The sequence below is a fragment of the Meles meles genome, chromosome 1, assembly GCF_922984935.1.
Source record: "Meles meles chromosome 1, mMelMel3.1 paternal haplotype, whole genome shotgun sequence".
Taxonomy (NCBI): Eukaryota; Metazoa; Chordata; class Mammalia; order Carnivora; family Mustelidae; genus Meles; species Meles meles.
The window spans coordinates 59,958,120-60,102,298 of NC_060066.1; the positions used below are offsets into that span (position 1 = coordinate 59,958,120).

Consider the following 144,179-nt stretch of genomic DNA (forward strand, 5'->3'; position numbering starts at 1 on the left):
AAATAATGGTTTGGGGGGTGGAGTAGAAGTTGCTGAGGTATAAAAGCAGCAATTTCTTCTTGGAGGATTTGTGCCCTTTGCAGAAGGGGCACAAAACAGAATAAGAACCCATGAGTTTTCATTAGAAGATATTCTCATGGAGTCATGCAAAATAATAAATGACAACATCTCTTATAAACGATGACGAGTTAAAATAGCCTTGCCGCGAAACACAGAATTTTTAGGACAGAACTACCTGGGTTGACGCCCTGATTTTTGAAGCGGAGGTAATAATTCTACTTCCCCCATAAGGTTTTCCTGACAAATAAGTAAATACAATGTTAACCACTCAAAATAGCCTCGCATATTGTAGGCACTGGATATTATTCACAAATTCAGTTGCTTTATAAATACCCTCATATAGCCATAGTCAAATCATAATTTTATACTAGTCTAATGATTGTACACCTCTTAAAATTTGGCATAATAGTAAATTAATAAAAATTTTCCATTCGTAAATATGTTTTGATATGACCATAAAAAAAATGTTTATATAATTCATTAAGTAAATACTCAGTGAGCACCTAAGTGAACACATTCTAAGCATTGTGCTAGGCTCTGGTAATACAAAGACCTGACACTCAAGATATGTCTGGTGGCAGAGACAAGTAAATAGACAACACAACAGAGATGAGAACTGTCAGTCTTAGAGTGAACACAACATTTTATGAGGAAAGAGAGGCAGTATGCAATTCTGATGAAAAGAGACAAAAATCTCAGGAGACACTTCCTCCCCTCCACAATACATCATTTGTTGTTCTCTATAATTCCTTTATAATTTTTAAAGATTTAAAAATATCCTTCATAACCATAAGTTAATTCAAATGCTACAGAAAAAAAATGACCCTTATGAAATTTGTTTTTTTTTTAATCAGTTTGTTCTTCAGAGTAGAAGAGGAAAAATCAAAACCTTGAAATCAGACAGAGTAGGGTTTAAACTCTGGGTCCACCCCTACTTTGACCTCTCTTGAGCCTTCACTGTCTCATGTGTAAAATACGGATATATAAAAATATATGCCTGCTGTGGGAATTCAGTAAGAGAATGTATATAAAGCATTTAAGCCATTGCCTGGAATATAGCAGTTGATGAAACCATATGTGGAAAGCTCCTCCTTGACATTAAGAGAACATACTATACTTTCTCTTCTCTCTTAAGGCTTCAAGATGTTTTCAACTACCTATATAATCCTCCATTCCCACTCCTCCTCAGAAAAAGTTTATCTTACATTCTTCAACTTCAGATTCCAACATAGGCTGTACAGTTATCTTTCCTTAACTAATTCAATCACTTCAATACCTGAATAGACTCAACACTCTTGGCCAGTCATCTGTCACTTGCCATTGAAAGAGTTCTCCCAATAAATCCCATGCATATAAAACACTGCGTATTTTCCCTATAACATCCTCCCAGTCACAAAGCCTTAGAGCAAACATTGAAGAAATTGACCGATCACTGTGTTGATGTCTAATATCAAAGATTCATAGATGTCTTTGGGAGTACAAATGTGTACCTGGCTTCTAAGGAGAAATTGATCCATATGCATCAAAAACCTTGAAAATAGGCATAACGTCTAGCCTAGCAATTCTTCTATTTGCTGTTTAAGGGCATAACTTTTAGCAAATTACAGCAGTTGACTAGATAATAGATGGTAATGGTCATAGAAATTTTAGCTATGCACATAACTGCTGAGAATAAAGACTGCATTTCCTAGACCCCATTGAACCTAAATGTGACCTTATGACTACATTCTAATAAATGGGATAATGGACATGCCACAGAGAATGTTTTGGGAAGTTTCCTTAAGGAAATTGTTAGTCCTCTGCCTCTTCTTTATTCCGTCCTTCTTCTGGGAGGGTGGTTGCTTATTTTGGACCATGAGGAATGGGGCCACACCTCAGGGATGACCAAAGCCATGAGCTGAAGGGAAAGTGAACCCCTAAGGACATGGAGCAGAACCACCACACTAATCTCAGTCTGCAAAACTCCAAACATTTACTTAAAGAAGAAATAAAGCATACTGTTTAGGCCACTGCTATTTTTTGTGATTTCCAGGTGCTATTGTCTTAACCTATCTTCACTAATATATCGATCTTATAAAATGCAAATTGACTTTTATTTGTTTATGCTTCTACATATAGTAATTTTCCTATAAACGAATATGTGCTGCTTTTGCCTCTTAAAGATTTGAATATCAAAAGAGTATCATTCAGCAGATAAGGAAACATAGTGGTGCTTGGGGTTTTTTGTTTTGTTTTAATCATGATAGGGGTAGAGAAAAAAAACTGTTATATCGACTTTCATTGATCCATAATTCCTGTTATTTTCCATCTCACTAAAAGCCACTTGTAGGTAATATGAAAACCTCATTATCCATTTACTTGTTTATTCCAAGATCGAGTTGACTAAATTGCATGTGTATTCTGTAATTGGATATCTTCCTACATAACATTGGCTTGTGGGCTCCTGGAGAACAGGAGCCAGATCCAGGTCAATGTACTTCTTCAGTATGCATTGTTGACCTTACCTGTCCCAAGAACACTGCTAGATACAAAATATATGGACTTAAAAGTCATAATCACTGGGAACTCAACTGTGCAGAAAGAGAAATGAGATTTCAACATGTGTGGTAATTGCTTTGATATCTAGGAGATTTTTATAATAGAATATAGACAAAGTCACCTAACACAGACAGTTTCCCAGAAGAGGGGATGATCTTTACTGTAACTAGTACCATACTAGTGCAGTTACCAATATATCCGGTGTTGTGCCTGCTCTGGCTCAGACAGGCTCATGAGAGCTGATTGTTAGTTTTTCAGGAATTTTATAAGCTCGACGTTCAACCCAACTATTACTAAAAATTAAATAAAATTGAATCATATTTAAATGAATTATTTACAAAATAAAGCTAGCAAGTACTCAAAACTCACCACTTCCTATTTTATTACATTTTTTTATTATCTACACTCGAGTTTATTTACATCTATTATATTTGTATGTGGAAGTCATTTATATGGATGTGCTACAGTGCATCTCTTCCAAACTCCCTGTTCGGTGATATCATGTTGGTAACTTGAAATTGGCCATGGTAGGGGTATTGACATTATAGAAATTGGCAAGTGCTATCTATAATGTGTTTGTTTTTTCAAGAAAGTTGGTTGTTAAACATTTACCAGCACACCACTGGATGCACATATTTTATTTAATATTGAATAAATTGTTTTGAAGGTGATAATGATTAGGGGAACCCTGAGTATATTTTGAATGTGTAAGTTTATATATTAATTTGTACTTGGTACCTTTTCCCATCCCAACCAGCTTCAGTTCTGCTTTCTTCTCTATTTCTCAGACAACCACAATCCTATTTCCTTTTTCATTCTGTTCACCGTGGTTAGGGGAAAAGTAGATACGAACACATCTATCAGCCCACTTTCGAACACTGAGTGCTTTCTCTAACTCATCTTTCTAGCAGCAAAACCATGAATCACAGTAAACGCAAAAAGTGCATTGATTATTGCACTGCTGTTTACTACTAATAATACCTCATAAACAAAAGGCATAATGTAGAATTTTGGATTAAAGACCACAGACCACTTTCTTACAGTTTCATTTGATTCTTATTGTAGCCTGTGAGGCAGCTACAATCCCACATTTAGAGTTGGGGAAATAAGGTTTGGTGACTGAGAGATTCGTCTGGAATCCTACAGTGAGTGAGAGAGCTGTAACTCAAAGATGACTTTGTGGACTACTCATCAAGGTATTATTTTCTACTACAGTATGCTAGCTTTAAGCCAAAGACAAAAAGTTATGGAGTTGCAAAGTTTACAGATTTTGAGACAGATTTTGAGGCAAACATAGCCACCTTCTTGACAATTAGTCCCATAGTTACATACACTTCTATTAAAGCACAAACTGTCATATCAAATTACTATTTATATTTCTTTCTTGGGTTTATATTCTGAGCCTTTTAAGGGCAAGGACACAATATTATTTATTTCAGTATCTCCAGGAACCCAAAATAGTGCTTGGTACATAAATGATGCTCCAAACTGCTTTTCAATTAATAGTGAAAAAGAGTAAGTAGCCATCACCACTACCAATAGCAAAAAATAATGATGAAACAAAAAATAATAAATTAACAATAAATTATAACCTGTTTATATAAATATATTAATAATAAATTATAACCTGTTTAGTTTACTGCTCTAGAAATTATGTGTAAAGTTTATTTACAAATCTGGACTCCATCATGACTCTGAAAATGAACTGCATTTCATGTTAATATTTATGGACATTCTTTATTCATTTAAATATTTGAACGAATGGAGGGCAGGTGGATCTGGCTACACAGATATAACCAGCTTGGGAAAATTTCTTGATCTAGAGAGTTATAATATGTGCCCTTTGGTGTCTTCTGCTTCAGTCAAGTCTTGATTTACCATAAAGAACTATTATGGCAAAATGATCTCTATATTTGTAAAAGTGATTATTACTCAAAGTCCTATTATTCATCCATTTTCACAGGTATTAATTCATATTTTATTTACATACATATATTTTCTAATTATGTCAACTAAGCCAGAGATCTTGAAACCTCGTGACAAAATTAATACTCTAGGTTTCTGATTTTTAAAGTACTTTTATGAATGACCACAAGAGGTCTCTATTTTTTTAAGAATAACCTGCTTGCTTTTTCTTTTGTCTTTTTCTCTTCTTTTTTTTCTTTTTTTTTTTGGCTTTACAAATTAGAAAACAGAAATGATGGTATTCTCAAGAGAATATATTTAACTAATTATGCTATCTCATTCGAAATCAAATTTTCCATAATGAAAAAAAAAGAAATCCTTTACACATTCGTGGGAAAACAGAATGGTCTCCAATTCCTCTTGATAATAGCAACATTAACGCTAAGCACTCAGAAGCTACTTCATCTGCTCTGCTTTGACCCTTGCCGGTTATCCAACACACGTGAATTGTATAGAATTTGTAATTAGTGTGCACGTAAGAAAAATGGAGAGGAGATCCTTATTTAAAAATTATTTTGAGAATTTTTATCTCAAAGGTGAATAGTTCCTGTTGTCTGACATTCTCAAGCATCTGCAAAACCTTAAGTATTATTTAATTGAATGGGATAAAAGTTGGCTCATGGAGTACATTGATTTGGTTAAAGAATTGTGATGATTCTGACTAGTTTACCAGAGCTCTAATGAACATGACTCCTATATCTGATTCATCCTAGTGGTTCTCAAAGTGTGGTCCCCTGACAAACAGATCAGTATCACCTGGCAACTTGTTAGAAATGCACATTCTACTGAATCAGAAACTCTGGAACAATTGGTGTTTTAAAAAACCCTCCAGGGGCGCCTGGGTGGCTCAGTGGATTAAGCCGCTGCCTTCGGCTCAGGTCATGATCTCAGGGTCCTGGGATCGAGTCCCACATCGGGCTCTCTGCTCAGCGGGGAGCCTGCTTCCCTCTCTCTCTCTGCCTGCCTCTTTGCCTACTTGTGATCTCTCTCTGTCAAATAAATAATAAAATAAAAAAAATAAATAAATTAAAAAAAAAATAAAAAACCCTCCAGATTTTTCTGATGTACTTGGGGTTTGAGAACTAACAATTCAGTGTAAAACTGATGAACCATTCCAATTCTCCATCCCTTATTTGCCCCATCTGTAAAATAAATAGAGCAGAATCATGTCTGAAAACACAACTTACAGTATCTGGCTGACTTAGAGTAATCTGGAAAATGTTCAAATAATCTGAAAACACTTCCACAAAACAGTCTGATAAAACCCCATGGTGCCAAGTCACCAGTTACAGTTTATAGGCTCAAGATGCCAAGACACCTCCACTTTCCCCTCAAAAAAATGTAGATTACCCTCTGTGGGTTTCTAAGCAAAAGTCTCAATGACCTCAGAATAGCCCAGATGTGCTTTTGAAACTCTAAAATGTTACCTCTGATCTTTCTTGCATCCCGGAACAAATAATCATATTTAATACGGAGTGTTACTTATTAATTCAGGAGGCTATAGCTATGAGATTACTGTATACTTATACTTTGATTGATTTTCTAGTCTCTCAAAGAATGACTACTCAGGTTAATGTATTAAATTCTTTATTTTTAACTAGAGAATTCCCTTTGAGCTATATTTCTGGTAGAAAAAAAATGTGACGTATATGTCCACCCTCTCTCACCTATCTCTACTGTGATGAAAGGTGTACATTTCAGAATAAACACATGAATGTGGTTTAATACATAGTTTGAGCAAAGATATATTTGCCCTACATGGTTGCTAATATTTTTTGGAGTGTTTACTGTGTCAGGAACTATTTCAAGCCCTTATGTGTAGATTGTATTTAACACTTGCAAAATCCCTTAAAATGAGAAATATCTCCATTCTATAGATGAGGTTACTGAGGCACAGAGAGGTCAGAAAATTTCCCAAACTCACACTTATTAGCCCCAGAAGCCTGATGGAGAGCTCATGCAAGAGCCTCTGTATATGAGGAACAACCATAGGGTCATCAGCTCTGATTTCACTAGTCTCATATGCAAATATTACCTATTTCTTCAGACATAATTGTTTTGATTCAGGAATTTTTTGCCCAAGACTCTTTAGAGTTCATAGAAAAGAAAAGAGAAAAAAAAAAAAAAAACAGGGAATAACAGGATGGAAAGAATATTCTCCTAAAACTAAACCAACACTTATTAAAAATTTGATTCAACATTCCCCTAGTAATATCTAATATCCTTCTAAAAGTTTACAAAGTGCTTTAAAAACAGTATTCATTTGATTGTCCCAACAAATCCCCTTTTGAAATAAGGAATCAGCACTGAGATATGATACGTATAGCACCCCACTAATAAGTGGTAGAGCAGGAACTGGAACACAAAGTTGCCAGCTCCAAATACTATGTACATTCTACCCCATCCCACAGCTCTCAAGAGGCTCACCACTTGCCTCAGCCTAAGTACAGGCCAACCTGAGAACACTCCATTACTTATTACATCACAGTCTGACTTCAGTCCCCTTTCTTGACTCTACAATGAAGGATTTGGACACAGTGATCCAGTACTGTGGGATCCTCTCACTGTCTGAGTTCAGTGCCTGAGGTTACACTTCACTGTGTAACTTGTCCACCTTAATTTAGCATCGCCCTCCACTGCAGACCATAGCCCAACTAAGAGCTCAGACTCTAAAGTCGGAGCTGGGAACAAATCCTTGCTCCACCACTCACCAGCTCTGTGATCGTAGGCATAACTTCCTCACTTGCAAACCAGGAAAAATAATCGTACCACTTTGATTGGGATAGATTGAGGATTGGTCATGATTTATAAAATGTTAAGTATTTAACACAATGTTTAGCATAGGATATATGAAAAATACAATAGATAATAATGATAAGATGGTAAAAGTAACTGGTATTTTTTAACACTCTGGGTAAATATTTACTATTCATATGGTATGTTCTCCAGTCAGAGGCGTTTGGCTGCTAGATTGGCTGATCCTTGGAACTTCATTTTGGCAATTTTAACAATTTCATGTAGATTTTTAGCCATTTAGCCATTAAACCATTTAGCCATTTAAACTTCAAAATTTCATGTAGATTTTTAGCCATTTAGCCATTAAACCATTTAGCCATTTAAACTTCAAAAACACATTAAAGCATCAGCATTAGGTAGAAATTAAATATTTATTTTCTTTAGAAGTTAAATATTCCTAACGAAAGAAATAACAACAAAATATTTAGATACTATGCATAGATACTATGCATAGATCCACACATTTCTAGGCTTTATGCTCTGCTGATTTGTTATGCCTTGCTGATTGTGTTAATATTAGGCAAATGTCAATTATAATATGAAGGTAAGAGAAGTCAAGGAGAAAAAAAAGGAGTCACTTCCCAGTGTGCTTGACTAGTATTTGAATAATATCACTAATGCTTCTTTCTTAATGTTACATTAATAAAAGGTCTATTTATAAATGTTTGCAACTCTGAAAGCCTCTAGAATATTCAGACACAATCTTGGAGGAAACATATTCTTAAAACTTGAGTGTGAAATTGTACCTTTGTATTAGTTGTGTTTCCTAAGATAAGTGTCTTCTTACTAATTTACAGTGTGCTTGTATACTGTTTATCATTTAATCACAACTACAGAGTGCCATTCTCTCAGTGGAAGGTGACTTTTTCTCCCCATTTCCCAAAAGGTGACTTAGGTAGTTTTCCCAGACACCTTTTATCATTCTCCTTTTATGTTTAAAGGAATCTTTCCAGGGATTTAAGATCATTTGGCACTTTGTAATTCAAATTAGAATATTCAATAATACATTGGAATTCATTTTTCTAATATCCTTGCTCTTGTGTTCTTTTAGTCACTAAATAATAAGTGGAGAAGTTAATTTATGCCTACATCATCTCTGGTCACATAAAAAAAAATGGCATAAAAACTCAGAGACATAAGCTTTAAAGAAAGAAAATGCTAATGTTGCAAGGATTGCTCTAAGTAATATTTTGCTTTGTTAATTTATAAATAGGAAAGATAAGGTTCTGGGCAGTTGTATATCCTGGGCATTAAATAGTCATCTATGTTTCTTTGGCGCCAACTTCAACACACTGGAATGATTTTTTTTTTCTTAACTACCTAATCTCACCAGGGATGTTGAGAGAACAAACATGAGAGCTAGTGCTACAAAAACTACTTCATTTATCTTGTTGGTCTTAATAAGATCCTAAAGAAGCATAAGATAATAGTGACAAGAGAACAAAGTGCTGAATTTTACATTGTGATACCCAAGTCTAAAGCAGCGTGTGTTTTAATTTTTCACATACCATATTTTTTAAATAAAAGCAATACTGTGGTTCAGAGGGAAAAGATTAATTTGAATCCTAGGCATATAACTGAGACAAATGAAAGCATGAAATTGAATCTGTGCCTGTTAACGCTGCATGAGAGAAATGGGTGATGTGTGACCACAATGAACTGTTGCCAGTGATTCCCTAAGTGACATTGGGACTGGTTGGGGAGACCAGTAAACCACAAAGATCACAGAGAGGAGCATGGCTTTATAAGCAATCACGTCCCTTTAGAGCAGGGCAGTTCAACAGAAAAAGGAAAACTCGTCAAATTCAGGTGATGCCTCCGTTTCCAAAAAAACAAATATATGTATCAACTTAAAAACTTTTCAGCCTGAAAAACTATTGCTCTAGGCAAGTCCTGCAAAAGTAAAAGACAATTCCAAGTGGCAAAAGAATGTGAAGATGGTAAAATCACCACCACCCAGAGACATGGCCATACAGCAATATGAAATTGAAATATACATGAAATGGACAGATGGAGATGAAGCACCAGGAGTCCCAGAAATGGCTGGATCCCAGAAGCTTGGTCTGGAAAAGGAGACTTGAGTAGTTTTAAAGGGAGGGAGGTGCCCCTTCCTCCAAGACCTCCCCGGGGCAAAGGTGCTGATTCTGTGCAACGAAGTAGCTGAAATCCGATGGGCCCTCTTTAAATAACCGATGACCAACAAGAGCCCTCTTTTTCACCTTCCTCATTACACATGTGCCTTGATGGCTGTGGCAGCTGCAGATAACAGCAAGTTCTCAGGCAGACGTGCAAGGAAGTTCACGGCTCAGCTCTCAAGAGCCCTGAGCCAGCTGTCCTAAAAGCTGATTTAGAACTTACTCCCCGGTGGTCAGGAGGGTGCAGAGCCCCCTCTAGGTCTGCGGTGGGTTCTGTGCCCTTCTCTTCATAAGCTACGTCACAGCTCCAAAATCAAGGCTCTTGGTCAGCATCAGTTTCTGTACATGTTTCCTCCCAACTCCTGAGCCAGCCCTTGGTCGCCAGTAGGCCTGTTTGGTGCTGCAAATGTGATCCTGTCTGTCGTTTCAGCCTCAGCAGAAGAGCGACATGACCATATTTATTGCTGTTGCTATTCTGGGGCCCGGATGACGTTTTTCTCCCCTTGTGGCTGAGCACTGCCCGTTCATCTTTCACCACTCCCTCCAAGTCTGCAAGGCTAAAACCAGGGATACAAATAGACTCGATCAGGAGGAGAGTTATAATGAGAAGTTCTTAAGTAGTCTCAGTCTACTCGCTTTAATGCTATGGTATTAAAAGCTTTAAACTCTATAGTCCTAAGTTTTACATGTATGCTGTTCACATCCCCACTATTATCATAAACTGCTATTGGTGGTAACTTTGCTTAGGAAAGAAAACTTTGCAAAAGGAGGGGGGGAACCCTGACTGATAAGCACAGCTTGGAAATTTGGCAAATGTTGAGTTTCCACTGTTATGTGTTGGGATGGTCCAAATGTTACCAGAATACTTAAAGATTCTCACTTGCCTCCATCCCTTCACTCTTCCTACTAAGACACTCCCCTTCTGTGACGTGAAAGGGACGACATGACAAGCCACAGAAATTCCTATTAAGGATACAATGATACAGGACACAGGTGACAGCTCCTGGAAAGTAACTATATACAGATTTTCTAAATGAAGAACGTAGACACATAAATAACTACTTACTACATCCATTACACGATGCCCCAAAGGGGAGTGACGACTCTGACTCTACCACTAGCCCCTATTCTTTACCAGTCAGTCAAGTCTTCGCCATGGCTCATAATCCCTCCACGTTAGCGCTCACCTGACCAGTCGTCTGCACTTGGCAGTCGTTACGTCTCTCGGTTTGCTAACATGACTTTTCAGGTTTCATGTGTCATGACACAAATCACATCTGTAATGGACACGGAAGCAGAAAATGGAGGGGAGGCAGTGGGTTACAGGAGCAGAAGGAGTGGGCTCTGGAGCCAAATGCCTGGGCTTGAAGCCCTGGTCCATCAAGGCGCCTTCAAGCTTCCGTTTCCTCTATAAAATCAGGATGATAGGAGTCGCCCCCTCAGGGGTTGCTGTGAGAATTAAATGAGAAAACTGTATGGAAACAGAAAGATTCAAAGAGTGAGAACAGGAGCCTTGTTTTCATATTAGAGTGGAGGAATTTAACATCACGGTAGCATATTTCCTTTGAATGAGTTGTGGTTCACCTCCCGTCTGGGCTGCTCACTCAGAGAATGTCAATACGCAGGAGTTGTGCTCCAGATTTGGATGTTTCTGGCCGCCAGCCGGGGAAATACCTTTTCAATACCCAGAGTAGTATTTAAAGTGTACTATCAGCTAGCAGCTTGGGGGTTTTCACCTGAAAAGTCCACGCATTATAGAACTTTTTCAATAGAAGAACGTACAACCAGGCCTGATTTTTAGTGTTAAGAAAGTAATAGAAATACTTATCGTATCTATAGCTTTTTTGCCCTGATTTGTGGTTTTGTCTTTCCTCCCTCTTCAGTTGTGTATTTCTGCATTCATTTCCACTGATGGTAGAATAACTAAATGGAGACCCATTTCCACCCATTTCCTCTTAATTTTGTCCCTTCCCGGTGTAATACAAATCTCCTTGGGGTGAATAGTCAAGTCTCCATTCTCCCTCTCTCTGGTGGTTGGAGTGCAGGTGGGGAATAGGTCTAATTTTTTGGTGCCCTAGTATTCACCTGACCTCAATAAAAGGGACACGTGGAGGTGCCTGAGTGGCTCAGTTGGTTAAGCAACTGCCTTCAGCTCAGGTCATGATCTTGGAGTCCCAGGATGGAGTCCCATATCCAGCTCCCTGCTGGGCAGGGGGTCTGCTTCTCCCTCTGACCCTCTTCCTTCTTGTGCTCTCTCACTCAAGTAAATAAGTAAAATCTTTAAAAAATATATATATATAATATATATTATATATATATATTTTATATATTTATAAATATTAAATATTTTTAAAATTAAATTAAATATAAATATAAATATAAATTAAATATATTAAATATTTATATATTTTATATATATATATATAAAAGGGGCACCTGTGTGGCTCAGTCTGTTGAGCCGCTGCCTTCAGCTCAGGTCATGATCCCAGGGTCTTGGAAATAAGTCCTGCATCGGGCTCCTTCCTCAGTAGGGAGCCTGCTTCTCTCTCTGCCTCTGCCTGCCACACTGTCTGCTTGTGAGCTCTCTCTCTCTCTCTGACAAATAAATAAATACATAAATAAATAAATGGGACATTTGGTTTGACAGTCTCTGGTCCTCACTGGCCTCCCCTGAAGTGTCTTGTCCAGCTGGATCTTTGGGAATTGAGCTCTGGCCTTGCCGCTTATGCTGAAGGGCTCGTGTCTAAGGTCACTCGTGGCCAGTCCCTCCAGCACGGTCCAGTTCAGTCCTGTCAGCTTGTGGCCATCTACCCCTCCTCAGTGCTGACTCAATCTTGGCTCTAACTGCTCCTCTGGAATTCAACCACATCTTCCATCCAGTCCCTGCTCTTAGTGTCATTTATCCCACTGCTGATGGATTGCAAGAGTTGTGACAACACTGAACCCTGAACTTGAGTTGATATCCCACATATCCTAACCTGGTCAGTTTAACACCTGTAGACTACATCACCTTCTGCCTCGTCAGGAAAAGCACATTGATTTCGCTGGCTGTTCTTTGCATTTGGAAAATTAGACAAACTGCTTAGTTTTATAGAGTCCCCACTCAAATTTCTTTGAAAGCTGTTCTTTATGTGCATGAGGGTAGGCTAAGCTTTCCCAGGACCCCTAATATTTTCTTCCCACTCTCCAATGGATAGGTTTGTGTACCTGACTTGGGAGGCTAGTGCTATAAGCCTTTTTCAGCCACAAGGCCCAGGGAGCAGAGACCTCTGTGTTGCCTCTTTCCGATCTTGTCTGTCCTGAATGCCATAAGGAGGAACCATGGGGACATGTGACCATGTCCCAGTTGGCCTATCCTTATACTCAAATCTTAATGACTCCTCTTGACTCCACACCAAACCTTGGATTCCAATGATCCCTTTTGAGACTGATTAAAAAAAAAAAAAAATCATCCTGTCCCCATGGCTCTATGAGAAAGATTAGTTTCCTCTAGAAAGTCTCTGGGAGCAATCCACTCTTATTTAGAACCGTCTTCCAAACAGAAGTCCACACAGCCATAGCAAGTCACCCAAGTATTCTAGGAGGTCTAGTAATTCCAGGTTTTTCCTTCTTCATGGCCATTACCTGGTTTCAGTGGCTGATCTTGTATTAATCTTCAGGCTAACATTGGCACTGAGTCTCTCTACTTTGTTTCTGACAGATGAGAAAAGAGGCAGACCTAATGGCAAATAGGGCATCTCCACCAAGCAAGAGTCAAACGGTATGCCAATACACTGGACGAAGAAAGGCTTCCTAATAGATCCCATAGAGGAGTCTCCAAAGGCATCAGCATGTGATGAATCAGGAGAAGCTATGCCACTGTGGGTGGTGCTCTATTTTTTAAAAAATGCAAGCAGTGATTTCAATTCATCAAGACATCATCTGTCACATTAAATTCAGGTTGTTAATTTCAATATTACTTTAAATTTATATTGGCTTATGTTGTAACCAAACTGAAGTATATAGAAGTATGCCTTGTTTTATGGTTTACACATTTAAAGACACATAACAATGATCACATATTCAAATAAAAATAAAGTTATTTAAACCACCATGGAAGGGAGGTTTGTAGAAATTTCTGTTTTCCTTCTAAAGCTATTTGTGCATTTCTCAAGATTGAAAAACACTGGTCTATAGTAAGAGGAGGTCACATCTTGCTTCAGGGTGTGTATCACAATCAACAAGGAGAGGCTGGCGTTTGACCGATCTCATATTTTCTTTCCAATACTACCCTTCTTCCTCTCTTTTTTTTCCTCTGCCCTACCCCCAGCTATGGGGTAAGTTCTAAAACAGTCACTATTTCTTACTGATCTCTTAGAATAAGATCACAAATAGGCCCTCATCCCTGTCTCCTTCCCCACCATCATCTCTCACCAAGATCTTCTCCCTTGCTCTGTGAGCCTCGGCATATTGTCCCGTTTCAGTTCCTTCTATGTCGAAAGCTCTTTTCTACTTCCTAGTTGTTTCCTCTTCTCCAGCTGACCTCCTGCGTATTTTCCAGGCTATTTCTTACTCATCGTTCCAAGCTTAGCTCAAATGTCACTTTGTTAGAGAGATGCCTGAGCAGTGTCTGTTGGAGTGATGGATGGATGGATGGATGGATGGGTAGGTGGATGGATGGATGGATAGTTGGATGGATGGATGGATGGATGGGGAGGCCTTTCCTGATCTTGCAATCTAAATAAAAGTATCACTTGATATTCCTTTCTATAATATTACTTTTTCTTCTATAAATCAGCAATTTTCAATGATAAATTGACTTAGTATCTACCCACTGTGCCTCAGTGGACTGTACATTCCATGAGGGCAGGTCACTAATGACTTCATACCCATTAGAGGGCATTCCATTCAGAAGGCGCTCACTGTGTGTGTGTGTGTGTGTGTGTGTGTGTGTGTGTGTGTACTGAGTAAATGAACAAAAGGAACAACTGAAGATTACGTTCACGTCACTAAGCAACTGTAAACATTTTAAAGTCTTTTAATTAATGGATTATGTTAACATGGGACAATCCAAAGAATGATTAAATTTTTAAGACAATGATACATTTTAGCCTTTGAAAGGAAAAAGAATCTCAAGCCGAAACAGCTTTTGCATGCAGCCAGCCTCCTGAAACTCTAATCAAAGACAAAATATATACTATTATCAGTATGAGAGTCACTATAAAGGCTACAGATTTTTTAGTGAAATTCACTTATTGCTTGGACATAATGGCTCTTAAGATATGTATGATTCAGTAGTTGCCAAACCATATTCTCATAAAGTAGGTTTGTTTTTTTTCTCATTTAACCAACATAATTATTTTTTTAAAAATTAAAAAGATGGGCCCAGGATCATCTCAACACATTTTCTTCCTGTGTGTTTAACCCTAAGCACACCCTGTCTCAACACTGCCCTAAACCCCCAGGAGTGACAGACAGAAAAGCCAGCTAGCCCAGATGCCAATCATCAGGAGTGAGGAGGGGGCAGGCCAGTGTGTCCCGCCACCACAGTGCCCAGCTAGTCCAGGGCCACATGAAACTTGCCAGCAGATTAAGGCTATAACTCTAAACCATCTGGAAACCTCAGGAGCTGGGGTTTGGGACACTTTGCTATGTGGTAACCCTCAGGCCTTCTCAGCTTAGCCCAGACCCTGCGTCCTGCTGCTTCTCTGAGATGGATGAAGGAGACAGGCTGATCCCTAAAGACAGCATAACTCCCCGAGTCAATGCTCCAGAGATGCTGGGGAGGGAATGAAAACCTTAGAAATCTAGGGGCGCCTGGGTGGCTCAGTGGGTTAAGCCGCTGCCTTTGGCTCAGGTCATGATCTCAGGGTCCTGGGATCGAGCCCCGCATCGGGCTCTCTGCTCTGCAGGGAGCCTGCTTCCTCCTCTCTCTCTGCCTGCCTCTCTGCCTACTTGTGATCTCTCCCTCTGTCAAATAAATAAATAAAATCTTTAAAAAAAAAAAAACAAAACTTAGAAGTCCATCAGCTGATTTGGTCTACAGTTATCAGATTTTTGTTAAGGTCTAGATTTCAAGGCCACCCCATTAACAGCTTGCTTTATTTTAGAATTACTCACTATCTATTGTACACTTCTCCGGAGACATGTTCTTACCAGTGTTTTTGAATTTGGCTTTTACAATGATGAAGAGAATATTATTTTTAATTATCAAAGCATTCTGAAAGAGAATTCGTGCAAGAAAGATGAACTAATATTGGGATCTCTAGTGTCAGGGAATATTGAATTTGTCTTATCAATGGATGGGCTGTAAGGCAGCCCACAGGAAAGGAATATCCTACAATAATGTTTCCCTGAAGAACACTCTGAGTATTTATTAAAAATACAGATTCCTGGGATGCCTGGGTGGCTCAGTCAGTTGAGCATCTGCCTTTGGCTCAGGTCATGATCCCAGGGTTCTGGGGTCCAGTTCCATGTCAGGTTCCCTGCTCAGTGGAGAACCTGCTTCTCCCTGCCCCTCTGGCTCCCCCTGCTTATGCACTTTCTCTCTGTCTCCACTCTTGCTCCTGCACTTTCTCTCTCAAATAAATAAATAAAGTCTTTAACAAAAAATAATAAAGATTCCTGAGCCTCAACTCAAACCCACTAAGTCAGACTTCACCAAGGGAGTGACCTGGACATGTGTATATTTCACAAGTATCTCCTGGTAATTGGCATGAGGGGAGTTTTGAAAATTGCCCTACAAAAATTATTCTTCATCAGAGAAATACATTAGGATAATGGAAAAGCTCTCAGAATGTATGTGATGGGGCCTCCCTCAGAGATTTTCCTAGGGGAGGGTGGAACCTAAACAACCATCTTTTGAAAATGTTTACCAAGGAATTCTTACCTGCACTCTGATGAAGTATCAGTCCTAAAGGAATATTTAATGTGGATCTGAGGTATGGAAATGAGGCATAACTTAGCCTAGGCTGTAACACTGAGGAAGAAAATGGCGAGGCATATTTCCTTCTAGAAGCAGCAAACTTTTCAGAGCAGCAAACACAGCAGGACTGACATGCCAGTATACAGCTGGAGGTTTCTAAATGTCCACTCTGCCCCGGTATGGCAGACAGTCTATGAATTATTCAGTTGGTTGGTGAGTCAGAAATCACTCATGCCATCTGGATTACCCAGACAGTCTTTTTCCATTTGGGACACTGTTTTTAAGGATCATAAAATTCATTAGGTCCAATCAGAGCCATACACGTTACTGCATCATATGCCAACTAGAGTATATGATTCTAGTAAATCACATATGAAGTATTGATTTTTAAGGTAACATGCTAAGATGCGAAGATTGATTGCAATTTGATTATCAATAGGTAGTACAATCTCAAGTTTCCAAATAAAAGCAAGTCAAAATGCTCTTCAGGGAGGACTGCTATCCTATTTTTCTCTTTATCTGTATGAGTTTTTATACACATACAAATAAAGAAAAATACAGCATGTTACATACACTATTCTGTACTTTGCTTTTTTCCAGCTAAAACGTCTTGGGGATTTTTCCATATCAGCTCATAGAGAACATCTCATTCTTTTTTAAAGACCATGAAACCTGAATTTCAGTTCAGTTTTATTAAGCTTGGAGTCAGACCTTCCTCTTCCTTTGACCAAGGCCCACCCGTAATAAGTGTGTGTGTGTGTGTGTGTGTGTGTGTGTGTGTGTGTGTGTGTGCATGTATCTGTTTGTGTGTTTCTTTTTAAAAGATCACCAGGGTGATCAGTTCACCTGTCAGTTCAGGGCCTCTAAGAAGCAGATGCTGGGACAGAATTAGACACACAAGACAATTACTGGGGGAACGTACCTGAAGGTTAGAGGCCAGAAGAAGCAGGAGTAGGTAGGAAAAGCTTATAGGTCACGATGTAGGTCCGAAACCCATGAAAGGAAAGAGGGAATGAAGCAGGCTTTGGTAGAGGAATCTCAGATTGCAGTGTAGCCCTGGAAAGTTTCAGCCATCAGTAGGGAACACAGGAAATGTCAGCCTGGCAGAGGCTGTGTTGAGAAGGAATGTCCAGCTCTATAGCCATCCCACTGTTCTCGGTTACCAGCTAGAGATAGTCTAGGTGGAGCATGGCTGCAGCGTGGATAACGCCATGATCCAAATTTTCAGCAGCTCGAGGCTGCTGACCAATCTTCCTCCTCGCAGCAAGTTCTCTTGAAGGAAGATCTGAGCAGTACACAGCCATGGTACTACTATGTACTATGGTACACTACCACCTCTCCTTGCATAGCAACAGTCATCATCTCCACGCACATCTGGGGAGCTCTCTTCTTAAGGGAAAGCTTATGAAAAGGAAGTCAATGGGGCAAATCACTGTGGTAGGTCTTGGGGCTGTGAATGGTTATCTTCTCCCTCTTCCTCTCACTGTTCTAAATCCTCCTCATCCGGAGATACCTACCATAGCAGCAGGTTTTGGTGGTTTACCTTGTGGTGGGACCCAAACCTTTATTCCTGGAGGGTCCAAACCTTGCTAAGCCATATATATGCATGCATCCACAGTTACAAGGGATCAGTGGAGTACCAGGAAGTATCCAATGGACCACTTGTGTTCCAACACATATTCCCTTCTGTTTCCATTGTAGAAAAGTCTCCTCCTGCTCAGAATTTGCAGTTCAACAGGACTCTCATTTTGTCCTTTTACAAAAATACTTCCACAGTGGAGACCCCGCAAAGCCCAGAATTGCATGGGTAGGAAAAACAAAGACCTTGAATGGGTCATTGGATATGATGTTGAGTGAGGTATTCTTGTTTCTACCTTTTAGTTCCCAAACCTATGCATTCAACTGACTGAGCATGTAGTGCTACACAGAAGCTGATTTAGTGAATATACTTCGTCCTGAAGGACATGACTCCATCTTTGCAGATTATTACGAGCAAACTGAAATTCAGCTGTGCCTCTAGGAAACCAGTCCATCATTCTGTGAGGCTGGCTCCTCAAGCTAAGGGCTAGAGGCATGCTGTAAGTAATAGGCAATGAAGCATGTAATAAGACCAATCAATGGATCCCATGGTCAGGGCTCACTTTAGGATCTCATTCATTCTGAAGTAAGTCCCTTGGCCATTCGTGATGTTATGTGAAATTCCATTCCTGTGCATCAGGTACCCTGTAAGCTCTTGGATAGTGGTGATACTGGCTAAGGTTCTGTAAGCATACACAGAGTATGTGTCTATCCCAAGATAGGATAAACCATTGGCTTTTCCAGGCTAGAAGGGGCCCAATATATAGTCACCAAGATATTCTCAAGGACTAATGTCAGTTGCAGGCAGGCTGGACATTCAGAGGCAGCAGTTGCTAAACTGACCTTGATAAGTATGAGTCCATGGATAACCTCCATCTCTGCTGTTGAGGCCACTAAGTTCACATGCCCCTTGTTCCAGATCTAGGTTGGCTGGCAAGGAAGGATGGCTGACATCACCTGGCTGAGTCCTTTTGTCTGCTTGTGTTTTCAGTGCCTCCCCATGGAAGGTAGTGACACGCAACACAAACCCTTCACATGTCACTCCCATCCCCATGTCTCCATCCTAGAGCTCCATGTCTCCAGTCTTCCAGTCCTTTTCATTCCAGGCCTCTGACTAGATGGTCAGGTTGTTGGCCATTACCCAAAAATCGACATACATTTCTACCTCATGCCACTTTTTCTTCCATACAAAGCAGATGACCAGGTTTACCACTCACAACCTGTCCCTTAGGAAGATTTTCCCTCTTTCAAGACCACTCCCAAGCACAGCCTCCATTCCTTTTCAGCTTCTGCCACATACTGTGCCTGTCTATCTATAAGCCAAGCGTAGGCGTCTCTTCCTTTTTCAGCTGGTTGTACGGAACTTCAATCTCCCCATAGGTAAGAGCCAAGGAAGGGTGCTTAGTGCAACACTAGAAGACATGGGGGTCTGGGCAACCTGTTCTGGTAGTTTATAATGCCCTCTGCTCCCACTCAGCTTAATTCTGGATACACCATGTCCAACCTACAGTAGACTGATTTGGGTCCTTCTGAATTTGCCTTGGTAGGTTCAACAAGACCCAGCTTATAATGGGAAATTCTAGATGACTGGCCTCTTGGTGCCCTATGGTCAAACATTCCTTTTCTACCAAGGAACCCTTTCTCAAAAGAGAGACAGTTCTCTTTTACAGATGGGGGGCCTTCTTTCAGAGCCCCCATAGACCTGCATTGTGATTCTTCCACTGGGGCTTGCCATAATCTCCCTATTGTATCTTTTCTCACCACTGACACCAAACGCCCACACAAAAGGATCTGTCTAATCATCTGGCCAAAGAGGCAGGGCCATTTGCAGCACAACTCCTACTAAACCCTCTCCTGCTCTGAGCCTTTCAAAGCTAGTGGCTTCCATAAATGTCACTCATCATATAGCCTGCAGCAGTTTCTAAGTGTGATCTCCGTTGCTTCTGGGACCCAAAAGGGCTACCTTTTTTGTATTAGAAGCTATAAAATGCAGCAGTTTGTCTTTTACTTTGGAAGGGATGTTCCAGGCAGAATGAGGGCTCGTTGTGAATACCGCAACAGATTTGAGGTATGCTTCTCGCTGCAGGGTCTCTCTACGGGGGATCAGAGTGGTGCCCTGCGTGGCCGCCCCATGAGGTGTTCCTACTTCTCCGTAAGCTTTATGAAGTGCTTGCCATGTGAAAGTAATAAGTGAAATGCAACAGGTGACAAAAATGCTAGAGCATGGGGCACCTGGGTGGCTCAGTGGATCAAGCCGCTGCCTTCGGCTCAGGTCATGGTCTCGGGGTCCTGGGATCGAGCCCCGCATGGGGGGTGGTCTCTGCTCAGCAGGGAGCCTGCTTCCCCCCTCTCTCTGCCTGCCTCTCTGCCTACTTGTGATCTCTGTCAAATAAAAAAATAAAATCTTTTAAAAAAATGCTAAAGCATGTTTAAGGAAAGCACAAAGAACTGAAGCTTTATCTGGAATGCAGTCAGCATCTGAAGAATCCAACGAGGCTTCAAGTGGTGCCCACTGAGGTAGGCTGTAGATTGGAGTAGCAACACTTGGCAAGGAGAACCCATCTCCCCGTGTCAGTCAGTCAGAGGACAGCCTTTCCTATTACTGGCTATTGTTTCAAATCCCATTCCAGAGCTTTTGGAACAATTCATTCCCCTTACTTTTCTTTTACTGCCTAATAATTGATTTTTCCCCCTCTCCTTTAGCTATCATGCATTTAGCTGCTTCTTTTTTTTTTTTTAAGATTTTTTCTTTTATTTATTTGACAGAGAGAGAGATCACAAGTAGGCAGAGAGGCAGGCAGAGAGAGAGGAGGAAGCAGGCTCCCTGTGGAGCAGAGAGCCCGATGCGGGGCTCGATCCCAGGACCCTGAGATCATGACCTGAGCCGAAGGCAGCAGCTTGATCCACTGAGCCACCCAGGCGCCCCCATTTAGCTGCTTCTTACCCCTTAATTGTGCTTTCAGCAAATTGTGTGCCTCCCTTCTTTATTCAACTTGTTACAAAAAACTTAGCTCATCAATTTGCACAACTTTGAAAATCTTCATACCAACAGTCCCATGAGTACCAGGTGATGTGTGGAAGTGTTGAATCACGATATTGTACCCCTGAAACCAATAGTACACTGCATGTTAACTCATAGGAATTTAAATAAAAACTTTACCAAAATACCAACACTTTCAAATATGCTTTTATATTCATTTGCCACCCCCAATTGTGCTATTTCCAGTGCTGAGTTGCCTCCGTGACTTCCCATGTTCAGAATAAAGCGCTCTGACCTCCGATGTCACACGAGAGAGCTGCACCCATCATCTTGAGTCCGCATAGGAGGTCTCCTCTGTCTCACAATCACAGACACCCATTCCCTTCATTCCCTCCCTTTGTAGGGTGGCTCTTCATGCAAAAAGGTCCTACTGCATCGACGTCTGAAAGGACAGCCCTTCTACCCACAGGACTCCTACAGGCTAGCATAGCCCGCAAAATCCCTCTGTTCTCTGAGCTCCTAGGACACGGACACTTGGCACTTATTCGCTGCTTGTAGCTGCCTCCCTTGTCCCTTTATTATTTTTCTTTTTTCATCTCCTGCCTCTTTAGAGATACTTTATACCGTTAGGAGCAAGATCCAGGCCTTATACTTCTCTACGTCTCCAAACCTAACCCAGGAATCATGGATACGTGAGGAGAGCACGTGTGTGTGTGCACACACACGCACACAGACATGTACACATATACTTCATGTTTTGCTTTGGGTCCTGGGGCCTCGGGACAGACCTGCCATCTACTCTGTGTCTTCAAGCTTACTGACTCTTCTAAGTCTCCCTTTAATCTGTTTTTATCTTTGTCATTGTGAGAACTTTCCTGAAACCCTCTGTGAGCCTCATCCTTGGACATGTACGCTAAGCCCACGTGGATCTCTGCCTGTTAGGAAGAGCAGGCAGAGAGCCACAAGGGACAAGTCATAGGAAGAAACCAAAGCACTGCCCTTGAGACTTAAAAAAGGCTCAGCTGGTGTTTTTATATCTGAATTAGACTATTTCTAAATTAGACTCTTAGCCTCTAGGGCAGGATTGCCTAGTTGGAAAGGTAAGCCAACAAGTATCCAGCAATTATACAAAATCCTGGTACCAAGAAGCTAATGCTTAGAACACAAAAGCCAGCCTAAAATCAAGGAGACTAGAAAGGGATAAGAAGAACACACAGGGAATGAGATGGCTGTAGTGACAGGAGAGCAAGCAGAGGCAAATGACATGGGTTTTTCAGAAGGTGAGGGAGAGAACTGCTCCAAAGTTTTGAATTCACAGCTGCCACTAGCAGGATAGACACTGAAGAGACCGGGTGCTTGGGTGGCTCAGTCGGTTAAGTATCTGCCTTCAGTTCAGGTCATGATCCCAGGGTTCTGAGATCAAGTCCTGCATCAGGCTCCCTGCTCGGGGGGAGCCTGCTTCTTGCTGGGCCTGCTGGGCCTCCTGCTTATATGCGCATGCACATGCTTGCGCTCTCTCTCTCTCTTTTTGACAAATAAATAAATAAAATCTTTAAAATATTGTCTTAAAAAAAAAAAAACCTGAAGAGATGCCATTATATCTGTCATCCAGAAGGTCCCTTCTGGCTAGTCTTCACCAGACTAGTGAGGATAGAACTCAAATTGAACGGCATGAGAATGAGAGGGGGGATATGTGAATGTATATGATATATATGCATAATACTTTAATATACATATTACACGAATATAATACACTTTCCAGGAGGTCAGCAGTTTTGAGAAGAACAAACAGAGGACTTGAGGTGAAAACAGGACCAAGAAATTAGGACCGTTTTTATGTGGAGGACACATGAGCATGGTTGTGGGATGGAAGAAAAGAAATTACAACATATTCAAATGAGAGAAGGAATTACCCAAAACAAGGAGAGGAAAAAGAATATATTTTCCTCTGGGATGGAATGGGTGGGGAAAGGAAGAAAATGAGAATGACTGATAAGCTTTGGAGAGAGGAAGAAAGAGGGAGGATGTTCCTGAGTTAGCTCTCCTCCTCTTGAGGGAGAAGACAAGGCCTCTGCTCAGTAGGAAAGAGCTGGGGCTGAGCAGGGCTTAGGTGACAGGCATCTGGAAGTTGCCTGGGAAGAGATCTACTGTGTGTGTGTGTGGAGGGATTGACCTGAGTCTTGTCCCCAGGGTTTGCAATGGCAACTGGTACATGACATGATTGCCTCCAGAAGGGGCTTCCTAGGAGCAGGGAATAAGGTTGGAGATGGGGTGGGCACCAGGTAGTCACTATGGAAAGCACATTTGATAGGGCCTTCAGGCAGGGAAAGGCTAAGAAGACGCATAACATATTGAAGGAGTAGAGACTTTGGCAAGTCAATGGCTTGTGCCTGAATGGGAAAGACCAGAGAGTGTTGTCAAAGAGTAGGAGTGTAAATTTCCAGTTTTCAGAGTTGGCTTTCGTCTTGGTCCAAGTAAGGTCCAGGCTGCGTCTGAGGACTTTAAGATAAAGGTCATGGCACTGGGAAAGACAACGGCTTGTGAAGCAGGATGAACCTGCTCAGGACAATGACAGGGGAAAGCGCATGGGGCAAAGAGAACATGAGCCACCAGTCCTGGATGCACATGGGGGAGGGACCTATAGAGAACAGAGACAAGAGTGGACCACAGAGGGAGTGAGTGCACCATGCAAGTCTCCAAAGGAAGGGCTACTGAGCAGGTGCCAGAGAGAGGAGAAAATCAAGGATTATTTACTTATTGACTAATTTATTTCTAGTTTTCAACCTGCATTACCCAACTGCCTTCTGGGCATCTCCTCTGGGATATATTGCTGAGTTTTCTTCTCCTGAGTGAACCTATCTTACCACCTCTCTAATTTACTCTTCTTTCTCCATTTCTTTAATTCTAGACAGTAACATCACCATTCATGTGGCCAGCTACTCTAAAAAGTAAGAAATAAAATTCACATTCACCAGCCCTGCCTGCTCTCCACTCAGGCTGCTTTCTTCTCCCATCTGAAAGCTCTCATCCTTGTTCCAATATAGGACAGTACTAAATAAGAGAACTACCTCCAGAGTCAGACAGACCTGGATGGAATCCCAGATGGACCATTTCTACCTGGAATGATCTTGGGCACATAAATGTCTTAAACCTAATTTTCTTCTTTGTAAAAGGGTTATAATGCTAGTATTAATCCCATGGATTATTATGAGATTTAAATGAATTAATGCATTTAAAGAACTGAGCACTGAATTTGGCATCTAATCTGCCTTCTAAATTGAGAAGACCATTAATTTAGGGATTTTCTTCTTCTTTTGAAATCAAGTAATCCGCAAAGCTTATGACCATATTTCTTTTTTATTTATTGTGGGTGAACTTCTTAAATCATTATGAATGCTTTATTACAAATATGCTAGTAAAAATCATTTCGATTTACTTAATCCAGTAATTTAAATTGTATGTGCTTTTTTAAAATTTTTTTTTTAAAGATTTTATTTTATTTATTTGACAGAGAGAGAGCTCACAAGTAGGCAGAGAGGCAGGGAGAGAGAGGAGGAAGCAGGCTCCCTGCGGAGCAGAGAGCCTGATGCGGGGCTCGATCCCAGGACCCTGAGATCATGACCTGAGCCAAAGGCAGCCGCTTAATCCACTGAGCCACCCAGGCGCCCCTAAATGTGCTTTTTTAAACACACCTTGAAGCAACAAACACACTTTAGACAATAAACACCTACAGATTAGCTTCCGTCATTTGTAAATTTTAATCAAGTATTTCAATAATTAATTCTAATATGTAAATAAAATGAAGTCACCGATACATTTTTAAACACGCCTTCATTAGGAAATACTAAATTCTAAACAAAACATCCTCACCAAAGGTTGCTACTAGACGTTCACACTCAAACGCTTACATTTGGTTACAAAATTTGGGAGAGTGGAAGCCTAGACTAGCTGAGTTTTGAGCATGGGGAAAAAGAAACTGCTCCAGTGGTTGTCAGCCCCTGGGCTCCAGCGGCCTCCCCCACCCCACCTGTCAAACCAACATTCGCATTCTCTTCTTACTAATCCCTCCTTAAAGCTAAATTCAACTCCCCCTTATCCAGGGCAAAGGTTCAGAGTGAGAGGGAAAATAAGGACATGACTAACTCTGACTGGTGAATTGCAACATTATTCCACTGCCTACTACCTGCTCTGCCATCATCTTCAGCACCTCTTCCTCCTCCTCATTCTCTTTCTCAGTCTTCTCCCACCATTGCTATTGAACCTGAACACTTACATGAATGAACAGATCAGTGTGATTGGGGAAACCTTCCACTGTGATGGCAGCAGGCAAATGGAGCATGGCTTGCATGGCTGCTTTGCCAAAAGTTCTAGAAGCTACCAAAACTCAATACTAATTTTCTTCCATGAAGAAAGCCAAGGGCAGACTCAGGTTAGGATTACAATGAGTTGAAATTTTGTATTTCAAAATTTCAACTCATCCTATCCGATGTTGTCTTCTTTTAATGAAGGTGCCTTCCAAGGAAGATATCTACTATGGAGAGCAAGAGATAGATTAAGAGATAAATGGCCCTATCTTTTTGGTTCCCCAAACCTCTACATTCTATCCAAATGTTATGTGTATCCTCGCCCTTTGTCCACCCACCACAGATGGACTAGACATCCATCACAGAAGCCAGACACTTTCTCTGCGCTAGTTTATTACAGAAAATCTATCATTTGCAGTGAGAGCTCATTAAGAAAAGAAAAAAAAAGTTTCCACTGTGCTTGCAAACAAAAACCTAGCCCTGAAATATTCATATATGGATCCTAACACATACAGGTGTAGGTTTAAAAAAAGAAAGAAAGAAAAACAGAAAGGACAAAGGTTACTTCACGAAAAAAGCCAGTTTAGAAAGAGGAAAAACATGTTGGGTTTGAGCAACCACACTGTTTTTCATACCAAATAGAACCCCCAAAATTGATGGCAATGTGTCCATCTATGCTAGCTCCTGATCCTGGCGTATCCCATAGTAGAGAAATGGAATTGTGGTTCAGCAGCAAAGACTTGGGCCCTCGTTTTCCCAGTGGCCTAAATCAATCCCTAGTCCAGGACAAGATGCTGAGCAAGATGCGTAATTATTTCAGGCCACTAGGGTAAGCACTATTCCTGGCAACTCTGCAGGCAGTGCCATGGGTGAGGCTTTCTGATTCTCTTTGGTGATTTGGTTCTGTGTAAACGGAGATTTTTCTTTCAGTATTTCAGCCAGAGAAGCAGGAAGGGCCAGCTCCAGTCCTGAGATAGAGCCAATCAAGATCAATTTCCGTTCCTTTTTCTGCATAGTTGAGTCTATTCTTTCCCTGCTCCCTGTCCTGACATCAGATCATTTTTTTCTGATTATCAAATACCTACTGAGAGAAATTTGGCAGCCTCTGGTGCTCCCCCAATATCCAAAGCCTCTCAGCCTAAGAAATGTCACGAATAACCCTCAAAGCTGTGTCCTTCAGAGGCAACCTCAGACCCCAGGGCTATGAACCATAGAAAGGTGTCTCCCGTAAGTATTTTGGTGGTTGAGACCAATGCGGGCTTTCACCAAAGGCTATACTGATTCAACTTGCCTATTACCAAATCTCTAATTCTTGGCTTTGAACTGTACCACGACATACCCGTTAATATCTCACATAGGAAGAGAAAAACAAATCTTGTCATTCCCGTTTGGCGGATGGTGAAATAGAGGTTTTCAAATTTAAAAGAGTTGCCTAAAGTGAATTCAACAAAACAGTGTTGTAGCTGGAAAGTAGATCAGCTGATACCTGTCCCCAGTTTTTTAGGTCACTGGCTTTTTGTAAGTTTAGAGCACTGTTTTACTTACCATATTCCTCCTTGAGATTTTCTATTTACTTTGTTAAACTGTGGATACCAGGGGAGAGGTACCAGGTGTACATTCCAGACATTTACACAATATCCACGGACTGAGCAGTCTGCCTGTTGGGTACATAGCTCCTGGCTGAAGAATTTCTAAGTTGTCAGAAGAACAAATGAGGCATTAGGGGCTCTGATATGAAAGGAAATTGCACATACCCCTGCAAAGATAGATTAAAACCATCCTGTTCCTTATTACCAATGAAAAGCTGACCGATTTAATCTGCGCTTTTTCAAATTACATTGCTCTCCCCCTGTATCTTCATTAAATAAATGCAAACACATGTGCTTAGAAATGGGTAGGTGTAAAAGAACATTCTGCACAATTATATCTAGGCTGCCAGAGATTTATATCACACGCACACATATATCTAGGAGATGTTAATTCATGATGACAGCTGAGCATGACAAATGCAACAGTACACAAGTTGGAATGCCGGGAAAAAAATGCAACTACAAACCCCATGCAGACAAACACGCATACAGGAGTTTTCCCTCAACACACACGTGGTCGCACTTACAGGAGCTTAACCACTTTGATAAACCCCAAACACAAACACAGGAGGCTCCGCAGCCCGAGAGCTGCCCCCACACATGCAGCCGCGCCTTCGTCTACCAGCAGGGATTCGCGCGCGTCCCTGGGTACACTCGCCCTCCCACCGGCATCCCACTGCGCGAACACACGCGCGCCAACCGCTCCCCGCGCCCGCCCGCCCTCGGGGGAAGCGTTGGCTCCCGGGGCTGGGGGCAGGGCCGGGTGGGGCCGGAGCGCCGCGGGGCCGGGCCTCGGCGCCCGGGGTGGGGACGAGGGGCGGGCGCGGGGTGGCGCCCGGCTCACGTGGGCGGGCGGGAGCAGCTGAAGGTCTGTTCCGGAGCCTGGGCTGTCCTCTCGCGCGCGGCGCTGGCCCGGGCGGCGGCGGGGAAGGAGGCGGAGGAGGAGGAGGAAGGCGGCGGTGGCGGTGGCGGTGGCGGCGGCGAAAGAAGAGGGGAGGACGGGGGCGGCGTCGGACTGGAGCCGAGCGGCGGCGCGAGCTGCCCGGGGCGCTGTCGTGAGATCGCCCGCCGGGCCCCCATCCCCGAGCTACACCCTGCCGTGCCCAGCTCTGCCCGCGTCCGTGCCCCCGCGGGGAGCGCGCCGGGGCTGCCCCCCGAATGACGGGCGGAAGGTTCGACTTCGACGATGGCGGCACCTACTGCGGCGGCTGGGAGGAGGGCAAGGCACACGGGCATGGCATCTGCACGGGGCCCAAGGGCCAGGGCGAGTACTCGGGCTCCTGGTCGCACGGCTTCGAGGTGGCTGGAGGCTACACCTGGCCCAGCGGCAACACCTACCAGGGATACTGGGCGCAGGGCAAGCGGCACGGGCTGGGGGTGGAGACGAAGGGCAAGTGGATGTACCGGGGGGAGTGGTCACATGGTTTCAAGGGGCGCTACGGGGTCCGGCAGAGCCTGTGCACCCCCGCTCGCTACGAGGGTACCTGGAGTAACGGGCTGCAGGACGGGTACGGCGTGGAGACCTACGGGGACGGAGGTGAGCAGCGTCGCAGGCGGCTCAGCTGCTCCGTGAGCTGGTGCGGTGGGCTTTGCCCAGGCTGCGGGGAAGCGGGGAGGACGAGAGGCGCACGTGTCCGGAAACCCGCCAAAACACCTGGGAAGCCTCCCACCCATCTCCCGCGCCAGCGTGGAGACGCGACTAGTGGCGCGGGGTTGGGGTGGGGGGGGCTCTGACCCGGTTCTTGGAACGGGCAGTATGTCCACACCCGGGGGAGCAAGGCGTGAATATACCTGGCGGGCGCCAGCACTGCACTGCCACCAGGAGGGAGCGCCGCCCGGGTGGGTTGGGCAGGGGAGAGGACGCTGTCACTTGAGCCCGTCACATTACGTTCCTGATCCCTCCCTCTCCCGGCAGGGTTTGAAAACGCCACTCCGGTGGAGTTAGAGCGAACGCTCTGGGCTTGTGAGGCTGGCGGTCGGCGCTGACCGCTCCCCGGATTGGTTTCACGTGGAGTCGTATTTCGCTTCTGGTCCTCTAGTAGCCTAAAGATAGAAGCCAGAACCCCATAATTAGGATGTAGGGGAATTGTACCTTATTTGGAGTGCATTTGGAAACATCCTAGCTGTGGAGGTGGAGAGGCACCTGATGCAGGTGCGGCTCAAACGGTGTGAGTTTCCCTTCCCGGTTTTCATTCGGTTCCCTAAAGTTTTCCATCAGAAGAATGGTGGTCATTGTTGACCTGGAGATCTTTGGGCAAGTTACTAGGAAAATGGCTTAGAAATGAACACTGAAGGCCACGTTTTAAGAAATATATTCAAAAGATACATTCCTACAGTTGCTAAGTTAGCAGCCACTTTACTCCAGCGAATGGCAGTATGGAATCACCAAATTGCACCAAGGTTCTATGACCTTAGCACGCAATGAACAAAATCGTTATATGAACAAATATGTACAAAATTTACCTGATTTTACTACTTAACAACTTTGTGAAATAAATTGTGTATATAATAGGGCAGAGTTCCTTTTTTTTTTTTTAATTAGGGAAAGTATCCATTACTGAAACAGGTGTCAAAACCTGATGAATTTTCTTGTGTAATAAGCTGAGAAAGATGAATAGCTTATGCTTTGGCAAAATACATTTTCTGATGATAAACATAATCATAGTTAATTGAAAAAGGCTAGGGGAGGCAGTGTCAACGTTTGTCGTTACACAGCTCAGAGTTGAAGGGAATTAAAAGGATCCAATTAAAACTTTCTCCAGCCCACTGCATAAAAGCTTACACAATTTGTACACTTCACTTACTCAGCACACTTGGGCTGTATTTCAAATGCAAAATAGTAAGATTCAATGGTAGAATTTGATAAAAAGACATCTCTTGGACCTACAGTATAAATAAAGGATATGGTTCTCATGGATTAGAAGGGGGGGGCACTTTCTCTAATACTTTTATATGGGCTCCAGTCTTGAGTTTCACAGTAGTTAATTAGGGCCCTTAAATATTCTGAATGGGCATATAGTGCCTTGGTTGACAGCCCTATAAATATGTTAGCTTGTGATTGGATTTTATTGGAGACCCTAGGTCTGTAATATAACTAAATTCCATGCTCAAAAGTAGAATGCAAAATTTATTTTTTAAATTTGCATGTTATTTTATAACCTCTTAAGGCGGCCGAGGATAGTTCTCTTCAGTTTGAGAAGGTTAAAAATAAATTAGTCTTAAATAAAAAAATAAATCTTTTAAAGTTACTACTCATTAAACAAAATCTCTTGGTTTAGAGGATTCATTACACTTAGCAAATACATAGACATATATATCTATATATATCTATATCTATCAGTGAAGGTCCTCTATGTATGTATTGTAGAAGCTCAAATAAGTGACCAGGATGACGTTATGGATAATCTGCCTTCTGACTCTATTTTTTTTTTTTTTAAGATTTATTTATTTATTTGACACACAGATCGTTAAGTAGGCAGAGAGAGGGGGAGAAGCAGGCTCCCTGCGGAGCAGAGAACCCGATGTGGGGCTTGATCCCAGGACCCCGGGATCATGACCTGAGCTGAAGGCAGAGGCTTAACCCACTGAGCCACCCAGGCACCCCTGATTTAAAACTAACTTTAAAAAATTTTTTAAACCCTTAAAATTTGGCATCATGTGGTTTTCCTTTTCTACAAAAAGAAAAAAAAAATCAAATATGCTCCCAGTTAGGAAAGAAAAAAAAAAAAACAAAAACCTTAAAAATCACTTTGAATGTCTGCTCTACACTAGTTGATTTTCTTGCTTTCTTTCATATGTCACTTCATTAGAAAGTCCCTAATCATAAAGCAGGGGTCTAAGTAGAAGTGTATTGCTATAACTTATTTTATGCAAAAGTTTTGGTCAAAATAGGAAATACCACCTCCCCTATTTTTGAGAATAAGTTTATTTTTGTCTCTGCACTACCACCTGTCCATCCCTGTGCACCCATTGTCAAGCTTAGGGAAAATCTGATTCCATGTATTTTGTGACATTTAACTAGAAGATGGAGTATTAATTCCATAAGGAATGTATCACCTGATTATTTTCTTAGTGATTTGTGTGTAAAGTGTTGCCAAAACTGCCTGAATATTAATTAAGAATAAAATAGTACAGTACTAATGAAATCCGAAATCTAGGTGCCCAGAATTTTTTTTTTGCATAAATTCTGATCTGCTGCACCTCATTTTTTTTCACCAGTCATAAACTATTGAAAATATCTAGGAAGGCACATTGCTTTATTAATTATGTGCATCGTTGTATATGCCCATTCATAGCACATGAATATAAATTTGGCATAGTGCAATCTGCATTTGACTGGGACTCATTTGACTGGGTGACTTCTGCTATAAGATTATGTAGTTAAAATGGCTATATCTAGAAAACCAACTCCCAGATGAAAAAGTCATAGAACATAATTTAAAACAAAACCTGTAAAAATAATTTTTACAGTTGTGAAATATGCATCTTTATTTGAGGAATGGAGACTAACTAATTAGAACTTTATTTGGACAGCAGGGAAAAGTTGGAACCCACCTGCTTCATAAAAAAAAATAGAAGCCCTTTTTTTCCCACAAAGTTCATTGACTAACCCCATTTTAAATTTCAGATGAACTACTAACAGTTTGACTGTAAATTGGTTTTTAGCAATTCCATGGAAGAAGTCTTCCATATACTGTGATTTAACAAAATAAGATAGGAACATTTCCAATGCAGTTGCTCCCCCGCTCCCTGTTTGACAGTTAAGCAGAGACCTAAACTTTCTAATTACTGCTGTTGCCTTAAACTGCTTGGATTTTCAAGCAATACTTATTTGGAAATTCTAAATACTCCTCTTACTTTTGGAGATACCAGTTACAGAAACTACTTGTTAATTTTCTCTCAGTGTTAAACATTTGCTAAGATGGTATGGTTGCATTTTCAAAGTATAAAACATACCAAATAGCACCTTTGGAAACTGTTCTTGCAAAATTAACTTGTCATTGTGTAGAAAGGTAGAGATGATTATAGCATTACTTGTTTATTTAAACAAAATATTTTAAAAACAAAGTTGTTTTGGTATGTATAAGTCAGTGTGTAGAACTTTTATCCTAGAACTTCTATTTTACCCATATAGACAGAGGGAAAGTCAAAGTTGAAATCTCCTAATTTCATTCCCTTCCCTGTTAAGGTGGTGGTATTTGGAAATGGCTAATATTCAGTAGGAATCTTTTTAACCTGGAATGTTCTATGTGACTATCTTATCCTTTGGGGTTTAATGCTTTTGCGAAAACTATGGCCCACCTACCTCCTCAGAAGTTCATAAATGTCAGGTTAAGACTCATATTTACCCAAAATAGGACATTCATAGTACCAGACCTACTTAGAATTTCATTGTTGTCCCACTGTTTTCCATTTATATGACATAAGTATATCAAACTAAACAGAAAGAGAAGGTAGTCATGAAATTTGTCAAAAATTTTGACTTTGGAGCCATTACAGTTTTAAATGTATTGAAATAATCAGCCCATATTAATACAATGCTATAAAACCACTAGCATATATAGCTCAAGTATTTAAAAAGTAAATGGAAATCTAAAATGAAAAGTGACTGCAAGTTAGATCTATATAATCAGAAACTGAAAGAGGTCAAAAAAGACTGTAATCATGATTTATTTTCTATTATATTGTGAGTTACTATGATAATACAGAAGTAATTACATCTTAAAATTTCCACATAGCTCCTTTTGGGGGGATACTATAATTTAAAATGTGCCTTTAATTAAAGGAGATCTCCCTAATTTTGAAAAGAAAAGTCTAAGTTCCCTAATTTTAATATTCAGTTTTTCATGTGACTTAAAAAGCCACACCAGGTTATTTATCGAATTTATTTAATAGAAAAACTTACCAAACACAAATGCTTTAGAGATTATCCTATTCCTAAAACAGCATAATATTCATTGAAAAAGTGATCTGGTATCACCAAACTTCTAAGAAACACCTTTGCTCTGAGATGAATTATATACTGTTAGGAGTGGAAGATTTACTCTGGTCTTCTCTGTTTTTCTAGGGGTAAGTAGTATATTCTTTTGAGCCACCATAGATATTTACTATAAAGTCATCAAACACCTACAGATCACAGGGTGCATAAGTTATAAAACTGGAAATTTTGTTTGCTTTTGAGGTAATTCCTGCCCTCAGAGTGCTTCTAGTCCACGTTTCATTCTGTTGTGTCAGAGACTAGGGAAATCAATGAAGAGAATGGCGAGGAGAAAGCAGAACTTTGGCAAGTACTACAGGACAAATCTTGACCGATTCACCTGGAAGTACAAAATCTTATAACAACTGCCCATTTTTTAGTAATGGTTCGCTATGTTCAGGATATATATAGTATTTGTCAAATCAACCTTAGCACCAAAAATTTCTTCCAAATCTAAATAATAAGCCTAAATATTACACAGTTTTCCCTACCTTAAAAAAATGAACATGAAAGAAAAAGTAAAATAATTTGATGGCCCATGTCCTGAGTACTCAGATCACTAATAATTTTAAGTCTTCGAACCTGTTGGCATGTTATAGTGACAGGCCTAGAGTTTTAAAAGGTTTTCAGCTAAATGAGTAAAATTAGAATGAAATTCACAAATAGAACTCATTTCATCTTCTGTGACACTGCCTTCCTTTGGGGGATTTTGATGTGTTAATTTCAGGGGAGAAAAGTTGTTTTCTAATGATCACTCTTTTTGTATTAGAAAGTAGTGGTTTCATCTGAAACACTCGGATAAATTTTTTAATGAAAAGCAAAGTTACCAGACTATTGGAAAATGCTATGCAATTACATTAAAACCATAGACACAAAATTACAGGGCAGGAATTCGCAAATGGATGAAAAGTAGCGCTTAGAGTTGACTTGGAAACGTGTGGGATTTGACCGAGGGCCTGCCTGCTCTATGCGCCAGGCTCTCCCGGAGCGCACCCAGGCGCTTCGGGCGCTTGCAGCCCATATGGCACCCCCTTGCACCCCGACTCATGCTGTGCTTTCTCATGGTCTCTCGAAGGTACCTACCAGGGCCAATGGGCCGGTGGCATGCGGCATGGCTACGGCGTGCGCCAGAGCGTGCCCTACGGCATGGCCACCGTGATCCGCTCGCCGCTGCGCACCTCCATGGCCTCGCTGCGCAGCGAGCAGAGCAATGGCAGCGTGCTCCACGACGCCGCGGCTGCTGCTGACAGCCCCGCCGGCACCCGCGGCGGCTTCGTGCTCAACTTCCACGCCGACGCGGAGCTCGCGGGCAAGAAGAAGGGCGGCCTCTTCCGAAGGGGCTCCCTTCTCGGAAGCATGAAACTTCGCAAGTCCGAATCCAAGTCTTCCATCTCCAGTAAGCGCAGCTCGGTCCGCAGCGATGCGGCCATGAGCCGAATCAGTTCCAGTGATGCCAACTCCACAATCAGCTTCGGCGACGTAGATTGTGATTTTTGCCCCATGGAAGACCACGTCGACGCCACCACCACGGAAACCTACATGGGCGAGTGGAAGAACGACAAGCGCAATGGTTTCGGCATCAGCGAGCGCTCCAACGGCATGAAGTATGAAGGCGAGTGGGCAAATAACAAGAGGCATGGGTATGGCTGCACCGTGTTTCCTGACGGCTCTAAAGAAGAGGGGAAATACAAAAATAATATTCTGGTCCGTGGAATAAGGAAGCAGCTTATACCAATAAGAAATACAAAAACTAGGGAGAAAGTGGACAGAGCAATTGAAGGCGCGCAAAGGGCAGCGGCCATGGCGAGAACCAAGGTGGAAATAGCGAATTCAAGGTATGTAAATACAGGGTGGGTGGTTATGCCTGGTCCTTCAAAACAGTGGGATATCAAATATTATGTTTGTCATTCTATTGGTAAGGTCACCAAAGAGCTGCCAGAACCAAAGTTAGAGAATGATGGAAGCGCAGTGAAGTGGGTCAGAAAGGTACCTGCACTGTTCTGAAACGCCATCATCACAAAATGTTGAAGGCACATTGAGATCCCCTTCTTGATGCAGATTACTTCCCTAATACTTATTGGCAGGTCGCTCAGACCCTATGCATATTTTCAGGAATTCAGAAAGTTACTTTCGGGGTGGTTGTTTGTTTTTGTTTTATTGAGAAGGCCTCAAAATCTAAATACAGCAGATATGGAAAATTACAAGACCAAATCTTGCATGGTTCTTTAAGACAAAGCTCCCATCCAGTTAAGAAGGGCACTTGTGGTGAGTCCTGGGTGTTATATGTAAGTGATGAATCACTGAATTCTACCAAACCAATATTGCACTGTATGTTAACTGCCTAAAATTTTAACAGTAATAATAATTAATAAGTAAAATATCACTGCAAAAAAATGAAAAAACAAAAAACCTCATCTCTATGGGAGTGGCAGAGGCATTAAGGCTCATATAAAGCACTGCGTTCTATGCAGGAATGATTAGATCAGTGGCATATCAAAAGGAAAAGGGTGGGGAGGAACCTGACATGGACAGATGGGACTGTCAGTGTGCCAAAGTTGGAAGAAAGTAGAGCAGTAGAGAAGGGATGGAGTGAGTAGGAGAAAGCGGTGAATTATAGATTGAGAAGTGGGGTGTATGTGGGCACAGAAGGACTATGTGCCTGAAGTTTTACCATTAATAGCTGGGTTCAGGGATCCAGCAAGAGGGTTGGAGAAATCTATTGTGAATAGAAGTGTCTTATTGTGGACAAAAGAGATGGTTATAAATGGGAAATATTCTTTTGGGGCTTATTTACTGGCCACCGACTGGCCACAGTTTTGTATGCCTTGAGGCATATGTCTTTTCCTGCTTCAGTAGTATTTTCTCATAGAAGTAAGCCTTCTTTCAAAGCCACAGAATATTAGCATGTCTTCAGTTTTTATTCTAGCATTGAATAAATGGACTCTCCTTTGCTTTGGCTGAACCATATGAAATTATTGATATTTGAACCTTTTGATATTAAAAAAATGGCAATTTCATGTGATTCAACTGAATACTTTCAGACTTCTGAAGTTTCTATTAAAAAAAAAACTTCTATGGCTGCTGTTTACTTCTTAGTATCTGAAGCACCACTTGGTCTTATTTTTTGCATTATATTGAGGTATGTATTAAAAGTCTTCAGGATTTCCATCTTTATTCCAAACTCATCCTGCTTTAAAGTTAATATTGTTTGCTGATCAGCACAGACTTTCAGGAAGGGTCTCACCTCTCTTCTCTACGGGGCATCCTTTATTTTCGATCACAGTTTTCCCAGATCACCAAGCATTGTATTACTTGCTTTTCAGTTTGCTTGTAGATGGGATTCTTGGCACATCTAATCTTACTGGCTTCTCTGGCTCTCAGCTAACTTTTAGAGCTAGTGATATACCTTTGGTTATGTCCTGGCCTCTCATTTCACATGTACTCCTGGATTCTTCCATTTGTTTTTCCCTTAGAGCCTGGTGATCTAGTAGAGGCAGTTCGATCTTGGCAGATGGAAAGTGCACCTGCTCAGGACACTAGCAAATGACTTTCCTAGACTTGCTTTAATCATTGACTTTTATGGTTTAAATTGGAGGAATCTAAATAATGAAAGTGAAATGCTTGTAATGCAAGGATCTGTGATTATACTAGTATCATAAAACTCTTAACCCAAGTCCTAGCCACATCCCCTCTGTTGAAAGTCTTTCGGGGATAGTAATGTAGTTTGAGAGTACTGTATTGCATAGTTGATAATCAACAGATGCACTTTTAGCCCGTTAACTGCCTCATTAATATTTCACTTCGCTATTTTGCAAACGCTCAGTACCTTATACTAAGTGAAATAAACTAGTCACAGGACAAATATTGCATGATTCCACTTAAATGAGGTCTCTAAAATGGTCAGACTCCTAGAAACAAGGTAAAATGGTGCTTGCCAGAGGCTGGAGAGAGGGGGAAATGTGGAGCTGCTGTTCAGTAGCTCTAAAGTTTCAGTTAAGCAAGGTGATTGTGCCTGTAGCTAACAATACTGTATTGTGTACATAAAGATTCATTAAGAGGGTAGATCTCATGTGAAGTGTTTTAACCACAGTGAAAAATTTATACTATTTGGATGATGCAGTAGACAAAATACTGAATTAACCTTTTATGTCTGTCTTTCACTATGTTACTCCTCTTTCCAGATTCCTTGCTTTAATAAATACTTCAGATACAGAGTTTTGCTACTTCTTTTTGTAGAAAGTAACTCAAGGACCGACCGTTCCTTCGGTAGCTCTGAGCTTAAAGTTCTAATTCTTTTAAAAACTTTTTTGGGTCACCTGGGTGGCTCAGTTGGTAACTCTTGATTTTGGCTCAGTTCATGATCTTGGGATGGTGGGATTAAGCCTCCCCTACCCCATCCTGGGGGTTCTACCCTCAGGGAGTCTGCTTGAGATTTTCTCTCCCCCTCTCTCCCTTCCCCCAACCCTGCTCTCATAAATAAATCTTTAAAAAAGTAATAAATTATTAAAACTTTTTTTTTTTTTTTTAAAGAGAAAAAGCTTCAGTTAAGGTTTTGGAGATTGCTGGCTGGGGACTTCTTACTGTATTGTCATAAACCATGACTCCTGATAATACCTGAGGATCTGCTTAGTCCTTCCTGGACCCCCCAGTAGTTACCATTAATGTTTTGTTTCTAAAAAGTAGCAAAAGTTTAAGACTGTAGGTGACACTCTCCTGGTCCTGCCCTAGTAATGGCAGAATAACAACTATAAAGTCAGGCTCCTAGGAGCTGCAGCTCTCAAAATCACGCATTCGCCATTAGCAACAGAGGGAGATGGTAATAGTCACTGACCAGCTCAATTTGCCACCCAGGTAGTGCTAATCATTATTCTGTTGCTGTTATTTCTTAGGTTGTGGAGAGTTTTTGTTGCTTAAGTCTCAGGTAAATGGATCCATTTTTGTGCCGTAACCCTGTGTTATCTTGAAGCCAAGCTTCAAGTTAGCCCTGAGAGAAAACAATGGTATCCTCCTCAGGGAAATCAAGAGACATGGAAACAACCACCTTTGGCCCAGAGATTCAAGAAGGTCTGTGGACCTTTCCTTTGCTTCTTTGAAGAGAAAGTGATGTGTCTCAGCAGGAAACACACAGGAGGCTTATTTCAGAAGGTGTATTATGGGCCCCTGTTTAATTCTTACCGATAAGGGAATGTGAGGATCGCATAACGGTTAGTAGATAATAGAAATAATGCAGCAGAGAGAGAATTAGTAGACACTGATCATTTACTAGCAGGTTAGCACTTAAAGAGTGAAACTCTAAGGGAGGCTAATAATTTGCAGACTTTTATAAGTTTTCTTCAGGTTTCTGTTCTAATCATGTATTATGTCTATTAGATGTAACAAAATGTTTTCTTCCCTTCTTATACTGATCCTGTGGGTAAAAATCATCTCCTGGAATTGAGAAAATGTCTCAACCTTGTTTTTAGAAGAAATGCTCAAGAGGTAAGGGAGCAACTCTATTTCAGGCCCCTCACGTTCAGAGGCAAAGACCACAGCTCTGCCCAAGATGACCCTACTTTGCCTGTTTCGAGTACATTTCTCGTTTGGTCATTCTTACTCCATGAACTCTTGTCTCCAGTCATCGCCTAAGAGATGTTCAAAATACTGGTCCTTGAGAAACATATTTTAAGGAAGAGTTTTAAGGTGAGGCATTTGGTTGAGGTAGCCAGTAAGTTGCCCTTAGAGAACCATACTTCGGTGGAAAAGAATAGATAATTTAGAAAGCGATGTAGACAAAAGAAGAGCTTTGTAGACTCTGAGCCCCAGAGGACATGATTATCGTGCTAAAGGATGGAAGAAGGCCGGTGACAGGGATGGGAGAGAGCTGGACTCAAGCAGTTGAGAACCACAGGCTGGTTTCATTGTATTGCATAGATTAGAAGAAAGAAAATAAACTGGGAGGATAGAGTGGACCCCCGTTCTGACTCTGTGGAGGCCTCACGGAGGCTGGGAGGTTGTGTGGCTGGACCGGCTTCAAGACTACTGTGAAGTGTCAGTGATTGCTGCTCCCAGTCTCTCCCAGACTTCAGGATCTGACAGCAGCACTGAGACAGGTTATGTTGGGAGGGAGCCCCGTACCGTGTCAGGCCCAGCACCAACCCCTCTGGGCCCAGCACAGATGTAGTTGTACAGGGGGATGGAAACACCAGATCAAATATGGAGGCCTGAAGCTCAAGGGATCTGGTGCACAGAGAAGCTTGCTGCACCTATTTTCAGAATTAGAGATTGGATTCCATGTTGCCAATTTTGGAGTTTAATATTAAAAAAAAAAAAAAAATGACACTTTTTTCCAAAAACCCTACATATGTACCATAGTTTTCTTCTAAAGATAGAATTCCTTACCACTCAACCTCTTTCCTCCACGGCCTGAATGATTCAGCCACAATGGCTTTCCTTCAGTTCTAAGGGAAGTCTTTGCTTGTCCCTTCCCTCTGCCTGGGGCCCTTGCCCCAGCTAGCCCCTCCAGCTAGCTCCATCTTAAGGTTTAGGCATCAAGTCTCTTCCAGGAAGGTTTACCTAAGCCCACACCCTCCCACCCCACTGCCGCCCCCTTCCACCTAAATGCCCATTTGTCTAAGTTGTCATCATATTTCAGTATATTTGTTTGGTATCTCTTTCTCCCAACTAGATCGGAAAGCTAGACCCTGAAGGCAGCTTTGCTCACTTGTACGCACCCAACAGCTAGTTTAGATCAGGGCGCTTTCGTAAGGGCTCTAGTAAATATTTGATGAATGAGTGAATTAAATTCTTACTACTTAGGGTGTAAACATTCCCAGGGCTTCTAATTCTGTTTTCTTGGGCATTTATAAACCCAGCTTTAAAGGAAGGAAACAGCTCTTGTAAATCATCATGCTATAATCTGGTAATAATCAAGGAAGTAGAGAAAATTCAGAAGTATGTGTTACAGGTATGCTTTTCCTTAGCTACGTCAACATCAGTGAAGAGTCATTACCAAAGCATGGCTGGGGAATAAGAACTTGAGGTTAAGCCGAACTCTTATCTCCGTTCTTCATGGGGATGAGCTGATCCAGTGATACCTGTGAATGCTTCCCTTAAACAGATACAGAAACTCCAGGAAGCCAACTTATACTCACTTTAAAAATATTAGCTCGGGGCGCCTGAGTGGCTCAGTGGGTTAAAGCCTCTGCCTTCAGCTCAGGTTATGATCTCAGGGTCCTGGGATCGAGCCCCTCATCGGCCTCTCTGCTCAGAGGGGAGCCTGCTTCCTCATCTCTCTCTGCCTGCCTCTCTGCCTACTTGTGATCTCTCTCAAATAAATAAATAAAATCTTTAAAAAAATATTAGCTCATCCTACCTGTTTGACATCACTAAAATATGTGATCAGTCAGAACCTAAGAGCTTACTGTTTTTTTAAGAATCTGTTTTCTAAGTATTTAGCTATCTTTATTCCCTTTTGAAGGTTTTTCTTGTCTTACGCCCCCCCTCCTTTTTGGTCATTTTTCTTGAGCTCAAATAACACTGTTCAATAGAACGGTTCCTTACAAGATTACTTGACTTGATTCATACTTCACTTATTAGTAATTAAAACCCAGAGTCAACCATGAGTCAGTGCACATTACAGATCCAAATTAAACTTCTACCAATTTTAGGGAAAAATCTCAGTCTCTGCCAAGTTATTGTGAAGGGTCAGAAATTTGAAATTCTTAAATTCATTTGGACAAACGGGTTCTAGTTCTCTTTTGCAAATCAAAATTCTGGTTTATCCTGTTTCTTTAATGTTAGTAGTCATATCCTATCTTTAAAAACAATTGTAGATTATCTTTTCCATTAATTTTTTATTTCTTCTACTGGGGCTCTGGTGAATGTTCAGTTTTTAGCGTAAGTGATTTTTGCAGGGAAGTTGAATTTTTATGTAATATCTTTTAAGCCATTTTAATGAAGAAGCTGTTAAGTAGGTAAGGAAATCTGGAGGAAAATCACCTAAAATGTGGGAATTCTGTGTTGAGGAGAGCATTAACGATTTTCTTTAGTTCTTCCAATATGGGCCTTTGCTGCCTGTCGCACTCTCACACCTGCTATCACCAGCCCTTCTGCGAAAGGCTTCCAGGGGCTCAGTTAATAACACTCAGGCTGAGGAGCAGAAGAGTCACTGTGAATGGGGATTGATAGTTGCCCCTTTCCTCACATGAGGGTTATCTTAAGGGTTGAATGAAAAAGTGGATGTCCCAGGGTTTTGTGTGTGAACTGTGAATCACCATATCCAGTTCACGTTTTGGAAAATGTGTCCATCTTACAAGTATCATTCCCAAGACTGACAGCTGATAGATGACCAAGAAGCCAGATTGCGATAGAGGTAAAGATGGAGGGAGGAAGCAAAAAAAGAAAGGGAAGGAGGCTTGAGAAGCAGAAATAGGAATAAGCAAAAGGAAGGGAATTAAATCCACCAAGTGTGACCACCTGTGTTTAGATGTGAATGTAGATCAAGACTCACCCCATTTCCAGCTTCAGAGCTGTGTGAAGTCAATAGACTATCAACGGGCAATTATATTTTTTAAGGCTGAAAAGGAACTGAGCAAAGAAATGGCAAATGTGTTTGTATCAAGCTATGCTGGGGTAATGTTCTGAAGACAATGTAGGATAATAAAGATTCTTATCTTCCTGTTATGTAGGTACACTAGCATAGGTCACTGTGGTCTTTTGTATATTACAGTTTTTGTATTGCACATAAAAATTTTGAACACGTGTTTCTCCTTTTTACCAAAGAATGCCCATTTCCTACGGGCAAGAGTGAAGGCGTCTGCTCTAATTTCCTTGCATTCTTGTCCAGCTGTTTAAAGAGAGCTGTACTTCTCTGTATTGAAGGACCCAGGATTTCGTGGGCCAAGCAGTCACTGAGGCTTTTCTGTGTGGGTGTGCAGAGGGAGCAGCTGAAACCAGAAAGACACTGAGGCATCTGCTCTGTCCTGCCCCCAAAGAAGGGATAAAGCTTGGATGGGATGGTACTCCAGAGGCATGATGGGAACATGCCCTGCTTCTGTCCTTCACCCCTGATGTCATGGTACCTCATGCTGAGCAGGTCATTACACATAACATGGGAACATACTGTGTTATGGGAGCCTTGTAAAACTTTTTTGGGGTATCTTATTTCTGAAGATCTTTCTTTAAAAACCCTTCATCCAACCCTCCCAAGTCCAGACCGATTCAGAAACTGAGGCCTTTTGTGGCAGGGGGGTGTTGTGTTTTAATGATGAACAAGTAGGTTCAAGCAGTACAAATTCAATGAAAATGGGTCTTATGCCATAATAGTGGGAGAGCCACAGTTATCCAGACTTCTGGGCCATTAAAAACATACTTTTTTAAGCCCTCGTTCATGTAGGCATGTCTCTCCACTTTGATTAAGCGGAGAGCATAATGAGAAGATGCCGTCTGTATGTGGTGTGAATGGGATATGAGGTAATGTTGAATTCTGCAGAAAGCTACTTGGCGAAAACTGGCTGCAAAGACTGGAGGGAAAAAGCAATGTTCCAGGGAGATAATAAGCTAGGTTTTTGGGACACATGTTGGCCTTGTTTTAACTATAGAAATCTGAGTTTGCTTAGGCAGTACAAACTGCAGCAGGTTCGATCTCATTTATCTCTGCAGCATGACATGTTTCCAGATTCTGTAAATCTGAAGAATTAAAGCAGCAGTTACTTTCCAGTATAGCTTCCTTTGTAATGAAAGCCCCCCTACTGTGTTGCCCAGAAAGCTAAAGGTGTGAGATAGCGTTCATGTTCCATCCCATGTACCCCATACAACTTCTAGCCTTGACCTGGAGAAACTCTCTTTTCCGGCAAGTGGCAGAGTTCTGGGGCCTGCTAACACAGCCGGGGGACTTCTCCGAGCCACAGCTGCCAGGCAGCCAAAGCACCCCGCTCACAACTTTCCATTATGGATTAAGCTGACTCTGCCAATCTCACTTTACTCAAGACACCAAACTGGACGCTTGCAAGACTAGTGCCTTGCAAATCTTTGAGATGCTTTTCTTATTATAGATGAAATATGAACATTGTGTTTGGGAACAGGATCCAACAAATGCCAAAGGTATTTATGTAAGTCATTCAGCTTTAGTACAACAGCCTCTTGAGAATAAAACCAAATAAGCTTTTAATAATTTTGCCCCTTCCATTTCAGGTGGTGTTTCACATTTATTTGTATAATATGCTCAATTCAAAATAAGCTTCTTTATCAGGAATTTAATTAATATGTAAGGAATCAAGATCGCCTCCAAAAGAGTGTGACTCTTTGAAGTCAAATCTTCTTAGGATTTCCCTGTGTGCCAAAAGAAACTTACTCAAGCCAAGTAAAATACATTAATTCACTTTCTAGCATTTTTAAAATAATTGATTATGCCAGAGATTAGCAGATAACTTCTCCATATTTTTGTTAGTTTTTAAAAACTTCTGAATAAGGTTAAAATTCTGCTGAGTTTTGCTGTCTCAGGTCCATCAAGCTTTGATCTCAACTGGCTTCGTCCAGAGATCCCTCTCTGTTTAATTTTTTACATTGGTGTTGGAGCTTTTGGAATTAGTATTTCAAGATTTCCTACATTCACTTCCATCCATTAGGGGGAAGGTTTAATATTCACGTGGGGAACCTACTAGTCAAAACGTGTTGAGGAGAAATCCCATAGAAGCTGCAGTTCCAGGTTCAGGAGTAGGAATGGAGGAACCATACCTGCCCTCCACCAACCCTTAATACTCCTTCCCACCTCGCCTGCTCATCCCAGTGACTTGACAATTGATTGAGCTGTGACTGATAGATTGCCTTACAAAGATGCAGTTGACGGGTCGTTAATTAATACATTGATTAACACCCTGGTCTGGACTTGCAGGAAAGACACTAGGTTACCAGCCCAATGTATAAGTCCATGAGTTGATGACATACTATGTAAATGTAAAATAATGATCAAGATCCAATCCTTTCTGCCACGCGTTAGGAGAGAGAAGAATGCAGTTACCACTCCAACGATTGGCCCCTTGGTCTGAGCGTAGGTAGCACATAGGAGAAGCTTTATCACAGCCTGGGGCTGGAGGCATGATTGTGCAGATGGAATCCAGCTTCAAAACCAAAGGATATGTAGGTGTTTTCCAGAAAAAGAGAAGGGTGCAAAGGATAATGGTCCACTTATATTTGGGATACTGTAAAATGTTTGGTATGGCTGGAGAACATGGCTAGAAAAGACTACTAAATTGGGGGGGGGGGGTGTTGAGAGATGAGGTGGAGGAGTAAGTAGGGGCTCGCTGACCTATAAGGGGGAGTTTGGACATTATTACAAAGATCTGGGAGAGCTACTGGAACGTTTAGGCAGAAGAAGTACATGATCAAATTTAGAAAGATCACTCTGGATGCAGGTGGTATAGGGACTGGGAAGAGCAAGGGGCAGTAAAATTGGAGACTGATTAAGTAGTACTCTGCTAACTGGTAATCTGGGTAAGAAACTATGGGGTGAGCTAGGCAGTGACTGTGGGGTTGGGAACAAGCCCATGTATGGGTGACAGCCTCCCAAGCAGACTCTAGGACTTGATGGCTGGGTGGATAAATGTGGCAAACCTAGAAGAGGCAGAGTGAGAGGGACCCCCACATTTCAGGCTCAGCCAGCCGGAGGAATGCTAGGTCTATTTATTCAGACAGGGACCAGAGAGGAAAGTACTGGTTTAGAGAGGAAGATGTTTGGATCTTGACTTCTTGAATTTTGAGATGCTGGCCCCAAAGACGAAAGGGAACGTGGGTCTGGAATTCAGACTTGTACCACACAGAGAGCTCAGACCCAAACCCTGAGGAACAAAGACATCGATGAGGCACAGGGCAGAGGAGGAATTCCACATACGTGATGCTAGATGCGGCTCTTCTTAAGAAGTTCAAACAAAGCAATTCTCACATTCGGTAAGAGGAACCCATTGCTTTAGGACAATGCAATTGTGTAGGTATCAGAAAGTCTGTTCCTGAATTTGTGCAATTATGCTTTCTAAGATTTATGCTCAAAGGCCCTACCCAGTGAGCAAGATCTGTTGGCCTGTTTCTTTCTTGGCAATGTACGGGAACAAAATATCACTCTCCCAAATTATTGTGCTAAAGAAACCTCATTTTGGCAAACATTTATTTAGTGCCAGCTCTGTCCAAACATGGCACTAGGCCCTAGGAATACAGAGATGAATAAGAAACAGAACTTGTCATGGAGGGCAAATACCTTGAGGGTTTGCAGCACTCCTGTGCTGGGGCCGGTGCTGTGAGCCAGGTGGGGCTGGGAGGTGGAGAGACCCACCAGGAAGCACCTAAGCCCCCTGGGTGAGCTTGTCACTTGCCTATTCTCTTGCACAAGCAAATCCTGTCTGCCCAGACCACCCTCACACACAGGCCCCTTTCCTTTGCTTAACCTCTCTTAGTCTTTTGTGATCATGCACAAGGTCTGTATAGCACTGAGTTAGGAAAATCTAACAGAATGTCTCTTCATATATGGACTTTTATCACTGACAGTAGCAATGCTATCGGCAGAATATACATAGGTAAGAATTTTATAGTGCTAAGGAGAAGGTGATTGGTGCTTTCTTTAAAAAGATTTTTTCAACAGCTAAATAATTTTAATTTAAATCACATTTTAACTTAAAACTGTCTCTGCTTAGAGTCTGTGAGATCTGATTTTTGACGGTAGCAGAATCTCAGCATCATTTGGATACAGAAACATCAAAGTAGCTATCCTGCAGTAAGTTGATTTTTTTGGCCGTGTTTCCAAATAGGGAAGCAGTGTAGACAGTGCTGCACATTTCCGCCGTGTATACAACACACTAGTGCAAGCTCCCTTCCCCTTTGGGTCTGAGGATAGCAATTCGGGTGATGCCTTTGGGACACGTACAAACGGAGCTGACCTGGTTACCTGGTGCCTGAACCTATGCCATGAACTGGCAACTGTCACCACACCTAATCCCCGCAGCCACCCCATTAGTAGGAAACCGAGACATAGAACAGTCAGAAAACAAGCAGATGACCAATGTAGGGCAGACTCCATGCAGCATAGCATCAGAGCCCAAACCTTTAATGTCCACTAGGTTTTGAGAATTGGGGTGGGATTTTATCTCCTTTTACCAGGAACTTGCCTTAGGCTCATAAAGGAAGCTCCATCTGGGAGTCATATGCTTCCTTTTGCCATTTCATTTAACCAGTGTTATTCAGTAGCCACAAATCTTGTGGCTGACACAAACATAAACAGATAATATCAGTTTAGCACGGTGAATGCTAAGAAAAACTGAAAATGCAAAGGAAGGAAGAACGCTAAACACACGTGGGACTGAAGGGCTGAGCCTGTGCTCTGGAGAGTGAATCGAGACTCAGCAGAAAGCGAATGGTGGCTGGGGTGGTCCGGACAGAAGGACTATCCTGAGGAAGGCAGAGTGGGATAAAAGTGCATAGGCTGAGTTCCTGGCAGCCATTGGCTAGGGGGGCTTCTCCGTCCACACCCCCTGCAGCAGATCACAAGGGGCACTTGAAAATTTCTGGCCCCCACCCCGTGCTGAGTTCTCGTGTTTTGGGGTGAGGCTCAGAAGTCTGCATTTGACAAGCTTCCCGGTTATTCTGAGGCACACTGAAGGTTGGTTAAGTGCAGGTTAAGATAGGTTAGGAAATGATGTCATGAAGGTTTGGGAGCTGGATTGTCTGTTCCTGTTGGCCTTGGAAGTCTTTGAAGGAAGTGGAGCCCGAAACCAACCATCTGCCTCTGAGACGGATTTAAGTGGGGCCAGGATTGGAGGCCTGGTCTGTAGCAAGACAGTAAAGACCCAGTCAAGGGCATGGATAGCAGAGAAGCAGGAGACGAAATTTGCAGGAATTGATGGATTGAAGTGTAGGGTGAGGAACAGAGGCAAATCTAAGATGTTTGTGTGATATTCTAATGCCCCTAAATAAGATTAGTGAAAAGGTTCATCATTCCTGGAATGTGGGTCATTTATTTCAGACATACTAAGCAAAGTCATCTTTCTGGATCTCTCATCAATAGATGGGATGAGGGAGAAATTCATCAGTGTGGATGAGGGAGTCAGTAGACCACACTGTCACAGAGAGCCCAGGTCTGGGTCTCCGCTGCTGTTTTGAACTTAACTTCACCTAGCCATACCAACAATATTTCTTACAGAAATTATTTAACTTGTAAACACAGTGAAACATCACTAATGTTTTACTTGCCCATCTCCAGATTCATCATCTATCAGATGGTGGTGGACTGAAAGGGAAAATGTCCCTTTAACAGTATAAACTGTTAAGAACAAGCTTTCAGTTAAGGACATATAACCAAAATTAAAGCCATTTTCGAAGTACCAGTAAGCATTCCAGGAGCTCAGCTCACATACCAGTTATTTTATTTTATTTTTTTTAAATCATCTCAGGGGTATTGTTAAATGTTGACATACTTAGTACCACAGGAGACCTGAAGTGGGAGAAAGGTAGATGTGCCTGACCCATCCACGAGCTTTGGGCTGGTTGGAGAGAACTTGCACCCACAAGGAGTAGTTAAATAATAACACAAAGCGATTCATTCAGTCAACTGTTTCTTAGTGCCCATCGCATTCCATACGGGTTTTGAAGTAGTTTATGTAAGTGTCTAAACGGTCAGTCTTACGGGAATTACAGGAATTAAAAGAAGATTGACTTGTCCATAAAGCACCTCCAGAGACATTTTTCTTGGCCACTACTACTATTTTGAGGTCTTTTTTTTTTCATGTTACCACACAAACTTGACAGTAAAAGCATTTTTCAAAATTGTTATTCTTCTTACTCCTCGCTAAGTCAGAATAACTTTCAACCCATTATCGGAATGATTAAAGCCTAATTATAGAGTGAGCAGACAGTCCCTAATGTTTAAATCTATAAATGAAAACAAGGGAAAGAGCATATGTAAGAGTCTTCATCTTTTTTTCTTCCTTTGGAATTTTCAGGACTGTGTTAATTTTGTGGTGCTAAAGTTCAGTTACTAAACTTTACTCTTGAAAAGTTTTCTTTAAATTACAGCTGCTAAATTTGTAACAGCTAACAGAGCCTGTACTCTATTTAGTGCCCGATAATAAGGGAAATTTCAAAGGAAATGGAAGGCGTAAGCAACAAAGGGAAGAAAATTTAAAAAAAAAAAGTCTCCAGCATCTCTCCTCCATAAACAGTGTCTGTGTAAACACGTATGCATATGAATCTACGTAAATTCGTCCGTATAAGATGCTGGCCCTAAGGGAAGGCCGAGTAACGAGAAAGGGGAGAGAAATGAGAGAGGCAGCATGAATAAAGGGGTTCCTGGGATGATTGGCGTGTCTGGTGCCAGGTGGAATTGGTCTAGAATGATTTCATAAGGAATTTGAGCCTTGAGCAATATTTTGAAGGGAAGCTAAGGCATGGTTTGTCACAGAGGCAACAGAAATTTTGCCAGGTGGGGGAAGAATAGCGTGTCGGATGACTCACAGCCTGAAGAGAATGAAAAATGCTTCAAGGCAGTAAAGATCACCAGTGTTCATTATCTATGGCAATACTGTCCTTGTGGTTCGCTGGAGTAGCTATTACTTCTGGCCTCAAAGCCTTATTAATCTTCTGATGTTCCGTGTTGGTATTCCCTGCTGACTCCCATGGCCAACAGAACCTGAAAACAAGGGTCTTTGATAGGCAGACACTTCCCTCTCACCCTCATCCTACCACCCAGAAAAAAAACGGTCCGGAAAGCTAGTAAATTGGGGGATAGCAGTAGCGGGGCTGGTCTAATGCTGTTGGTTTGTAGAAAGGAATAAAAATAAGACACCGGATCTGACATTTCTGTTAGATTTTCACTCCGGAGCTTTATCCTCTTTTGAGAAGTCTCACAGTGTGCGTACAGAAACGTACTCAAAACCCGTCTGTACTGTGCGCCCCGCTACTGGTGTGGATAATGTAAGACGCATGGTGTTTTGCTTCGCGGCAGGTGGTGTAGAGTACAGCTGAGTCATGGTCAGAGAAGAGGACAATTAGATAAGGGTGCTGACTATTGAAGGATCTTAAAAGCACTAATCAGGCGTTATGCAATACACAAGTGGAAACCGTTTCAGAGTCCTGAGGAAGTTGGTAACATGAGCAAAACAACATCTGAGGAGAATGGTTTTAGCTGTCATGCACACAGTGGATTGGACGCAGCAAAAGTTGGGACAGGACCATCAAGGACATGAATATATCAATCCATGCATAAAGAACTGGATTCTTGAGAGTGGCAAAGGAGAACTCATCTTGTCTACCACTGCTTGTGTAGAAAGAGGGTTAAAACCCTAAGGATCTGAGCATAGTCTACTAAGAGCACACAGGGACCATAAATAATGGCCGTGACACTTTGCGGAGAAGGAGAATGAATCTTTGAGTCGTGGATTTTCAGGGAGGAACAGAGCAAAAAGAGATTGCTATAAGAATGGTAACCAAAAAGCCTTGCGCATTTGTTTCCAAAGGAAGTGAAAACATCAAAATCAAAGATTTATATAGTCGCTTGTAATAGAGTTGTTAGGAAAATGAGAGAAGCCTGCGGTTGAGAAATTCATAAGGAATCATCAGAGATCATAAACCATGTGCAGAAACGAGGGAATTATTTTATACTAAGATAAGCTAAGCTTAGGCAAGATACTGACCAAGGTTCGATTATGGTTATAACTAACATCTCTATTTGCATAATTCCATTGTCTGGAATCAAGTCAAATTAGCAAATCCTTTTTATTTCTTATTTACTTTATTAATAGAGTAGCCATCACTGTATCTAGATGGTCAGCCATATAGTAACCAGAGCTTTCATTAACTCTTTAGCTGCCTGTTGTCTTTGGCTAAAGTCCATATAAAAGTGAAATTGGTATCTGTGATTTTCTTTGCCTTGGAAAAGACATCTTTCATTTTTGCTTAGTTATTATATGTACAAAACGGATTAAGAGAATAAGCACATGGCTTGTATGAAGATGCCTGACTTACTAATTAAACAAAGTGTGAAAACTGCAGAGGCTAGTTTCAGGCCCCAGACCTCATCCCCTGGGGCCTACCCCCAAAAGGACATTAGTAGGCGTTTTACGTATATGGAGTAGGTAGGACCAAGAACAGTGAGTATTAAGTTAGCAGTCTTGCAAAGAGCATTTGGGTTCAGCTGAAGATCAAAATCACAGGAGAACCAGAGCTCTGTTTTGTGCTGATGATGTTCCACAGGGCTATCCATGTTTTTTTCCCTCCCTGGTCTCTGCTCCAACTCACTGCAAGTTTATTTTGTTTGACCCCTCTCTGGTTTGTAATAGAGAGTCTGCCTCGCCTCCCAGAGCTGGCAGACTCTGGCAGTGGCAAGTCCCAGCTTGAAAAGCAGCTCCCCCACTCCCGCTTAATCCGCCTCTGACTGGCCCCCTGAGAAATCCCCCCTCCTGCTGGAAATCAGACAGGTGCAGGAAGGCTTGATAAGGTACAGGGGTCTCTGTTGAGCAGTCTGATTTTTCCATTAAGAAGAAACTGGTTGGGGCGCCGGGGTGGCTCAGTGGGTTAAAGCCTCTGCCTTCAGCTCAGGTCATGATTCCAGGGTCCTGGGATCGAGCCCCACATCGGGCTCCCTGCTCAGTGGGGAGCCTGCTTCCCCCTCTCTCTCTGCCTGCCTCTCTGCCTACTTGTGATCTCTGTCTGTCAAATAAATAAATCTTAAAAAAAGAAGAAGAAGAAACCGGTTACATGTGTATCCTGGTCTAGTCCATCAACAGTTTTCCTTATTCTCATGAAATAAGAAAATATGAAAAGAAAAAATGTTTTTACTAAACAATGAACACTTACTAAATAAGTCAAAATACAAAATTTGTAGCTCTTTCAAAAGCATGGATTGCATTGAGTCATGCCTTACAACTTTTGTCTAGAGGAGGACTCTGAATTAGCCAGGTACATAAAAGTTTAAGTGTTCAAGTCATGGAGATTAAGAAGGGATTTCTTTGTAGGAAAAAAAAAATAAAACTTGTAGGCAAATAAGGATATTTACAGTGCCTGTACCAAGCAAGTGTAGTGACTTTTAGGAGCTTAAAATAGGTTGTACATACTGGTTTTTCTCATGACATTTTCAAGATTTTTTTTCTCTTTTCTATTCGTCCTTTTCCCCATCCACTGCAGCTCTAGAATTAGTATGAAATTCTGCTCACCTAAATTCTAAATAATTTTTAAAATCTGAATTAATATTGATCAAGCTATAAAGCCACACAGAGTTACTACAAGTTTTTCCTAATAATTGGGCACAAATCTAAAGCTAGCTGGAATCACTTTTAGTAAGAAACATAGGAGTTAAACCCAGAATAAAATGTTTCTTACACCCAGAAAGAAAATGGTAATCATGAATAAGAGGTCATTTTTAAACTTCAGTGGCCTGCTTTATGTTTATGTATACCATATAGCAAATAAAAATAATTGTCTTATATATCACATGGGACCCAGCACAGGTATCAAGACCAATAGGCACTCTTAAGTACTTGCTTTTGATTCATTTATCATTTTTGAGTTAGCAGTCTTCCTTGGGGACTTAGAATCCATTACAAAACGAAGATCTCATCAGGCTTCTGACAGTTCATTTATCAGCTCAATTCGACATTAATATATGCTGAGGTCATTGCATAAAAGTTTTGAAGTTTAGCGAAAACGATCATTCATTACTGAAAGTCCTTTGTAGTTAGTGACGCTGATTTCCTGGCGCTCAGTTTTAACACGAAACCCAAGTGATAGGAGACAATCAGGTGAATGTGTTGAAGTTTGAGAGGTACAATTCACTCATTACCTGGAGACAGTATCCCTTTTCCAGACAGGCTCAGATCAGCGCCCAAGAGCAAGACCCCAAGAGACCTGAAGGACAGGCCGCTCTTTCCCATGGTACTGGCCCTGCCTTACGTTTGGGGGCCAGGATACCAGAAAGACTCTCGCAGCTTGCCAGACTGGGCTGAGGGGGGAGATTTTACTCAAATAGTATGCGTGTGACCTTTTACTTAGACTACTTGTCCCAAAAAGGGGGTGGTTTGGCGCCCAGCTCACAGGAGTTGGAAGAATTAAATTTGATGAGTGTTTGCATGCCCCTTACACAGTAAGTAGCGTTTAATAGGTACTAAATAAACCAATAACAGCCAGCAGTTGTCGAATACTTCCCTACTGAGTACTGTCTAAAGGCAGCCCTTGCCCTCTGAGAGCTCCTATTTCCAGGGCAGGAGGTTGAGGAGGAAAGCAGCAGGTATTAAATGAGGTGACACAGGAAAGAACAGGATATATGAGAAGCCAGCAGAGGATCCCTAAGCACCTGGAGGGACTGAGAGAGACTTAAAGGGGAAACTCTTGGGCATTCGTGGGGAGACAAGTAGGCATTTTCAGGAACAGAACAGGGAAGAAGGGCAAAAGCATGGAGGGTTAACAGCTCTTCTTTGTCCCTTCCCTGCTACGATGCTATTGTTACTTATCCTCCCTGAGCTCCAGGGCATGGAGAGGCAGTGTGTACAGTTTGTGGCCAAGAACACACGCACCGTGGCTGCAGTCTGGGTTCCGATCCTGGCGCCCTCAGCGCTGGGACTCGGGCCTCATGTGCCGTCATCTGCCTGGTGGGAAAAGAATAGTAAGAGCTATTTGCAGGATTATCCTGAGGGTTAAACGAGGTAATAGATTTGAGGTGGAAAGGGGATGCTAAATGTTTCATGTTCGAGTAAATTTTGTAATTATTTCAACCAGCGATTCCCGAATGCCTGCTCTGGGTAAAGCAGAAACAGTCGGTGTTTGGGAGAGAAACCAAAATGAGATAGGGTCCTGTGCTCCAGGAAATTTGTAACCTAGTGGCAGAGATGGATAGGTAAAGAATTTGCAGCGCAGCTGGAAATTAAAGTAGAGCTACGTGGAGGTTGAAGCAATGTGTGGGAGCATCACTAGGAAAGAAATCTGTTCCAAGGAAGAGGAGGAATTCTTGGGAGAAGCGAGGTTGGTGTGGAATTTTCGCACAGGGCTCCATTTGGCTTGCTTTGGCTTGGTTGTGTGTGACTCCAGGCGGGTCCCTCCAGGAGCACCTCTCGGCCTATTTCCTTCCCTGTGGCCGAATTTGTCTTGGCTCCTCTCCCATTTATTTACCTGGACGGCATTCAGATGCTTCCCTTCGAACTGACGCTGGAAGGGTAAGTATGATAGGTTTCTACCATTGGCCTGAAGGAGATGCAGGAAGAGCAGGAGCTGGGGACTTTTTCTTCAGTGGGAAGAAGGCAGGTTACAGGGAAGTCCCCAGGCCCTAGGCTCTGGAGCCCTGTCCCAGAATTCCCCTTCCAGCCCCTGCACTGCTCCTGTTCTGTTGCTGTTGGTACCCAGGGCTCCACCGACTGCCCGCATGCAAAGGAGCTCCCTCTGACATGCGGGATGCCACCTCCTTTGCTCCCCCAGTGCATTGTGAGGCCTGCACTGTGCCTGGGAAGCCGGATCTGAGAAAGCGGAGAAGTGAGAGCTGCACCCTGCCCTGCACCTGCCAGGCTCTACAGGGGTCCCCATGTCCTCCAGGGGCTACCAGCTCCTACGAAGGAGCTGGGTGTCTATTGACCCCCAGTGTCTTTTAGCAGTTGGGTCCAAGCTACCCTGTTTCTGGCAGGACCATCTCATGTTTCTGCCTGACTCTGCCCCACCGTTTGAGCTCTGATAACGTGCCAACCCGCCTTTTTGGTCATTCGGATCCTGGGAAGAGAGGCTTGTAAGTCAATGCTAACTCAGTCATCTTTGCCCTTGAAAATCAAGGAAAAGGTGAATGCGGGCTATATCTCAGAGTTGTGGAAAGGACAAAAGAGGGACACGATTCCAATAAATGTTTAACTGACAGCCTGATTTTTGCCCAGAGTGGTTTAGGGAATTCTTTCTGCAATGTGGTATAGTAGTTAAGAGCGCAGATGTCCAAGCCACAGCAACTTCAAGTCTTGTCTCTGTCACGTTTTTAGCTGAGTGGCCTCGAGTGAGCAACTTTACCTCTCTCAGCCTTAACTGCATCGTCTGTGAAATAGGCATGATAATTCACAGTGCCTCCTCACAGGGTTAAAAGGAGTCCTTGAGTTGGTATGTGTTTGAGTGTTCAAAACAGTGCCTGGCACCAGTCAGCATTGTGTAGGCGTGAGCTCCTACGTAGAGAAATCTGGGGTGAACTTGTTCTCCTGATGCCTCATTGGGCATATTTGAGGATCTAATGTCTCTTGAGGCCCTATCCAAGGCTTTGATGAAGTTCAAGTAATATGCATGTTCAGTTACTGGGTTAGTGGAAGTTCATTGGCATTCATAGGTTTCTGAGAAAGATTGCTGTAGAGATTTTCCCCCAAATTCTAGAATAGCATAAATGATCTTTTTTCCTAATACATCACATACAAACATGAAGACAAATCCCAGCCTGCGGAATGCAGAGCCACACCTCTGTTTGAGGTGCCTGTAGGCCACTCCAGGGTGTGTGCAAACTGTGGATATAAAGACAGATTTTTGTGATGCAGGTTTCCTTTTTGAGACTCAGACCAGCCTGATTCATTCACATTGTGTGCTGTGTGCTGTGAAAATTTAAACAGCTTTGAGCTGAACACCTGTGTCTTTGTCCTGGCTCTTGCCTTGCAAAACAAAATTTCATTGGACTTCTCTTTTCAACCCAGTTACCCACCTACATGCCTGCATTTCTGCATCCCTACCTCATAGTGCTTCAATCAGCTTTTCAGAAGCAATAGCCAGACTTGAAAGGATGAGAAAATAACCTGAAAATTAGAAAAATCCTCTTTATGCTATGTTTATGTTTGATTAAAAATGACGCACTGTAAAATGCCAGTGCCTTAGGATGATTACAACATCTTCATTATGTCCTTTCCGAGGCGTGTCTGTTTAGCGTTTCAGGAAATAACTGAAACCAGCCTTTTCCCCCCAACTTGTACTTGGGTAGATTTGCAATCTGCAAAATGACATCAGAATAGAGTAAAAAGTAAGGATCTAGAAGTCTGTACTTACAGACCCGTATGCCATAGGCCATTGTGACAGATTATGGAAGACCCAGACCACCGTCCTTTCCTGCACTGACTACTTGCTGGTGCTTCTAGGGGTAAACACTGCTAGGAGTTGAGAAGTGAGTCTGAGATCATCCTGGCTCTCCAGCAGGGTGTCCTCCAGGAGTGCCTTGCAACAAATCGCCATGACGCGAGGTGACAAGCAAGTGCTATGATGGAGTCAGTTGCGTTGCCTGAATCTTTTTAGTCTTGCATGAAATTCAAGAGAGTCAAGGGATTTTTTTTTTTTCCATGTGGGAGCATCAGGAATGGCCTTAGGGGAAAGGGGCTAGAGTTGGATCTCAGAACTTGGGAAGGATTTCTGCAAATAGAGATGGGAAAGAGCATGTTCTAAGGAAAGAGCATGAGGAAAGCACAAAAGCAGGGGTGGGGAGAAGAGAGGCACAACAGGGAACATCCTGCAAGGGACCCAGTTCCTGGTGTGCTCCCGAAGCTCTGTGATTATTTGCATTTTTCAGTTAAATGCCACTGAGGTTATCTCCCTATTTCAAAAAAAATCAAAGCTTAAGTTACCATTATATTAGGCCATCTTGTTCTTGCTGAGCAGATCTGTGTTACCATCTCTCTCTGAAGAGGGCCGTATTGTAGCTGTAGCTGGTGGTGTAATTGTGGTAGGTTCCCTCATTGCCATAAAGGCAGGTATGTTCACCACAGTAGTCATTTATGTCCTTTTAACCCTGTAAAGAAATGAAAATCAGATATAACTGAACTCTGGCTCCACTCTCTCAGATGAGGTTTCTATAGAAAATGTTATTTTCGGGGCGCCTGGGTGGCTCAGTGGGTTAAGCCGCTGCCTTCGGCTCAGGTCATGATCTCAGGGTCCTGGGATCGAGTCCCGCGTCGGGCTCTCTGCTCAGCGGAGAGCCTGCTTCCCTTCCTCCCTCTCTGCCTGCCTCTCTCTTGTGATTTCTCTCTGTCAAATAAATAAATAAAAAATCTTAAAAAAAAAAAAAGATCCTTTAAAAAAAAAAAAAGAAAAGAAAATGTTATTTTCCCCTTTTTGATGGTTGCTTGGTTTTGTGGATCCGGTGGCTTGAGTGCAGGTGTATTTCTCAGGACTGGTTGGCTGGTGTCTTTCAGAGTTTACAAAGTAGCCTCCTTTCCAGCAGTCCAGCCGCTCCCCTCCCATATGGGCGAGCCCATGTTTGCCAAGCAGCAGACTCAAGTAAAATCCTCCCTCCCTGGACAAAAGACATGCATAATTGGAAAGTCACTTTTAAGGCTAAGTGGCTCTGCACAGTAAAAATATTTACCAGCTTTTAACAGAAACATGTGAACAAAAGATTATTCAAATAACCTAACCCTGTCATTACAACTATGTAAGTCTACAGTTTCATGGTCTCTATTTATTTAGTGTTGACTAAGGATGGTAACCACATTGATCTCTTCTGAGGAGCCGTCCGTGGGCTCTCCTTTCTTTTTGTTCCGTCTTCTTCCTAAAGCATTTCCTTGAATGCTCATGTGCTCCGTAACTCTCTTTCCTTCTGCCTCTCGCTCATGCTTGTCTTCTACCCACATCTGCCCTTCTCCCTGCCAACTGGTCCCACTTCTTCTGGACTTAACCATCCACCATCCTTCTGGATATCCCACTCTGCCTGGCGCATTTTGACCCTGAAGTCATTTGTAGACCCATCCCAGGCCCTCCTGGGCTGCCTTCTCCAGCCCCCTCCACCTTCCTGTCTGCTCCTTGGCATTCCATACAGACCCCTGTTTTGGTACTTCTTAGGCTGTAAGTCTGTGCTTATTCCGTCCAGCCAGTTCCTATGAGTAATTGTACACCTCGAAGTGGATAGCAGATAGGACACATTCTGTAAACTGTGACTTCCCTGGGCTTGGTCTTTTCATCTGTAAAGTGAGAATGGAGACTTAGAATTCTTGCCATTGTTCTTCTGGTTTGAAAAAAATAAAACCTTATGATTATCAACTAAAACAAGTACATATTTCTATGGAAAACCATAGAGATGTTTTGCCTTTATTCTGTGATGATGCAGATATGATATAAAAGTGAATTTCTTTAGTAGAATTAATTTCTAAGGATAAAGAGAAGAGAAATTGTAATTTTTTAAAAATAGTTCTGAACATTAAAGTTTGTTACCAATGCCAAAACAGTCTTGAAGGAAATGTATGGTAGAGGGAAATTTTACTTCCTTGGATAGACTTGGACTCTAAAAGTCTCTGCTTTCTGTCTTAAAAAAGAGAAGCTGAACTGATTGTTAAATCGAATATGTACACTAATGCAGTTTAGTGAACTTTCTAAAAATCATTTTGAAGTGATTCGAAAGATTCTAAGAAATATAAGGATTTGGGTTGTTTCTAAATTCAGTAGCCCATGATTTTTAAAGATGTTGAGTCTCAGTTTGGGCCCTCAGGATTCATCACCATTAGTAGAAACTTATTTCTTTAACAGTACAGGGCAATTCATGGTAAGCCTTACTAGACCACTTCTTATGTGTGCAAGAGCACCAAAATGTAACTGGGTTTTCTCCACCATCGGTGCACATAGCAGCACTTAGAAATTTAGAAATTCAGAATCACTTGCTGTCAGCCCAGGCTCTACAGGCCAGGCAAGTTGTCATAATAGGTGGTATTTGAGTATTCAGAAGTCTGCCTTGATTATTTTTTTTATTTCATTTTCATTATAAAGCCTTCCTGGGAGATGGTTTTTGTTTTATAAGTTTAATTCAGTTTAGCTAGTATTTATCATTTATTATTTGGGCAGGCCCTGGAAGGCTCATTAGGAAGATCAAATACACGGTATAATTAACCACCAAGTAAGAAAAACTGCCAAGCAAAGTGTTTAAAACCAGATTATTGTATCACCCCTTTCGTGAATTTCCAGTGTAATAGAGAAGATAGGGCAAATAAGGGAGCATGTAGTTAGCCAATATCATGAGTTTTATAGAGGGATGGATAGACCTGAAGTAACAGCAGGTGGGTTAGGCAGACAGAAGCCTCGTTTAAGAAATGAATTGTAAATGGCATTTTGAAGGCAGAGGTGGCAGCATTGTAACGACCTGGGCACCCTGTAGTGAGAGCCAAGAACAGCCCAAGTTCATGGTGACTAAAGAGGACTAGACAAGGAGATCCACTGGCAGTAAACGTTGCCTCCTGAAGACTCGTTAACAGTATATACATTTAAACAGATCATGCTACTGACCTATGCTTATGTCAGTGGTGATTTTTTTAACTTTAATTTTTTTTAATTTAATATTTTTTAAATTTAATATTCTCTGTTTTTTGGATACATGATGCATGTTCGTCGTTCAAAATTTTAAAGTCATAGAATGGAAGACTGAGTGATCAGTCTTTCTCCCATTCCTGACTCCAGCTAATCAGTTCCTTTTCCTAAAGACCACCAATGTTGTTAGTATCTTCATAAAATTTTTCTGACACTTATACATACAAATATACATTTTATCCCCTTTAACATAAATGGTTACATACCCCAAGTCCGTAATTGCTTTCAAGATGTTTTGGGTCCAGATATGTTTTAGAATTCAGAATTTATTGGATTTCAGAAAAGCAAAATGACACTTATAGCATAAATTACTTAATATCTATGGGGCATCTGAACAGCATGCCATAATCAAACATACTAATTGACCAGGGAACCTGAATAGTCACACCAAATGGGATAAATAAGCATAAATAGCTTCATGTCCGTTGTAGTCAGGTGTTACTGTCAAATAGGTTTGGGCATTAAACTTGAAATTTGGGGGTTTTAAAGCTTTTTAGATGTTGGAATTGTGCAGATAAAGGATTGTGGCCTAGAATGCAGGCTGTTCTATGCCCTGCTGTTGTTTTTTAATTAGTAGTATATATTGGAAGTCATTCCGTATCAGTACATAAAAAGCTTCCTCATCCTATAAGCATTTATAATTGATTCATATAAGACTTCTATTAGAAAGTAACTTAAGTACATATGTAGTGCTTCGTGTACTTTTACATTTATGTGTATATAGATATATGAGACTCATGTATTGGTGCAATTTAGAGCAAAAGCAGGTCTAGGTCAATTTTTTCTAAGGCTTTTTACAATAATGCCCTTTTTTAAAAAAGTAGAAACAGTAATAATACCATTTTATGAAACACACACACACACACACACACACACACACAGACTCTCACAGTTGAGTGAAACCACAGTTGAGTTGAGCCAAACCATCAGAGCCACAATATACAACATTATAATTTGTTCGGTGTTGGGTTTAAGAAAAAAAAAAAGCATGGGGAACTAGAATTTACTTTTCAGTATTCCTTAGAAGAATTCTTTGCCAAGTAAACATAGGCAGGTTTATTTGTAACATCATTACCATTATCCTTTGTAGCCTCCTTGCTACCAGGAAAGGCAAGAGGCTGTTTCAATAAGGGAGACACTCTTTTTAATTGGTGTGTCAGCACTAATGACTGAAGGAGAGAGACTGGTAATAGCATGTGCTGTTGTCACCGTGCACCGGTGTTTCGGCAGCGAAGTCTGACTAAATAAGGCAATGCCCAAGTGAGCCTTATCAGTGCTTGACCGCAGGGACGGATGGGCGGCTGCTGAGCGGTGCCTGTCCGCCCGCTGGCAGTCCCTTAACCTCCTGGCAGAGGTGCGCTCATCACCTCCCTCCGGAGTCCTACCTGCAGAGCCCCGAGTGGTCGCCACCTGCCTTTTATTTTCTATAAAGCTGAATGTGAAACTTAAAGTCTCTAGAGAGGCTGAAAGAGAGCTCAGCTTACTGTTCCAAAAATGTGTTATGCATGTAAGCATACTTATTTTTAGTGATGTGTCAGGGGAGATTTTGTTGAGGAGTTCATTCACCACTCCTGGCTCAGGACAGCTCTGTCCCCAGCAGCCACAGCGCCACCCCAGCCCGCCTCCACGAGGCTGGGGTCCCCCCAAGGCAGGAGATTTACAACCACTGCCACCCCTTGGACTCCTTGGGTTCAGGCTGCAGGGCAGGGAAAGGAGGAAGTGAGGAAGTGGAGGAGAAGAAGGGAAAGGAACTTTTTTTTTTTTAATATTTATTTATCTGACAGGGAAAGATCACAAGTTGGCAGAGAGGCAGGCAGAGAGAGGGGAGTAAGCAGGCTCCCCGCTGAGCAGAGAGCCCGATGCAGGGCTTGGCCAGGACCCTGGGATCACGACCCGAGCCTTCAACCTGAGGCTTAACCCACTGAGCCACCCAGGCACCCCGGGAAAGGAACTTTTAATCCCAGCTAGTCCATCAGCTTGCCTTTTTGCTTTTCATTTCTCCGGTCTCCGTCCTGCATTGTTTATATTTGCCATTCTGTGTATTTATAAAAAGAAAATGAAGCAGGTTTTTGGTTTGTTTTTTTTTTTGTAGGAATCAATCCAAAGGTACAATTCAAAGGCCAGCAATGCCAGATTTTCCGTTAATATTAGTAGCCCAGCCTACAAACTGCGCTTCTGATCCAGGCTTGGTTGTGCAGCGCTTGGGGCCTGGGGGGTGACTGCGCCCACGTGGACGTGTGAAAGAGCGTCCCAGAGCAGGCGATTGTGTGCTGTAGAGCTCTACAGCAGAGCTGAGAGATTAAAGTCCATGTGGGGACAAAGCGCTGACCTGGATTCGTGACTGGTGTCCATCTTCTGCCCTCCTTCACTGTCTTCCCTCCCCCAGCCTTCTCCCCTCCTCCCTTCCTTCCCTTTCTTCCTCCCTTCCGTCTCTCCCTCCCTCCTTCCTTTTGTTTTCCTAACCCTTTAGCTTGGAAGGTTAAAGTAATCCCACTTCTCTGGTCCTGGCTTTCTGTCTGCAACCCTCAACGGAAGGGCCCCTCTTCTTTTCCTTTTTCCCCTTTATCGGTTTTCCCAGGCCCGTTCCCTTCCCCTCCATAACCGCCCAGTGATAAATGTTGATTTTATGCCATTGATTCTGTGTAAATAGAAAAGCATTAGATATTTTTAGTTTATATGAATGGCACTGCGTCACACTGCTCATTTTCTTTTATTTGTAATCATTTAACATACTAGTAACATTTTTTTAATATAATGCTAAAGTTTTGTTTATTTTATTTTATTTTATTGTTACTCAAGACTATTTTAAGATACACAGCTGGCCTCCATGCAGGCTTAAGTACACTTGGGCTGTTGGCTGTGGCCGCTACACAGTATTCTAAAGTACACATGCGTCCGAATTTATGTACCATTCCCCCAGTGATGGATGCCTAGTTTGCCTCTAACACCCCACTGTTACAAACACCACTATAATAGTATATGTGCTGCCGAAGCGAGCACAAAACACCACTATAATAAACATCGTGTTCAACTCTCTTTCAAAAGCCAAGAGGCAGTTCATTAAAGTGCCTGTAGGAAAATCTCGGGGTACCTAGTACCTGTTTAAATGCAAGTGTATACATTCTAAAGTTCTTTAAAGGTTCTTCTGTAGTATGGAATAATGTTGGTACCCACCGCAGAATGAGTATTCTTGGCATGCATTCTGTGGTTGGACAGATAGCCTCTGGGTCCTCTGCTTGAGAATAAAATATTCACACATCTTCCCTAATAATAGTTTGAGTCTTTGATAGGCAGAGCTTGGCAGAACATTCTAGACTAGTATGGGGGACTGATCTTATTCACACTATAATTTAAGGTCATGAAGTGTGGGGGAAGAACATAGGCTTTGCAGTCAGGGAATGTCTTAACTCTACTTTGAGCAAGTTATTTCATCTCTCTTAGTCCTTGTTTCTTCGTCAATAAAATTAGGATTATTGAGCTCTCCCCATAGGACCATCAAAAGGATTAAATAAGCTAATAGGTGAAATGGACCTTGTTTAACGCCTGACACATAGTAAGCCTCTCATAAGGGGTAACTGTGGAACATTAGAAAAGTCTCCTCACCTCAGATTGGATTAGACAGCCTCCCACACATATTTCCAAGAGCAAGCATTGTCATTTTTCTGTAGCCTCTCCCCATCTTCCATCTGTTGTAATGTCAAAGATGGCTGACGGTTGGCACTACTGGGAAGGGAGAGGCTGGCAGTGGGCGGCACCAGTGGTTATAAGAAAAGGACAGGGAGTGGGAGGGGGAAATCCAACTGTGTTTAAGATTTATCCCATGACCTAATATCATCAAAGTATGAATGTGAGGAGATAATTGTGGGCTGAGTGAGGTCAGGATTGGGTAGCTCACCCTGAGCACAGTGGACAGATGAGAATGGGTCTGGCACATCTTGGGGAGATAGGGCTGGGAACTTGGATTCTGGCGATCAGAACACTGAGCATCCTCTACAAACTCTCATGAAAACAGTGTATGCTTCTCAGGCTTCAGTTAGAAATCTGTCCATAGATATGTGCTTCCAAAGAAAGTGGCATTATTTCAGTGTGTTAGATACTAAGACTGGGTCTGTTTGCCCGAAATAATTGGATAAACACATCTGTCCTCATAGTATTTTCAGCTCTCTTAACCAGTTTGGCTCACCAGGGGATCAGTAGGGTTTTTGCTCCTACTATATTAAGGCAAGCCTTAAATGCCCAAGTGACCACTGGTAACATTCTGATCTGGGGAGGACAATGGTAAGCTGAGTGGGTTTAGCAGTGAATTTCCAGCTGATTACTAGTTTTAAGTGTAGCTCACAGGATTGATAAGAACCTTTTATCTGAATGATCAACTTAGTGAAAGTTCATTTTATTGGGATTATATTTGACTTAAATACAAAAACCAGTGTAATAAGCAAACAGTTATTACAAGTTGGCAGATTTCCCGCCATAACATCTTAATTATTTCCAGCTGATAGGCAGCATAATGTGGAAGAAAGAGCATGGGCTTTTTCATTAAACATACCTGGGTTCAGTCCTGATTCTGCTGTGTACTTTGGGCAAAACACTACGTATCAGAGCTTGACTCCTTAAACCTAATAGAATAATAACCTTGAAGGACTACTGTAAGAGTCCAGTGCAATAATTTCGTTCACAAAGTGTTTATTAGCAAAGTTCCTGGAATAGATATGCCGAGTAATTGCATGGGAGTATATATATCTTATCAGTGTTTGTACACACACTTTATAGTAGTTATACAAATAGGAAAATGTTAATTTTTACATTTCTCTAGGGACTTCAGATCATTTTTCAATGTCAAACTTAACTGTAGGATATTTACCTCATGGTTACACTCTGCCTTGTAGAACCTACAGTAGTCCGTAGTCAGTTAATTGCCGTCTTTCCTCCCCACCTTGCTTTCCCGTTGCCTTCCTGCCTTTTGTGTGGGCTATTCTTCCCGACCTTTCCTCTGTCCCATTCATTTCAATGCTAAAAAGAAAGGTGAGGCACGCCTGGGTGGCTCAGTCAGTCAAACGTCCAGTTCTTAGTTTCGGCCCAGGTCATGATCTCAGGGTTCCGGGATTGAGCCCCAAGTCAGGCTCTGCACTTAGCAGCAGGCAGGGTAGAGGGGGCAGGGGGCGGAGGAGAGTCTGCTTAGGGTTCTCTCTCTCCCTCTGCCCCCTCCCCTGCACGTGCATTCACTCTCTCTCTCTCTCAAATAAATAAATGATTTTTTTTTTAAGGTGAATGCAATAGTAGTATAGTTAATTGAAAAAAATAAGTGGGAAACATCTGTCTGCTGAAAAATAGCTCAGTTCTTGGCAGTCACACTTGAAACCACCATCTCTGCACATCCTCACATTGTCTCTTAAGGATGGCAGGTCCCCTGACTTTCACTACACCGTATGGCTGGTGAAGCGATAGCTTTTCCCCAGCTAGGCAGTCATATGACCACTTTGCATCCTGTATGTCTGTTATAGAACCCCTACCATGTCATCACCATGGGTGCTGGCCTAGAGAGGCTGGGGTCACATAGTACAGACCCCTCCCCCCAGTGTTTGCGTGTGTGTGTTTATGTGTGTGTGTGTATGTGTGTGTGTGTGTGTGTGTGTGTGTGATGTAACTATTTCTCCTCTAGGCCTGACCTTCCTGGTCCACATATAAATGAGTTGAAACAAAATGATTTGAGGTCTTTCTCCATTTCCAGATTTTGTAAAATATGTTGATGTAATGATTAATAACTTGAGCTTTAATTAGCAGATTACAGGATATTTAAAGACTGTAGCCAACATTAGAGATCGACTTGTAAAAATAATCCGCCATGAATCCTTGAGGACACTTGGGCTTTGCTCATACGTATAAACACCTACTGTTAGATTTTTTGATCTGTTTGTTATAAAATATATACAATGTGAGTTCTTACTTCCCACAGATGATCTGATTGCTGTGTACAAGCCATTATTTCTTAATCATTCCCAGTTGTAGGAAAGTTTTAGTTAGAAGGTACAGCTCCCTCTCCTACTTGAATCTGACTTTATTTACCAGAGCAAAAGAATTCTTCAGATTTAGCAGGAAGACTATTATCACTTTAAAAAAAAAATTAAGAAACAGAGGTCTAGTTTTAACTTATATGTAATAAGCAGATTTCTAGAAATAAGTGTAGCTGCACAGTTTCTGAATATTCAAGTTGAAGAGAACTTTAGAATGCCTTACTTTTCCCAGGTAGTCGCACACCTCAGAGTTTCTCAGGTTTTACACAGGAGGCAGGGGAAAGCTGAGGAGGTGGAGATAGGCACCTGTAAGCTGTGACATCAGCACTTTTATCCCGTTTTGTATAGAGTAAGGAAAGTAGGTTAAGTTTGGTTATAAGAGCAAATTAAAGGGACTCAGTGAGGCGTCTGCCTTCAGATAAGGTCATGGTCCTGGGATCCAGTCCCATGGAGGGCTCCCTGCTCAGCAGGGAGTCTGCTTGTCCCTCTCCCTCTACCCTTCCCACCCCCTGCTCCTTTTCCCTCTCTCTCGCAAATAAATAAAATCTAAAAAAACGAATTCCTCATTTCATAGATGAGGACGCGGATATGTCAGAGGGAGGTGAGAGGCCTCTGGTCATTAATAGTAAGGATTCAGCAATAGAAGCCAAATCTCTTACACCCCATGCAAAGCTTCTCCTCTACAAGTGCTCAGACCCCTGAAGAAGCAACAGACCCAGCTGCAGCCAGGACCAGGAACACAAAGTGATGAAGCCCATCGGACATGCCTTCAGAGGACTGAATGCATGCGGCTGTGTCTGAGGAAGTGAAGACCACTAGGGCCTTCAGTATTATCTTCTACTTGCCTTCCAAATTTACCCCGTGGTTTACTTCCAAAACTTAAGCCTCCTGTCAGGTAAAAATTTTTGTTGATGCAATTTTAGATCAGCTCTCAATGAAATTGGATCCATGTTGGAGAAGTTGAACAAGGTAGATCTAAAATCACAAGGATAGCCCATACCAGCTCTTCATTGCTCAAGGAAAATTAGACCTCTGTGACCTTAGGCAAGGAACCACTTCAGGCTGGCCACATACCCAGTCACAAATAGACACTTTCTGTCTCCATATCCACATACCAGGGCTTCCAGAGTAGAAAGAGTGGCCCGTGGGTTGTGGTAGCTTCTAACTGGTAACAATTCTATGGGTGTGTCTGGGCGTGTCTTCACATTTGCAGATCTCATGATATCCCCACAACAAACACACTCACAACCAGTTTGTGCCCCCAAAACTTTTAGGTAATCTGCTCATGGTTGCATAGCTTGCCCGTGGTGGGACCTGGACGCACATACAGGTCCTCTGACTAGAGCCCTCATCAGCTCTCTGCTGCCCCTGCTTCACTTGCGGAGTCATACTTGCTGTCCTTCTCGTGAAGGTTAAGGATTACATGAGTTTGGCACAGTCTGATGCCTGATGCTGTCTGATCACTATTTTCTGGTTGCATGTCACAAAGGTACAGAAATAGCGTATAGATGGTTTCCCTTTGTGTAGAAAAGGAGGAAATAGGAATTCACATTCCAGTCTTGTTATATACTCAAAGAAACTCTGGAAGAGTCTTTAAAAAACAGCAATACTGGTTTAGCTGTGGCTGGGTTAATACCACGCTATGAATAAGGGACAAAGTAAGAGGGAGACTTTTCCCATTATTTTTTCATATTGAACTATTTTTGAATATATTACTTATTTAGCAACTTAATATATTTTTAATTTATTCAATTAATTAAGTGGATAAATATTATCTATAATGATGTTGAGTGTTCTATGCCCAGCTTTATCTGTAGTTTCTCTTCTTAGGGTCTAACTCTGCAAAGTAGGACCTACCACTCTTCTGTTACCTATCAAGAGTAGGTAACTTGCTCTGGGTTACAGGCTAGTGAAGGTGAGAACTAATCTGCATCCAGGCAGCCTGACTCGAGAACTCATGTTCATAACCATTATAGGCAGGGATTAGACAGACAGCAAGAAACTCAATTTTGAGTATGTTCCAATATGAGGTAAGAGATATTTTTAGTTTGGCACTTTTGAAGTCTGTGAATCCTAAATAATGTGTCCACGTCTATAGAGCAAGTCCAGGGAGACCGTGAAATTTCCATTATGCCAATCTAATCCAAGGATTACATTTATGCTGTGGTTGTAACAGCACGCTGTGGATTGAGGTATTGGGTTTTCAATGCCAAGTATTACAAATGCTGAGACACCCAAGGACAGGCTGAGGGCAGTAGGTGGGGAGGGAATAGTGAGAGCCTCCAGATGGCAGGAGACGGCAGGGAGCAGGATGGATGACAGGGTGGCCTCAGGGTGACCAAGCAGGCAGAAGTCTTCCGATGCCACTACCACAGGGGTGAAATGTCCACTGTAGGGCGTTTGCTGTGTATCACCCACTGAAACCCCAGGGAAGGACAGTAACCTCAACATCTTATAAAGGTCTGAGGGAGACCCTGCAACCTGGTTCAAAAAAAAAACCGTATCTGGGAGCAAAATCACTTGAGAATCTGGTGTAGCTAATAATCACTTGTTCCTTGATAGCACTGAAATACTCTTATTTAAACTAAAAATTGTCCCTAAAAGTTTATTCTATTTAAGAATCAACTTGTGAAAATAAGAAACATACATGTTAATTTAGAGCATAGCTGGAAAAAAAAAAAGCTTTTAGTAAATTCGGGCAATGAGGAAAAAGAAGTATTCACAGAAAGAAAAGATTACCATGGGGGAAAATCTACGGCTTGACTAGGATTTCGGGGTATGGAGGGTGCATGCACAGTTCTCTTCCATTCAGATTTGCTCCCACCACTCCCTGGCTCATAACCCAGGGTAGGTAAAGCTCTTGGAACAGATCATGCAAGTTAAACCTGGCATACAAAAAGCACTTTTTATACGCTAATGGAAATTATCATTGTCCCCATCATCATAACACTTGCCGATTAAGTTACTACAGCTAATTCATCCCAGGCGTTTCTGTTTCTCCAGAGTATAAGTCACTGAGCTGTCTAGAAAGACTCTGCCCCTGTCCTTTGTGTCTCGTGCCGTCAGTGCTGCCTAATGACCAGAGGCAGGGCTGACCTCCAGGCCACAGCGACCACAGACGACAGCTCACTGCCCTGCCCATGACTTCATAGCTCAGTGTGGCCTTGTTCAGGTCGCGTGAAGCACGGGCCGATGGCTGCTGTAAACCTCCGGGTCCCGTCCCCATCCATTCACCCCTCTGTACAGTCCCCCAAACCCAGAAATGTGGCCTGTGCCACTTTGTTTTCAGCTCCTACCACCTATAGCTTTATGGATTTATTTGTTTGTCTAATATCTGTTTCTCTCCCGAGCTCTTCAAGAAATATGATAGAATTTCTCTTTTCCCTTACCCCGTCCTTCCTAGAAACAATGACGCATAAGCCCTTTGTTTATTTTTAATCTTGGGACATGTGTGATCTGTTATGTGTGTGTTTTAGTTGCTAATACCAGAAGCACACAATATAATAAAGGTTGAACTAGTAATTAAGATGTTATTTAAAAATGTCTTTTCAAGTGCTAATAATCATTTAAGGTTTCTTTGGGGGGGGTGTTGTATGTGCTTTTTTTTTTTTTAAGATTCTATTTATTTATTTATTTGACAGAGATCACAAGTAGGCAGAGAGGCAGGCAGAGGGAGGCGGGGGAAGCAGGCTCCCTGCTGAGCAGAGACCCTGATGTGAGGCTCCATCCCAGGACCCTGAGATCATGACCTGAGCCAAAGGCAGAGGCTTAACCCACTGAGCCACCCAAGTGTCCTGTTTTTTTGTTTGTTTTTTTAAGCCACAATTGGTCTCTTCCCTCCCTTGATTCTGACCTAGAAGGTGACTCTCATAAAGGCTTTTCTGTCCCTGTATTCTCAGAGCAGGGAGTACAGAAGAGCCACTTCCTGTCCGTGTTAGAGGAGGAAAATCCTGGTGATGGAACTGCAGTTACATTAAGGGATTTGAAGTTCCTTTAGGGACATTATGTTTCCATTATCTGTTGTGCTGTAGCCACAATTATACTCCCATTGGCAGCATTTCCATGGCAGGTTCCTGATCCAGACTTGTAAACACATGATTTATCCTAAAGAGTTACATGTGGTTGTGGCAGAAGAGAAGCTCACATTTTTTGGTCATGCTGCCTTTAAGAATGAGCTTGGACCGTATTTTAGGAAAAGAAAAGATAGACTGGGAAAGCCTTAGGTAATTTTCATTCCTAAAAGACTACCAAGGAGGCTGGCAATGCATTTGGGAAAGAAGCTTAAAGAACGAAAGGGTAATTTATTTTGGGTTGTGTTTTCATGATACTCAGAACATAATGATATTCAGTAACACTTGTATGCCTTCTAGTAAAAACAGGCGTCTCTGTATTGATCCATTTTCTTCATCTCTGTTTCTGCTACTGTGTAGATGAATTTGAAAGCCGGTAGCCCTAACTACATGTAACCAAATAGTCTACTAATGGCCCTTTCTTTGTTAGGGACATTTAAAAGTGGTTTCATATTAATTGACAAGTCTGTGTGAGTGAATGCTTTCTTAACATAGTATTTCTGAAATGGTTTTCTTGCTCATTCCAGAAAACAAAAGCCCAGTCTTATTTCCTCCCTGCTTGGGTAGTCAAGTTTTTTTCAGAAAAAAAAAAAAAAAACAAACAAAAACAAGTAGCGTCTTAGCTGACAGCCAGTCAGTAATCTGGTCATTTCTAAGAGCCCAAGCAGTCAGAGTAAATGCCTCTCAAGTAAATAGGCAGAAATTTGGGTTTTATCCTTTAGCTCCCTAGACTGGCTGGCTGGATGGGATCATATAACTAGTCTGGATTTGAATCCCAATGTCAGCAAAACGAATCTGTCAGAGCATTTGTACATTAAGGGCTCGAGGCGAAAGTTCCTGGACTTGTAAAATATTTCCTTATAAGTTAAGTGTCTTCCGCTTCTTCATCACAGATGCTGCCTTTAGGCTAGCTTTGAACTTCCAAAATTTACAAGACCTCAGCGGGCTCTTTCTCTAGAAAGGTGTTTTACGTTGTATTTAACTTTTAATGATTAGTGTGAATTTCCAACCTATTTTTCTTCTCTGAAGGAACAGCATAACTCCAAGTAAAAACTGACCCACTCTGTGCTAGGTAGAAAGGGTACAAACTGATGACGGAAGAGGGTGGGGGTCCGTTAGGAGAGGCAGGTTAGAACCAAGTGTTTCTTTGAATATCTCCTTCTAAAGGCTCAGAAATGAAAAAAGCTGGCCTTTTAGACGTGCATGTAATTTCTCTTAAGTCTCTCTCAATAGATGCATAATATTTTACAAAATTCATATCTGGAAGTTCGTCTTTGAGAATTTATTCTGCAAATATGCCAGTAGCACTCAGCCAAGAGCTGGAGGTGTCTTTATTTTTCCTTTCGTCATCGTTCCTATTTCTCAGTTTGCTTTTAAGTTTTCAGTGACTGCTCCATGGGTCCCTCCCACGTCTCATCTCTTCCCCGTCATGGCCCCCCACCCCACCTCATGGGTGGGAAGCACCTGGGACGTGGAGAGTGGGCGCTAAGCCGACCTGTATGATACAGAGTCTCACACAGCTTGACTCCAAGCCAGAGCACAATTGGATTATGTCAAAAAGGGAAAAGGTGCCACGTGCATTTGCCCTGTTTCTTCACAGAGCAGGCCAACTTAAATATAGCCTACGACCACAACTTGTCCAGAATTAAAATAGCCCAGAACAAGTGGCAAATGGCAGGCAATGGGGCTCTTTGCCAAGAGATGGCTGAGAGATGGGAAAAATGGGCTTTTGAGATGGATCCTACAGGCTTGAATAACAACAGCAAATAGGACACCCCGGGGTCCTTCTTCATAACTTAAATTTCAGGTCAGTGTAAATTCCCAGAGCGTTAAAGAGAAGACTGGTAAAAACACTCAGAAGCTTGTACGGCTTCTGACTGATTAAAATGTGCCATATTCTTTTTTTTTTTTTTTAAAGATTTTATTTATTTATTTGACAGAGAGAAATCACAAGTAGGCAGAGAGGCAGGCACAGAGAGAGAGGAGCAAGCAGGCTGTCCACAGAGCGGAGAGCCCGATGCGGGGGCTCGATCCCAGAACCCTGGGATCATGACCCGAGCCGAAGGCAGAGGCTTTAGCCCACTGAACCACCCAGGCGCCCCCAAATGTGCCATATTCTTAACTTTAAATTAAAATCTGGTTACTAGATTCCAGTTTCATGATTTCTCCTCTAGAGTCAAGGACAATACCATTGCAATTAGGTTTTCCAGACATAGGAACATTTTTAAACCATGAATTGAATTACATCATAACCCTGTAATAAAGCCTTATTTTGACAAAGGAGCCTGGTTACGGACATAATGAGATTATAATTTAAAAATATAAGCAGCCCTGGCTTAACTAGTTGCCAGGGGGCAGTGTTAGTAGTCAGTATAAGAGTTTCAGCTAGTGTTTTGGTTAAATTATTTATTCCTAAAATTTTTGTTTGGTTGTTTTTAGTTTTCCTTAATTCCAACTCTGTCAGGTTCCCAGGGATCAATCAATAAAACCAAATAAAACAAAAAATGTTTTATTAGAGGACAGTAAGCACAGTTAGATATTTGCACCAAATGAGAATAACAACAACAAAAAAGTGGTTCATTCATAACGGTCACCATTTGTTGGTACAGAGGTACATTTCAGTCAACTATGACATCCACATATTAAAATGTGTCTATATTATATAGTTGTGTATTTTTCCCCTAAAACTCACCGCCGTCCAATTAAACCTACCAAGCACACCTTTAGCACTACTTCAGAAATGTTTAGTGATACAAGAGATTCTTGGTCTTAACGGCATTTAAATCAATAGTTGATAGTTACAATTGCTAGTTACTTCTAAGATTACAAAGCAGATTAAAAAAAAATAATCCTAGGTCTTTCCATTATGTCTAAAATGAAAAAGATTGGCTCCAAAAGTTAATTTCAGACTTCTAGAACTAAGGTGGATAAGTTGTTTTCTGGAGTTATGCCAGCACCATGGAAAAACTATTTTAACATAAATTGCATGAAGTTACTTATGGTATTAAAGCATGTCACTTAGGCTGACTTTTTATGTAGCGTCTCAGAGCTCAGGATATGACAGAAGCCTCTTTCTCAGACCAGCATCAATCTTTTTTATTTCACTGTGCCAGGCAAGACCGCTCGTTTGAGCCGCTGTTGCTGTGACGGCTCAGAAAAACATTGCAGAGAAATTTCATATTTACAGTTGACTGTTGCCAGCAGTGATCATCTGCCAGAGAGAAATTTAAGGGAAAAGAAGCTTCAGTTTCACCACCAGAATTGCCAGAATGGCAGAAGGGTCAGAGCAGGCTGGTGGGGTATATGCTACAAATATAGTAAGTAGGGAAAGAAGAGTGAGCATGATATTTAGAATTTAGTAGAACTATGCGTGCCTCGAGTGGCAAATAATTTAAATGCATTTCTAGACGTTTGTAATAATGCAATATGTTGAGGTTTTATTGGAGGTCGAAAATACTGGGAGTTGATCATGAAATGAGGATTTGGATTGCCGTGGAAAGATGTCAGGAGAGACAAGGAGGGGTGATTATCTTCGGGAGCCAAATCCAAAAGCCATCTGAAGCCTGGGGACGTGTCAGTAGGAAGATGAGGAACAGCAGGGCATTCTGAACGTTGGGAAGAGCTCCCGAGGGCCTAGATTCTAGCCGCAGGCCGTTCACCAGCCTCAGACGTCCATGCGCTGCTCTCTCCTTGTCTTAGATGGAAGGAGCTTCTGACACTTCTTCTTACTCTGTGGAACAAATGCCGTTCTCCAGGGCATTCTAGTTCCCCCCTGGAAGCAGCCCTGTCTACAAGGCCATGGCATGCCCACGTACTCCTCAGAGAACGGAGGTCTCTTGAGGTTGGGCGTGTTTTGTGTATCATGATTGACTCTCGTAGGCCTCTCCTTCCTCTGATGTTCTTCATGTTTTCAGGGTAACTGATGGACCCAAAGCCATTGTATACGAAGCAATCAAAGGACTTTCTGTGTCCCCATTTCAGTCCAGAACAAAACAAAGAACGTGAAGTATTACACTTCATTGTGTCCACTGTGGCATTATTTGGGTCCAAAATTATAAATACGTTGTGCCAGTTTCTCACAGAATCCTACAGAGCCTCTCAGGGCCACAGGGTTCTCTGCCTTAGGTACAAGGAGGTTTCACACATTTCCTACTTCAGATAGGGCAGAGCGGTCCTCAGGCAAGAACACGTCCTACTGTGGCCCACCCACTCTGTTGTCATTCCGGTCGGTACTGTGATTGTACTGAAAAGGCAGGAAGGAGTATTTCCAGTACTCCTTGCTGTGCCTAAAACTTAGCACAATCAGGAAATCTCACTTGGAAAGTATAGCCCAGTGCCCTGAGGGAAGCCGGCATCCCGCTGAAGCAGCTGTCAGGAAGTAGTGAAGAAGCAGGTAAAACTATGGACCTTTGTGCTAAACCTGGACAGCTCTCTGTGGAGAGGTGAGGGGGGCGGGGGGCGGTGAGCGGGCTGCAGAGTTTGGCAGGTCACTCTCCCCGTCCCTCCAGAGTTCAGGCTGACTTTCCTCTAGGTGTAAGATAGCAATTAGTAGATTTTGAATTGGGGGCCTCAAAGGAAATCCTTAATTTCATGCAAATCACTTCCTAAATCTTCCCCTGTTCTTGGGATGTGTGGTATTCCTTCTATGCCTGGAATTCTTCTTGAAATTCTTGGGACTTGATCTGAGTCTTGGATTGGTGAGCAGTAGTTCCATTTGGGTTAATGCATCTGTCTCCTCAGGAATGGAGTTCCGGAAGGAAGGCAGCCCGTGCATTCCCTGGTGACTGCAGCAGGGGTCCATCCATCCTACTGACAGGCATGGCATCCCAGGCCCCCAAGTCAATTAATTCTGAGAAGAAAAATAGAGGTTAAAAGTTCATCAAAATGTGTCTAGAGTAGGCATAGGCAGACAACAGGCTGCTGGTCCAGAATATTCCAAGTATTGTAAGCACCACAGGGATGTCAGGTTGAAGCAGATCACTCTATCAGGACCAGAAAGGAAAGATTCCTATTATTTGAGCTAGAATATAAGGTGATTTTTTTTCCTTTATTTGAATCCTGCCTTGTGTTTCTACCCTAACTCTAATGAAGTATGCATTTTTATCTTGATACACATATTCATCTTCAAAACTCTCTCCGCACCCCACCCCAAATTGTACAGTTACTTTTATTGAAAGGTCCAACACAGAAAACCAGTTACCCTGGTTTATATATCTGTTTCTGTCTCCATTTTTCTGTGTCCTTGGGTAAGCCATTATTTTATCTATCGAATGCTGGGATGAAAATTGCTGTTCTCAGTTTAACACAGCAAATGCTGAATATAGGTAAAATTACAACAGAAATTTTTTGAGATTCTCATGAGGATGAAGAAGAAAACTTTTTAAGAATTCCGGAAGAACTGGATGATCTTCTGATATCTCCTTTTAAAGTCGGAGGCGTTAATTACTAATTCCGTGATTTGGGGAAAGGCAACTATGAGTTGGATGAATCTGTAGTATTTTTAACACCACCTAAAAATGTTCCTGCTAAAGAATACCCTTGATGAAAACCAAATCTTTCCTATAGTCTGTAGTGAGATGTTTTCTGAGCTGTGTTATTTTCATTTGAAAGTCAGCCAAAACTGATTTTTTAAAAAAATATTTAAAGAAGAAAGCTCAAAATTAGCATTTTTTTTTCCAATGGGAGACACAAATCTATTAAGTTTAAAGAATCAGAGGAATAAGGAGGGCAACAGACTCAAAGAGAAAGCATGAATATAAAAACTATGGATATGGGGGCACCTGGGTGGCTCAGTGGATTAAGCCGCTGCCTTCGGCTCAGGTCATGATCTCAGGGTCCTGGGATCGAGCCCTGCATTGGGCTCTCTGCTCCGCAGGTGAGCCTGCTTCCTCCTCTCTCTCTGCCTGCCTCTCTGCCTACTTGTGATCTCTCTCTCTCTCTCTCTCTCTGTCAAATAAATAAATAAATCTTTAAAAAAAAAATATATGGATATGGATGAAAATAGGAAAGTTTATAACTAGAAGACAAAACAATTAAATAACAGAATGTTTGCTACAGCAAAAGAAAAAGGGTAGTAATACAGAAACCTTTTTACACATAGTCACCCACCTTGCCCCAAAGATTAGGAGAGTTGGTGGGTTCCGCCTGGCCACTACCCTCTGGGTACCTTCCAGTTCTCAGGGGCCCTTCTAGTGAACAGTTGTGTTTTTTCATCTGTCTGGTAAAGCAGAACTCTTGAGTCACTTCCTCAAAACCAGAAGGTTAACATAAATCAGAGCAAATCCTTTGTGCTTTTTGTATCATTGTCCCAGTATCTGTTGGAGCAAGAGGCTAAAGATTTAAAGTAAAAACAGTCAAGCACTCTCAGTTGAACTATTGAATGATTCCTTGACATGAACCAGGCATGAAATAAATGGACCAACTGAATTACAAATCCTACGAGAAAACGTGAAGTGACTAAAACCAATATGCTGAGAGTACAACTACAGTTGACCCTTGAACAACACAGTGGACCATTGAACTTATACACAGATTTTTTTTTTTTTTTACAAATGCAGTGCAATACTGTAAATATATTTTGCCGTTTTCTTATTAACATTTTCTTTGCTCTAGCTTCCTTTATTGTAAGAATACGGTACATGTACTATTTTTTAAAAATGTGTTGACCGTTCATGTTATCAGTAAGGCTTCTGGTCAACAGTGGGCAGTTAGTAGTTAAGTTTTGGGGGAGTCAGATTATACACAGATTTTTGACCATGCAGGGAGTTGGCACCCTTCACCCCTGCATTGTCCAAGGGTCTGCTGTTTATCCCTGCTATTCCAGCATTCCTCACAAAGCAGGCCTCTCATAAACTCTGCAGCTTCAAGACATGCACATTTAACATGACGGAGCTCAAGATGCAGAACGGTTTTGAGTGGCCAGTCCCAAGCCAGCTCTTGCTTATACGGTTCTGCATCAGATGTTCAACAGAGGACTAGATCCCTTATTGTTCACTTTCTAAGCATATCTGAATAGAACAAAGTGAAATGGAAACTTGGTAGAGTGGGGATATTTAGGGAACCATTTTAGGTCATAGGAAATAAAAAACAGATATTTTATTACCTAAGGAAATGTGTTTCAACTCTGAGTTCAAGGAAGAACTCTAAAGACTTTGTGATTTTTATGAGTGAGTGATGTTCACTTAATTTTTTTTTAACGTACAAATTTTATCTAATGGAATAGTTTGAGCACCAGGGTTCATGTGGAATGGGCAGTGACAGCAATAAGTGGAGACTAGGTCCACCGGTGAGCCAGTCATTGTCAGTTTGTCACTGGGCCGGACACCACTGACTTCTATCATGTGTTTTGACCATTAGATTGTCTTCAGTTGCTCTAGTTCTTAGTCACACTTTAATTTGTACCCACAATGGACCCCTGGTAAAGGATAAGAACCGTAACAACACTGATGGAGAGAGAAAACCAGTGCTGACATGCCAATTCTTGTCATTACCCAGGTCTTTGTTATTCCGAGGGTTGCAACGTTTGGACCGTGCACATCCAGATGTTTCTGTTACGGCGCTAAATAGAAAATATAGTCGTGATTGTATCTAGTTTAGTTTTATGGAACGTGAAACCATTTTAAAATAATTTACCCCACCTTTTTTTTTTACCAAGAGCTGATAATTTGAATTAAAGATAGACCCTTTAGTAATATGCCAGATTTAGTCAGAATAAGGCAGTTTCTACGAATTTGTCATAGGAAAGACAGATGCCTTATTTCAATCAATTATAAAAGCACCTATAACTATAGTAGTCTGCATTGATAGAACTTGACAGTTACCAAATCACCTTTACATTTTTCACTTGATCCTAACTTAACCCTTGCTGTTTCCCTTGGCCCAAAGTCCACCACTGACTGTGTGCCCTTTCTCCCTACCCGAGGTTCCATCCCAGTCTTCCTCATTCACGTCTCCACCCTGCATCCAGGCTACCTTCTGTTTGTGCTTCTCCCAGAAGAGAGAGCCCTGGGAGAGGAAGACATAGCATCATGGAGACCTGAAGTCAGGTCCTCTTGGTCCTATTCAGCAATTCCAATATTCCTTGTTTCCATGCCCTAGAACTTTTGTATGGTTCTGACCTAATCTTCACCCCCCAGATTCTTCCCACCAGCACAAGACTAATAATGACAATTTATTGACTATTTACCCTCTCTAAGTTAGTACTAAGTACTTCACATCAGTCAGTTCTGATCTAGAACAACTCTACAAGGTAAGGTCCTCCCTATTTTACAGGTAAGGAAACTGAGTCTAAAGGAACACAGTAAGTATGTGATAAACTAGAACATGAACCCAGGTGTGTCTGGTCCCAAAGCCCACAGCGCTCAGTCTCTTCCGAGCTTTCAAAGGATCTTTCAAGTAACTTTAAAATATTGGATGAGCCCATCACTGTTCTTATGTTTTGTCCTGTTTCCTTTCTTTTGCTTCATCTGGGACCTGTCTCTAACAATTGTCACCTTCTCAAGGCTTCTTCATTTTCCCCGGTTGTCTGAGCATCTTTCTTCTGACCTAGAGATAAGATCAGCTCTCATTTTCTTAAGATTAGAGTAAAACATCTTTTCCCTTGGCCCACTTAATCCTCCTGGTTACTGTCCACATTTCCTCCTTCCTTTCTGGGACAAAAGTCTCCAGCATGTGGCCCACACCTGCTTCCTCTACTTCCTGTGCCCATTTCCTTGCAAGCCCCTCCCCCCCCCCCCCAGTCTGGCTCCTACAGTGGACTGCTTGCTAATATTGCCCTCTCAAAGGTTCTTATCAAATTCAGCAGCCTCTCCCCTGCCCTCACCTTTCTCTGGCACAGGACAGGAGTGACCACTCCTCCGTTCTTCAGATTCCAACTGCACTTATTTCAGGAACTACTACGTAAATCAGCCAGTCAGTGCCTCTGCCCCAGAGAAGAGACACATTCCCATCTGGCCCCACTTAACTCCTAAGAGGAGCACAGGATTTACCCAAGAACAAGAACTTGGAATACTTCTTTCTTTCTCCAAGTCCCTGGGACAATTTTGTCTCTATTCTCAGTTCTTTGCTTTTTGTTTCTCACTTACCCGATGGTTCATCCCTCTTTCATGAACTCGTCTTCTGTGATCACGACGCCCACCTTCCTGTTTGTAACCTTGACCTTTACTTTGCATCACAGCCCTGTATTTCTGGCTAGAAATGCTTGTGTCATGTAAAATCCCGCTCATCTAAAACTAAATTTGTCATCACCTTCCAGCTGCCTTCCCTTACCATCTGCACTCCTTCTAGCTATAGTAAGCCCTTCATCTGGATACCACATTAGAGTTCTTGGGGTTATCTTGCATGTTTCTCTTCTTAGCCATTTATCCATTTTACAAGTGTTTGTTGAGACATCCCTGTTCCAGGGTTTTTGTTAAGAGCTGGCAAAACAGACATAAAGACTGTTTCAAAGTCCTGATAGTTCTTCCCTTAAAACGCCGTGGGTCATTCCTTCCAGCTCTTGTCCTCTTACATACTTAACCGTGCCCTGGCATAGACTAGTGCGGCAGCTTCTCATCTGAGAATCTAACCTTTGGTCTTTTCTCCTCACTTCCTCCTGACACATAGGATGCTCCATAAATACTTTTTATCAGGCGATATCATGTACTAGATATTTTTTTATTTTTAATTATAAAATATACATCATATGAAATCTACCATCCTAACCATCTTTAAGTGTGCAGTTCAGTAGTGTTTAGTACATTCGCTTTGCTCTGCAACCTTTTATTTTGCACAACCAAAACCTGTACCTGTTAAATGACGACTCCTCATTGCCCTTGCTTTAGCCTCTGGCAACCACCCTTCTACTTTCTGTCTCTATGAACTTGACTTCTCAAGGGACCTCATATGAATGAAGTCATTGGATGTTTGTCCTTTTGTGACTGGCCCTCTTCACTGAGCACAATGCCCTCAAAGCACATCCATGTTTTACAGCATGTGTCAGAATTTCCTTCTTTTTTAAGGCTGAATAATATTCTATGTGTACACCACATTTTTGCTTATCCATTCATTCACTGAGAGGCACTTGGGTTTCCACCATTTGGCCATTGTGAATAATGCTGCTATGAACGTGGGTGTACAGATATGTCTTTGAGACCCTGCTTTCATTTCTTCTGGCTATATACCCACATGTAGAATCGTTGGATCATATGGAAATTTCTATTTTTAATTTTTTGAGGAACCCTCATACTGTTTTCCACAGCAGCTGCGCCATCTTAAACTCCCTCCATCCGTGCACAAGGTTTCAAATTTCTTCACATTCTCACCAACACTTGTTGTTTACTTTTTTTTTTTTTTGATAGTGGCCATCTTAGTGTGAGGTAGTATCTCTTTGTGATTTTCATGTGCATTTCTGTTATGATTAGTGATGTTGAGCATCTTCTCACATGCTTACTGGCTGTATGTAGAACTTCCTTGAAGAAATGTCTATTCAAGTCCTTTGCCCTATTTTTAATTGGATTTATTTATTTATGTGTTTATTTATTGGTCATCGAGTTGAAGTTCTTACATATTCTAGATACTGACCCATTATTAGATAAATGATCAGCAAATATTTTCTCCCATTCAGTGAGTTACAGGTGATTATATTTTAATGAGAATTTTTAGTCTTATTTCGTGGTAGTGTTTTTGAACTTTAGAATGACCCTCATTAAAAAGGACTTTTTAAAAAATTATTTCAAAAATAAAACATGCCTTAAATGTTCTTTTGTATAGAACTCAGACTAAAGGAGTAGATAGCCAGTCATTTGGCCTCTTCCAACTGAGGATTACAAATGGGCTTTTGACCTGGCTATCCAGAGACTATATAGCTTTTAAGCTTATTAAATTTGATCAAATGTTATGGAATAAAATCTGTAAAGTACCTAAGAATGAGGACTTATGTTTCAAGCTTGGAAACGGATGTAGAAAAAAATCCTGTGAAGGAAATTAAAAATAAATAGGATCTGCTGTCCCTAAGTTAGGACCTGTGTTCCTGAGCTTTAACACACAGTGAGGGGCTAGACTTCAGAAAACTTAGTATAACAGGAGCTTATTGATCTGGTGATTTTTTTTTTTTTTTTCAATATCCTGCCAGTTTCCAAAAAGGATTTGCAGGGCATTACGATTCACACACATAACAGCATTCCTGACACTGGAGAGTGTTAAAGCCGTGTCGGTACAGAAGATAACCGTGCACATAAATTGAGGATAATTTTATTCCAAGATTCCTCGTAGCCTTAACAAAAAGAGAAGTAATAGATGATGTAGTTCTCCTTGTATAATACAAGGAGGCACACAAATTTATCAGCAGAGGCCATTTTTTTTCTGGCATTAAACTTGAATGTGTCACCAAGACCTTCATAAACATAACAGTGTCACACATGAGGGATGGCATTTTACAAAAGATCCGTAAACATTCTTCGTATGAATCTTGGTTCTTCCTCTCTCCCTTTGATAAAAAGCCAAGGGTATGATATGATTCTACAAAGGGATTTGTATGATCGCTAACGTAATGTGGTTTGACTTTTGATCTCATAGACAAGAATCATCTGTGGCCTAGACCGGCCTCAGCCTTGTCTCTGACTGGTAATGCTTTCAAAGCCAGTATATTATCACTCCTCTGTGAAAGTTTGGGCCCTTGAAAGATCAAATACCAAACTTCAATGGGGATATAATGCTCCTTAGTTTATATTTTATATCTAAATAATTTGATACCACTTTCAGAAAAGGAAGAGATGAACTCTTGCCCGTTGAAAAGGACAACTCTGTTAATGATGTAACTTGTTTTTAACCAGGACCTAAGAATTCCATCCTGAAGTTACTATTCCAGGTCCTGTCTTTTAATAAACAAGAAAGCAACTGAGGGAGAAAAGGACGGGACTTAAAACAAGTAGTCTTCCCAAACCAAATTTACTGAAAATAGAGATTTAACAGAATCTGTAACATGTTAACCATTTTCCAGACTAAAATCTTCATCAGCTAAGTCAGTCAGCTCTAGAAGATTGGAACTCAGGAGTCGAGACTAACATCTGAGGGCCCGCCTGTACCTTACTTAGCAGGAGGAGCACATGCTGAGCCTTGCCGGGCTGGACTTATCAGAGACCCAATCAAGATAGAACAGTTTCTTCTGGGTGCAGGAACTCGAAATCATGTTTGTTTTTTAGCCGAGATCTGTGCAGCCACACATCTCTCGGTCCTGTCAAGAGTACTCCTTGCTTCACAGACTGATTTCTTCTTTAAAAGGGCAACTGTATGCACGAGGTGATTGGCTTTCACAAATCTGGGTCTCTCATAAATGAATAAGGTCACAGTCCGAAAGGAAGGCTAACAGGTCTTTTTTTTTTTTTTCTTTTTTTTTTTTTTTGCATTTTCTTATCATGATGCCTTAACCCAGGAAGGAATGTTAGCTATTGTCAGGCATTTTCAGGAGAACCAAAAGGGAAACAGAACCGGCAACAGACGCTAGAAGCAGGGAGGTCAGTTCTGCCTTTGCAGAAACCCGATGAGAGGTGGTGGCAGTGTCATCAGGGCAGACACGGCAACAATAACAAGAACTGGCTGGATTGAGGATTGGTTTTAGAGGTAATGCCAACTGGATTTGCTGACCGTGGATGTGGTATGTGACAGAAAGGGGGACATCAAGGATGACTTGAAGGGTGTAGGCCTGAGGAACTGGAAAATGAGGTTGCCATCACCGGAGATTTGGATTCTTATGTACAATTGAGCTTATTTTTAAATTTTCCTAATAATCATCTTAAGTATTTGGACATCAAAGCAAATCAGGCGTATAGCCTCCTAACCAAATAGATCATCAGCTCTGCTGTCAGATTTTAAATTGTGCCAGTAAACTGACTTTGATTTAATATAACAAATTTTAAAAGCCATCAAAATCCACATATTTTTTTTTTTAAAGATTCATTTATTTGACAGACAGAGACCACAAGCAGGCAGAGAGGCAGGCAGAGAGAGAGAGAGAGAGAGGAGGAAGCAGGCCCCCCGCCAAGCAGAGAGCCCGATGCGGGGCTCGATCCCAGGACCCCGAGATCATGACCTGAGCTGAAGGCAGAGGCTTTAACCCGCTGAGCCACCCAGGCGCCCCAAATCCACATATTTTTAAAAGCAGGTAATTGTTGGGAAGAAAACATATGAAAAGGCAGAAATGGCAAAATTTGTAAATATCATATACAGTTTTACCATTAGCAGATATGTTGTCCATTCTAAATTAAAATCTTCATCAGCTACGTCAGTGGACAGATGAGTAGAAGATTGAATTAGGAGCGCCCCGGGTGGCTGAGTGGGTTAAGTATCTGAGTCTTGATTTTGGCTCAGGTCATGATCTGAGATTTAGCCCTGCTTCAGGCTCCTTACTCAGCAGGAAGTCTACTTGTCCCTCTCACTCTTCTCCCCACCCCCCTTGCTTGCTCACTTGCTCTCTCTCAATTAAATAAAATCTTTAAAGAATGATTGAAGTTGGAAGCTGTGACAGACAGCTAAGAGCCAGCTTGTTGCTTTAGCAGGAGTATATGCCAGGCATATTCAATATATTGTCGATAGACGTTTTTGTAAAAGCATTAAGCAGTTTAAGAAAAATCAGGGGCGCCTGGGTGGCTCAGTCAGTTGGGCAACGGCCTTTGGCTCAGGTCATGATCCTAGAGTCCCAGGATCGAGTCCCACATTGGGCTCCCAGCTCTACAGAGAGCCTGCTTCTCCAACTCTGACCTTCTCCCCTCTCATGCTCTCTCTCACTCTCTCTCTCAAATAAATAAATAAAATCTTTAAAAGAAAAAAGAAAAATCAGAAAAGCCAGACTATGTTATTTCTGAGTAAGATGACTTGAGAGTTCATGAAAAACTTTCAGTTATTAAAGAGTAATTTCAGGGGTTCATCATCAAATTACTGATTGGAAAAATAGGTTGAAAGTAAGTTCTTGTGTACAGGGAATGCCTTACACCCAGAAATTCCACATTTACTGCTCTGGCTGTTCGCAAGTGACCTCCGCAGGACTTATGTCCGGGGGGGCGGGGGGGACTCACCCAGCTGCTTGTGTGAGCTTAGCCAGCTGCTCAGGTCTCCCTGCCTCTTCACCCATGCATAGTAACTCTCTAGAAGCTAAAACTTAGGTTTATTGGGGGGGGGGGAGGGAATCAAATAGATAAATACATATATGGCCCTAACAGAAAGTCGACAGCTGATGTTACTGTTTACTTACTTTTTACTGCATTTTATGGGAGAAAGTGTATGTGATAATGGTATTTGGAGATTCATGACAGTCTGATCACTCGCGGATATCGGCAATGTGTTGAATACGTGAGAGGTTTCTTGGTCGTGCATGTTCCAACTTGTGTGTGTGTGTGTGTTTTCCACATGACCAGCTACAGCAGCAGGGTATCCGGTTTGCATTGTTGCAGCTGTCCTCCCCAGACTGACCAGCCCGAACCCCCCCACACACACACCCCAACCCATGAACAAAGGCATGTCTTACCACTTGGCCAAATAAAGGGGTCGTGGGTTGCTCTGGAGCTGAGCCAGTGATTTGAACACAGGAATTCACTAACATGAGCCAGAGTTAAGCCCAGATTTTCCCCCCAGGCAAAATCCAGACCTATCAGTGGCCTGGCCACACAGAGCTGTTGGCGACAGCCAACTCAGATGGGTTCCTGTTCTCTTCTACTTCCTGTCATTGGGTGTAGGGCTACCAGAAGCTCTCGTGCAGACCTCTCGTCTTAGGGTTTGAATGTGGTTTTGACTCATCTTGCCAGCTGCGTAGGAGCATTGACACAGGGAGGGGCACGAGATGGAAAGGTTCCCCCCTCCCTGTTGGGTCTCACAGGAAAGAACAAGTAAAAGAGTACAGGGGTTATGGCTTGACTGACACTGTGCTTCCAAAATATATTTGCAGAAAGATTAAGCTGTACTTGTTTATTCTCCAGTTATTGTAAAAAGCGGTAGAGATAAATGATAGCATCTTATTTGAGGATGTGGTGGTGTGTTGTGATTTTAACAGAATAAACTGTTTGTACTTGGTTTTATAAATTTATCACTGAAGGACTAGCAGATTTTATTATAAGGCAGCATAACTGTACTCTCTGGCTTCATTAATTATGATGCCTAGACATAATTAGGCTCTATCTAAAAATAGCAGATAAAGTGGAAGATCATTCTGGGAAAAAAGAGTTGAGATTCCGAGAAACTGTGAAAGAACATAACAGAGGGCATCCATTGGTTCTCAGGCGCACCACAGGGACTGAAGTGTCCCCCATCACCAGCGATGGCTCCCACAAGGGAGCCCTTTGTTCAGGAATATGGTCTTACCCTGTTGGTTTTAGTTCCATTTCATGATACCTTATAATCTGAAACATCCTCTGTGATTCAGAAATAACAATTTTGATGATTGGAAAGTCGATCCATTAATTTTTTATTAATGGACTTCATTTTTTAGAGTAGTTTTAAATTTACAGAAAAATTGAGCAGAAAGTACAGAGTTGTTCCCTCCTCTCCCCACACCCACACAATTTCCCCTATAATGAAAATCTTACACAAGTGGGTACTTCTGTTACAATTGATGAGCCCGTATTGCTACATCAGTATTAGCTAAAGTCCGTGGTTGACATTAGGACTCACTCTGTGTGTGGTGCTGTCTAGTGGGTTTTGATATATACATAATATCATTGAGCCCCCATTACAACGTTATATAGAGTAGTCTCACTGTTCTAAGTTTCTCCCGGGCTCCACCTATGTTCATCCTTCCTCCACTTTGACCCCAAACCCTTCACAACCTCCGATCTTTTTAGTAGCTCTATCCTTTTGTCAGTCTGTTCATTTTTTTTTAATATTTATTTATTTATTTATTTGACAGACAGAGATCACAAGCAGGCAGAGGGGCAGGCAGAGAGAGAGAGAGGGAGGAAGCAGGCTTCCTGCTGAGCAGAGAGCCCGATGCGGGGCTCGATCCCAGGACTCTGGGATCATGACCTGAGCCAAAGGCAGAGGCTTTAACCCAGTGAGCCACCCAGGCGCCCCATAGTCTGTTCATTTTTAAGTAACTAACCAGCTGTTCTTAAGGACACATCACTCATTCCTTTATTCATAAAATGAGTCCTTAATAAATCCTGGGAGCCAGGCAGTGTCCTGCACAATGGGAATATAGCAGAGGAACAATCTTCCTGAAGCTTACATTCTACTGTCCCCAGCCCCCAGTGTTGGCTAGGTCCTAAGGAGGAGTGAGGTGTCCCATAAAGACACAGAAAGAGAGGGGAAGTTGGAGAATTTGGAAATGGGACCTCCTGCCAATTAGGCAGTTAGCCCTCGACCCCTGTCTCAGGTCAGACCCCATCTTCCCTGCTTCCTTCCAGCAGCTAGTCCCAGGAATTTGGTCTGCCAGCCTCCTCCAGCTGCCACTTACATTTTCTCTCCCTTTAAGAACTGCTGGGACACAACCTTACTTCCCAGCTTTTCCTCTCCTGCTGTTTCTGAAATAAGTGTAAGCACCTCTTTCAAACCTTCATCGAGCTTTTACTACTAGGTATCTGTAGCCCTGCCTGGTGCTAGTGAAACAGCATAGAAAGTTAACAAAATCATAAGACATAGATGCCCATTATTATCATCTAAATACTAACTGGACAAGGTCTTCTTTGGAAGGGGATGACCTAGAGTTCTCTGTCTTACCCTATAAATCCTCTGTTCTTGGGCAGGTGGACATCAGTTCTCGTGTCTTGCCATAAGAAGCCCCATTCTCTACCCGGCTGCCTCCTCCCTCACCCTAGTCGTCTGGAAAGAGAAGTTTCATGAGTGAGGACAGGCCAGGGGGCAGGTGGAAGACTGAAAGACATCTGCGTCTTCCTCTCCACCTCTGCCTCCTTGCTTCACACAAAAAACGTACTTAAGTGGACTCCTTAGAATCTCCTGAGCACATTCCTAAGTACAGATCCTGTGCTTGGCATCTGCAGGCTGGCGAGAGCCCATTGTGGGCATCTGTTCCCAACCACACAGTGATGTCATGCTGGTCCCTTGAATCGGTCATAGAGGGAGTATTTAACCATGGAGATCAAGGCTACAGATAAGAGTTTCCAGAGTTTTTTCCAGAGTTACTTTATTCAGCCTGCTACTGGGCAGACCCTTCTTAATCAAATTCTTACATAGATCCTGCCACAGAAATTACACTCATGAACACCGTATTCATAAGCTGTTAACTCTAGTCTCCCCGGTTTGCGGGGGAGGCTGCCAACCAAAGTCAGCAGGAGATCTGACCCAGGAAGTTTTGAAAACCAGGCTTTGCATCAAGCTGCACCGAACTTGCTCTGCCTTTCATTTCCCTTGAAAGAAGGACGGAGGCAACATACAGGTGGACCTCCATCCATGTGGGCCTCAGAGAACTCACAGCACTAGGACCCCAGAACTTGCAGGCGGAGGCACGGGGCCATGAGCGCAGTAGCGTTTCTCTGCCCCAGGCTGCAGACAACATGCTTGTCCATGGGTAATTAACAAGGTGCCGCCCTTGCTGACTCGCCCTTTGTGCCCCATGTAGGACTGCACACGCAAGAGCGAAAGCTGACGCTGCCGACCAGGCTGCCCAGGCCGCCCGCCAGGAGTGTGACATCGCAAGAGCGGTGGCCAGGGAGCTGTCACCTGACTTCTACCAACCAGGTGAGACTGTTGTCCAGAGAGGGAGAGGCAGGGGTACTGCCTCTGGTCTTTTTTTTCCCCCCCTTTTCTTTTTCCTTAAAGGTCCGTGCTTCGTGGATATCAGCAATACTACAAAACAAGTAGGTACAAAAAGTCCTAAGTATTTGAAGGCTGAGTGTTAAGTGCTGGAGACTTGGCTTAGTCCCCAGTGTCTCTCCCTTCCTGCCTCCTGACTCTTGGCAGCAAACTTTGAGCTGATACCAGTAAAGGAGATGGGAATCCAGAAGAAGTTTCTGATTCTAAGAAATGCTGTTAGCATGTTAGTGCCTGTTGCACATGGTGTAACAAACATCCCAAATTCAGAGGCACCTGTAACCATACCATTAGCTGTAGTAACACATGAACCAGTAACTACTAAGACTATTTTTTTTGATCGATCAGAACTAAAGTTCTGATCCTTGAATCACTTGAATCCTTGAATAACTATGGTTATTAACAGGACAATCCAAGTCATGGTAGAATAAATTAAAATGACAACCTCATAAAAATAATCAATCCAGATCATCTACCTCTCAAATGTTACAAAAATATCAATAGATTAAAATATTTACCTGACTGCCTAGTGGTTTCTTAGTAGATTGTTTCCATCCCTTTCTATAATAGTCTAGCCACTGTTTGGCTTTTTTTTAAGATTTTATTTATTTATTTGACAGACAGAGATCACAAGTAGGCAGAGAGGCAGGCAGAGAGAGAGGAGGAAGCAGGCTCCCTGCTGAGCAGAGAGCCCGATGTGGGGCTCGATCCCAGGACCCTGAGCTTATGACCTGAGCTGAAGGCAGAGGTTTAACCCACTGAGCCAGCCAGGCGCCCTCTTCATTGTTTTAGAAGCAACATCTTCCCAGTGATTGAGGGATGAACAGATTTCTAGATGAAGAGATCAAAATCAGTGTTCTATAAATTTCTATAAATATCAAAATTTATATTTTCTTGATAAGGAAATTTTCCACATTGGTTTCTATAACTAAGCTGGAGAACTAGCATCCTGCACAACATGTGAGTTCAGCTGTGCTTGGTTCCAATGAAGGTAAATAATTCTGGAACCCACCAAATGAACAAAGCAGGTCAAAGTGGACAGAATAGCAAGATCCATACAAAAGCTAGAAACTTGGCTGTAATAAAGGATGGAGGAATTAGAAGGAAAGGAGGACATGGTGATTTTTTTTTTTTTCTACAAAGAAGGAAGACAGTAAAAGATGGGGTTAAGAAGACTTTTTTTAGGAGAAACACTAGAAAGGGACCCCGTCTGGTTGCTGAGTGATAGAGCTTTCAGAGTGACTTCTGTAATAGTTCAGCTCCAGGGAGACAACTCTGACAATGGGTGTTTTCTTTCATGTGCCTCCTTTCTAAACCTCTGGATGAGATTTACCATACACATATATTATTAAGAAAGTGGAACTCTTTGCAATGACCTCTGCTAGGAAGAGACTATTTTTCTGGTTTGAAATGAACACCCACTTCCTGGTGCCCAAGTGTGTCGTCGCTACCTGTTGGATGTGAGAGCTGCACACTGAGTTCAGCCACAGAGTCCAGAGACTGCCCTGTTCCCTTCCCAGTGGCATGGGGAAGCGGCTCATTAGTCAGGAGATAGTGCTGCTCCGTGAAGTAGCCCTAGGCTTGGGCTGCTTTGAAAGCAAACAAACTTGGTATTGTTGTCTGCAGAGGGTAGTTTCTAGGTTCTGTTGTTAAGTCTGGGTGGGGTCCCTATAGATTTCTATTAGGTGTTACCAAGAGGTAAATGATACTGAAGGTCATCTCAGTTTCCCAGACTAGATGGTTTTAAAAGCCTTTTATGGCATAAAAGCATTTGAGGGAAGAAAATATTGTGGGAAAATGTAATGCCACCCTCTTAGCTAACATACCAGCCTCATACAAGCAAGTTGTCCGTCAGTAATGAATACAGCACAGTAGCAGAAGATGACAACGGGTCTATTTAAGACAAGGGCTAAGGGGAAGGCTACAATCCCCTTTGACCCATAGCCAACTCTTCCTGCAGCAACTGGACAGAAAGCCTTTTCTGTACCAAGTATTATTGATCTTCTCAAGGGAACATAATTCAAGCTTTCCACTCCGCATTTATAGGGTGATCAAATCAGATAGACATTTCTAAAAGGGCTTTCAAGTACTTTTTTTGAGGTCAGGCTGCTCATTTAATTTACATATCTTAGATATAAATATTTCCATTGTTTGAAAGGCATGTGTCATGCATAGACGTTGTTGGCCCTGGGGTAAAGGAGATCTGTTGTACCTTACGTGTTGAATGCTTTTCCCAGAGCTGGCAGTATTTTCAGATAGTTGCCATCTTAATTAAATCTAACGCTTTTAGTTCAAAACTGCATTATTCAAAAAAAAAAAACTGCATTATTCTACAGTTCAGTTAAAAACTAAGGAAAAAATATAAGCATATGGGAAGGCTTTGTCACCCAAAGGGTTAAGTTCTAACAAATAATGAAAAGCATACAAATAGAGGGATGTGACTGTATATGTAAATAATTACACATTTACACACAGACAAATCATCACTGTCATGTGTATGAGTGACACAGCAGGTCACCCCCCACCAAGAACTTAGAAATGACATTTCCCTCCAAGGGTTAAATTTTTAAATGAGCCTGTGATACTGCACAAAGATATATAAAGTGATCATAAGTGATAGCACAGCTATATTTACAATAAGATTTCCTTATAACCCGATTAAGTGTATTAAAACTACCTGAACAATTGGTCACACAAAGTAGTATAGAAAAAAAAAAGCCACAGAGGCAAATATTGGCAGCGCCCATCCAAACACCGTCCAGGGAAGAGAGAAGCCGTGGCCAAACCCTAGAGTACTGCAGTTGAACTGGCAAGGACATTTCTGTTATGGGGAAGGATTCAGGGAACCATAGCCAACCATGTATGGTTTTATCGGCAAGACCATCCCACTGAGGAAATGGATGCATCAGGCTAGCTGAACCTGATGCCTTTAGATGTTTGAGTCATCTCTTACTTCTCCTGATTGCATGTTCATCATAACCTTCTAATTTTGGTTGAGCTTCTCACGGAGGTCTCCCAAAAGAAACAGCATGGGCCGGCACCCTTCATGCGAGGCCCCGCCCGTGATGTTTACATTGCTCATGGAGAACTCATGAATTGACCTTCTGGTGTTTGACATCAGTCTTGGGAGCTCTGGTGATGTGAGTCTGCCCCCAAGGGATGGCCGTACTTCAAAGTGCTGATGAAATCAGGTTTCTAAGCCAGGAAACCTGAGAGGAGATTTTGGATGATCGCTAAGGAAGCAGAGGGGAGGATGATTGGGAAATGGTATGGTTCTTTGTCCCACACTTTCAGTTTCCTTCCCATCAAGATACTTACTTTTCTTTACTGTATTTTTTTTATTATGTTACATTAGTCACCATACTGTACATCATTAGTTTTTGATGTAGTGCTCTATGATTCATTGTTGGCGTATAACACCTAGTGCTCCGTGCAATCTGGTTCCTCCTTGATACCTATCACCGGGCTCACCTGTCCCCCACCCCCTCCCCTCAGAAACTCTCAAGATACTTATTTTGTTTTTAACTTCAAGTGATATTAAGCAGGCTGCAAAACTTTTATATTTATCAAGAGTGGGAGTGACTGGGCCAAAAAAAAAAAGACTGAAAAGCACTGCCCTAGCATGTGGTAAACATGTTTACTTTGAGCCGTCTTAGGATATAGCCAGCTCACTTCCGTGGGCAACATCCTCAGCAAGTTTTGTCCTCTTGTGTTTGAGCATATGTATTAGCTCGGCTGCTATAACAAAGCAAAATGCTACAGACTGAGTGGCTTAAGCAACAGAAGTTCATTTCTCACAGTTCTGGAGGCTGCAAGGCTGAGATCAGAGTGCCAGTACGGTTGGGTTCTGGTAGAGAACCATCTTCCTGGCTTAGAGGTGGCCTCCTCCTCCCTGTGTCCTCACGTGGCCTTTCCTGGGTGCATGCATGCGGATAGAGAACAAGAACTCTGCTGTCTCTTCCTCTTCCTATAAGGGCATGAATGCTGTCATGGGGTTCCACCTTCTAACCCAGTCTAAACCAACTTAACCATATGATGAGCCCTGATACATGAGTGAACACTGCATCTGAAACTAAGTATGTGCTCTATGTTGGCTAATTGAATTTTAAAAATCAATTAATAATAAATAAATAAAACCTACTCACCTCCCAAAGGCCCCAACTCTAAATATGAACACATTGGGGATTAGAGCTTCAGCATATGAGTTTGGGGAAAACACAAACATTCAGTCCATAATAGCATGTATGTGTACTCACATAACACTCTGTATGTCATTTAAAGTAAAAGTGAAGTATTTAGGGTATTATGGGCTGGTGTTAACTAAGCTCACATTCCTGGTATGAATTAGAAATCTTCAGAAATCGAAGTATATTTTCATTATATAATGGTCTCTGCGTATCATTAGTATGTAGTATTTTGGGTTCAGGGAAGTAGCCTGGAACAGAGGACTTCCAAACTCACTTTCCAAAACCCAAAATTCAGGATACATTTTTTTTTTTTCGTGGAAAAGGGGAAATGGAATAATCTACTAGTTGACATGAAATTAATAATTCATGAGTTTCCTGGTTATTCCTACCACTTATTTCAGTATATTCAGTTCCACAAATGGGTGTTGAGTGCCAGCCCTGTGCAGGACACCAGAAGGGAGGGCCCCCAGCTTGCAGGCTGTGTTGTGGCTATGTTCATAGAAGTGAGACTATTTTTATAGAAGGGACTCTAAAGTCCTATAGGAAAGGGACATTCTTTCCACGTAGAATATGAAAGTAATTGTGCTACGGGTTATATCGCCTTTTTAGAATCTTTCAATTTGGTCCTCTTCTACTGACTGGCAGTCTCCAAAGAAGATACCTAGTTTCTGTTTAATGACTTCCGATGTTACTACAAAGCCCCTGCCATCAGCCCTGCCCTCGTAGACATTTGTTTTGGGGACTCGTCGTGGTGCTCCTTCTGCCCATAGCCAGCCCACCGTGGCTCACCTAGGAGGAACTAGTTGCCTGCCCTGCTGTCACCATCTGCCATACCTGTGCAGAGCCTTCCTGCCACCTGTAGTAAGGAACATTTCGGTGTTAGTGGATGGCATGTGCTGAACGTTGTTTCGTGTTGTGTGGCATGCCAGCGAGCAGGGGACTTGTATCTGACTTCTTCCTAATAGGAACTCCCCAGACCCTTGGGATTCACAGAGACGGTCTGTAAAGATCAATGAAAACACTCCCTACAACTGTCATCATACATGATAATTTTGCTCACTGGCAGTATTCTGACTACTCTTTGGCAAGAACTGCTATGTCTGGGGTGCCTGGGTGGCTCAGTGGATTAAGCCGCTGCCTTTGGCTCAGGTCATGATCTCAGGGCCCTGAGATCGAGCCCCGCGTCGGGCTCTCTGCTCCACAGGGAGCCTGCTTCCCCCTCTCTCTCTGCCTGCCTCTCTGCCTACTTGTGATCTCTCTCTGTCAAATAAATAAAATAAAAAATTTAAAAAAAAAAAAAAAGAACTGCTATGTCTCACGTGTTTAATGCTGCTGGTATGGCTCCACTGACACACAGGACTACACAGAACAAGTAGCAAGCACAACAGGTGCCTTCCAAGAAGAGAGTCCAGGAAAAACTTTCTGTCCTCTGCATTACATGTCTTGTTCAAAAAGCATTCATTCGTTCTCTGAAAAATCGAACTAGCTGGCCAGTCCCTATATGACTACATGACTACCCCATGTTGGAACCATTGACGGCTGGAGTCAGGGCTCCCTTTTTTTGGCATGCTTTTAAATGGCTGTGTCTGGGTACCTTAGGATCCCCTGGAGCACTTGTTAAACATCAAGACTTCAGGCTTCGACTCATACTTAAAGTCTCCGGGAATTGTACCCCTGGTATCCTGACAGATAGCAAATATGGAGCCACAGCTGTAGAGTACATTTATTTTCTTATCTCGCTGCTTATTAATGAACGGTAAAGCTGAGAAATTTTTTTAATATGCAAGTTAGTACCAGAATGTATGTCCACCATCCCAGTAAATTCCTTTTTTTTTTCTTTTAAGATTTTATTTATTTACTTGAGAGAGGCAGAGAGTGAGAGAGAAAGAACATGAGAGGTGAGAGGGTCAGAGGGAGAAGCAGACTCCCCGCTGAGCAGGAAGTCGGATGCAGGATTTGATCCTGACACTCCAAGATCATGACCTGACCTGAAGGCAGTTGCTTAACCAACTGAGCCAGCCAGGTGCCCCAAATTCCTTTTTTTTTTAAATTGAGGTATGCCTGATATACAATGTTTGTACACAATATTGTGATCTGACAACTCTGGGCGTTCTGCAATGCTTACCTTAAGTGCAGTTACCATCCATTACCATATAAAGTTATTACAAAACGTTACTAAACATTATTGATATTATATCTTATTATATATTAGTTAATACATATTGTTATAATAGTGTATTATATAATATTATATTAGTCATATTAATTATAACAATATTATTGGCTATATTCCCTATGCTCTACTTTTCATCCTCTTCATTTATTTAGTTTTTACCTCTTAAACCCCTTCACCTGTTTTGCCAACCCTCTTTCCCTCTGGCAACTACCAGTTCTCTGTATTTATGAATCTGTTTCTGGTTTTGGTTTGGTTTTTTTTTTTTTTTTTTTGGTTGTTCATTTGTTTTTTAAGTTCCACATATAGGTGAAATCACACAGTGTTTGTCTTTCCAAATCTGACTTATTTCACTTAGCATAATACGAGGTCTATCCATTATTGTCACAAGTGGCAAGAACTCATTCCTTTTTATGGCTGATTAATATTACCATGTGTATGTGTGAGTGTGCTTGCGTGCGTGTAACAAATATTCTTTATTAATTCATATATAAATGGACATTTAGGTTGTTTCCATATCTTGGCTGTTATAAATGCTGCCATAAATAGTCAGGGGTGCAAATCTTCTTGAATTAGTGTTTCTGGGTTGTTTTTTTTGTTTGTTTTTGGTTTTTTGTTTTGTTTTGTTTTCAGTAAATACCCAGCAGTGGAATTGCTGTAGTGTTTGGTAGTTCTATTTTTAATTTTTTGAGGAAACTCTATACTGTTTTCCAGTGACTGAAACAATTTACATTTCCAGCAAAATAGTGCACAAGGGTTCCCTTTTCTCCATACCTTCAACATTCATTATTTCTTGTCTTTTTCATACCAGCTAGCTATTCTGACTGGTGGGAAGGGATATCTCATGGTGATTTTAATTTGTATTTCCTTGATGGTTAGTGATGCTGAGTATTTTTTTAGGTGTCTGTTGGCCATCTCTATATATTCTTTGGAAAAATGATTGCTCAGGTCCTCTGCCAGTTCTTTAATCAGATTATTTGGGTTTTTTGGTTTTGAGTCGTATGAGTTCTTTATATATTTTGATACTAACCCCTTATCAGACATATCAATGGCAAATACCTTCTCCCATTTAGTAGGTTGCCTTTCATTTTGTTGGTGGTTTCCTCTCTGTGCAAAAGATTTTTGTTTTGGTGTAGTCCCAATAGTTTATTTTTGCTTTTGTTTTTCTTGCCTGAGGAGACGTTTCTAGGAAACTTCTGCTAAGGCCAGTGTCCAAGAGGTTATTGCCTGTTTTAGTAGTTTTATGGTTTCAGGTGTAATGTTTTAGGTCTTTAATCCATTTTGAGTTTACTTTCATGCATGGTGTAAGACAGTGGTCCAGTTTCCCAGAGCCATTGATTGAACGACTGTCTTTGCCCTATTGGGTATTCTTGCCTCCTTCACCGTAGACTGACCACATAAGCATGAATTTATTTCTGGGCTCTCTATTCTGTTCGCTGATCTATGTGTCTTTTTTTGTGCCAGTCCCGTTATGTTTTGCTTACTCTAACTTGAATCTGGATTGTGATACCTCCAGGTTTTTCGTTCTTTTTCAAGATTGCTTTAGCCATTTGAAGTCTTTTGTGATTCTACACAAATCTTAGGACTGTTCTGGGTTCTGTGAAAAATACTGTTGCTGTTTTGATAGGGATCTAGAGATTCATGTGGGTAGTATGGACATTTTAATGCTTCTGATTCTTCCATTCCGTGAGCATGGAATATGTTTACATTTGTGTCATCCTCAGTGTCCTTCATCAGTGGCTTACAGTCTTCAGAGTACAGGTCTTTGACCTCCTAGGTGTGTTCCTAATTGTATAATTTTTGATGCCGTTGTAAATGGGATTGTTTTCTTAATTTCTCTTTCTGCTGCTTCACTATTAGTGTATAGAAACACAACAGATTTCTGTATATTAATTTTTTCTGCAACCTTACTGAATTCATTTTACTCATTCTGATAGTTTTTTCATGGAGTCTTAGGGTTTTCTGTATTTATTATATAGCATCATGTTATCTGAAAATACTGATAGTTTACTTTTTCCTTACAAATTTGGATAAATCCTGAATTTATAAGCTGCACTGTTATGGTCTCACATTTCCAAAATGAAGCACATGGGCTCTGTGACAGCTTTGTTTCTCATGGTTCAGTGACTCTGTCTCTTTTCCTCACAACTTTAAGAATGTATAACTAATCATGTTCGCCAGTGTCCATTCCCTTCCCCTGCTCTTTTCTGTGTAGGCACTTAAGTTAAATATTAGCTTTTAATGTGGCTTTATCTTTAGATTTGCGAAAATAACTTTTGTTCCTACCCCTTAGATTGAAGACTAAAAGTACTTTGTAATTTCCGTGTTCCAATAATGTAAAATTGATTCACAATGAAGTAAAATAAAATCAGCCAACTCTGATGGAATTTGGGGTAGAAGGGTTAAGAGAAAAAAATACATAAGCAACACACTGCATCAAACTGTATCAGATATTATCTGTTATCACCGGAGGGGAGGAAGGCTTTTTGTGCCATAGAATCATGAGGTGGTTCTCTGTGGAAGACCAGTAAATGACCTTAATGGGTTTTTTAAGTAGGGGCAAGTCTGTTGATGAAAGAACAGGACTTTCTGGTGCTGCTGCTATTTCTCGTGCTGGTATATGCCAGTCTCAGCACCAAAAGAGAAGTCAGAAACAGGAAGCTCATTACCTTTTGAATGATTTGCAGATGCCCCTTTTCCTTTAGGGCACGGAGATACCTTTCTTTGGGCCAAGAATTCATACTTTCAGAGAAAATCACCAAATTTCAAAGGGGTGGTGATAGCATTTGGGGGAGCCTTCAAGTTCAGTAATTATTGCCATATGATCTTATCCTATTAGGTGGAAATATAGGTGGGATAATGTAATTTCGGGTTTTGGGGAATTCTCATTTTTTGGCTTAAAATATTACATATATATTGTATTATATTTTAAGGATGCACAGAAGCTGTGTGATTTTGGTTTTCAGCTGCTATAGCTGTTTTTGTGTCAGTGGGATAATAATGCCTGCTTCCTAAGATTTTGGTGAAGCTTTAAATTTTGGGAAATACCTTGTATAAACAGCAGTCTCAGAACAATAAGTTACTATTCAGACCACCAGAGGAAGAGCAATTAAAAGTATAAGTAGGCAGTATGTATTTTAACTATTGAGGATAACTCCTTCAGCTGCTCTGTAAATCTTCTAAGTCTGGGTTGAAGGGTGGGAGTGGGGGACAGGAAGGAAAGTGAACAGATGCCAGTTTCTGTAAACAAATTGGGGGGGGGGGGTTCTCCCTGTATACTCAAGAGATGATGTTGTCAGCTCCTGCCCATTTGTAGAGAATAGGGCCACCTGTGTTGTGACCTCGACTTGACCTCATGGGATGAAAGTGACTGATAGGTAGAGCGGTGGCCAGAGGATATAGGTGATCTACTTATAGGGGAGGAACTGAGAGGTGAAGTGCCTATAGGGAGGGCACTGCCTTGGAGTGCTGTCTTGGACAGCCCCGGGGTTTCCCACTGCCTGGACCACTGACATTCATAAACTCAAGGCCTATACCATCTTGTGCTGCCTGGTCTGGGTCGTTACTCTTTGCTCCTTCAAAAATTCCCACATAATGCTACAGTGTACCATTTTTTTTACATTGAAGTATAGTTGACACACCAAATGTTACTTTATTAAGCTTACTTATCTTTTTTTTTAGAGAAAGAGCAGGAGTAGGGGTGGGAGGGCCCCAGGGAGGGAGAATCCTAAGCAGACTCCTTGCCGAGCATGGGTCCCAATGCGGGGCTTGGTCTCAAGACCCTGAGATCATGACCGGAGCCAAAACCAAGAGCTGGACTCTTAACTGGCTGAGCCACCCAGATGCCCCTCCAGATGTTCCTTTAGTTTCAGGTATACAGCTTAGTGATTGCACAAGGTTATCCAGTCATGCTCTGCTCACCACAGTGTAGCGACCATCGGTCACCCTACAGCGCTGCTACAGTGCCATTGACTGTATCTCCTGTGCTGTACCTTTCCTTCCCATGACTTATTCATTCCATAACTGGAAGCTTGTGCTTTCCACTCACCTTCACCCATTTTGCCCATCCTTCTACCTTCCTCCCCTCTGACAACCATCAATTCTCCATATTTATGAATCTGTTTCTGCTTTTTGTTTATTTGTTTTGCTTTTTAAATCCTACATATAAATGAAATTACATGGTATTTGTCTTTCTCTGACTTATTTCTTTTGGATAATACCCTCTAGCTCCACCCATGTTGTCACAAACGTTAAAGATCTTTTTCATTGCTGAGTAACACTCCATTGTTTGAGTATACATCTTTTTTGTCTATTCATCTATCAAGGGACCCTTGGGTTGTTTTCCATAATTTGATTATTGTAAGTAATGCTGCAATAAACATAGAGGTCCATAGATCTGTTCAGATTAGTGTTTCCATTTTCTTTGGGTAAATACCCAATAGTGGAATACTGGATAATATGCTATCTCTATTGTTAAATTTTTGATGAACCTCCATGCTGTTTTCCACTGTGGCTGCACCAATTTACATTTCCACCAACAGTGCACGGAATTTCCTTTTTCTCCACATCCTTGCCAATACTTATTTCTTATCTTTCTAATACCAGCCATTCTGATAAGTGTAAAGTGATATCTCATTATGGATTTGATTTGCATTTCCCTGATGATTAGTGATGCTTAGCATTTTTTCATGTGTCTGTGAGCCATCTATATACCTTCTTTGGGAAAATATCTGTTCAGGCCCTCTGTCCATTTTTCAGTCAGATTGTGGGTTTTATTGGTGTTGAGTTGCATTAGTTCTGGCATAATGTTTTAGACATTAAACCCTTATTGGATATATCATTTGCAAATATCTTCTCCCATTTAGTAGGTTGACTTTTTGATTTGTTGGTTTCTTCTTGGTGAAAGCTCTTTATTTTAGTGTAGTCTCGGTAGCTTATTTTTGCTTTTGTTTCCCTTGCCTGAGGAGACATATCTAGAAAAATGTTGGCTGGGGTTGATGTCAAACAGATTATTGCCCATGTTTTCTTCTAGGAACTTTATGGTTTTTGGTCTTACATTTAGTTCTTTAATCCGTTTTTATTTTTGTGTATGGTGTAAGAAAATGGTCTACTTTCATTCTTTTGCATGTAGGTGTCCAGTTTTCCCCAACAACCATTTATTGAAGGGACTGTCTTTTCCTTATTGTATATTCTTGCCTCCTTTGTCAGAGAGTAAGTGACCATATAAGCATGGATATATTTCTGGGCTCTCTATTCTGTTCCACTGATCTATTTTTATGCCAGTACAATACGATATTGATTGCTATAGCTTTATAGTATATCTTGAAATCCAAGATTGTGACACTTCCAGCTTTGTTTTTCTTTCTCAAAAGAAAGAAATTTGGCTATTCAGAGTCGTTGTGGTTCCATACAAATTTTAGGATTATTTTTGTTCTAGTTCTTTGAAAAATGCTATTGGTATTTTTTTTTTAATTAAAGATTTTATTTATTTATTTGACAGAGATCACAAGTAGGCGGAGAGGTAGGCAGAGAGAGAGAGGAGGAAGCAGGCTCCCTGCCAAGCAGAGAGCCCGATGCAGGACTTGATCCCAGGACCCCGAGATCATGATCTGAGCCGAAGGCAGAGGCTTAACCCACTGAGCCACCCAGGTGCCCCTGTTATTGGTATTTTGATAGGGATTGCATTGAATCTGTAGATTGCCTTGGATAGAATGGGCATTTTAATATTTTAACAACATTAATTCTTCTAATCCATGAGCATCGAATGTCGTTCCATTTGTGTCATCTTCAATTTCTTTCATCCGTGTTTTTGGTGCAGTTGTAAATGGGATTGTTTTCTTAATTTCTTTCTGCCACTTTGTTATTAGTGTATAGTGTACAGCTTTCCGTATATTAATTTTGTAAACTGCAACTTCCAAATTCATTTATTCTAATAGTTTTTTAGTGGAGTGTTTAGGGTTTTCCTTTTTAAAAAAATATTTTATTTATTTTAGAAAGCTCAGGAGCAGAGGGAGAGAATCTTCAGGCAGACTCCCTGCTGAGTGCAGAGCCCAATGCAGGCTTGATCTCATGACCCATGAGATCATGACCTGAGCCAAAAACCAAGAGCCAGACGCTTAACCAACTGAGCCACCCAGGTTCCCCTAGGGTTTTCTATATATATATAGTAAGTTTACTTCTATCTTACCAGTATTTATGCCTTTAATTCTTTTTCTTGTCTGATTGCTGCAGCTAGAACTTACAGAACCATGTTAAATAGAAGTGGCAAGAATGGACATTCTTATTTCTGATGTTAGAGGAAAAGCTGTTAGTTTTTTCACCACCAAATATGATGTTATATTTGGTCTGGGTTTGTCGTATGTGGTCTTTATTATGTTGAGGTATGTTCCCTCTAAACTTACTTTGTTGAGAATTTTTATTATGATTAAATGATGAATTTTAACGCTTTTATGAATCTCTTGAGATGATCATATGATTTTTACCCTTCATTTTGTTACTGTGGTGTATTACATGGATTGTTTTGCCGACATCGAACCATCCTTTGCATCCCCAGAAAAATCCCAGTTGATCATGGTAAATGATTCATTTCATGTGTTATTTAACAAGGTTTGCTGATATTTTGTTGGATATTTGCATCTGTGTGCATCAGAGCTATTGGCCTATAGTTTTTTTGTAATGTCTCTGGTAAGCTTTACTTCCTCTTCTATTTTTTGGAATAATTTGAGGAGACTAGGTATTAACTCTTCTTTAAATGTTTAATAGAATTCACCTGTGAATCCATCTGGTCCTGGACTTTTATTGTTGGGAGTTTTTGATTACCAATTTAGTTTCATTACTAGTAATTGATATGTTCAGATTTTCTATTTCTTCCTGATTCACTTTTGAAAGACTGTATGTTTTTAGGAGCTTATCCATTTCTTCTAGATTATCTGGTTTGTTGGCATATAATTTTTGTAGTAGTCTCTTTTGTATTTCTGTGGTGTTGGCTGTTTTCCTTTATTTCTAATTTTATTTTGTCCTCATTTTTCTTAATGAGTCTGGCTAAATGTCAGTTTTGTTCAATTTTTCTATTGTGTTTTTACTCTAGATATCCTTTGTTCTAATCTTTATTATTTCCTTCCTTCTACCAACTTTGAGCTTTTTTCCTTTTTCTCTAGTTCCTTTAGGTACACCTGTATTGCTGTAAATTTCCCTTTTAAATGTCCATTGGGGCATCCAAAAGATTTGGATCACTGCGTCTTTATTTCCTCTCTGATTTTTGATTGATGAGTAGCATGGTGTTCAGTCTCCACATGTTTGTATTTTTTCCCAATTTTCTTTCTTGTAATTGATTTCTCATTTCACACAGTTGTGGTCAGAAATGATGCATGATATGATTTCAGTCTTCTTAAATTTATTGAGACTTGTTTTGTGGCCTAACATGTGACCTAGCCTAGAGAATGTACAATGCACACTTGAAAAGAATGTACATTCTGCTGATTTTGGATGGGATGTTCTGTATATAATCTGTTAAGTGCATCTGGTCTAATGTAGCATGCAAAGACACTTCTCCCTTGTATAAGGGGAAAAATGACAATAATAAGAGACGTTAACACCCACTTACATCAATGGGTAGGTCATCCAGGCAGAAAATAAGTATCTGTTAATACTTGCTTTATGTATTTAGATATTCCAATGTTGGATGCATGGATCTTTACAGTTAGATCTTTGGATCCTCCTGTTGGATTGATGATCCTTTGATCTTTATATAATGCCCTTCTTTGTGTCTTGTTAAGTCTTTGTCTTAAAGTCTATTTTGTCTGATAGAAGTATTGCTACCCCAGCTTTTTATAAGTATGTATCTGTCAATAATTAGTTTAAATGTAAATGGTCTAAATGCTCCTTGTCATGACTTTGATGCTTGCAGAAGCCCTTGAAGAACTCCAGGAAGTTTAAATGATGCTTTGATGGGGCACCTGGGTGGCTCAGTCGGTTAAGCATCCTTTGGTGAAGTAGCATTACAAATGTCATCTGCAGGTTCTATTCTTACTTACAGAGTAGATACTCTGTTAAATGTTAATTTATTAAATATTTTAATATATTTAACATACGTGAGTCAGTTATTTGAATAGGCACTTTGTGTTTTGGTTATGCTGCAAAATTTGAAATTTTATCACTAGTGCTCCATCAATATGAATTTCACCTCAGTGTTCTGGAAGCAGGCAGGAATGTTGCAATTATTAGGGAATCAGAACCGTTTAACTTTTATGGCTAGCAAAATAGTATAAATAATGGTAAATATTAATTTTTTCTGCAACAGATAACCTTTTCCCCTCTGAAATGAAGTGTACTTATGTTCAATCCAAGCCTTGGCAATATCTTTAAAAGAAAAGAAAAAAGAGGAATGGCTCATCTGATGTAGCAAAAATACATATAAAAAGCCAGAAGGAAGGAGCCTTTATGCCTTATCTTAATTTTATCACCTTCTGTTGTCAATTTTTCCCCAGGCCCAGATTATATCAAACAGAGATTTCAGGAAGGTGTAGATGCTAAAGAGAACCCGGAAGAAAAAGTACCAGAAAAGCCACCTACCCCAAAGGAGTCTCCGCATTTTTATCGCAAAGGCACAACACCCCCCAGGTCTCCTGAAGCCAGTCCCAAGCAAAGCCACTCACCGCAGCCCTCCTCCCCAAAACCCACGAAGAAGCAGAACCCCAGCTCAGGGGCAAGACTCAACCAAGACAAACGGAGTGTGGCTGATGAGCATGTGACAGCCGTCGTCAATAAGCCTTTGATGTCAAAGGCTCCCACAAAGGAGGTAGGAGCCATGGTGCCCACGTCCAAGTACTCTGGCCGCCACCACACCCCCAACCCCAGTAACGGGGAACTGCATTCTCAGTACCACGGCTACTATGTGAAACTGAATGCTCCCCAGCACCCCCCAGATGACATGGAGGAAGAGGAAGGATCAAGCCTGTCTTCCTCAGCGCTGGTGCACAAGCCATCACCCAACAAATGGAGTCCCCCTAAATCTGTGACAAAACCAGTTGCCAAAGAAAGCAAAGCTGAGCCAAAAGCTAAGAAGTCTGAACTCGTTATACCAAAGAATCCAACAAACAACGATTCATGCCCTTCTTTGGAAAAAGAAGCCAATTCAGTAAGTTGTGCATGATGTGATTTTGCTTCCTTTTGGTTGCTTCAGGTAGCAGTGTAAGGGTGACTTGCCTCTTGATGACAGCTTGTTTAGCAAAAGTCTCGAGGAGCATCAGCCACGTAAGATACATAGGCTACATAAGATAGAGCTTAGCACATTTGTAGCCTGAGACAGCAAAGAGCTCTCCGGGCAGAAACAAGTCCCCGTTCACTCCACCACCCACCTCAAACATCATTGAGGTACCGGCTTGTTACTGCACCACACGTTAGCAAGGCTTTCCCCACACTTCTTGGTAAGTTTTGGAGTAGCTTAGTTTGAGCTGCTATGACAACAGTGCTGTCAACTGGGTGGCTTAAGCAAAAAACCTTAGTTCTTATAATTCTGGAGGCTGCGAATCCCAAGATCAAGGTGCCCGGAACTGGGTTCTCACCAGACATCAAGTCTTGTCTGGTGATGTCTGATGAGAACCCAGTTCCTGGTTCAGAGACCTTCTTGCTATAGCCTCAAGCGGCTGAGAGAAACAGCAAGTTCTCTTCTGTCTCCTGTAAGGGCACGAATCCCATCAGGAGAGCTCTACCCTCATGACCCAGGGCTCACCTCCCAAACTGCCCGCTCCAGATACCATCACACTGGGAATTAGGGTTTCAACATACGAATTTGGGAGGAACACGTAGTCCATGGTAGCTAATTCTCTGGCTAGAAGGGAATCATGGGCCCTGACAGAGCCCTAGCTGGGAAGAGGATTCCATCACCAATTGCTAGGTTCTTGGCCCTGCTTTTGAGCCTCACAAAAGACGCGGTGTAAAGGAATGGTTAGAAAACAAGACCTGTCTATATCTGTGTGCCTGATAAGACTCACTTCAGATCTAAAGAGACAAGCTAAAAGTGAAGGAAAAGATAATCCAGTCAGCATCTTTTCTAGCTATTTTGAGTTATTCTCCTAAATATTTTGTTTGGATTTTACTCAGTCAAGCTTTGCCCCTAGAACATTTTCTTTCGTCCCCACTGTTTAAAATTACTTTGGTCTTCTAACTTCCCAAGTATAAGGGCTTCTAAAATTTTAGTTTTCTGGTAAATGCTCGTTTTATTTTCAATTAGTCTTGAGCATTTAAGGTTTTTAATTATTCTACCAGAAAGCTACTGGTAGTGTTACTTGATTAGAATGTTACTGGTAAGTGTTACTTGATTAGCATGTAGAGATTTGTTAAATGATATATGGAATTCATACTTTATCAAATTCTATAGAATTGACAAAATCTTAAAACTAAGTAATTATTAATAAGAAATCGACCACTGATCTGTTGACCTGGTCACATGTTTTTGGATCAGAGGGTGTTGCACGTTAAGTGTAGCTTAAGAAAGAAGCCACAGCTGACCCAATATTTACTAGTAACTTCTAAGACATTTGCATAAAGGTGTGGATTAATACAGTTGTACTCTATTTAAGTTTTTTACTTTCGTCTGTTCAGCAGGGTGAACCTGTTCATAGGTAAACAATAACAGTGTTAAACAGTTGAAATTCATCTTTTTTTGTTAACTTATATTTGATATTTCTTAGATTTATTTTGCTAACAAACACTGGTTCTCATCTTTTTTATCATCTAAATATAAATTGATCAGATTAACTACATTGACTTCCTGAGAGTCATCCTCTGTGGGGATAAATGGTTTTTAAGACAGACAGAGTTGATTAGTATTAGTTTGCCTGATTTACAAGAGTGAAATTCAAATGATGGAAGGCCATGTAGTTTCTACCTTGAGGTCCCAGTAGTGGGGTTCAGTTGACATCTGGAACTCCGTAAGAGGAAGTGAATGACTCAGTGTCCTACACACTGTCTTTCTGTGAAATGTTACTACTGTTTGATAAATTCACAGCCTCCTTATTTAGAAAAAGTACCTTTTTTACTTATACGCAGAACCATCTGGTTCTTGGAGGTAACCTGTAAGTTGGTCTCTAGGGCTCCCTTCCACGTCCCCTGAGAAAGGAGGCCTGGCACTGTACAGGCTCTGTCATTACAGGAACCAGAAGTCAAGATCGCCTTGGCACCTTCCTGTGAAGATTTTAACAGTTAACCTTCTTTTCCTGATGATAACACAAAGCTGCCTTTCACTCTCCTGATGACTGTTTTCTGGACAGTTTAGAAGTTATAAAATCATCATAAAGGTAGTTAATGAACCATCTTTCACACGAAGGAGTACTGCATTCAATTTTGAGATGGACACTGTGTAAGTTAGAGGTTTATAAATACCTTGAACATTCGTAGGAATATTCACAATGAAGCACACACTGGAGGAAGGATGAGACTGAAGCAGTGTTCGTTGTGGGCAACCGAGAGATCTAGTATGAGTCAGAATCGTCCTTTTTAGGGTGGTTGAATACACTGGGATCTGGAATTTTAGTCACCAGCTTATTGACTGACACAAGATATGCTGGTGGCTAAGGGTGTGGACTCTGGTGCCAGACTACCTAGGTTCAAATCCCAGATGTGTTGCTTCTCAGTCGTGTGACCTTGGGCAAGTTTCCTAACTGCTCTGTGAGTTGTTTTCCTCATCTCTACCTATATCCAGTGTAGTGAGTAGTACTTACATAGCTCTTAGCACAGTTCATAGCACATAGTAAGTGCTCAAAAAGCAAAGGCCGTTATTGTTCCAACACGGTAGTAATTGAAGCATAAAATGGTTCATAAATATTCCAGTAGGTTTTGACCCATCCTCAAGATCACCCTGGATGTCCATCTCCTAGAAATACAGAAAATCTCTGAGACACAGGCTAACACTTAGCAAATTAAGTACTTGATATGAGTGGTAAGAGACGAGGGAGTATGCCACTGTTACTTTATGACCCTTCTCAAGAAACGTGTGACTTCTATGGGCCATGGTTGCACACAGACTGATGTTCCATAGAAACATATTCTCTGTGGAACCCACGTTTTTGTAGGATTTTGCAACATAGCAACTTGGGTAGGAGCCAGTATAGACATCATTGCCCCCTTATCATCAATCAGACGAGCAAGGGGACTTCTGACTAGCAGTACTGACTCCTGAGAACTGCCTGCCCTTTTTCTTAGCCATTACTCTCTTCCAAGTCTATTTTGAAATTTACCTGAACTTTCTTTTGAATTGTTGTAAAACTTAAGGCATCCGTGTCAGTTTTAAACCATGTACACACACACACATATTAAAACCCTACAAACAGTAAATACCTATAAACTTGGCTATTTATACTCTGCTTTTTTTTCATGTTTTTAGAGAAGTTTTAGATTTAACATAGACTGCAGTAACTTCTCAGAAGATTCCTCAGTTTTAAATGAGTAGTAATCTTTTGAAGAAAAAAACATAGATTTCTTGAGGTAGAACTTTATTTTCTAACTGCCCGAAAGTTCTCCCAATCCAGACTTGCACTTTGTCCTGCTACAGCTTCTTCTATTACACCTGTCTCAGTCAGTCTTGAAAAGCAAGACTGATTTTTTTTTTTTTTCCATTTTGCTATTTTAAGCTACAAGTGGCTACCACGGTCATGTTTATAAGACTTCACCTTAAAGCTTCCCACCCTGTGCCCAGCCTAGGGATCTGAAGAACACTGAGGCACATCTTGATATCTGCCTGTTAAACATAGCATCCCAGAACGTACTTTCCACCTGGTTGCTGTTTGAACTTTTTATTGCTGCCTTACCTTCATCTTCACTGAGTCATCTTAAAAAATAGCTTCATAAATGGAGTTGTACTAGTTGGATAAATACATATATATGTGTGTCTGTTTTATACATAAATTTATATATATAAATATGTAACAAATGTGTGTGTATATATATATAATATATACATATATATTATATATATATATATATATCTCCATCTAAACATGCTAATGAATTCAAAAAGTTAGATAAATTCGTGGAACCTTATAAGGAGTCATGACCTGGGAGTTAAAGGTCCAGACACACCTTAGACTTTTTGAACTTAGATTCACTGAAGGCACTTTCTCTGTTTTTCTACTTTTCCTTAGCCCACTATAGGACACTGAACTCCACATTGTGTTTTTCTGACCTCATATACTACTCCTCATCTTTCATATCAGTGTCTTCGGGAATTATGAATTAAATCCAATGACCCAGAACAGTGACATGAATCCAAACTTAACATATTCATGAGCAAAATCTAATCAAAGTTTGTGATAGCATTTCCTTAATTTCTGTGCTGTGTTATGTTGAAAGGTTATTTCAATTTTCTGAGTTATAAGTATTTCCTACAGTAGATATTTTAAGTTGCTCATGATTGAAGAGTTACATAGATTAGGACCCTCCCAGTAACTTACAACAGTTTGTTATATCAAGATTTAATGTTTTCTGCTACCATGAAATCAGAGCGTATAGATGAAAATGCTCTTTTCAAGAACATGATTAGAAATTATTATTTTTAAATTAAGGCCTGTGGCTATTACAGGGATGTAGGAAAATCCCAGCAGCTCTGAAGTAGACAAAGTTTAATTTTAGTTCTGTAATTTGTTTAAACTGGATGAGTAACCTTGGACAGGACACTTACCCTCTCAGAACTCTGTAACTCATAATCACCTGTGAAGAAGAAACCATGTACCCAAAAATGCTCATTATTGGCCCACTGCCTGGCATATAAAGACCGGCAATAAATGTGTTTTTTCCTCCCCTTTACTTGGTATTTGGAAACAATGGTTTTTCTTCTTCCTAACAGTCCCCATCTCAAGGATACACATTTTTACTTTTCTCTCCCACTCTGATTTTACTAATCACCTTGTTCTTCATTTAAGGCAGTGGATTAATAAAGTCAACAACCATGTCCACAACACCTGGAAAAGTACCAGATGATAACAGGTGTTCATAATGAAAACCTGGATGAACAGGGCGGCCCATTATGTGCGGGTGCACGGCGGTGAGCAGAGCACGGCTCCCGCTGCCGTGGAACTCAGTCTAGCGCAAAGATGGAGATTAACAACGTTAATTAACAACATTGGAAGTGACAACCTGCCAAGTATTAGGCTAGACGAAGACCAGGGCACTCTGACCCCTGCCAGGGTGGTTGTGGCCCATCTGGGGAGGAGACCTCCTATAAGAATGAGACCCAAGCTCTATACCTTACATCACGAGCACTGAACCAATTGAAACTTCAGTCTTCCTTCCCTCCCCCCAGAATCACACCAGTACCGCATTTGAGGACTCTGTTACCCTGTTGCATTGTAGCCTCGTTACATATTCAAATCTAGTACAACCGTTGCCTCACCTGTAAAATTACCATTGAAATACACACCCCACCCACCTTGTAAGGCCAGTTTAGAACACATTTAATGCTACATAAGAATTAGACACTATTTGATCAGGTCTCTGGAAGGAGGATGGTCAAGCATGAGCAGCTCTGAAATGTTGGGTCAGTAAGGTTGGGTTTTATTTGAACAAGTAAAGTACCTTGGCTAGCTGGTATTTATTATAGCCATATTTATCAAAAAGAGGATTCTGCAGTTTGTTAAGTAGAACTTGATTTCTGGAACGTGGTGGCTGTGAGCAAAGAAGTGAAGAATTAGACCTGTAAGACCATTTCTGCAAGTGTTCGACTTCCTGCTTATAATTTTTACTTCCAGGGGCGCCTGGGTGGCTCAGTGGGTTACGCCTCTGCCTTCGGCTCAGGTCATGATCTCAGGGTCCTGGGAGCCTGCTTCCCTCTCTCTCTCTCTCTCTCTGCCTGCCTCTCCATCTACTTGTGATCTCTCTCTGTCAAATAAATAAATAAAATCTTTAATAATGATTTTTACTTCCAGGGTGGGTTGGTGTCCAAAACTCTGACCAGGAAAAGTAGGAGTCCTAATTTTTTTCCTGAGAGGCCTTGGTACCCTATAAAGATTTTAGTCTTTCTAACTGCCTTCCTGAGGAAATAATCTAAATTGCACCCTAACAAAAAGTGCATATCCACTTTCCATTAGTTCCTCACTCCATTACGGCAGACTCTCACCCAGACTGTTGTCAAGTGTTCTGAGGTAAGTGAACTAGATTATTTGATAGTCATTTTTTTAGATTTAATCAAGACGGGATTCATTTCATAGTGAACGTGAGGAGACGGCGCCATCTAAATACGGCATTGCTATTTTTAGTTTATACCTTTCCGAGCTGCTGTCATTCGCTCCCACTTTATTTACTGCAACGGGGTTATTTCTTGGGTAATTGATTTTATGATCTGGCTTATATGTGGATAGTAACATGGAAACATTATGCTTGGTTTGTTCTGTTTCATTTCCAGGGCCCTAATTCAGTCATGATTGTCCTTGTCATGCTGTTGAATATCGGGTTGGCCATTCTCTTTGTTCACTTTCTGACTTGATTGGAATTAGGAAAGGTAAGAATAGCCTTCATTTCTGTATAAAATCACTGTATATAACATTCTTTTCCCATATTTGCATTTACATTTTTTTTAAAAACTGCATATTGTCCTTCACTTTAATTTTGGCTGTGCCTGAATGTGATTCAACATAGTTACTTAATGATATAACTGTTTTGACCCTTCAGTGAAGTCATGACAACTAGCGGTGTTAGCCCGCAGTTCTCTGTTCTCTGCCGTGGCATCGTCAGCCCTTTCAATGGCACACCCCAGTCAGACTCAGACTCAGGGAAGGAGGCTTGGAATTAGGATGGGATCGCGAAAGAGATGAAACTTGGAAAATTCAACCAGAGGACCTGTTCGGTCCCCCTGGGAATGCTTTGTGGCTTTGGGGGTCCTCTGGGAGCTGAAGCAAGCAGCCATGTCGGAGAGCAAAACTTAATAATCATTCTTTTTTAAAATCTGCTGAACCAGCCCCAGCCGGCGAAGTTCTTGGCATTGGCTACTCCATCTGTCCTAGCGGAGTGTGACTAAACTGGAAATGTATGGAGCTGCATTTTTTTTTTTTTTTTTCCTGATGGAAGTCAACAGCTGCCTTACTATTTTACCATCTGACGTTTTTAGTAGGGAGCTGGGGAAACAAACGACTGCCCAAGGAATGCGGTCGGAGGATTGTGTTGCTGTGGCCATGGTTCCAACATTCACTCCTATCTCATTCGAAGAAATAGGTAGCAGCATCACTCACCAGTCTTATGGCACGACCTGCTGCTTTAACATCTCCTGGAATGTTCTGGGAGAGAACGTTTCATTGGCTTGTGCACGACTATGTTCATTTTTGCCGTTTATTGAAGTAGGATGTATAGTCCTCTACAGCGTGTGGTCCTGGCCAGAGGAAACACACTTGTTGCATCTCAAGGAGAAGAAACAACAATTGATTCTAGAGAAGACGTGTTTGTTGCGATAGCAGTACATCTTTTTTTTTTCATGCCCTTTAGTCGTCCTAAACCTGTAATAGGCTGTTTAAAATTTAGCAGTGTTGAAGGCATTATACCTTCCTAAGAAATAATTTTAAATATTTTTAAACATTACTGAGATGAATCTTTTATGCACTTAGGAGGTGCTAAATTTTAAAAGCTGAAAGACAACAGAATTCTAAGAAGTGTAGTCAAAATGTTGCATGGATTGCAGTAATCGGCATTTAAAGGATTCAGTTTCATTGCTGACGTACTTTACAACCAAATAAAATCTTGTCAGTGACTATGTTAATTCCCATGAAAGTTAAGCAAGATGCTATTAATAACTGCTCTGATCTTTTTTTTTTCCTCCAACTTAAATTTTTGTTGAATACATTCAGGTAGAGCATAAAGCTTTGTTAAACCTTTGCTTCTCGATTTTACGCCTTTCGTATTTTTCAAAGTCCTTTCGTAATTTTATTTCACATTTTAAAGGCTTAGACATTTTTATTTAAATACTTGTCTTTTGCAGTCAGTCCTTTGTTATTCTGACATAATCTGATTTTTTTTTGCTGTTTTATAATTCATCCTTTATTACTCAGAAGCATGCTTATTACTTGGAGACACTACGTGGTCTTTATAATTATTTAAAAAGAAATCAGGGGAGGAAAGGTATCTTAAATCTCTCTAAGACATTACATTGTGGAGAAGGAGCTAGCTATTCCTAAATATTTTCATGATCTGCATGGTTTAATTGGATTCTTTTTACCTTAGTTGCTACCTTTTCAATGCAGAAGAGACCACTCACGTGTTAGCACAGGTGTGGACTGAATGCTTTGTCACCTGCAGGGTAGTAACCCAGTGATGTTTTTTGCAGAAGTGCAATATGTTGAGAATCCTGGGTGTGACCAATATGGAATAAAGAAGAAAGCAGAAAGAGAGCAAATGAAAATTACAACTTGTATATTTATTTATTTTTTACATTTTGCTTTGACTTTTAAATTTAGGAAGTACGTTTTTAGCCAAGAAACGTTTAAGCTCCTGTGTCAGTCTCCGTACTCTCACTGCGCCTTCCTAACCCCGTAGCTCTTGATGCTGGGAAAATGGATTTTTTAAAAAAAATAAAATAAAATATTTAATCTTCTTAAGTGTTTATTTAAAATGTGTAATGCTTTGGAAATAATGGGTAACAGATAATTAAAGGATATGTTTATAAAGTAAGCATGTTGGTTCCATTTATAAATATATGTATGATTTATAAGCTTTTTTAAAAACAAAGCTCAAATTGTTGGTATTTTTCTAAAATGTGCACAGCTGTATTTTACATGAAAGGCTCTTTCTAATGGGTTGTTATACTGTGCTCTACATTTTGGACAGCACATGAAGTCTGCCAATGTACTTAATAAAACATGACCTTGTTTATTTAAAGTTCCTTGCTGTGAAAAAGAACTCCCTACGTGTGAGTTCCTTTATTTATAATCCTCAAAACCAAAATGTCTAATGTACAGTTTTCACAACTGTATCCGCTCTAATAAAAAAAAAAGTTGGTTATTAATAAAGTTGCAGGTGTGTTTCCTTTGTGAGTAAATTACTGTCTTGAGTTGTATGGAATTTTGGGGTTGGTGGGTTGTGTTAAAAGAAAGATCTGCTGTGGGGCGCCTGGGTGGCTCAGTGGATTAAGCCGCTGCCTTCGGCTCAGGTCATGATCTCAGGGTCCTGGGATCGAGCCCCGCATCGGGCTCTCTGCTCCGCAGGGAGCCTGCTTCCTCCTCTCTCTGCCTGCCTCTCTGCCTGCTTGTGATCTCTCTCTCCATCAAATAAATAAATAAAAATCTTTAAAAAAAAAAAAAAAAAAAGATCTGCTGAGAAATTGACAGAAATGGGGCACCTGGGTGGCTTAGTGGGTTAAAGCCTCTGCCTTCGGCTCAGATCATGATCCCAGGGTCCTGGGATCGAGCCCCATATCGGGCTCTCTGCTCCGCAGGGAGCCTGCTTCCTCCTCTCTCTCTGCCTGCCTCTCTGCCTAGTTGTGATTTCTCTCTGTCACATAAATAAAATTAAAAAAAAAAAAAAATTGACAGAAATGGGGTACAAAATGCTTAAAGCAGCCACATGGGAGGAAGTAGTTGTACCATTATTTCTTTCTACATTTCTTTCATCCTGGGCTTTTCAGCTGATTTGGTAAAATAAGATTCCTTTTTCTGTTTAGTGCCTTCATTAATGGGATTAGTTCCTTAGCCAGGGTTTTAAGCCTGCTCCTGTTTTTAAGGAAAAGTCAAAGTTGGAGTAAATCCACCTCCTACAAGGGTACTTTTCAAGTAATTAAAGTTTTTGGGTCATTGTGCCCCAAATAAGTTAATATGTTGCTATGGTCCCTGTTGAGACATACTTCAGGAAGTTTAGTCACACTGTGCATAATAAACTTGCCGCCACTAGAATTTCCAGACACTGGGCTCCCTCTGAAGCCCTCGGGTACCGGCCTAGGGCACCCCGACCCCTAGCAAGCTGCCTGTGAAATACAGGGAAAGGCCCACCTCCAAAACAGCTTCCCAGGGAGCCGCCATGGTGTTTTCACCTTCCCAAATGAGCCCGCTCCCTTTGAAGGCTAAGGTCTTGCAGACCCTTGTGTAAAGAATGCATAGTTACCACCTCTGAGTAGTCAAAGACTGAACAACTTAAGTGATTCATCTCCCAGTAAATCCTGAAAGAATGGAACACAGACTTGTCCGGTGCAGGCAGGAAAAGCACAGGGTGCTAGAAAGATTATCGATTCCCATTTCAGGTCCAAACCACACGTTTTGATGGCGGAAGCCAAAGCTGGGGTGAAGACTTTGTGGTTGGGAAATATTCTCCATGCCCTTTGAATGCAGTAACTATTTCAGGAACAGTGGTAAGCCAGCTCCCTGGGCATATGCTCGACGGCACTCGCAGCCCTCCTCCCACACTCTGGAAACCTGAGCAGCCTCGTCTTTCCCACTCAGTATGTGGCAGCACACGTGGCCTGTTCACGATCAGCACAGCGTAACCAGCGGCTCATCGGGCTGAGTTTGATGAGCCTGGGTTTGTAAACTGTCTACATCCACCATTTACTTCTTACCCCGAAGGTACTGACAGGACTTCCGTGTTCTGTACTAGCCCCCCTATAGGAGTCTCATGTATGGGAATAGGAGGAAATAACAAAATACATAGAATAAAATGAACAGTCTTGAATGCAGTGAATATGGATAAAATTCTCGGCTACGGTCATGGCTGGTTATGGATTTTTCTCTAGTCTGTGCCCTGGTTTCCTCATCTATAAAATTGTAACTAAAGCCCTGACCTTCACAGCGTGGTTGTGAAGGTGAAATGAGCTCCTTTAAGTTAAGGACTTAGTAACTGTTGTGTTAGGCTTTGTCAGTTGGAGGAACAAAGAAAAAAATTTTTAATTTCTGTAACTGTCTCAAACACAGTAACAAATTGAGTGAGAGTCCACGATAAAAGCCTGTTTTTAAAGGTTAATTATGCCACAGGTCATATTATGTTCTTTCTTCAGTAGTGAGGACTGTAAAAATCAAAGGCCACACTTCACCACAGAGTGCCTTCTCTATGCTAAAATGCAATTTTCTGTATAGTGTGGTGTGAGACGTTTGTTTTACAAGGAATGTTCACATCAGTGACTCATTAGATTCCTACAAGATCCCTTGGGAAGAATTCCTGCAGTTAAATGACTTGCCCAAGGTTGTGTAGCCAAAAAGTCATAAAAATTTGTATCCGAGTCCCAGATCGGATTCTAAATGTGCTTATTCATTTCATATTCTTGGTTATTATTCCTCCACACTGTCATACTTACCAACCATAAAAGGCCAGAAAACATGATAAAATGCAGGTAATAGTACGGGTTGACTGAACCCATTTCCGTAAGTCCCTTGAAGTCACTTGGTTAATATAATAACTACAGTAGAGTTTATTAAAAGTTCTGAATAATATATTTACGGTCCTGTTTAATGACTTTTAGTAAGGTATTTATGATAATTTTGAACCTTATAAAATACTAAATATTAACAAAGGCTTAGCATCTAAATGATGTTTTGGAGTAAGAAGCATGTTATATATGAACTATGTGTGTGTTTGAACTTGATTTCAAGGATTAAACCAGAAGTTGCCCATTGTGTCCAGAAGACCTAGAAGATTTAGACAAATACCGGGACGTTCTTTTGTGACATCATCTGTGTTCCATACAGTGTACTTGGTATGCTCTTGAATCCCAGATCTGATTTAGGTAAACTATTAGAATTAACTCTAAAGTGAAGCCCTAAGGTCTGTTTGGTGATTAGGAAAGCAGCTCACGTACCAACATAAAGAATATAGCAATCTTTGAAGAGAATTCTGGTGAGAAGATCTGGAGGGAGAGACAGACTCAGTGGAAGATTATGGTACTCCTAGACAAGTCTTTCCTTCCCATCCTTGCTCCATGTAAGCTCATTCATGAAATATCGAGAACATCAAGGGTCCAATGGAATTATGATAATACTTGCTTAAGGGAAACAACAGAGGTCTTTGGTTTTAGGAATGGATGTCACATGTCACATTCCTGCCACTTATGGCACAAACTTGGAAGAAAAGAATCTGATCAATATCATGTCCCCCATGCAATAAAAGCAAAAGCAAAGGTGAGAAAAAGCCAAAGGTCCTGTAATCTTCTTATGTTCTGGGCATGTTCTAACAACAGCTTCCGACCACCAGAGCGGATGCCTAGAGTCAGGTAGCTGCTTCTGATAAAGGCCAAGAAGATGCTCAGACGTAGCCTTGTTGCAAAGCTAACGGGGTGGAATCCATTAAGGACTAGATCTTGCATTTTAAAAGCAATTTTACATCAGATAATTGGGCCAAATCAAAGCAGAGGTTAGAAACATTAAGATCCACATAATATTTAAAAGGATAGACAGCTATCATTTCAATCTGTGGTTACTCATCAGCCCACTGAAACCAAGCAAGAATTTGGATAGTAATCGCAACACAAGAAAGCAAGTGCCAAAGAATGCATTACATCTGTGCCCAAAATAAAGTTTGATGCTATCTATGTCTCATTTGTTTGGCATGATACATGTAATGTAGAAGATCAGCATGATTTTTCACTCCTCAATGTCCACTTTATTTCCCAATATGTACATACTTTATAATTTAGATTTCTTCCATTAGGATTTTTGTGCAAAGGAATCTCCATTTTTTCCACTCTTTCCTTCACAAAAGAATATTACTAATCTCAAAGACCCTGGACTATATTCTGCAGTTTCTCTTGGTTCACTCTAATAATCAACAATTTACCTGAGTTTGTGTTGACATTCTAAAGACTATTTGAGTAAATTATAAAGGAAGGACTGCAAACCTATCTGTGACCCTGTTCTGAGCTCTCAGGGAAAGAGAGGGGGTGGTTATTTCATTTTTTTCAACATTTTATTTTTTTAAGTAATTTCTACACCTAATGTGGGGTTCCAACTTAACAACCCCAAGACATACCCCAAGTCATACTCTGCCTACTGAATCAGCCAGGCACTGCCTCCCACCCACCCCCCTTTTTTTTCAAAGGCGAGCTTTCAGGAATTCTAATGTGGCCTGTGTGTTTAGGACTCTGCCTGACGCCTTAGCGCCCTGCAAAATCTGAGCTCTCCATTGTGCGGAACCATGGCTCCCTGTCATTCCCCACAGCAGCAGCATGCTTAGAGAAAATTTACCAGTGCAGTTTGACCAACATGTCAGCTTACTTGAGAATATGAATGGAAATAGAGAAGCATAAAAAGGCTTCAATTCAGGATGACACTTTCTCAGATGCGAGTTTCTAGAACCAGCCACACACTTCCTTTGGAATTATCCTCCTGTTCATGAGGAGGTTCAATGTCAAATGGACATTATAAGTCCATTTTGGTACACTCTAAGGACTGTTTTAGGGTCTGTAAAATGAGAACAATAATATCTGCCTTATAGTGTCTGGGTTTTTTTTGTTTTGTTTTGTTTTGTTTTGTTTTTTTAAGATTTATTTTGAGACAGCACAAGAGCATGTCTGCACACGGTGGGAGCAGATGTGGAGAGAGAAGCTCAGGCAGGCTCCATGCCCAGTGCAGAGCCCGACTCAGGGCTCAGTCTCACAACCCTGAGATCATGACCTGAGCCAAAACCAAGAATCAGATGCTTAACCAACTGAGCTCCCCAGGCACCCCCATAGTGTTTTTATAAGAATCAGAGAGAACTTCAGTCAGCTTCCCAACATGTGGTAAACTCTCAACATATAGAAGGTACTATTACAATTGATTGTCTCAACTTTATCAGCAATTTTTACTTATTCTCTCAAACATTTGTTAGGTACCATTGAAATAACTTTCTCAGCCCAAGACAGAGCAGCCCTCTCCTAGGGTGCCTTAACAGCAAACTAGGACTTAGATAACTTTTGGGTCCCTGTAGATGCTCTGCTTGACCAGAAACACAATATATCCCATCAGCCAATCCCCACACCCCAAGCCAACTCTGGGTCGCTTGCCCCAAACAGGTGTGGCCCCAACCAATCAGATATTTCTATTTTTTTTTCTTTATTCTTTTACCTTTATTCTTTTCCTGCCTTCTACCCCATTTTGCAGGTCTCCAAAAGGGGACCATTCACTTAATGAAGTGTCAAATAGTTCATTTATAATACCTAAATTGTTTTCTTGATTATTTTTAATAGTACTTACTTGGTTTTCCTTTAAATTCACCAAAATGAAATTCTTCAGTCATGAAGCAGCAGGTCGTCCTGAACTAAGGGACGCCTTCCGCATAGCAAACCAGCTGTACTTTGAAGAGTTAAATGAGTTCCTTCTCAAACGCAAAGGACAGACAATAAAAACCAAAGCACTTACTGACCACCTGGAAGATACACTAGTGGGCATGGGTGCATTTCTCATTAGAAGCTTAGGAATACTTAATACGGAACACTCATACCAGCACAACTATTCATTAATGTCTATTACTCACAAAAACTGCATGATCAAAAGATACAATTAAGGTGCATGAGAAACGAGCCCGACAAAGACTTGCCATAATGATTAAACTCTTAGTTATAGGAACAAACTTCCGGAGGCAGGATGCAGGAGGATGTTCACTGATACGCAGAAATGTGTTAATTTCCCAGCTCTTATGTTTAATCACTATGGTTATGAACATGGGCTAATGGTCTGGCTTCAAAGAAAATTAAAATACATTTAATCAGAAATAATAGCATAGCAAAAATATCATCGTGTCAGAGCTTCCAGAGCTGAGTAGTTAGTGTAACATCCATTAGTTTATAAATTCATCATTAATATTTATAAAGAACAGAAAAGAGGCTAAGAAGTTATCTGCTCCGTTCAATGTAGACATCCTGACAGCTTATCTCAAATCCTGCATTAAGCTAAACTTGAGTGCTTTGCTTCAATAGGAAACAGGAAACAATTCTCCTGCTTGAAATATATTTCATTCACTATTTTAAGGAAAACCTGACTTTAGAAGAAAGTCACCTCCTGGGACTTTAAATAGCTTTTATGTCATTAAAACACACACTTTCCCACCCCCCACCCCCCCACCCCCCCCCACCCCCGTCCCCTCACCAAATCTCATTCTGTATCAACCACAACAGGAAGGAGAAGATTTCAAGTGGTTTTCAAACTTCAATGAGCATTAGAATCACCTGAACAGTAAAAACATTCTGAGCCCCACCCTGTCAGTTTCTGATTTAATCTTCTGGGAATTTGCATCTCTAATGTCCTCCTTAGTGGTGTTGATGATGCTGGCTGCTGGACCAAAGAGCGGAGTAGAAAAGAATACTTACACAACAGACTAGCATCCCTTATCACAATATTATTTGATCCTTTTAACCGACAGGAGGACTTAGATAACTTTTGAACTTCGAATTTAGGTAACTTCCCTATTTTGCCAAGAGAAACCGAAGACTGAGTTGGGGGAAGAGAACTGTTGAACAAAACACAGCTGATTAAGAGAAACGAGACTCCTACCCAGGTGTGTCTGGCTACAAGTCCAAGTTTTTCTCCGACGCCTCTACAGCTCAGCGTCTGTCCTCTGGCCACCAAAAGGTTAAAACATAGACCATTGCAAAGTTGTTCTAACCACTGTCAGGCAAAGCATGAAGGCAGAGTCCTTAGGTTAACTGGAACAAAACACTGATGTCTAAGATTGAAGGTAGTGCATTGCCCATCGCTTGAAGGAAACTCATTCTCAAATCCACGCAGTGGTTTCTCTGGAGCCATTTCTCTCAAACCACATAGGACACTGGACCTCATTCTTTTATGATTCGCACACTCAAATACTTCCATTTTATCAGGCATGTTCATGTTTGCAAGCCTACACACACCTCTTCCATCTGTGTGGACTTTCTCCTCTAGTTTTGGCAGGAAAAAAAAACAAAACAAAACAAAACCTATGTCATTAAAGATGACAACAGTATCTGCACGTACAGATTCCATCACGTCCTGCTGACCTTCCTCAGCAATCACCAGTCTCCAAGAGGAAGCCTGATTATCAAAGAAGAGAGAAGGCAGAGATTGCCAGGAAGCAAGGGGGCTTTTAGGAAAACATCCTGGTCCTTATTTTTGTCAAGAGACAAGTGTGGGATTGAGGAAATTAATCCATCAAAGAGCATCAGACAAGTTCCTTATCTACTTCAGAGAGTCAATCTTCAACACTGAGATTTTCCACAAATGGCAAGAAAAGCCAAGACACAGGAGAGAAATACACAAGGGCCGATAAACGTGAAAAGACGCTCAGTCTGACTGGTAGCCAGGGAAATGCAGATTAAAATAATGAGATTTTCAAAATCCAGTGCTTTCCACATGAATCACATTCTTAGTTGAGATGGAAGAGGAGCTTGATTTGGAATCAACACTAGATCTTGACTCCATAGCATCTACTTTCTCATCCTGGGAAATGTTCCCAGGCTCCAAGGAATGTCCCTCTTCAGTTACTGCAAACCACCTAATTTGATTTTTAGCACTTTACTGCATGAACCATTTGTTTTTTCAAATCTGTCTCCACTAATAGGCTGTGCTCTCTTCACAGGTGGGGATTTTGTCCCTGGTCTCTACCCAACAGTGCCTGGCACATGCATATGTCCAGTAAAACTGATGAGTGAATTCATAAAACCAAAATAACCTTGGGATGCCTGGGTGGCTCAGTCAGTTGAGCATCTGCCTTTGACTCGGGTCATGATCCTGGAGTCCCAGGATCGAGTCCCCTGTGGGGCTCCCTGCTCAGCGGAGAGTCTGCTTCTCCCTCTGCCCTCACCCTGCTCATATGCTCTCTCTCAAATAAATAAATAAAATCTTTTTTAAAAAATGAAATAACCTTGCCCACTTGGAACAGCTCACTCACTATTGAAAGAAAGCCACCTTCTGCAACATGCTCTGAGGACATGACCCCCAATTCTTACATCTATTGTCATAGTAACATTAATATTACTATGCTAAATGTGGGAGGTGGGGTGAATATTTATGGAAGAGTAAGAAGTTTTAATCATATGTGGAAATCCTGTTCAGGTATCACTCATTTCTATTTGGCAAAAATTATGACTGAGAGCCTTGGTAAAAGTAGTTTGCTAAGCAATTTGATAATATCACCAAAGAGGCCAACAGATCTTCTGTCCTATTACGAAGATGATTTCTAATAAGAAAAGTTTCAGTTAAGCAAGATGAGTAAGTTCTAGAGGTCTGCTGTACAACATCGTGTCTGTAGATAATGGTACTGTATTGTGCACTTAAAAATCTTCCAAGGGGGGCCCTAGGTGGATCACTCAGTTAAGGTCGGAGATCGAGTCCCACATCCAGCTCCATGCTCAGCAGGAAGTCAGCTTGAAGACTCTTCCTCTGCCCCTCCCCCCACTTACCGGCTCTTGCTCTCTCAAATAAATAAATCTTTTAAAAACATCTTTTAGGAGGGTAAATCTCATGTTGTGTTCTTACCGCAATAAAAATTTAAATTACTTCTCAACACCTTGAAATGTTTTCAGGCGTTTAGGATTACATGGATGGTGAACAGATAGATGCCAGGAGCTCATTCAGAATTGAGAGTTCCTGATTCTTTATTTGCCCCAGAGTGGCAACTATGGAGCAGAAGAAAAATGGACAGATTAGAGCAACACTGAGGAGAGAGAATTAACCCAAAGTGGTGATTTAGTACGGAGCATAAGGGGAAAGTCGGATTCCAGAATGATGTCGAGTTCAGGCTTGAGCCACTGAGTACTTGTTAGAGTCCCTAATAGGGGAGATGGGAGGAGGTGTGCACAGGAGCCCAAAGACACAGAAACCTGAAAACTACAGTTTGAGACACAGTGGACCCGGGGGGGTTGTGAGATGGGATCGGAGGACAGAATGCCACTGGGTATGTGAGCCCAAAGTCCCAGAGAACTCTGTGATCAGGTGGTATGCGGTCAGGTGGTGAAGGAAAAACACCCAGCAAGGATTTGTTTTTCTCTTTACAAATTTTCTATCCATTCTTCAGAGCAGGTCTCTCCACAAGACTAGAAGATTCTTGTAATTGATACTTTTTAATTTCCTCTCTTCACAAGAGTAACTATTTTGTCATTAATTTCACTAATTCAGGCTTAATTATTGCAGAGGTATTTGAAGTTGTTCTAATAACTTCTTTTATGCCTGAGTCTGAGGTGCCTGAGTATCACATCAAATGTACAATTTTTCTAACTCATTGTTTAACAAAGAATTTGACAGTTAAATTACTGTGTATATCTGTGAATGCTTAACCAATCTTTAGATGAATCATGGAGGGTCAAGAAAGATTTCCTTCATGGGGGGGGGGGGGGAGGAGGAGCCTGGGTCTGGCCATCAGGCCCGAGGGCAAAAGAGGACAGCTGCTAATCACTACTGCACAAGCCCCTTCCTGCATGAAGTGGGACTGGCTTCTTTGTCCTCCTTCCTGTTGTTTCAGTTTCCGGTGCCACTGAGCCCGCCACTGAACTCATAGATAAATTTAAGAATAAACAACAAAGTTTGATCTTGAAGTTCACCAGTATTTTTTAGTTATTATCTGGATCGAAAGATCCACTATTTGTTTACAGAAATAAAAATGGGGATGGAGAAGAAGTTTAAAAAAAGAGAATTAAAGCTTCAGTAGGTCTTGGGAACCAAAAAGGCAAATGAATCTCTTCTACTAAAATGGTCTTTCAGTTCTCCTACAGAGAGATTATCTGCTCATCCATGAAAATGTGCACTGATAAAGTTAAAAGATAAGTCACTAGATAAACCAGAACTCTTAAGTTTGCCAAAATCTCATGCTGAGATCTCAGCTATCTAAAAATCTACCTCTAGGGCAGGGAATTGTTATCAGGCAATCTCATTCCTCTGCTAGATTTTTGCTTTCTCGGACTCTTTGAATCCTTGGTGGTGACCATGTGACCTAATTCTAGCCAATGAAACTTTGCTGAATCTTCCGGAAAGGTTTTTGCTTTCCTGATAAAAGGGATAGGTAGCAGAGAACTCAGTGTTGCCCAACCTTCCTCTTTTTTTCTGATTTGAATGTAGGTGTGATGTCTTCTGCTATGGCAACTACCTTGAAACCATGAGGCAACAAGCAGAAGAACAAAAACCTAGCAAGAATGGGGAAGCAGAAAGTTGGAAAAAGTTTGGATCCTTAATAACATTCTTGAAATTTTCTTGTTAAATTAGAAATGTCATTATGGTTTAATCCCCCTTTAAAAAATATTCTCAGCTGCTGCTTAAAAAGTAATAAAAAGAGGGAAATGATTCCAAAATTGTATGAATATAAAAGAGATCATCAATAGTATTTATACTTATTGTTTGCATCTCCCCTAAAAAGAAGAGACAATTTTATAAATCAATTTATTTCCGTGCTTGAGAGAATTGGACTTCTAAAACACACAAGACCTGTTCCTCAAAAAGTTAAAAATAGAACTACCCTGTGATCCAGCAATTCCACTACTAGGTATTTACCCAAAGGACGCAAAAGTATAGATTCAAAGGGGTACACACACCCCAATGCTAATAACATCTTTATCAATGATAGCCAAACTATGGAGAGAGCCCAAATGTCCATCAACTGATGAATGGATGTGGTACATATATTTATATATATGTACATATGTGTGTAATATTATATGTTATATATATGCACACATATGTAACATTATGTATTATATACAAAATATATAATACCTATATTTTATTTATATATATATATATATATATATAATGGAATATTAGCCATCAAAAGAATGAAATCTTGCCATTTGCAACAACATGGATGGAGCTAGAGAGTATATTATGCCAAGTGAAATAAGTCAGAGAAAGACAAAAACCATATGATCTCACTCATATGCGGAATTTAAGAAACAATACAGACAACCATACGAGAAGGGGGAAAAGAAAAAAGGGGGGGCAGAGCTACAAGCGACTCTTCATGACAGAGAATAACCTGAGGGTTGATGGAGGGAGGAGGCAGGGGAGGGGCTGGATGGGTGATGGGCATTAAGGAGAGCACCTGTTGTGATGAGCACTGGGTGTGGAATGGAAGCGATGAGTCCCTGAATTCTACTCCTGCAACCAATATTGCACTGTATGTTCACTATCAATCAATCAATCAAACATTGAAGACCTGAAGAGACATCAGCACCAACTCTTGACTACTTTGTGGGCTTCCCTGACAACTCAACCAGAACGATTTGCTCTCCTCTGCAGGTCCATCCGGCCCACCCACACCCCCAAGCTCATAAATTGCACTAATCAGTCTCTACCCAGCCACTGCCATTTGAGTGCTGATTGTGTACTGGCCTCTTGCAAATGCTTCATGACATTTTCTCATTAAATTCATTCTTTATAATAAATAACTGTAGGAGAGCAGTCATCGTTACCCCAGATTTACAAGTGAAAAACAACAAATCAGGCTCCATGAGGTAATACGTATCCAATGGCACTCTCACAGCTAGTAGTAACAGAGCTAGAATTTGAAACCAGGTCTATTTTTGAAGTCTGTCTCATAGGGTTTGTGAGAACTCACTTCCCAGTTTGTTTTAATGGCATTATCTGCCACTGTTCCATCGGAGCTGACTTCTCTTTGTGGAAGCCATTGTTACCTCCCACACATCCTGCCTCCAGTGTCTCTTAAATGATCCCCTCTTTTCCAGTCCCCTCACCACCATTCTAATTTGGCTCCTGGTAACTACCAGGCAGGCCATCACAGAAACATCCAAACTGGTCTCCCTGCCCCCAGTCAGCTCTTTCTATTGCTCCTGCTAGGACTTGCCAGAGAGACAAAGCCAAATATTTCTAGAGCATAGCTCCAAACCCGTGACTTCCTTATTATAGAATGTACACACACGTCTTCACTGCCCTAAAAATGAGAAGAAACAGGGGAATGCCCCTCCACCCCCAGGCATTCACAGGACCATGCCAGACCCTTTCCAGTACAAAGCCCTCATGTCTGAAGGATGATCAAAGGCTCTCCCCTAGTGAGATCCAAGCCAAGTCTTGACTTTCCAACTGGCCAGCACTTGGCCAGAGAACTTAGCCAGCAGAGGGGCAGAGAGCCACACAGAAAATGCACTGGAAATTTGAGTGTTAAGTTTATACAACCACAGGCCAGCCAGGTGTGCACCCTCCTGTCACTGAGGTGCAAGGACAGTTCCTGGGGTCCCCGAGCTCCAGGAGCTGCTCAGCAGTTAAAGGGACCCTGCAGCCCTGGCCAGCCAGATTGTCCAGGCTCACCCTGACACAGCTTCAGGCTGCTGTGCTTAATACTAAGACAGCACTGCCGGGGGGGGGGGGGGGGGGGGGCATGGGGGGGGGGACACGCATGTCTGTTTTTTAAAATTACAATTTTACATGCATAAACTGGAGTTAAGAATAACATGCTTCTTTCATCACCTTAACTATAGAAAGTACATCCCGTGGAACTCTCCCGGTAGAGGTTTACAGATGTTGGGTTCTCCATTCTGCACATCAGCAATCCTTTTCAGTATGAAAGGCTCTCAAAAGCCTGAGGCCGTTAAAGTGCCCTTCCTGGAATCTGATTCTCCTTCTGGCTCCATGTGCTCCCCCATTCCCAGTCAGGCCCTCCCACCTTTCCTTTCCCATGCTCTGTACCTCTCCCCATCCCACAGCATAGTGGCAGGGCATTTGGAAGATGAGTGCCTCTACTCAAACTGCTCCCTGCTCCTGACCCCTGCTGCCATTCACTGCCCCCCCACCCCCGCACACACTCTCTCTGCCTATCCCACCAGGCATCAAGGAGAATGTCATCAGGGTCATTAAGCGAAAGTCACGTTCTCCACCTTCAATCTCATGGGCCGGCAAACTCTCTCCTCTTGAGCTGGGCCCTCAGCCATCTCCAGACACCAGAGAAAAGGAAATCCTGTGTGTGCTCTCTTAAGAGAGATCCTGGGAAGTGGCAGCCTGAACACCTGCTCCAAGCCCCATCAGCTCACCTGATGGGCGGGAAAAGGGAGAGGCAATGACGCAGCCAAGCTGCTGCCTTCCCAGAACAAGGCCACTTTAGGTAAGTTGACTTGAGCTACCGTTTTTCTGGAAAAAGATGAGGCTGCTTTGGGAAACACAGAAGTAAATTCCATCCTCTGTCCTCAAAAAGCCTGCACTCTAGCAAAGGAGACAGACACGCATTGACTCTTGGACTCCCCCGAGTTTCCTGGGCCTGAAGATGAGGTACACGGGCCCAGCACCGCGCTGCTGAGATGGTGGGTCACAGCAGAGGAAAAGCAGCAGCCAAGCGCTGGCTGAGTCACCACCCAGAGAGCCCCACTGACCGAACAATACAGTAGTTAGAGCTTCTCCGATGACAGATGCAACTGGACGGTCTTCAGCCATCAGCCTTTACAGCTCAGATCAATGTGTTTCTAATTCCTAAAGAACAGATCCTGTGTGCTGGGAACCACAGCTGCACTGAGGAAAAGCCGCTGTCTGTAGCAGCTTGTTTTCAGAGCAGCATTGGCAGACGAAAGAGAGCATGCCAATTATCCGCATTTCCTAGCCTAACAACAATCTTCCCTCCTCATGAGGCATCTGCTAGTTCCATGCAGTGCTCTCACCAAGGGAGCTGCCAGAAAGTGAATTCCTTTGTACCCACTGGGTTCTGGTGAGTTTTCCAACACAGAGAGGAACCACAGCACGGGGAGGCAGTGGGGGAAAAGCAGTGCTGGATAGCAAGTCCTGGGTTCTTTCTTGTCCTGGCCGGCAATAGGCTGGTTCAACAAAAATATATTTAAAAAAAAAAAAAGAATATTGGAGGCAAAGAAGGAATGAGCGAGGAGGGAGCAAGGAGAAAGAAGAGGAGGGGAAGAGGAATATGAGCCCGACAGAGGGAGGTGTCAGCAGCAGCACAAGGAAGTCCACATTTAAGAGGCCCGATGGAAAACCAAATTGCACTTTGAAGGGAGAATAGAACACTTAAACTACCTTCCCTGAAGCCTTTTGAAAGCTCTGGACCTGGCCCAAGTTTACTTAAAATGTGATAGGTGTTTACAGACTGAACTCCAGTTCCTAAACAGCCCTCCACCCCGGGTTCCCGAGCTATAATCCTAGGTACTTCCTCCTTTTGGCCAATTTATCACCAGCTTGTGTCTATTCAGTGTCACTAAATAGTCTTTCAACCTACCTCCCACTTCATTTCTACTGTCTCTGTGTTGGTTGAGCCCCTCAAAACTTCTCATCCATATTATAGCAAAGGCCTCCAGGGACAGGGGGGGCTCCCCTTTCATTTTTGCTACCAGAACTATACAGATCCCCAAAATGATACTTCATATGATAACAACCTCAAGGCACAAGTGTAAAGGCACCCTGCGTCCTTGCCTGTCCTTGACTTTCTGGGCCTGGAATGTCATCTCCCTCCCACCACACTTGTCCAATGCTCAAGGCAATCGTTATCTCTCCAGGGAAACACTCCCCTAACTTCCTCAGAATGAAGTACCTTCCAATTGCCGTAGGTACCGGTAATTGTTAGTTGCTTTGCTTTTTCTCTTTCTCCACTGTTGGCTCACTGGAAATAGAGACTATTCCTTATCCCTTGTCCCCCTCTGCATTCTACACTTGAGTTGGGCACAAGGAAGTCCCTCGATAAATACCACCTGAATGAGTGAATGAATGAGCAAATCACTCCTGAAGGAAAATGAGCTAAAACTACAGGAAGATGTATGAGGCTTGAATATAATGAAAAACTTCTTGTTTTATAAAACCAGTTTTAAAGATGTTTCACCTCAACCTCACATATATGAAATTGATTCAACATGTGACCTATATGTGCAATGGAATACTATGCAGCCATAGAAAAGAAATTTTCATATAGGCTACAAAATAAAAACATTATGCTTTGCTAAATCAACTAGACACAAAAGAGCATATGTCGTATGATTCCATTTATATGGGGTGCCTAGAATAAGCAGTAAGACAGGAAGTAGAAGAGAGGTTACCAGGGGCTAGGGGAGGTAGGAGGGAGAGCTTCTGTTTAACAGGCATAGAATCTGCACTGGGGAGGATGAAAAAGTTTTGGATATAGATAGTGGAGATGGGTTGACAACACTATAAATATATTTAATGCTACTAAATTGTATGCTCACAAATTATTAAAATGATAATTATTGCTGTGTATATCTTACTAAAGATAAAATAAAGAACAAAGTACTGATACCTACTACATCATGGATGAACTTTGAAAACAGTGTGCCAAGTGAAAGAAGCCAGTCACAAAAGGCCACATATTGGATGATTCCATTTATATGAAATGTCCAAAATAGACAAATGGGCAAATCCGCGGAAACAGAAAGTAGACTAGGTGATTGCCAAGGACTGTGGGAAGGGAGGGAACAAAGAGTACTGTTAATGGCTAACAGGGTTTCTTTGGAGGCTGAAGAAAATGTTCTAAAATTAGAGAGTAGTGATGGTTGCACAACTCTGAATATACTGAAAACCACTGAACTGAACACTTTAAAAGGATGATTTTTATGGTTCGTGAATCATATATCAATAAAACTGTTATTTAAAAAAAAAAACTTTTCAATTCTTAATCTACTAGAAAGGATTGCAATTTGAGAATTTAAATCTTTCTTTCTGAATCTTGGAGAGTATTATAAATACGTATTGACCTATTGATCTAAACTTGTTTAGGGCCAGGAAACAAGTAGAATTGATAGCTTTCTATGATCACTTAAAGAGTTCATGAGGCAGTTAATGAAATTCAACTTACAGGACACCATTTTTACCTACCAAGTTGAAGGAAGTCATAAAGTTTAATGATACACAGTGTTATCTGTGTTCTCTTCACAACGCTTACTAGAAGACAATAAGCACTCTTATATACTGTAGAGTAATGTCAATTAATGTCAACACTTTGGAAAGCCATTTGACCATATATGGTAAAAGGTAAAATACAGGTATCCTTTTGACCCAACCATTCCTCATTTGTAAATTTATCTGGAGATACATATTTGAATAATGGGTAAGTACATACATACAAGGATGTTAACTGTCATGCTGTTTATAACAGCCAAGATATTGGAAACGATTTAAATATCTACCCACAAAGGACATGTTAAGGAGATTTTGATATTTCCACCCACTAGAATGCAATGCAAGTATTCAAATTGTTGAAGTCTATATACATCACAAGACCCATTAAATTTTAAAAAGCAAGGTATTGAATTTGTGTAAAATGAAGCTGCTGGTTGTCTACCCAGTATTAATGCTTTCCTTAATTCTTACTAAATGAACCCTGACTATATTCTGGGCTGCAAAGCACCTGACAAATACCCTTATTTCCCAGCCTCCCTTGCTTCTGAAGATGGTCATGAGCCGTAAGTGGAAACTGTTGGGGAAGGCCACTGACCAAACCGCTTAAATGAAGCTGACTCAGCCAGGAGAGCACACCCTTTTCTTCTTTCTTTGTAATTTTGGCCTGGTTCATGGGTGTGACGGCTAGAGCTCTGGTAACTATTCTAGAACAAAAAGCAACTTTGAGGAAGAAGCCATACTAGGCTGACAGAGCAGAATGACAATCAGGAAGCTACCATTTGTCTGCCTTCCTCCTGCCTTCCTCTGACTCTTCATGATGGAGAACAATAAATCTCTGTCTTTTCGAAGCCACATATTTGAGGTTTCTACTACAAGCAGCAAAATCTTATCCTGACACGATCTTACCAACACAGATGAATATTTGGTATAGTGGGATGTTGTGACAAACTATAGACAGTGACTTGAGGGTCTGTGTTAGAAGGGAAATGTATTTATTAGATACTCTTGTGCTCCTTGAATGTCTCCTGTGTCTGTATTGACATATCTTAGGGGACTCCCTGATTCTGTAGCTTCAGTTCTCTCCTAGACCTGCTGCTTACTCTGCTCGCCTGCTATCACTGTGACACACTGGTTCCACCACACAGACCAAGTGGCCAGTGTCTCTGGCTCCTCCCACCGCTTCAGACCTCTGCCAAGCCGAGGGATCAGGTGATGCAACCAGGGAGAGGGGAGGGGCCATCACATCCCTGGGGTGAACTTCAACGTATGGAAGGACAGGAGGTAGAAGAGAGCCAGCAAATAAATTTCTTCCTCATTCTTCCCCTGCGGGACTGCTCCAGGGTATGGTGCTTCTTCGCATCTCGTCCCATTGCCCACCCCCAACCCTCACCCAGCATGAGACTGAGAAGTTGTCTCCACTCATTTGTGAAGCAGCAGCCACCACCTGTGTGTACGGGAAGTAACATAGCACCTTCTGTGTGCTTCCGTCTTTCCCCACCTCCAACCTCTTTCCTCCCTCCGGACACTGTGTCATTGTGCCTCCCAACTAACCAATAGCACTTAAGCATTTCTTCAAGCTCTGTTTCCTAGGCTAAGGCAATATGCATGTATTTCTTCTTAGAAATGAGAGAGAGAGAGAGAGAGAGAGAGAGAGAGAACTAGCTCATCTTTTAGAAACCCAGCAAGCAAAACAAATCCGGCCAGTGGATTTGGAGCTATTCTATTCCATAAACTCTTTTACTGCAGCCATTAAACCAAAAAATTAAATGTAAGGCCTTTTTTGTTTCCCCCTAACACAACCCAACCTCCTTATTTTTCTAAGTGCATCTTATTAGGCCTTTTACACAGTCTGGCAAATAGTAAAAACAGAACACTTAAAACCACAGTACATAAAAGGATCTGAATTGTTACTGAATGATTGAAACCCAAAGGGACAGATCCCAAAACCAAGGACATATGAGAACACCTGCCTTGCTGTCCTCGTCTGACTTCGTCTGAAACTTAGAGACCATCAAAATCCCATCATCCTGGAATCCGATATCACAGACTGCAGGATCAACGTGACAGACTCCAGGGCCCTGCAGTGGTTTCTATGTTGACAGGGACTCCAACATTCACTGGCAGCCGGTTACTAAAAGTGTAGGCCTTGGGAGCCATGTCTTTGGAGCTAGATGACCTAAGTGAGAATCCTTATGATTGCGTTTCTCAGAACTTGGAGTAATGGCCACATTCCTCCGGAATTCTTCTTCTGTAACACAGCTTCAAAGTCATGAGCTTCTGTTTCTGCAACAGGGAGCCAGCACTGAGACCACAGGATTATCAGCCGGACACATACAGCACTTACAGTACCGGGGTATGGAAGCCTGACCTCTGGCTCCAAGACGCCAGTCTCCGCCTCTCTTCAGCAAATTGAGGTGCCCCTCGGTGCAGTTGGCGATATCGGCTTGGACGTATTACAATCCAGGAACAGACAGAAATTCATTTGCACAATTATATGTTGTGCCCACACACACCAATGTCACCCTCCCCGTGTTCCCTCTGTCCCTTAGAGTCCCTCCGTGCCAAGTGAGGAGATGGCAACATAGTGCAAGTGTTCTCATGGCTGTGCCAGGGACCAGTTGTTGTGTCTAGGCACCAAAAAGGCATTTTCGATATTCCAAGCATGCCTCCAGCAGAGACACTGCACGCAGGTCCCAGGACTGAGCTGCCTGAGTCGTCCCCTCCAGAGAAGAAGTCAAAACTGCTACCTGAAGAACAAACCAGGAACTTGTCTACCCATGTTGACGGCAGCTTTGCTCGCAACAGCCACAAGGTAGGAGCAACCCAGGTGTCTGTCAACATATGAATGGATAAACAAAATGTACTCTATACATAGAGCAGAATATTATTCAGCTTTAAAAAGGAAGGAAATTCTGACATGTGCTACAACATGGACGAACCTTGGAAACCATATGCCATGTGAAACAAGCCAGACACAGAAGGACAAACGCTATATAATTCCACTTATATGTACCCAGAAAAGACAAATTCATTGAGACGGAAAGCAGAACAGAGTTCACCACGGGCTGGAAGGAGGGGGGAGGTGGGGAGTTATTGTTTAACGGGTTGGGATTTCTATTTGGGATGATGAAAACCTTCTGGAAACAGATGGTGGTGACGGCCACACAACAACGTGAATGGATGGAATGAATGAATGGACAGAATGCCACTGAATTGTACACTAACACTGGAAAAAATGGTCAGTTTTCTGTTACAGAATAACACAATTAAATTTTTTTTAAATCAAGATAAAAATGTCTTTCTGTAAATGGAAGTATTAAAAATAAGCTATGCCCTTAACACACATTTATTAAGTAGCTATTATATGCTCAGTTTTGAACTAGGTCTTCTGGGGGATGCCAAGTCTCATAATTGGTCAATGTCCAGAAGCAGTTGCATTAAAAAGAAATCAGCATGGGGAAAAAAAAATAACACTTATATATGTATAACAAAGTTTAAAATAATTAATATTATGTTTACTTAATATCTTAATTCGTTTAACCCAAACTACATGGCACCTGAACAAACCTAGGTGCTCAAAAAAATATTGGAAGTTGATACTGTTAGGTCTGTTATTATTATTATTATTATTTACAGATGAGGAGACTGAGACATGGAGGTTAATAACTTGCCCAACAGTTATTAGCATGTGGCAATGCTAATATGGTCTAGCAATTATCAATGTCCAAGCTTATTGCACAAAAATAAAACTACCTTATCATAGTGTATGGTGGCGTCATACCCTTCAGACTGGAGTAGTTAAAATAAACAAATGCCAAAACAACCGAGACCTGATCAAAAAAGGATATATTTCTCCCTTATGTAGCAGGTAATGTGGAACCAGTCCATTACTAATAATGACATCCCTTGGGGATTACTTTAAAATAAAATCTTTAAAAATAATAATAATAGGGATGCCTGGGTGGTTCAGTCGGTTAAGTGTTTGCCTTCGGCTCAGGTCATGATCCCAGGGTCCCGGGATCAAGTCCCACATCAGGCTCTCTGCTCAGCAGGAAGCCTGCTTCTCCCCCTGTCTACAGCTCCCTCTGCTTGTGCTCTCACTGACAAATAAATAAATAAAATCTTTAAAGTAATAATGATGACGATGATGATGACAACTCTGTGGTGTTGGGAACACAGGCACTTTAGATCTTATTCTGCCATTCTCAGTATACAGCTTCCATCGTGTAGTTTAAGATGGCCGCCGTGGATCTAACCATCATGTTAACATTCTAGCCTACAGAAAGGTGAGAAGCCCGAGTCAAGACTTCATCCCTTTATTTCCACAACTCAGAAGTTGTACACATCATTTCTGTGCCCATTATAGAACTCAGTTGTGTAGGCACACCTAGTTTTAATGGAGCTTAGCAGTCATAATGGGACTCTCTGGCTAACGGAAGAAGGGAGGTTGTTATGAATGGACAACGCAGAGTCTTGGTCAATTCACCCCTTCTATCTGGACAAAGTCAAGGACCTTCTGCTGGGTCAGGCCTTTCTGGGGAGCTTCTCTGTCCCACCAGTAATTCACGCTAGCAATCCACTCTGCACTGTGCTTCTGTACTGTGCCATCAGCCATGGACAAAAAATGCTGCTGTTAGGAAAATCTATACTAGGAGACTGAAGGTTTGCAAGGGAGGAAAGGAGATAGTCCCTTAAATCAACTTAATCTACTCTATACGTAACATTAACTGTGGGAGGTGAGGGAAATCGGAAACTATGTGGCCTGCAGCAGCTAAAACATTCAACTCAAGGGTAGCCTGGCCACGAAGGGCTTCTAGAAAGCAGCATTCTTAAGGCCAGGACTTAAGGCCAGTGCCCTCTTCATTTTCACATTCCCAGCAACCAGGATACTATAAAGCCTACCAGAAAATAACTGAAAATAACTAACATTTGCTTGGCACTTTGCTGTTTGCAAGTCTTTATCAAAATTTACCAAAACAACAGCAAATAGTTCCCTTTATTGTTCCCATTTCATAGATAGTGAAATTGCAGTTCAGGGAGCCAAGTGAAACACTGCCCAAGAATACACGATCAGGAAAGTCGGGGCTGGGACTCGAATAGGTTGAGGCGAACATTGAATGTCAAGATTTTTCTACATTGGCCAAGTCTTCTTTCCTTCTGAAACTATCAGTGTTTAGCCTAACTTCTAAAATCTAACACTAATCATACTTATGGAACGATTTACTATTTATTCTTCAATACTACAGAACATAACTATGGTGCTTGTTAGTAGGTGTATGTCAGATTTGCTGACATCACTAAATCGTGTTCCTGCATGCTCAGTGTTTCTATCAAGGGCTCTCCTTTTCTCCTTGATACTGCTGACCCACAGGTACCAGCATGGAATAAGGTGTAGTGTCAGAGATTTTTAAACCGGATGGCAATAGCAAACCACGGGGTATTTTACCTCTAGTTCTGTCTCCTGGCTCCCCACAAAAGCCAGCTTACACACCCTGCTGATGGCAAGCACGAGAGTGAGGAGAGAAGGAGATATAAGGACGGGACAAGGACTAAGAATGGCCTGGGGGGTGGGGGCGGCCTGTGGTGACTGCAAATGCACCGGACTTGACTCAGATCTAATAGGTCGGACCCTCCTCTGATGCTAGCTGCTAAGCAGCCTTGGGCAAGTAACTCAAATGGCTCTCGTCAGTTTCTTCATCTGTAAATCTAAGGATAACAGCAGTCCACAAAGAATTAAGTGAAAAAGGGAAATTGAATGAGCTATCACAAAGGTGACCAGCACATAGTAGACCCCCAGTAAATGTACCCAAAGAACTCTACCACAGGAGACCATTTGCTCCAACACTTCTGTTTCATAAATGAAGACGCTGAGGCTCAGAAAGGTGAAGTGGCGTTCCCAGGGTGACCCAGCTGGACAGTACAGAGCTAAGAATGGATACCAGCTCTTTTCACTCCTGGACTAGGGCTCTGTGCCCTATACCGTGACGCTCTGACGTGTATTAGGAGAATTGTGGAAAAGCCAATGAGTATGCATCATTCAGGAGCAGATTTAGAGAGCTGCAAATCTTAGAGCTGGAAGCATGCACGCAGGCACACGTGCACACACACATGTACACACACACTAAGAACTCTCCTTGAGCCAGGGACTTTGTGTCTCATGGACTGCTACACCTTCAGTGCCTAGAACACAGTCTGGCAAAGAATAGATCCCAGGCAATATTTTTGGCTGACTGGCTGACACACCTGCACACACACTTCTGCAAGGCAGAGCATTCATGGGATCTTTAGTGCCTAGTCTGTAGACAGAGTCACTCCTAGAATTTAAGCCAGATGAGTTGAGCCTCGGAAACTTCTATCACTACCTAGCACTTCGTCTGCCCAGTGTCCAGTACCTTCAACTCCCTAAAGAATTTTAGGCTCTAAACAGCTTCTCTACCATCAAAAATTAGCTTTTTCTCATTCCATTGCCTCTGGGCCCTGACCCCCAAACAACCTATATGGCAATTGTTGGGATTTGATTAATTAATTTAACCAATGGACAGATTGGCAAGAATTAATAAAAATCCTCAGAAATTCTAAATAGCATTAAGGCAGGGTAGCAAGATACAGCAAAAGATCAATGAGAAGTTACCATGGGACTTTCCTAAAGAACGAAAAAGTTGTAATTCACCCCTGTTTCCCTAGATACCCAGAAAGGAACATTGAGGGAACATATGGGAACCTTGATCTAAATTTTAGCTGTTGTTTTTCTCTTTCCTTGAGGCTCTTGGCGATAACGAATTGTTATAAGGAAGGCTGACCCCATTCTTGAGAACAAGTACCTGAGGAATGTCTCTGTACATGTGGCTTATTAACAACCAAGATGCAGGATTCTTAGACAGGACGGAGAATAAAATTCAAGAAAGTCAGAAAGGAAAAGTTCTGTAGATCAGAAGGGAAATGAAAGTGTCCAAAAGTTGTTAACCCACCCCGGGAGCACATGGCCAATCACTGACTTAGTGCGAGCACAGATGCCTCCATGTTTGCCTCAAAGCAGGACAGACTGCAGTTCAGTGTACCCTACAGATCTCCTCTCCAGATTGGGCTGAATCAAGATTTTGCCCCAAATCACATTCTTGTGCAGCATCCTTTCCTATCTTGCTTCCTTCTCTCCCTTTGAGTTTTCCTAAGGATACTCCCTCAATAAATTGTAAGCACACACATTCCCACCTCAGGTTCTGCTTTTAGAGAACCTAATCTAAGCGAGGATATTCTGAAAGTATATAACTGGGAGACTTCATCAAGTCAGAGGGGATAGGGAAAGCTTTCCCCAAGAAATGACTGAGTTGAAGTGAACAAAAAAGTCAAAATCCATAAAGTCGATTGGAAGACAGAAGAGAGAGGCAGAGGAAACAGCATGACCGAAAGTCCTGTGGCAGCAGAAAGCAAAGCTTTTTCAATTGCCTACTGAGAGCCTCAGAGTGGAGGAGCCTGGTGTGAGATGGGACAAAGTGATGGATGCAAAACAGAAGGGCCTAGTTTGTCTAGTTCCAAGCAGGGAGTTACAGGGAGGCAGATTTCAGCTTAATGATTTGGCAGTGACAGAGAGGTCTCACAAAGCAATGGTTGTCTTGAGAAGCCATGAGTTCCTGTGAATGAGAATGTACAAGTAGAGAGATAGCTGGTACCTATCAAGAAACATGGCCTGGGATGAGATATTGGAGAGAAGATCCTTAACATTTCAGATTTTAAATTTCAGTGATAGGGGCACTGGTGTGGCTCAGTGGGTTAAGCCACTGCCTTCGGCTCAGGTCATGGTCTCAGGGGCCTGGGATCGAGCCCCATGTTGGGCTCTCTGCTCAGCAGACAGCCTGCTTCCCCCTCTCTCTCTACCTGCCTCTCTGCCTACTTGTGATCTCTATCAAATAAATAAATAAAATCTTAAAGTTCAGTGATAGAATGCTTGGCCTATTAAGTAAGGCTTCAGTAAATAAAGGTATTCCCCCCAATTCTGAGTTGTACAGAGCAGAGTTAGCCCCAAGTACAAGTAAGGGGTAAAAGAGGTTGTTTGCCCCCTGCCCCACATTCCTTATCCCCAAGAACCCCCACAGGGGGTTATCCCCACAGGAACCACTCTCTCCTTGAGAAAACTTTCCCACAAGGCATTCCAGTTCACAGGTGTCTGTTCTCACCCAATTATACACCACAGTCCAATGTATTGCTGGACACATGGATTTGGAAATTAAACTGCCCGATTTCAAGTCCTGTCTCTATATTTCCTGCTAATGTGACCTTAACTTGTCTTTATTTTCTTCATCTGTAAAATGCTAATGCTAATGATATCTACCCTATTGGGTTTTATTCACAAAAAATGTAATAATAAACAAAAATCACTTAGTGTGGTTTATGAACACCACAAATATTCATTAAAGATTGACTACTAGGCGTTCCTGGGTGGCTCAGTGTGTTAAGCCTCTGCCTTAAGCTCAGGTCATGATCCCACGGCCCTGGGATCGAGCCTCGCATCGGGCTCTCTGCTCAGCAGGAAGCCTGCTTCCCTCTCTCTCTCTCTCTGCCTGCTTCTCTGCCTACTTGTGATCTCTGTCTGTCAAATAAATAAATAAAATCTTTATTAAAAAAAGATTGACTACTAGAATTTACATTAAGAAACTAATTAATAAAGCTCGATGCTGCTATTTCTGGAATAGAATAGTGATTAATAGCATGAATTTGCAGCCAGTCTGCCTGGACTCGATTCTTGCCTCCACCACTTTCGAGTTGTGTGACCTGCTTTGGACAAGTTGCTTAATTGCTCTGTGCTTCTATTTCCTCATGTGGAAAATGGGGATAATAAAAAATACTGACCTCATTAAGTTGCTATGAGAATTAAATGAGTTAATAGTAACAAAACCTTTACACCAGAGTTTCATGGAGGAAATATCACTAGGTGTTAGCTATTATTTGAAGAACTATTCACATTCCAAATGATTGTGAGTCTGAAGGAATGAATTTGTAATAGTAGAAGTGGTACAAATCTCTCTTCTAAGTGGGGGGGCTTTGGTGCCTACCAAATAGAACCATATATGTGAACAAGAATCCTCTCGGGGCACTCAAAGCTCAGACCATACCAGTGGTTCTGCCTCTGGCAGAACGTCCGGGAAGCAGGCAGGCCACCATGGTATAGAGATGGAAGAACAGGTGTCCTGTCACTCACACAGTGATTGGGAAGGGGCTGCAGAGAGAGGGTCCCAAGCCAGACATCCTCAGACATATCCCGGAGCGGCCTTGTTCCCTTTCTGCAGTGCTTTATGGTGTTCAGCCATTGAGGGAAGTGTGACATCTCCTTGTGGATGTCCTTTCCTATAGACCCTAGTAATGGCCAAGCTCCTTCTCCAACCTCCTCCACTGTAAGCACAAGCCATTTCTGATTCATCTTTGTATTTCCAGAGCTTGACAGTGGGCCTGACACATGCTAGTTACTCTGTAAGTCTTTTCAAACTGACTAGTCTGTCCACAGATGGCTCCATTCCTGCTCCGGCCTCCTGCCTCCTGGTTCATTTCTGTCGCCGTTAAGCCAGATAACCACTGAGGGTTTATGTTGGAAACATTCTTTGGGGCTTCCTGGATTTCTAAATTGCAGCAGTAACATCTTCATCGGTGATTGCCAATGGTTTCAGAAGAGGGCATCAACAGAATGTACCGGGACAACGCCCTGAACTCGTCTAGCACAGAGCTCAGAGAGGCCCAGCGAGACAGACACATCCCAGTCTTCACAGCTCCACCCCAGGAAATTCCATTTCAGCTTGTCCAGGTTTCAAAAAAAGAGATTCTTAGACCACTTCTCTGAGAGTCTTCTGGTATGTTCTGAATGCTCTGGGTTATTTAAGGACTGCATTATTTCTTCACGACTTCACCCGTGATTTTTGATACAGTCTCTCCTCATTCAAAATAGCTATACCAGACAGCCATGTGGCATGTGTCCCTCTTTATTTCAAGAGGGCATAAGATGTAGAAATATGTGGCATACCACCCTAGTGATCTTGCCTTGCATTCGGTGCTTTCATGTACTTTAAGTTAATTCTCACAAATGTTTAGAATAGCCTTCCACTTTACAGAGGAGAGAAGTGATGCTCACAGAGTCTTGCCCAAGATGTGGAATGTGACTTTGGGTCTCCTAGTTTCTATTCCCACTAAAAGTCATTGTGACAGATCAGAGTTTGAGAGGAATTTGCAGATGAACTAGTCCAACATACTCCTTCAAATTTGATTCAGGAGAAAACCTGAGCTAATTCTAAAAAACAAAAAAGCTAGAGCATAAAGCAAGTCTAGAACCAGGACACATGCTATAGGTGACTGGGAAACCATGGTTGAGGAGTAGGGCAAAGCTGAATTTACCAACAGCTTCCACGTTCCAAAGGACGAGCTAGACCACTGCCAGTCTGCTCTGCTAAAATAAGCACTAACCCACCCTTCATTCAGCGGCCATTCCCTACTGAGAGCCAGGCCCTGGGCTCCCTGTGGGGGTAGTGGAGGTAAATGCCTCAGCAACATTCCAGCCCATAGGACCGCAGGAGAACAGTGGAATCAATGGGTTACAGTGCAGCGTGGTGAGTCTCACAGTAAGAGTATGCGGGAGTGGAGGGACTCCAGAGGCAGGTCCACCCAGCCTGGCAAGGTCCACAAAACTTTAAAGAGAAGGTGATGTTCAAAGTGAGCACTGTGAGGCGGAGCAGAATTTGCCAACTAGATGAGGGGAAGATGAGTGTGTTCCAGGCACAGGGAACAGCTACAGGCAGAGGCAGGGGGGAGCCTGAGATTGGCACCCCATGTCGGGGCAACATGTCTGAGGAGGGGTCGATGCATGGCAAGTCATCTGTCATGCTAAAGAGTTTGAACTTGGTCTTAAAGTGACATGTAATATTCAGTGACTTTGTTTTTAAATGGAAGTGATGTATCTAGCTTCCGTTTTAGAAAGTTTACAGGGAGGATTGTTTAGAAAAGTGGGGACACTGCATGGGAAGCCTGGTTAAAAACAGTGACAACCAAGTAGGTGAGAAATGGTTAGAGCTGGAGTTCGGAGAGAAGCGAGTAGGGTGAAAATCCTTGAAGGATATTTAGAAACTAGAAAGTATTGGATTTAACGATCCAGGGAAAGTAAAAATCGACACAAATGTCCAATGGGCAACTGGCAACTTTCTCTACAACGGAGGAGCAGAGGCTGGGGGAGGAAGGGAATGAATGAGAAGGGATAGAATATGTTGAGTTGGAGACGTCAGTGAGATACTTGGTGGAAAGGTGATAGGAGGTGAGAGACAAGAGTTTGGAGCCCGGGAAAGAGAATGGGAAAAGGCTTATAGATTATGGAATCATTGATTTACAGATAGTAGCTGGGGTCACAGGTGTGAATGAGACGACCTAGGGAACACACAGCAGCAGATAAGGAGAACAAGGCTAAGCACGGCTTTGGGGAACAATAATTCCCGGGATTGGAGAAACAAAGAGAAGTGCAAAGGAAACAGAAGTAACTGGTGCTAAGAAGGGAGAGAGAGGAGTACAGAAATGTAAAAGGGAAGAAGGCAGTGGAGTGAACCTTGCTTGAGCTCGGATTCTGTACCCAAACCCTGTACCAGGAGTTTTACATATGTTCTCTCACTTAATGCACCTGGAAAAATCCCATGAGTGAGTATTAGTTTCCCAATTTAACTAAAATGGAAATTGTATCCCAGAGAGGAGAAAAAACTTGCCCAGGATTACATAGCTACCAGCGGTGAAATGGGATTAAAGCCAAACCTATCTGGCTCCCAAGTTCGTAATACTCTTTTCATAGCATAAATTGCTTCAGAAAGGTCAAGTCAAATAAGGCTGGAAATGGCTGGATGAATGTAAGAAGTCATTGTTCAGGCAAGGAGGAAGCTTCATTGCTGTGGGCTAGAGAGTGAACAGGGAGACTGTGAAGGTACGGTTGTTCATTCATTTTTTTAGAAAAACCACCCTTACCCATTCAACAAGAATTAGAAAATATTTTTGACTGTTCCTATTACTCACCACACACCGTTCTAGGCCCTGGTGATACCAAGTAGCTTGCATTTTGGTGAGGAGAGGGAGGCTCTTGCCATGTTATATCAAACACAACGCATGTCAGATGCGAGGAAGTGCAAGGAAAGGAGGTAAATGCAGGTAGAGAGTGCGGGGTGATGGGGAGAAGAGGAATGGTAGTACTTTGGGTAAGGTGGTCTCTGAGGAGGCATTTAACAGCCACTTGAATGAAGCACTTGAAAGAGAGAGATTTGCAATGAAATCCAAGCAGAAGGAACAGCAAGCACAAATGCTCAGAGACAGTACTGCACCTGTCCCTTTCCAGGATCAGCAAAGGAAGCCAGCAAAGCTTACATGACTTCCGTAATGAAGGCAGTGGCAAAAGGAGATCAGCAGGGGCCAAAGTGCCCAGGGCCCCAGAAGCCATGGCAAGAAATCGGGGTTTTTAGAGTGAAATGAGAAGCTTCTGGCCAGAGGTACTGTCAATCATCATCCCTCTCAAGGGAGAGGTTAGAGCCTTCATGAGTGGAAGCCTTCATTCCCTGGAAAATGGTGCACCTATCCTCACCACCTTTCTGGCTGAAACAGCCTAGAGGGGGCCTGGAGTGGTAGCATAGCACTAGTGAGCAGGAAAGCTGGTAGAATAGGGGCAAGCCCAGAGCAGGACTCTAAGTCACCTCCCTAGCCACTGCTTCAGTCATCAAGGCACCTAGGTAGGGCCTTCATCAAAGCCACCATGTGTAGAGCAACCCTCGGCATCCTGAGTATTTCTACTGGAAGTCTGCATCTCAGCCCACCTCTGCCACATAGAAGCCGCCCCCCCAAATAGACGTACTAGACAAAAGGAACCAAAACAGGAATGAAATTCCTCAATAGCTAGCACCCGGAACAACCTGAGAGAGACGCTATGGCCCAGTGTGGCTTCAGAGAACTAAAAGCTGATCCATCCCCTAGTCAGACACCAAGGTTCCCTGGTTGTTTGAGTACCAGCTCTGCCCTGCCCTGCTGCACTCAAAGCAGGGAGTTAATAGCCGCGCAGAAAGCACACACATCCCAACACAGGGCTCACCACCGACATCCTGCAGCAGGCCCTGAGCTGTCCTCACTCAGCCTTCTTCACATCCCAGTAAGATTTCAGGTGAGGGAAGCCATCAGCTTGGGGCAGACTTGGCCCAGGGGCACATCAGTTCTAGAAATATTGGGTGGAGCCTCCCTTCCATGTCTTTAGGAGTAACAGAGGTCAGATTGCAAAGGAGGTCCCTCACTCTGGGGGATTTGGGTGGACAAGCTCACAGGGCTTTGCCACACACTGAAGAGCCACCAGGCATGAGGGGCAGTAAGGGTCCTGATAACTGGTGTGACCCTCTGTCCTCGGCTGTCTTGGCTGTAATAACAAAATGCCACCCTGGATAGTGTTTAGACAAAGAAATTTCTCATAGTTCTGGAGGCTGGAAGTCTGAGATCAAAGTGCCAATATGGTCACTTCTGGAGAGAACTTTCTTCCCTGTTCATAGCCAGTGCCTTCCTATGCTGTTTCCTCACATGGGAAGGGGCAAGGGATCTTTAATAAGGGCATGAGTTCCACTCATGAAGGCTCGACCTTCATGACCTAAAAACCTTCCAAAGGCCCCACCTCCTAATACCATCGTCTTTAGGGATTTGGACACCCACACATGAACTTGGAGGGGACACATTCAGCCACAGTACCCCAGGTATTGGCATACATTGACATGTCCCTCTCCCTTCTTAATTATGTCTTCAGTTGGATATCTGAATGGGTTTCCTTTTCCACCCAAATCCAAGGGCTTCACCCAGATCAGAGGGAACTATTTTAGAGACATTGTTTCTCTACTCGATCTTCTGTGCCTTGGCTATGCTTTCACCTTACCTAGTGTGCAATTCTGTATAATGTCTCCAAAGCACAGGACCACATAGGTGGATATTACCTGTAGTAGACCTATTTAATAATTTAGGTAACCAGCTAATTACTTTTTCCTGTCAAGAAAAAAACTCAAATTATTTTAGTCAAAAGTAGAAATTTAAAAATATAACAGTTGTACATGAAAGTATCTTAAGATTCCATTTTCTTCATTCTCCTTGGCTTGACTTAATTTCATCTTGGCCACATGGTTTTTATGCTATGTTCCCATAACATGATACATTCCTCTAACACAGCACTTACAACATTACACTGGCCTGCTTACTTGTACCTCTTACTAATCTGGTCAGAAATAGTAAGGCATGTTTCCTATTTTAAGGAAGTTCATAGTCTAATAAAGTAGGGAAAAAGATAAGAAAATGATGTCTGTCTTAGTGTCTTTGGGCTGCCATATTGAAATACCACAGGCTGGGTGGCTTCAACAACAGACATTTATTTCTCTGGAGCCAGATCAAGATGCTGGCAGATTTCGTTCCTGGTGAGGCCTCTCTTCTGGCTGCATCTTCTGTGGCAGAAAAAAGGAAAGAGGGAAAGAGGAGAGAGAGTGAGCTTTAGTGTCTCTTTTGCTTTCTATAAGGACACTAATCCCATCATGAGGGTCTCACCCTCGTGACTCATCTGGACCTAATCACTCTCAAAGTCCCCACCTCCAGATACCATCGCACTGGGAGTTAGAGCTTAAGTATATGAATTTTGGGAGACACAAACATTCAGTTCATAACAATGCATTTTAGTGTGATAAGTGCTTTGTGGATGATGAATGTCTGGACGAAGGGACAGATGGACACTTCATGTTGAAGACAACAAAATATTAGCAAATGTGGTTTTCTTCATCCTCTTAGGACCTAGAAAAGTCCTGGGTTTGGTGGGGGAAATTTTAAAAGACAATGCAGTTATTTCAAAAAATAGTGTTCTACCATTCATTCCAGGAACAAAAGTATCCTACGACACTCTTGGCCTTAAAACATGGGGGAATGGATTCTGATCCAAACTTCAGAAAAGTCGGGGAGCAGATAGATACTTTCACAGGGGACATAAACAATATTCCTTACCCTATCTTCGTAGAAATCATTGTAGAGTCATTTACCATATAAACACATACACGCTCACTTTTTTCTTTGTGTATCTTTGTCTAATTACAAAGGGAGCACAGTGTGTGCAGAATTAAAATACACAAACATAATTAAAATACAAGTCTCGAGGTTTCCAGTAGTAACCATGGTTTTCTTGAGGTATGTCCAATTCATATTTGATAGGAGGCTTTAGTAAAGGAACTTTAAAAAAACGAAACTCATTCTTTTATGTCCATTTCCGTTCATTCACTAAACAGGAGTGTTAGCTCCATGAGGGCAGGAATCTTTACACGTCTTGTTCCTTGCTGTGTCTCTAGCTCTAAGAGCTGCACCTGGCACATAGGTGACCTGTGGATAATTGTTATGTGAGTAACACCCACGATGAGCACCAACAATATCCCACACTCTGTCTTGGGTAGATTCAGCAGTGGAAATGACGGGTAAGGTCTGGCTTTCATGGACTTAGAGGATTGGCACGATTACCCCATCTAACCCTGCTTGTGAGAAGCCCAGAGACCCCCACCCTGGACCTTATTCTTCTCTTCCCACGTCTACCTGCCCCTCCCTTCCCTACCCCCCACCCCCAAGGAAGATTACCCAGATCTACTGCAACCACACTGCTACCTGGGTTAGTTTCCCATTCCTTGCACTTATTCATACTTATCTACAGCAAAGCACTTGTCACACTAAAATGTCGTTATTATGAACTGAATGTTTGTGCCTCCCAAAATCCATATGCTTAAGCTCTAACTCCCAGTGTGATGGTATCTGGAGGTGGGGACTTTGGGAGTGAGTAGGTTTAGATGAGGTCATGAGGGTGACCCTCAGGATGGGATTAGTGTCCTCATAGAAAGAGGCAGAGACACTATGAGAGGTCACTCTCTCTCTCTTCCTCTCTTTTTCTGCCACACAAAGACGCAGCCAGGAAGAAAGGCCTCACCAGGAACAGAATCTGCCAGCACCTTGATCTGGCTCCAGAGCTGCGAGAAATAAATGTCTGTTGTTTAAGCCACCCAGCCTGTGGTATTTCAATATGGCAGCCCAAACTAAGACAGACATCATTTGTTTTCTTATCTTTCTCTACTTCACTAGATTGAACTTCTTAAGATAGGAAACGACTTTTTCTTTTTCTGACATCTTTACATTTCGAGAATAACTCATGAGTCACAGGAAATGTTGAATCAATGAGCTGAATGAATCGATATGTTTTCACACACAGGAATGGGATCATTCAACAAAGAAAAATTTAATTTGAATGTGTGGCTCTCCTGGTAGGAATTTCAGGAATGGGGCAAGGGAGAATCTCTGGTCCCTTCTTATATCCTGGAAAGGCAGCTGCTTCTTTGGCAATCCCTGGATGAGCCCTAAAAATACTGGTTCTCGTTTCTATTCCTCTCCTCACTCTGTCGTAATTAGGGCTTAAATTGAACACCTGGTTTATGCTTCACACAAATCCATGGCCTTGAGAAGCTTTCTCTACATAGAGATTCTGTTCCATCATTCACTTTTCTACTCTGGACTTTTTATTCCTGCTACACTTGTGCAGTTTGGAAGAAAATCACTAAATGCACTAATCTCTGAGGCTAGCATAAACTGCAATAAAATCACGTGGAGCATCGTACGATTTCCTTGTATAAACATTTCAAATCATCAAAGCCGCAAATAGAAACTAAAAATTCCCTTATGTAGGAAATGCTATTTTCTCCATTCACTTAAAGCTTGACAGACAGAATCTCCTTCTTTAAATTGGTTACAAATTTTGTTTACTTTCGTCTTCCACGTTTTTTTCCCCCAAGAGAAATGCTCACTCACTTTTCTAGCTACCTTGTAGAGCTGTGCTGCAAAGTGAGATGAATCGTCAGGTTTCCACAGCAGCTATAGGGAACCTGAGCTGCGCAATCGGACACTTGTGTACAGGGGACGTGTAACACGCATTTTCCCCAGATGGAGCTCACTTATTTTCCGTAGCGTTTTAAAACTGGGCCTGGCACCCCGATTCATCCTATTTATAGTTTAACATGTAACATAATATTTACTCCAAGCTCCAATAGGAATGCTTCTTATAAATGTCAGTGGATTATTTACTATGGTAAACTAATTACTTACATAAATGCTTCCCCTTTTCAGGGTGGGTGAAGAGGAGACTGCTAATGCTTCTTGGATTAACCTCATATTATTACCGTTTGAAGTTCTTTTACATTTAAGATGGTTATTACAAGACTGTGCAACTTCGCATGCGTGGAACATCTGTTGCTTAAGTGACGTGAAGCGTTTTCATTTTAACCCACATGGTGAAATCAAACGATGGAATGCAAATGCCAAAGGGCCTGAATTAGGAGAGAAATCATTCCAATCTGCATGTGGAGGGGGTAGGGGGGTCAACATTCTATTTAGCGCTCTTGATTGACACTTGTCATTCACATTGCTTTCATGACAATTATATCGAATATGCAAAAGGGTTATACGAGAAAGAAACGCTGGAAGTCCATGATCCCTAAAGAATTATTACAGTGGCTAAAGGCAGTTTTGTTCCTGGACTTCTCAGGGATTCAGATCACTAGCAAGAAAAAATTGCAAATGAGATCTATGTTTGGAGAATTGTCACGTACAGGCGTGTTTCTCTTGGGGAGAGGAAGGACATGTTTTTCCCAGCCCTGATCACAAGGAGATTATCAATATGAAAAAAATTTCAATGGGGATTTAAATATAGTGAAAGAAAAAAAGTGTTGTTCAAAAAAGGAAGAGAGCAGTGTGTGAGTTTTTAATACTTTTTGGCCAGGACTAATTTTTCCATAACAAGATTTTAAGGAGGGGGTGAATTTCTGACCCATTTTATATCTGTGATTGAATATGAGTAAAAATGGCATAACAGGTTAGCAGAGTTTGACAAACTTTTCCTTAAGGAAGTGGCACAAAATTAAATCCTGTATGTGAGTAGCATCACAGATCAAAAATAGTCCTAATTTAAAAATAATGCTGATGACTTTGGAGTGCATGGTTTGTTTGTTTTTTTTTAAGATTTTATTTGTTTATTTGACAGATAGAGATCACAAGTAGGCAGAGAGGCAAGCAGAGAGAGAGAGAGAGAGGAGGAAATGGGCTTCCCGCTGAGCAGAGAGCCTGATGTGGGGCTCGATCCCAGGACCCCGAGATCATGACCTGAGCCAAAGGCAGAGGCT

The 144,179-nt window shown here is 41.8% G+C and overlaps 2 protein-coding genes across 5 annotated transcripts; one reads left to right on the plus strand and one right to left on the minus strand.

The window, feature by feature from the left end:
• Nucleotides 1-26,880: 26,880 nt before the first annotated feature.
• LOC123954408 (proline-rich receptor-like protein kinase PERK9) lies at nucleotides 26,881-28,005 on the minus strand. The gene is made up of 2 exons (XM_046025544.1): nucleotides 27,694-28,005; nucleotides 26,881-26,951 (listed from the first exon to the last, which is right to left on the minus strand). Exons 1-2 carry the CDS (start codon nucleotides 27,927-27,929, stop codon nucleotides 26,888-26,890), a joined length of 300 nt encoding a protein of 99 aa, XP_045881500.1. The 5' UTR covers nucleotides 27,930-28,005; the 3' UTR covers nucleotides 26,881-26,887.
• JPH1 (junctophilin 1) lies at nucleotides 27,830-111,543 on the plus strand. Of its 4 annotated transcripts, none has more exons than XM_046025532.1 (6): nucleotides 27,830-28,386; nucleotides 33,902-34,661; nucleotides 85,737-85,855; nucleotides 100,774-101,423; nucleotides 107,682-107,777; nucleotides 111,495-111,543. In XM_046025532.1, the coding sequence occupies exons 1-5, from the start codon at nucleotides 28,008-28,010 to the stop codon at nucleotides 107,760-107,762; spliced, it is 1,989 nt and encodes a 662-aa protein (XP_045881488.1). In that variant the 5' UTR covers nucleotides 27,830-28,007; the 3' UTR covers nucleotides 107,763-107,777; nucleotides 111,495-111,543. The 4 variants fall into 4 exon arrangements, with proteins under 4 accessions (XP_045881488.1, XP_045881467.1, XP_045881474.1 ...); XM_046025511.1 differs by lacking the exon at nucleotides 111,495-111,543 and adding an exon at nucleotides 107,948-110,286; XM_046025518.1 differs by lacking the exon at nucleotides 111,495-111,543 and adding an exon at nucleotides 108,234-110,286.
• The last annotated feature ends 32,636 nt before the right edge of the window (nucleotides 111,544-144,179 follow it).

Excerpts from the sequence above, each read along its gene's own strand:
- LOC123954408 (XM_046025544.1), bottom strand. The coding sequence starts at position 27,929 with ATGGGGGCCCGGCGGGCGATCTCACGACAGCGCCCCGGGCAGCTCGCG. Across the intron at positions 26,952-27,693 it reads AGCTGCTCCCGCCCGCCCAC|AAATTCTTCAGCCAGGAGCT; the intron begins GTGAGCCGGGCG and ends CTGACAACTTAG.
- JPH1 (XM_046025532.1), top strand. The coding sequence starts at position 28,008 with ATGACGGGCGGAAGGTTCGACTTCGACGATGGCGGCACCTACTGCGGC. Across the intron at positions 28,387-33,901 it reads GGAGACCTACGGGGACGGAG|GTACCTACCAGGGCCAATGG; the intron begins GTGAGCAGCGTC and ends GGTCTCTCGAAG. Across the intron at positions 85,856-100,773 it reads ACCTGACTTCTACCAACCAG|GCCCAGATTATATCAAACAG; the intron begins GTGAGACTGTTG and ends ATTTTTCCCCAG.